This window comes from Schistocerca americana, chromosome 2, assembly GCF_021461395.2.
Source record: "Schistocerca americana isolate TAMUIC-IGC-003095 chromosome 2, iqSchAmer2.1, whole genome shotgun sequence".
NCBI classification, from domain to species: domain Eukaryota; kingdom Metazoa; phylum Arthropoda; class Insecta; order Orthoptera; family Acrididae; genus Schistocerca; species Schistocerca americana.
Genome location: NC_060120.1, coordinates 730,617,810 through 730,761,988, shown reverse-complemented (window position 1 = coordinate 730,761,988; position 144,179 = coordinate 730,617,810). Strand labels below are relative to the sequence as shown.

Below are 144,179 nucleotides of genomic sequence, written 5' to 3'. Positions count from 1 at the left end.
CATCTTCACACCACTCAGACAGGAGTAGGTGTAAATTCTACCACTAGCTAGAATAGGAATCTTTAATATGGTCTTATTCAATGAGTAAATAATATCGTTTATTATCCTGTAGCGTCAAAGAAGGTAGTATTGGCAGGAACTCACTTGTCTGATAGAGTTCCTTTACGTTTCTTTCGATCAGTGGTACAGTATCACAATGAAACGTCTCGTTTTCGATCCTCGTTGACCTTCAAAGACCTTACTGTTACACATCATTGTATTCGTCTTGATAGCCACTATCATAAAATAAGTACCAAACTATTGCATCCCATTTAAAGGAAGAAAGTTGATCTGCATATCTCTGAAGGGACCCCACCTAGCAACAAAATATCTACGTCATATTATGGCCCCCGTTGTCCCATGCAACTTTAGTCCCCCAAACTTTTCAGCTCCTATCATACTCTAGGAGTCATTCTTCGTGGCAATAGTTAGTGACACCCTGTATAATACTAGCAATGTTTGGCAGGTGTTTATATGTGTGGAACTTCGATATATATACTGTCAATATTTGAAGTAAATTCGTCAAAACTTTTTGAGATTTAGGGTAACAACTTTTCCCCTTTGTATACTACATACATGTTCGTATATTACATATATTATAAAATATGTCCTATGTCCCTCCAGTTGCTTCTTAGAGTATCGTGTAAAAATCTGAAGTAAACTGGCGAAGATATTTTAGAAATATGTGGTAACATTTTCTCTTTATAAAATACAGATCTATTACTGAAAGAACGTTTACTGTATGTCCGCCCAAAAGTTGAGTGGAGTGTCATGGAAAATTTTTGATAACAGTGTTTCGCTTTTATATATTACGCATATATTCATACATTAAAAAATATATAGGTAATGTCCGTTTGAATATTTGTTAGAGTAATGTGTGAAAATTTGAAGTAAACTAATGAAGAACTTTTCGAGATTTTTTCTAAAAAACTTTCCCATTTACACACTATATACTAATGTGCAATATAAATTATAAAAAAGTGTTTAGCCTGTATCTGTTCGCACGTTTATTAGAGGATTTGTAAAAATTCTAACGTTTCGATATTTTTGGTGACGACGTTAAATTACAACTTGTCTTCATTTGTAGGTATAGATTTTATAGTAAAATTTTTATTCAGAGACGATGGTAACATCATAGTCACCTCGATTCATGATTACACCAGGTCATTAAAAACTTTTGAGACGTGGTTCTTAATAGAATGTGTGGCCACCACGAATGTCAATGTACGCTCCGCAACGTGCTGCCACGCTGGTCGCAAGGTTGGAAGGATGTTCTTGTGGTAGGACGTTCCATTTCTGTACCAGTGACGTTGACAACTACTGGATGACCGCTGGTGCATGCGGAAGCGCTGCAACACGTCTCACCAACGCATTTCACACGTCCTGGATCGGATTTAAGTCGGTGGAAAGGGCAGGTCACTCCATTTGCCAAATATCCTCTCATTCCGAAGAACCTCCGCCTGCACTGTTCGATGTGGGCGCGCACCGTCAACCGTAAAACTGAAGTCAGGGCTGACTGCACCCGTAAAGAGAAGCACTTTGGGAAGTAGTACAGTGTCTCAATAACCAGTGATTGTACCTTGTTGAAACATTTGGAGGTCAGTACGACTACGCAACATTTTGTCTGCCCAGACCATAATACGTAGACTACGAAGGCGATCATGTTCATCAGTATTGAATGTATCCTCACATGCCGATAGGTAGGGACATGTAGTACACTAGTGAAAATTGTCCAATATGATCGTTTTGGAGGTCCAGGTGTTATGGTGCTGGGAGGCATAACGGTATACTCGCCGGTCAACTTATTGTGCACACTGCACACCTTCGCCATGTGACAGATTTCAGGGGTGCATTCGGCCGTGACTTCATTTTCATGGTTGACAATGGGCGACCCCGTCGGACAGAACAGGGAAAAGAGGCTCAGGCAACATCCCGTTGAGCACATGAGGCACGTCCGCATGTACCAGCGACCATCTAGCAGTTGTCAGCCGCTCTAGAGGAGGAATGGAAAGCCCTGCCACAATAACTCTTTACCAACCTTGTGGCCAGCTTATGAGCACGTTACATATCACACATTGCCGTCCGTGGTATCACTCACCCTATTAAGAACCAAGTTCCGCCTTTTGTCATGTGCAGGGGACCATCATAAATCGTAATAACTTCATCGTAATTCTTGTGTTCAGATAGAAATTTCATTTCCGTTAGTCTCATCGTGTATTTCTTTCGGTTATCTTCTGTAATATACTCTACCATTTCTGTCTATGTATAAACAGTTAGTTAGTTACATGTTTCATAGATCATATGAACGATTCTTTTATCTAAATGATAAGAAACAAGTTAGTTTACTGGAAATATATATATATATCTTTACTACTAACATTAATCAAAACGTTATCGTTTTATTCTTACCAATGTAAGTACACTTAAAAACAATTTTTGCTGACTACAGAAATTTTTCAATGGAATGGAAGGAGTTGTCCAGGAGGAATGGTTTTAAATTATATTTAAAACCTGCTTCGCTACCACTCAGACATTTTATGTTGTTAGTTAAATGATCAAAAATTCTTATTACTGCGTACTGAACTCCTCTCTGATCTACTGACAGCCTTAACAACGGGTAATTAAGGTCATTTTTCCTTGTAGTGTTGTAGGTACGTACATCACTGTGCTTCTAAAATTGTGATGGATTATTTGTGACGAATTTCATTAGTGAAAATATGTATTGTGACAGTGCAGTTAAAATGGCTAGCTCCCTGAAAAGGTACCAACATGAAGTCCGTGGGTGAACACCACTTATTATTCTTACTGCTCGGTTTTGTACAACCAATACTTTCTAAGTGATGAATTACCGCAGAAAATATTTCGTCGCCTCGACAAGAACGTTGGAAGAACGAGGGTGATTTTTTCTGCAGTAAGTCTTCGGCAGCCGTAGATGATTGAAAATTTAAGCAGCGACTGGCTTCGAACCCAGGGCCCCTGTCGGTTTCATTACCAGTCAAAGACGTTAACCTTTTTTCTTTCCTCGTTATTGTTTGTTGCAGTTGGTCGTGGTGGACGTCTCAGGACACCCGTCGAAGTTCATCGTTGATGTCTTCACACAATTTTTTTTAATATAGAGGACAGCCAGCTTTCTGACCAAACCCGTTGAGCTACCGAGCCGGCGCTCCTAAGCCACTTTAGAGTGTGTTTGTAACATACTGGGTTACCGAACTTCTGTATTCACTGTTAATGCTATGTGTATACTTGGGATGATTCCCTAGGAACAGACGCATGCTCTTTGAATCAGCTGCATTTCGGAGCTCTGATTCCCAGTCGCGGAGCTTCACACCATGCAATACCATAACCACAACCATTTGAATAACTCGATCGCCAATGAAATCTATCTCGATAAGATGTTAAAGCCTAAGTACACTCACGCTCATAAATTAAGGATAATTGCAGAATGAGGTACCACACAACGTGGCACTACACAAAACTGGCGCTAATAGCGTAGGCACATAAGGAACACGACACAGATCTGTAAGTCCTCGGTATTGGTGATAAGTTGAGAAAACCGTCCCGAAACACATGTGCTACAAAACACCTCTGTTTCCTGCGCATGAACCCCGACATCAGTGTGGGATATGATCACCGTGCACACGTACGCAGGCCGGACAACGGGTTGGCGTACTCTGGATCAGGTGGTCGAGCAGCTGCTGGGGTAGAGCCTCCCGTTCTAGCACTACTGCCTATCGGAGCTCCTGAAGTGTCGTAGGGGATTGAAGACGTGTAGCGATACGTCGACCGAGAGTATCCCAGACGTACCCGATGGGGTTTAGGTCTATAGAACAGGCAGGCCACTCCACTCGCCTGATATCTTCTGTTTCAAGGTACTCCTCCACGATGGCAGCTCTGCGGGGCCGTGCGTTATCATCCATCAGGAGGAAGGTGGGACCCACTGCACCCCTGAAAAGGCGGACATAGTGGTGTAAAATGACGTCCCGATACACCTGACCTGTTACAGTTACTCTGACAAAGACATGCAGGGGTTTACGTGCACCAGTCATAATCCCACCCCACGCCATCAAACCACGACCTCCATACAGGTCCCTTTCAAGAACATTAAGGGTTGATATCTGGTTCCCGGTTCACGCCAGATGAAAACCCAGCGAGAATCACTGTTCAGACTATACCTGGAATCGACCGTGAACATAACCTGGGACCACTGTTCCAATGACCATGTACTGTGTTCTTGACACCAAGCTTTACGGGCTCTCCTGTGACCAGGGATTGGTGGAATGCACGCTTGCAGGTCTCCGGGCCAATAAACCATGTCTGTTCAGTCGTCTGTAGACTGTCTGTCTGGAGACAACTGTTCCAGTGGCTACAGTAAGGTCCCGAGCAAGGCTACCAGCAGTACTCCGTGGCCGTCTGCGGGCACTGATGGTGAGATATCGGTCTTCTTGTGGTGTTGTACACTGCGGACGTCCCGTACTGTAGCGCCAGGACACGTTTCCTGTGTACTGGAATCGTTACCATAATCTTGAGATCACACTTTGTGACACACGGAGGGCCCGTCCTACGACCTGCTGTGTTTGACCAGCCTCCAGTCGCCGTAGTATTCTATCCATCATAACGTCATCAATATGTGTTCTATGAGCCATTTTCAACACAACCTCACCATTAGCACGTCTGAAAATACTTGCACACTTACTCGCTGCATCGTACTCTGACATGCATCACCACAGTTCTGCGTATGTGGACTGCTGCCAGCGCCACCGTGCGACGACCACAGGTCAGATGCACCGCATCGTCATACACCGAGGTGATTTAAACCCGAAAACCGCCCACTGGAGCGTTGTTTCACCACGTATCAGCATTATCCTTAATTTATGAGCATGAGTGTATACATCCCTCATCCTTTATCATCATGTACTGAATCTATGGTAAAAACTTCATTTGACTCGCAGTTGTCACTTTTTGTTTCAGTTGTCTATCAGATTGTGTTACGCACTTGTGCCCAAGCGGAAGTGTTTATGAAGAAAAGAAATGTGTTTCCAAATCTACAGATATCAAATTCCGAACACAATCTTTCCCAAAGCTAAATCGCGACTTCGTACTCTGGAGCAACATCCTGTTACTACCGCGGCCGTACTAGCCGTTTTCGCGAGACGACTTCCCTGTCATCTCTTGTGTTGTCTTCTTATCCGCATTCCGTGGCGCGCTATCCGGCTGTTTCCTCAGAGAGGCGAGCTGCGTTGCGCCAGGGCTCGGGGTCAGTCGGCGCGTCCCACTGCATGCACCGCACGCCGTTGCATCAGCGTCGCGCGCCGTGCCGGCCCTGACACCGCCGTCGTCGTCGCCGCAGGCACAACACTAATGCAACCGACTTCTAGCATTTCAGCAGCTTGTACGTACTCAGCCTGTGATTAAAACTGCAACAACACCAAGAATACCAAACAACGAAATCTTACTTGCGATGGCTACACGGTACAGTAAGATGAATTCATGACAAAAGACTAAAATGATAGGTGAAATGGGTGGCCCACGGCGTTGTCGTAGTGGTAACACCGGTTCGAAGTTAAGCCCTGTCGAACTTGTCTAGCACTTGGATGGGTGACCATCCACGTCTGCCGAGCGCTGTTCGTAAGCAGGGTTCACTCAGTCCTTCTGTGACCATTTAAGGAGCTACTTTATTGAGAAGTAGTGGCTCCGGTCACGAAAGGTGACAACGGCTGGAAGAGCGGTGTGCTGACCACACGTCCCTCCGTTTCCGCATACAGTGACGGCTATCGATGAGGAACGACACGGTGGTCGGTCAGTACCGCTGGGACTTTCTAGGCCTGTACAGTCAAAGTTTATGATTTTGGTGTGAATGAGGTGCAGAGCAGCCACCTCTGGCGGCTGGGCATCCAGTCGAACTGAATTTGGATGTCAGACGTCGATACACCATTGATCCAGCTATGTCGGAGTTCAACAGCAGTGGATGGCGAGCGGTGGCGTGTCAGTCGGTGAGAGATCAGTAAATGCTGTCCAGTGCAACAGCCGAGTAACCTCTGCAGATTCCATTCTCCTAGATTTCCAGAAAGCGTCTGACAAGGGGCCCCACAGCAGACTGTTACTGAAGAAACGAACGTAGAGAATAGGTTCTCAAATATGTGAGAGGCTTGAAGATTCCTTCAGTAAAGAACCCAGTACGTTCTCGCTGACGCCAAGGGTGTTTCAGAGGCAAGGGTGTCATCAAGAGTGACCCAGGGACCTATGACAGTACCGCTCTCATTCTTTACTGGGTGTTCGGAAATTCCCGTTACAAGCTTCTAGGGCTTGTAGAGGGGAGTCAGTACATAATACTTCGAATAGGAAACCCAAGCCTGAAACGTCATCCAATGACGCTACAGAGGATCAAAGTTATAAGCGCTGACGCCTGCAAATGTATGTCAACACAGAGCGATTCTGTGATGATGTTACATACTTTTTAGGATGATGCAGAAGAATAAATGTATCAATCTGAGGAAAAGGTCCCTCCACTGGAAATGACAGTGTCGAAAGTTATAAGCGAAAACCGTTCTCAAACCTCTGACAAAGAATACTGGTACTGTTGCCGCTGAGATTGTGGGATAGGTAACTTTCAGATGTGATAGCATGGACCAAAACAAGGAAAGAAAACTCCATTAAACATGGGCTGAGGAGCTATGAGCACTTGATCATCTTCCCTGATGTAAAACAGATCTCTTCTATTAAACAGGTGCCCATAACTGATAAGATACGCATTTTAGAACCCATTTTTTCTTGTTTTGGTCCATACTACCACCTCTGAAAGATACCTACCCTACAATCCTAGCAACAACAGTAACAGTATGTGTATTCCACGTTGGGTTATCAGGAGAGTTTTCGCTTGTAATTTTCGAATCGTTAGTTTCCGGTACAGGGACCTTTACCTAACATTGATACATTTATCCTTCTCCATCATCCTAGAAATTTCGTATCATCATCATGTAATCAGCCTGCATATACATAACATTTACAATCGCCGTCGCCTGTACCTTTGACGCTCTGCAGCGTCGTTGAATGACATGGCTTCCTATTCAAAATATTGTGTACTGTGCTCTACAAGTCTTGTAAGTTTGTGACGGGAACTTCCAAACACCCAGTATAAACGAGGGCGTGCTGAAAACAAATGCCTCCCAATTACGTATGTGAAAACTTAATCTTTCCTCCATACAGTCCCAACTCGACCTCATCTTATTTTCATCTGTTTCGAAAACTTAAAGAACAGCTTCTATAACTCACTTTGACGGTGATGAAGCGGTGCAAGCACAGAAAGTTTGTGCCTCCATCAGCAAAAGACAAACATCCTACTGCGACGGTATCAATAATCTGGTGTCCCGTTGGGAGAAATGTGTTCGTCGTCGGCGTGACGATGTTGAACAATAAGGAGGTAGAATGTTACTAACCTTTGTTTTATTTAAAACGCTTTAAGAAGTCGCACATTAAAAAAATTTGGAGGCATTACTTTCCAGCACGCCATTGTACCATGAAATGGGCCTAACCAGCGAAAATGGTCATGTAGTCCTTGGCAGTAATGCAACCTTGCAGAGATCATGAAGCCCACGGAATACCACGATATAGTTGTCCAAATCATCACTGAACCTACACCATGTTTCACTCTTGGCACGTTAACGCTGCCAAAACTTGGAACCAATGTGAAACAAGACGACGCATCTTGTTTACTTTTCACACGCCGTCGTAAATAAGTAACCTAACGCAAAGAGTGAGCAGCAATGTGAACGACTGCACAAGGAAACGTGATGACACGGACAAAATTTCAAGTTGATGTGAAGAATGGCAGCTTGCCCTAAATGTGGAAAAATAGAAGTTAACGCAGATGAATAGAAAAAACAATCCCTGTGCGTTCGAAAACAGCATTAGTAGTGTACTACTTGACCCCGTCACGTAGATTAAATATCTAGGCGCAACGTTGCGAATCGATATGAAACGGAACGAACACCAAAGGACCGTAATAAGGAGGGTGATATGTCGACGTCTGTTTATTTGGAGAATTTTAGGAAACGGTGGTTCACCTGTAACGGAGACCGCTATAAAAAGCTAGTGCGACCCATTCTTTAATACTAATCAAGTGTTAGGGGTTCCCCAACACATCGGATTAAAGGAAGACATCGAAGAAATTCAGAGGTGAGCTGCTAGATCTTACACCGGTAGGTTCGATCAACACTCGCTTGTTACGGAGACTATTCGTGAATTCAAGTGAGAATCCGTGGAGGGAAGACCATGTACCTTTGACGGAACACTATTGAGAAAATTTGGGCAGTCGTCATTTGAAGCTGATTGTTGAACTAATCTACTGCCGCCAATGTAACTTTCTTGTAAGGACCACGAAGATAAGATACGAGAAATTAGTTCTTGTGCGGAAGCATATAGATAGTCGTTTTCCCTTGCTCTGTTTCGAGTGGAACAGGAAAGTAAATGACTTGTAGTAGTGCAAGGTACACTCTGCCAAATACAACTGGCGAAATATGTAAGTAGATGTAGATGTACTGAAATAGGCCTGGAAAGCACGGGAATCATACAATATTGTGTTCTCTTGTTGTAATATAACTACCGTCTATACGAACCAGAAGTGATCTTGTTGAGCACCCAACGGCACAACATGTCGCGCCACACGCTGGTCTTACAACAGCAGACCCTATAATGTCGTTGCGTAACGTTTATTTCCAAACAGAATGTAGATGCTGTTACTCCCACTTACTTTCTGTTGTTGTCCTGATACATCAATCATTTGCATCTCCATATGCGCGGAGTGGTTGGGCAACAAACGAACCACAATTTGTAAGAGAGCAGTAATGACAACGTTTCGGGAGATGTTAAGAGATGTGGGTTGGATTCCTTTAGAGCGAACACATCAAATACTCAGAATGTCTTCTACTACGCACTGGAGCACAGGATGATTGTAATTAAACTTTCTCATCTTGAGAGGGCCCCCTTGAAAAACGGGTGATCGTAAGATTATGAAGCTTCATTTGTAAGGACATGTGGAACGGAAATAACGAATAAACCATTGAAAGAAACTTACTGCAATTTCACATGACAGTGTAAAATTTGTGAATTACGTACCACATTTACATTCCAAGTTGTAAACGTTCCTCATTGTGACAATCATCTCTACCCATGACAGCCCGGAACCGCACTAGATTGCTCTACTAGTACACGAAACATCTCAAGGGGGATGTTGGTTATATCATTCGCTACGCTCATCTTCAATGTCCAACTTGTAAAGAACGATATCAAAAGCCCTCTAGAAGTCTAAAAATATGGAATCAATTTCACATCCTTCGTCGATAGCACTCATTGCTTCGTGAGAATAAAGAGGTAGGTGTGTTTCACAAGAACGATATTTTCCGAATCCATGTCGACTATTCATCTATATATATCTTTTTCTTCGAGGTAATTCGTGATGTTAGAACACAGTATATGCCCCAAAACCCTAGAGCACGTCGACGTTAGTGATATATGTCCGTAATTCAGTGGATCAATCCACAAAAAGATTCCTAAGCCACATGTAGCAAAACCTATCCTTGGAAGAAAATAAGAGTAAAGTCTAATTAAGCGTCTGCGTCACGTGGGAAAGGTTGGTAACTAAAGTTATGTTTGTACGTATACCATTTCACAAATTGTTCAACAAAAATTTTCGGACGGTAGACCATGGAATGTACAGCTGTCATGACACAGCTCATGCTCTGCTTGAAGATCACACGTTGCGTCCATCATTCTCAGCCACGGCAAAGCTAACTTCTTCAACAATTTGTGGTGCAATTGACCGTAGGCCGCTGCCAAGAGCAATCGCAAATCGCCAATTAATTCGAACATGAATCATGTTCTTCAACACCGGTTTGGAAAGAAGACCTCTCAGAAGTCCTTTAGTGCGTCGACAACTCGCAAAGAGCAACAGCACTATTGCTGTTGTTTCGATAACCTATGTTGACTGTCTGCAACTGTAATACATACTGATGCATGTGTTTCGTACCTACGTCACCTCACCAGTACCGGCGCCTAACGTCAAGTCATGACCCTAACACTACTAACTACACAAATCATTCAGCGCACGGTCTGAACAATATTCCTATAAGTAGGTTTGTCACACGCTTAACAGCTTTCAGTCTACAATGGCTCAAGTAGCGAAACTTTAATTGCAGCCACCTTGTACATCTCATAGGCTGCGTACAAACTTCTGTCTTCGGGTCAGTCTGAGTGTCCGGTGTGGCACACTGCCACAGAAAGGATCAGCACTCGATGCCCCTTGCGGTTCAGGGTATTCCCTTGGTGAGTGTGTTGGAACGTGTCCAAGTATCAACCGAAGCGCTACTACAAGGAGAATTTGTGGTTATGATTTCGAAAGCCAGCTTTAATAACGGGGTTATCTTTTCTACAGCTTCATGTCCTTCCTATACCGCTTGCCATTGCTTCCCTGTTCCCTGTTTCCGACGGCAGAATTCGCTCGTTTCAGTTGTGCCATTGGGTGTCTTCTGTTGTAATTCAGTGCAAGTCAATGTACGGATTCAACTTAAGTCAGTGATGGAAAAAGCATGTGTCGAATGGAGAATGGTACACATCAAGCAAAGACATTGTCAAAGGTCTTCTAATAACTACGTTAACTTACCTGCAAAATCTTACCACGATATTTTTCAGTGTACTTTGATAATTATGTGTACTAATTGTATCTTATGTTTAATGTTTCTTTTGTACGTATATTTAGATACCGAAAGAGGGTCATGCAGGTTAAAACAGTGAACGAAGCTCTTTAATTTAGCAGTTGAATGTATACTCACAACGCCAATCTCGCTATGTATCGCAGCTCTAGATCACCGTATATCAACAACTTATGCCTCAAATGTGCTAGAATACTATTAACATTGGTTTGCCCCGTATGACAACCATGAACTGTGCTCTTTGACTATGGTATAGTTGTAGCACTGGGAAAAATTAGGGCAGCTTGGTTTGAGGCGTCATGTGACGTATTGCGCGGGCCTTCCCGCCGGAGGTTCGAGTCCTCGGGTATGGGTGTGTGCTGTTCTTAGCATAAGTTAGCTGAAGTATTGTGTAACTCTAGGGACCGAAGACCTCAGCAGTTTGGTCCCTTAGGAATTCACACACACACACATTTTAAAAATTAGGAGTAATCAAGTGTAAAGGACTGGAAAAAGAAAGTGTCGCTAGGAAAATATCTTAATCTCTGTAATGACAGACGGAAGCACTCTAAATAATGCAACCGTACTGAAAATTTAATGATGAAATATGTCCAGCTGAACGATATGTAAACTCGGAGGTCACAGCTTTCCATGGATCAAGCTGAGAAATCGCTCTTCAGTGCCCTGATCTGAGAACACCAAAAATTTGTGAACACTAGTCCGTGGTATCTTTTTTCTTTTTCCAGAAAATGAAGTAACTTGAGCTTAGCTGTGTTCCAGAAGATATTAGTAGGTTATTTTGAAAAGCGTATACCTGTGTGTAACTTATCCAAAATAGTTAGGTATGTCCAGGATAATGCGGAATTTGTCAGACCTATTTCATCAAAAAAACTTGGTGATACCATATTTTTTCGTATAAGAAACAGTACAATTCTGTCACGCTGAAACAACTTCGTCCGTTATTTCAAAATCTTGTTGTTTTCTTTGTATGGAAATTAAAAATAAAATTTTATGTTTTTTGCTTTATATAATATTTATATGTCAACATATTGTCGCTTTTCAGAATTTTATACAGAAATTGATGCAGCACACTTGATTTTGTTCAGAAGATATTATAAGTATTTCCCTTTCTCTTATAATGCACAGAAAATAAAATATTGGTACAAGAGCGAACAGGTAACTGTGTCAACGCCCGTGTGTCTTATTTTAGGGGCTCTCCACTAAATTAAAATGTTTAGCATTTTCGTTTAATCAATGGGACTTATCAGACACCATATAGCAGATGTCTCATATAGTTTTATGTAACCATTTGCCTTTTTGGAACCCATGAGGGTCTCTAATTTTTCTTTGATGAAATGACCGATACAGCTACGTAATCAGATCGTCATCTAGGAGCGTAATGTGTGCAACGGAATTTAAAGAACTTGACAAGTTATGGGGCTCTGATCACTGTATCCTGAGCGGGCATCAATCAGCTTTTCTATTAGTCTTTCTGTAGCGATATGTCTACTTAACTGCAAAAGAAATATCATGAAGTAAAATATATTCACGATTTGTTGCATAATTGGGATGTTAGATACTGCAGGGATCAAGTATTCATTATAAATTCTGCATCATGTTGTACATAGGTGGTCAAATATGTGACACTGGTTAACTGTTGGCTAGATTCTGAAGTAGAGTGTAGTAGTAATCTAATATCGCTGATTTACTCTTGTGGTTATCATAACGCGAAGTCAAACAACAAATGCGCATTGATTGCAAGGTAAGAGGACGACAGAAAGTGAAGATAAACATATTACTGGGGCAGAGCAACCAATCGATGGTTCGCTACTTCCATAAACTTGACGAGTTAACACGCCTATACTGCCCTACCATTGCTGCAATGTATTCTTATTGAAATCGGCTGGATTCGGGTAGTGAAAGGGGAGGAGATTAGTTTTTCACGTCCTGTCGGCAACAAGAGACGGAGCACAAGCTCGGAAGAGGGAAGGATGGAGAAGGAAAGCGGAGGTGCCGTTTTGAAGGAATCGAATAGTAATAGCATCAGCTCGGAGTGGCCCTAATCTATCCTTATAGTCTGAATCTCATATCTCCTGTCCCCATCTATGGAGCTAAAATGTCCTCTTTAATCTCCCCAGGTAGAATCTGTCTTCTTCCGTCTCTACATGTTGAGTGTGTAAACATAACTGCTATCCGCCTGTTGGAGGTTTTACGTGTGTCTAGAATTTTTTCGCGCTTTTGCTGAATTTACTGCCAACACTGGCCAATAGTATATTTTCGTAATGTCTACCATCTTCTCTCCAGTTACTCTATAAAACTATTCTCTCAATCAACAACATTACCGCCTTTCATAATCTAAAATGTGAGACACAAGGCCTATGTCACAGGTAGTATACCAATGTAGGACCCTCTGTTCCTGCCGTTGCGTTTTCGCCACTGTGAGGAAAAAGAAAGAAAGAAAGTCCTACCCTTTTGGCGTCGGCTTGATGGGCTACCAGCTACGTGATAATAAGTCAAACTCGGCGATGTTTTTGGTACTCTTTCGAAGATATTATCTATGGCCGAACACAATGCTTTTGCAAGCCTGGAGTTGCCCACAGCCCTTCTCTGAAATACCTCACGACATCAGAAAAGTTTTTCCCATTATCCCATGGGCGCACGGGGGTGGAGGGCAAAAAGCACCATCCTTCCGCTCTCTCCTGGCCGTGAGTTTACTGTCAATAAACGACACCACCTTCCATGTTCCAAGAGAAGAACCCAATTATGGCCAATGGCCTCCTTCCAGTGCTCGCTACTCATCATTATTACAGCATGCAGGAAACCCAATTGGGATATAGAAGCACAGAGAGTTATTAGTACCATTGCAATCACTATCATACCCCACATTTCAATTCCAAGTGCGGTTGATGCAGTTAATTTAATTGTTACGAACATACTAATTAATGACATCACGTCTTACATAGATAAGATGTAGCTAGCTGAAATTGTCAGCCACCTCTCATGTCTCAATCATTGCGATTCAAATTTTCCACAACAGGTGTCATACTCAAAAACTGGTGGTATGGCCTCTCAAAAACAAAATTCTGCAAAGCCCTTGCACATTATCCATAGGTACTATCTTTCTGTACAGGGGTGGTGAAGAGTAGGGGAAAGGGATAAACATATTATCCTTGGCAAACCAAGAAACACACACACTGTTGCTGTGTGTCTCCATTCTATGATTAATGTGATTTGAAGAGAAGTAATAAAATGAGCTCTAACATGGAAATTAAACGTTTCCGGACACATGTCCATATAACATCTTTTCTTTATTTGTGTGTGAGGAATGTTTCCTGAAAGTTTGGCCGTACCTTTTTGTAACACCCTGTATATATATATATATATATATATATATATATATATGTGTGTGTGTGTGTGTGTGTGTGTGTGTGTGGATATGTGTGTGTGTGTGTGTGTGTGTGTGTGTGTGTGTGTGTGTGTGTGTGTGCTTGCGTGCGTGTGTGTGTGTGTGTGTGTGTGTGTGCGAAAACTTTTTGGAACCACTCTTTCCCTTCACTCATATAACTGAGGATGATGCTGAATGCAAATTATTCGTAATTCATGTTACATTAAATCTCACGGACATTGCCCATGAAAAATTCTAAATAACAAACGAAAGTAAAAGAAAATTCTGCCTATTTCTTTGATAAACTGATTCACATCTTAGTGGAAGGCAAAATCTGTTACTTAAATATGTCTAAATATTCCTTTTTCTCAAAACTGTTGGTGGTCTCTGGTATCATGATTTCTTTGCCTGTTTCATGAGATGAAAGTTTAGTGACATAACAACTAGCCATACTTACATATTATCTCATTACGGAATTTTATAAAAACAGTACCTATATAATAATTATTCTTACGACAAGAATACACAAAAATTACATGATTAATACCAACAAGCAGATAATGAAATCTATTACTACATAAACATATTGTAATTGGAGGAGAAGTCCGCCTGCTTAGCTGCGTGGTAACGCGCTCGGCTCCCATGCAAGTGGGCCCGGGTTCGACTGGGAGTTGTGTTGTCCTCATCATCAGTTTATCCTCATCACCGGCGTATAAGTCGCCCAGTGTTGCGGTGACTGAAATAAGACATGCACTTAGCGGCCGAACTTCCTCCTCCATCATTCCCTAATCCAATGGGATTGATGAGCTCGCTGTTTCGTCCCCTTCCTCGAATCAACCAACCACCCAAATCTACGAGGTCTGTTCAAAAAATTCCGCAACTTTGTCCACAAAATTTTTCTACGGTTACTTTTTACTTAGTTTGTGTGGTCTCCTTCGACATACTCTCCTCCAAAAATCAACGCCGTTTCCATTTCTGGAAGCAGATTTTGCACGCCTCTTGCTGGCTCGCGGGAAGTGGCATTTGCGAATTTTCTTTTATATCGTCTATCGTTTCAACTCTTCGTCCTTTTATCGGAATTTCAACGTTGGAAATAACAAAAAAAGTTCGCAGGGACCAGGTCTGGAGAGGACGGAGGATGAGGCAGCTCAGTCATTTCGTTTTTTGTGCAATAGTCACGCACCATCAGCGATAAATGTGCAGGTGCATTATCGTGATGCAAGTGCCACGAATTATCTCACCACATTTCAGGCCGTTTCCTTCTCACATTTTCTTACAGGCCTTGCAACACGTCCAGATAGAACTATCAATTAACTGTTTGTCCCTGTGACACGAATTCATGTGGAACTAATACTTCAAAAAAAAAAAAAATTCAAATGTGTGTGAAATCTTGTGGGACTTAACTGCTAAGGTCATCAGTCCCTAAGCTTACACACTACTTAATCTTTCCCGATCCATTGTGAACCTTGTTCTCATCATCATAAACGCAGACCCACGTCTCATCACCTGTTATGATTCTGTCAAGGAACATCTCTTTTTCATTTGCGCGTTCCGAAAGCTCTTCACACAATGCATTTCAAAATGTTCTTTCAGGATTTTATGACATGATCCACCTGAAATGTTACGTTCTTCTGCAATCTCTCGGACAGTCTTCAATTGGCAGGCATAATTTCGTTGACGTCCCTGATTTTCTAAGACCAAAAAAAAGCTCGTCAGGTTAGAAAAATGTGAAAGCCATCCTAATAGTTTTCATCGACTTTGAAGTATTAGTTGCTGCGCGGGATAAGCCGAGCGGTCTTAGGCGCTGCAGTCATGGACTGTGTGGCTGATCCCGTCGGAGGTTCAAGTCCTCCCTCGGGCATGGGTATGTGCGTTGTCCTTAGCGTAGGTTAGTTTAAGTTGGATTAAGTAGTGTGTAAGCCTAGGGACCGATGTCCTCAGCTGTTTGGTCCCATAGGAACTTCCCACCACCACCACCACCACCACCACCACTCATCCGTGGATCATGTCCGGTAGGACCTCGCACAAGTCGTCGATCTTAACGTGTGTCTGTACTATGCACACGTCGAGGACCCGGTTTTCAGGTGTGTGGGAATCTTCCACAAACCATTGTTGAAAGCAGAGACACACCAGCGCCACACTAAGCCCAACATGTGTTGCAGTCCCTCTATCAAGCTTCCCGCAAACTGTAATATCTCACTTCCTTCCTTCTTCCAGCTATTGTGCAATTAAACAAATCCCAGTCCAGGTAATTAATATGCAAAGTCTTCATAAAGATTTTGAGAGGAGTGAAGATTACAATAAACTTCCAAGTTTACTTAGCTTTTCATGGTTAGATGGCTCCAGCTCTTCATGTCTACGGGTCTCATTCCCGAAGCTGAAAATCTCACATCAGGTCCTCACGGCTGGTTTGAACTAAACAAATTTGAAGATTGTTGTTGCAGAATTTTTTAAGTAAATATATTTTCTCATATTTCAGTATATCTCGCAGTCTTCTGATTTTTCACATTAACAAAGCCGAAATTAGATTGTTCGCACCTATTAAACTAAAATACCTCGGATCACATCAGAGGCAAACTTACTACTCTCTCACTCTGCGGAAAAAACAATATTCCAAAGGGTTTACAATTGTTCTTAGCATACGAATTACTACTAGTTTCGGTTACATTATTAATTTCGATTATTATTTCTTAAATGAATCCAGAAATAAACATATTAAACTGTACAGGATTGCGTAATTAATAATAGAAATTTTAAGTTGCAAATATTTCGTAATTTCAAATGTTTCTAAAAAATAATTGTAACTGTACTTTCAGAACTATTTCTTGTCGAGTATAACGTCGAATCTAAAATATTTTATAAAGCAACTCCTTTTCTTAAACTTTGGCTTGAAATGTAGTATACTGTGCATAAAATTAAACGAAAGTTTTCAGAAAAGCAACTGAGATAATACTGATCTGTCCAAAATTCGAAAAATAATACTGGTATCGACAACTGCTGTTGAGGAAAAGTAATGCTAGAAGAGGATGTCCCGTTACAAGGCCCACAGTGCGGCCCTGTTCAAGTAACTGAAACTGTTCAACAGGAGTACGTACTCTTCGGTGGGCCATGGTCGTAAACACTGTTCACCTCGACATTCAGCACAGTCACTGCCTGCGAAGCAGAAACAGAGGATTCACAGACAGGCGCCTGAGCGCCATTTGATCGCCGATGACAGTGACAAATTGATCACAAACGCTATAAACCCCCAGTGAGCACATTTTATACACTGGTACAACTGAACATAGTCTCTGAAGGTGTTGCATTTTATTTTTCACCAGTGTGTGTTAAAATCACTACAGTGTAGAGTACACACATTATAAATACATGATGTTTTTGTCAGCCATTACATCTCTGTTGTTCATATTTTACAAAGTGATAGGACAAATACATCAGTTTAAAAGCAGACTCGACAACGACAGTACAGAAACGAGGACTTACGATCATGATGTCATTGTAGCAACAATGGTTATGAATGTTAACAAACCAGCCAAGAACGCTAGAAGAGTGTTTCTGCTAGATAGAGCAGATAAGCAGTTGTTAGCATCTCACTTAAAGAGTGAACTAACGTCACTTAGTTCTAGTAAGATGTACGGAGAGGGATAATGGGCAAAGTTCAAGCAGATTGTAAAATGTGGTCTGGAGAATTATGTATCCAATAAGTGGATAAAAGATGGAAAAGCCCACCATGGTTTAATAACGAAGTTCCGAAGATGCTGAGGAACTCACAAATGACGACAAGCAAAGATTAGTCATAGCAAAACATCTGGCAGAGAGCGCGAGAAAATTCTGGTCCTAAGTAAAACAGTAAGCGGGTCTGAGGCTTCCATACAGTCCTTCGTTGACCAGTCTGGTATGGCCGTTGAAGATATCAAAACGAAAGCCGAAGTTCTAAATTTCACGTTCAAGAAAATGTTTACGCTGGAGAATCATAAAAACATACCGTCATTTGAACATAGATCAGACTAAGGTATGGATAGTAATAAGTATCCCTGACGTAGAGAAACAACTGAAAGATTTGAAAGCAAGTAAGTCACCAGTTCCTGACGGAATCCCACTGCGATTTTACAAAGAGCACTCTACGGCGTTGGCCACCCGCCAGGGTAGCCGAGAGCGATAACGCGCTGCTTCCTGGACTCGGGTAGGCGCGCCGGCCCCGGATCGAATCCGCCCGGCGAATTAACGACGACGGCCGGTGTGCCGGCCAGCCTGGATGTGGGTCTTAGGCGGTTTTCCACATCCTCCTAGGTGAATACCGGCCGGGTCCCCACGTCCCGCCTCCGTTACACGACTCGCAGACATTTGAAACACATTCACACTAATTCACGATTTACACTTGATGCAGACAGCTGGGGCACACCATTTCCGTCCAGGGGGCGGGGGGGCGGGGGGGTATGGGGTGGCAGCAGGAAGGGCATCCGGCCAACCCCTTACAATTAACCATGCCAAATCCGTACTTAACCCTGCCGACCCTGCGCACAATGCGGGATAAAGGCGTTAGCGAAAGAAAGAAAGAACGAAAACTCTAAGGCGCTGGCCGCTTACCTAGCTTGCATTAATCGCGAATCTCTTGTTCAGCACAAAGTCCGAAGCGACTGGAAAAAAAGCGCAGGTGACTCCAATATATAAGAAAGATAATAGAGCAGTCCCGCAATAACTTCAGTTTGCTACAGAATCCTCGAACACATTGTCGGTTCGAATACAATAAATTTGCTTGAGACTGAAAAGCTTTTGTCAGCACAATTTTAAAAAGCATCGCTCGTGTCAAACTAACGTTGCCCTTTTCTCACACAATATATTTCGAACTATGGATGAAGGGCTACCGGCAGGTTCCAGTTTCTAGATTTCCGGAAAGCATTTGACAAGGCACCCAATGTAGGCTGGTAATGAAGGTACAAGCATATGGAATAAGTTCACAGATATGTGAATGGCTTGAAGACATCTTAAGTAACGTAACCCAGCACGTTGTCCTCGATGGCGAGTGTTCATCAGAGGCAAGGGTATCGTCGGGAGTCTCCAGGGTAGTGTGATAAGACCACTGTTGTTTACTATATACATGAATGATCTGGCGGTCAGGGTGGGCTGCAATCTGCGGTTGTTTGCTGATGATGCCGAGGTGTACGGTAAGCTGACGAAGTTGACTGACTGTAGGAAGGCACAAGATGACTTAGACAAAATTTCTAGCTGGTGTGATGAATGGCAGGTAACTCTAAAGGTGGGAAAATGGAAGTTAATGTGGATGAGTAGGGAAAACAATCTCATAGTGCTCGGATACAGCATTAGTAGTGTACTGCTTGACACAGTCAAGAAGCTTAAATATCTCTGTTTAACGTTGCAAAGTGATATGAAATGGAAGGAGCATGTGAATAATGTGGAAGACAAGCTAAATGGTCGACTTCGGTTTATTGGGAGAATTTTAGGAAAGAGCGGTTCATCTGCAAAGGATACCCCACGTAGGACGCTGGTGCGACCTATTCTTGAATACTGCTCAGGGGTTTTCGATCCGTACCAGGTCAGATTGAAGGACATCTAAGCAATTCTGAGGCGGGCTGCTATATTTGTTACCGTTAGGTTCAAACAACACGTAACTATTACAGAGATGCTTCAGTAACTCAAATTGGAATCCCTGAAGGCGTTATTCTTTCCGAGGAACACTACTGAGAAAATTTATAGAACCGGCGTTTGAAGCTGACTACTGAATTATTCTATTGCCACCAGCATACATTGCGCGTAAGGACCACGGAGATAAAGACACGAGAAACTACGGCTCATACGGAGGCATATAAATAGTCGTTGTTCCCTTGCTCTGTTTGCGAGTGAAACAGGAAAGGAAATGACTAGTATCTATGGAGGATACCATATACTATTTTGGTACTTCTAGTTCCAATACTGCCTTAATAGCGACACATTTTCAAAAAACCTTTCATGCCCAATTTCACCCCCCTTTGAAATTTTGAAAAATCCCTCCTTAAATGGCGCCTGCAGTATAAGATCAATACCCTCTCCAGATATCAAGTTTCTATCCTTAGCGGTTTGGGCTGGGTGACGATGTATCAGTCAGTGGATGTCCTTTCATATACAGATATGATTCAGATTGCGTACGACAAAGTAGGGGTTGAACACCGGAAACGAATTCAGTAGTAGCTTGATCTGCACAACTAATATTAATGATAATTTAATTGCGCTTTAACGTTAGAATGTAGAGAGACTGATTCCCGTCATTTACTACAGTTAAGTTACACAATTTACCCATTTCGATTCGACTCGTTTTCGAACCGATACCTTGTTTCCGGTCCGTTCAAGCTCACAGTCACACAATACTCGATTAGTAAGGGACACCAACAAATCCTTAAGAAGATCCCGGCAGCGGCATCGAATCACCGATCGCCGATCACTGAAGAAGTTTAAAGAGGGATGCTGACTTGGCCTAACGACATGGAAGACTTTTTCGTTCTTGGCACACTGTTGTCAACTGGAGTCATTCTAATATGCCCCCTACACATTTGCGAGTTGCGATTAGCCGACTCTCGGTCTCTTTTTCTCTCGCTCTCTCTTCTGTACCGACCTGAAAATTAGGAAAAGACGATCAGAAACGGTGGGTAAATATGACAGCAACAATCTTTAATGCTAGTACATCGCCTTTCGGCATATTAACTTAAAGCAGAAGCATGGGATGACACAGGTGACGGTTGGCGGATGAACTCAAACAGGCATGAGTGCCTGATACGCGAGAGAAGTAATTGAAAAGTGGAACTGAAAAACTTCCAATGTACCAGATCTGCTCATCGCATTACAGCAAAAAATAATTATGCAAATTGGAGAATGCATAATTTGTGAAGAATTTTCCAAGCACCATACAAGGGATGCCACTGGTTCTAAGTGCCACTAAGAAAGTTTCTGTAAGTTGATAGTTCCAAAGAAGAAACAGCAACGAGCCACAGTCCATAATGCTGTTTATTTACAGAAATTGAGCCGTTATCTGTTTCGAACCGACAGGCTCAACTTCCGGCTGATATTCACTTGTATATTGCTCCATCTAACGAACTCGGCATTGCCCGGCTATTTATTTTGCCTGTTTTCTACCAAAAACGAAAAGAGAAATGAATGGTGTTTGTAGTGAAGTACCGAAAAATTCATTTCTGTGTATTCGTGAAAACATCTATGAAATTATGAAACAGTCATATAATGGAATATGTATAACATACATGAAGAAGCAAATAAAAGTCGCCCAGGGACGTAGTTCCAGGGTACAAAAATTCTCAGTAGAGGAAAGGAAATACAGTATTAGGCTAACTGTGTCAGATGTTGAAAGTGACCATAATTCATCTCTTGGCACTTTTGGGCCCTGGCCAGTAAGTTGCTGAAGGCGTTTCGAAGCTGAATAGCTGGAATTGCTGCAGACTCATCTGAAATGTTGTCTTGCAGTTCTTAAAGGCTATGAGGGTGGTTGCGTTACACCTTAGTCTTGAGAGATCCCCACACAGAGTGACCGCACACTGGTAGATCAGGTGACCTGAGTGACGAGCTAGAGCCGTGACCAGACTGGCCTCTGCTAACAACTCTGTCAGGCGTGGAGATCATCTACACTTCTGGCCATTAAAATTGCTGCATCACGAAGATGACGAGCTACAGACGCGAAATTAAACTGACAGGAAGAAGATGCTGTGATGTGCAAATGATTAACTTTTAAGAGCATTCACACAAGGTTGGCGCCGGTGGCGACACCTACAACGTGCTGACATGAGGAAAGTTTCCAACCGATTTCTCATACGCAAACAGCAGTTGACCGTCGTTGGCTGGTGAAACGTTGTTGTGATGCCTCGTGTAAGCAGAAGAAATGCGTACCATCACGTTTCCGTCTTTGATAAAGGTCGCATTGTAGCCTAAAGCGATTGCGGTTTATCGTATCGCGACATTGCTACTCGCGTTGCTTGAGATCCAATGACTGTTAGCAGAATATGGAATCCGTGGGTTCAGGAGGGTAATATGGAACGCCATGCTGAATCCCAACGGCTTCGTGACACTAGCGGTCGAGATGACAGGCATCTTATCCGCATGACTGTAACGGATCGTACAACTACGCCTCGATCCCTGAGTCAACTGATGGGGACGTTTGCAAGACAACAACCATCTACACGTACAGTTCCACGACGTTTGCAGGAGCATGGACTACCAGCTCGGAGACCATGACTACGGTTACCCCTGACGCTGCATCACAGACAGGTGCGACAGCGATGGTGTACTCAACGACGAACCTGAGTGCACGAATGGCATAACGTCATTTTTTTTCGGATGAATCCAGGTTCTGTTTATAGCAACATGATGATTTCATCCGTGTTTGGTGGCATCGCGGTGAATGCAGGCGGCCGGTGTGGCCGTGCGGTTCTAGGCGCTTCAGTTTGGAACCGCGTGACCGCTACGGTCGCAGGTTCGAATCCTGCCTCGGGCATGGATGTGTGTGATGTCTTTAGGTTAGTTAGGTTTAAGTAGTTCTAAGTTCTAGGGCACTGATGACCTTAGATGTTAAGTCCCATAGTGCTCAGAGCCATTTTTGAATGCACATTGGAAGCGTGTATTCGTCATCGCCATACTGGCGTATCACCCGGCGTGATGGTATGGGGTGCAATTGGTTACACGTCTCGGTCACCTCTTGTTCGCATTGGCGGTACTTTGAACAGTGGACGTTACATTTCAAATGTGTTACGACCCGTGGCTCTACCCTTCATTCGATCCCTGCGAAAGCCTACATTTCAGCAAGATAATGCATGACCGCATGTTGTGGGTCCTGTACGGGCCTTTCTGGGTACAGAAAATGTATGACTGCTGCCCTGGCCAGCACATTCTTCAGATCTCTCACCAACTGAAAACGTCTAGTCAATTTTGGCCGAGCAACTGGCTCGTCACAATACGCCAGTCACTACTCTTGATGAACTGTGGTATCGTGTTGAAGCTTTCATGGGCAGCTGTACCTTTACTCGCCATCCAAGCTCTGTTTGACTCAGTGCCCAGGCGTATCAAGGCCGTTATTATAGCCAGAAGTGGTTGTTCTGGGTACTGATCTCTCAGGATCTATGCACCCAAATTGCTTGAAAATGTAATCACATGTCAGTTCTAGTATAATATATTTGTCCAATGAATACCCGTTAATCATATGCATTTCTTCTTGGAGTAGCAATTTTAACGGCCAGTAGTGTAAATATGCTCCTAGGTTCGGCTGGGTGAATGGGCAGTTGCTCCATTCTGTTGGAATTAACTGTAGGTCTTTCCCTCCTCCGTTAATGCTGCAACAAGTTCACGTGTAAAGGTATCCACTCCTCCGGGCCACTTTTATCTGCCCACCCTGGACAAATGTATGAGTACAGTTTCAAAATTAAGAAACATTATACCGGACAGTTTCCGTACACTGGGCACCGATGCTTCGCGTATCTACAACACGATTTTATAACCTTCTCTTTGTAAACGCTTCTTCCTAGCTTCTATAGCCGGTTGCCCTTCGCAGTTGAAAGCTGTTAAAACCGCTGCCAGGTGTCAGGGAGTGTGGGAGTGTATTAGTAGTGGACATGTGGATTTAAGAAGGCAAAACAGGTTGCTGACGCAGCTGCTTAGATCTGAGGATAGCCCAAAGGGATCGAAACATGTAATCAAATTTTAAAAATGTGGAACTGGAACGGAAAAAGTAAATGAGAAGTATCTTAATTATCTGAACAGTTGCTGAATCTCTCAAGACTATTAGGTCGAGTATAGTGATTTTTTTTTATGTAATCGTATTTATGACGTCATATTTCTTGCACTATGTGTCGTACAATGATATATTTCTAGAGGCACATTCAGCGGAATATGTCGATACTGGTGGCGAAATTTGTTGCGAATACTGTTAGTACGGAGCGATGTGGCGCAGTGGTTAGCACGCTGCACTCGCATTCGGGAGGACGACGGTTGAAACCCGCGTCCGGCCATCCTGGTTTAGGTTTTCCTGATTTCCCTAAATCGCTTCAGGCAAACGTCGGGATGGTTCCTGTCAAAAGGCACGGTCGGTCTCCATCCCCATCCTTCCCTAATCCGATGGAACTGATGACCTGATGGAACACAGACACATTTTATAATATGTATGGCTTTCTTCTTGTTTACATCAGTTGTTGAAGAAAGTAGCCAACAGCTAATGCGAACAACAACAAACGTAATATAAACTCGAACAGCCGTCTGCAAGTGAACCTGTGTACGGAAATACAACATTAGGTTTTTAACAAGTAAAACTGCAGTCAGCAAAAACTGCTTTTCTCAGCTTGACACAAAGACCATGCGTGAAAGACTTTCTCCACAGTTTGGCACCTGAATCAAGTCTAGCGAAATGCAATAGAGTATCGAGAAAGCAACAACACTGAAAACGTGCTTTGTGGAAAATGGCACTTAGAACGTTTTCTTTTATAGACAGAACGTATTTATCCCCGTTCTCTAGCTGAGGAGGCGCCTGGCTAGGTGTATGAAATTCGCAGCACGCGTCGCCTTGGCAGGCCATGCAGAGACCTGCGGTCTGCTAGCGGCAGCAGGTCACGCAGCAAGGGCCATTCCTATTCTCGGTGGCCACCCACAGCCAGGGGGACGCCTTACGATGTGACGCAAGGCGCTGTTCGTTCCACAGCCTTCGCCCATAGCCTCATCTGCCTCATTACAGGAATCCTCGCCAACCTACATTGAAATATTTCATTTGCTTTTCTTTCATTCACAGTCCATAAGAACTACACTTAAATTCAGTGCCTCAGAAGTACAGTTGTAGCAGTAAATGTGCGCTTCCAAAAAAAATTTAATTTCGTTTTTATACCTGTAGCTGTGTATCAACATAAAGTTAGAAGTGTAATTACGCACTCAAGTAATAGTTGCTGAGAGTATCAGTAAGTAGTTACTCAAAAAAAAAGAACGAAAAAAAAAATCCTGACCGGTTTGAGACACCTAGTGCCTTTCTTCAGAAAATTAGAATTATTTTGTCGTAAGCGAACGATGAAAATCAGCATTTGCGACTACAGTAATATTCTACATACACCTGTTTACTTTTGACGCTCCCTAATCATGCACGCTCGTTAGTCATGTGATAATTCTAATCTGCTGAAGAAGGGCGCTAGGTGTCTGAAACCGGTCAAGAAACGAAATTTCTCTTGTGTAACTGGTTATACTCTCAATAGCTGCTCTTACAGCTGCTGTTGGTAACAAATTATATTTACTAAACGTTGTCTGTTTTCCAATGAAACTACTGCATTTTCCCTGTTTTATAGAAAGATAATGAAACCCCACTGATGATGCTGACACTTCAGTGGAACATGTCTGCGAAATAAGAGAAACAAGAAAAACTGCGTTCTGTTCAAGGCGGACCCTCTCCAAAAACATACCTATTTGTTTTGCTTCAATTTCAAGATGAATACCATAAAAGGTCGTTACGATAACTTTTCCCCTACGTTCTTTTCATAAACTCTCCTTGCCTGAGGGATGCCTGTATTCCCACACGAAATTTAAGCAAAAATGAAGCTGAAAGATGAGTCAAAAAATGTACCTTCACTATTGTTTTCCGTGTTCCGCGTACTTGCTTTCTCCTGACAAGTGGATCAATTGTTCCTCATTTATTTCATTTGTAATACGACGGTCTTTGTTGAACTGATGCAGCCCTCCGTCATTCGTATGCCACACTGTTCATCTACATCATCTTACCTAGTAAGCTCAGCACTCAAGGTAATTGGTTTCACTTTCTCTAGTCTCTGTCTGCTACTGTAACTTTTCCCGTCTCTTGATTCCTTTCTGTCTCCCTCCCTCTCTCCACGGTACAGTTGCGCCCAACACTACCCTTGTGGTGTTTCGATTACCTGTATAATTCCTGACAGTCCCTCAGCAATCGCGGTTCGCAGAATTTTTAATGGAATGGGTTCTGTGAAGGTGACTAGCAGATACAGAGGATGCTGTGCACGCACACATATCCGTGAGTCGGCACTCTTAGGAAGTGACCTTGCGACTTGGCCTTCAATATTGTGCACGTTTCTGAAGTCGCCGCTCAATTAGATGGAAGAGGAAGATATATACGAGCAAAGAAGGAAGCATATTTCTTCGAGGAAATACGTCTCCGGCTGTCTCGAATTCTAAGTACTCCGCAAGTCCAAACAAAGAATGTCGGCGATGTTTTCGTAGTGTATTTCTGTTAGTATCCATTTTCAAGAACACGCACGTCGTAAAACTAAAATGTATAGAATACATATGCAGGGTTATTAAAAAAAAGAGCAGATTTCAGAAATTTATTTCACACAAAATAAAAATAATAGAAGCACACCTCCAACGTTTCTGGACAGAGAAAGGTTCTTACTTCAAGGCTCAAACGGCTATGCATCCGGTGCGAGCACCGCGTTTAACACTACAAACATCAGATCGGTAGCTCATCTCTTGCCATTCACGAAGCAATTCCTCCCTAGGTATTCAGTTCACAGCTTCAGTAGTTAAATGTCGATGAGACACAGCAAGTCTAAGTGTGACTAAATCGCAGTCTTTCTTGTATCCCCAAAGACAAAAATCACAGAGGTAAAGCTCCGGTGACCTGTGAGGCTATCGAGATGAAACTGATCCTTCGCTCTCCCTCTCGCAGTCCAACATCTTGGAATAGTGTTATTCAGGTAAGGTCGCAGAAGTGAAACGAACGCTATCTTGCATGGAAGTTACGTGGATCACTTTAAAACTGAGGAGATACCCACTTCTCTACAACATCTAGATAAGACATTCCTGTGTCAGTGTTATCAATTAAAAAATGATTCCTTAACTTTGTTTCCGGAATGGCAGTGAAGACGTCAGCGTTCCCATTCCATGTTTCATGTAAGATAATTACCACACGATTTTCACTCTCAGAAAATTCAACATTGCGGCGATTATCTGTACCAGAAAGATGAAAGTGGATTCATTCGATAAAATTAATCTTTCAGAAAAATTACTGTCCTCCAATGTATCCATAATTGTAGTGCAAAATTCGTACCTTTGATGTGGTCTTAAGGATGCAATGCTTGCCCCTAACTGCAGCTTGTACGGCTGCTGACATAGACGATGTTTCAGAATTAGCCCTACCGCTGGTTGAGAGATATGAAGTCCATTGGTTGCACATCTTGTAGACATCATAGGGCTTTTTTTAATAAAATAATTTGGGGTATTGAACCGCATTATTGTAAACTAATAAAGCAACTAATCTGTCGTTTCGACCAATTTGTAGTGATCCTGCCCTGAAGAGGACCGCAGCAAGTCGGTCGAAATGTCGGCAATTTAGTTTCTTTAGTTTACAGTGACACGCCTCGATATCCAAAATTATTTCATTCATACTGATACCCACCGCGGAAGCCTACAAACATATCATAGGGCTTCTTTCGGAAGATGCACAATGCGCTCGATATTTTCATTCGATATGCGTGGACACCCGTGCTCTTCCGGTTTGAGACGCAACCATATTCTATGAATTTTCGTTGCTCATTACGAGTCGGCCCTTTGTGGAATCATCAGGAAAATGCATGTAGTACATTATCAACGAATTCTAATTTTTCTAATTTCAGGACATAAAGAGATCTTTTCTCTTGAGTCGCCATTTTGCAGCAAATAAGCATCAGTACAATTGTGGCTTTCAGTTGAACATCTACGAGGAAAGATATTTAACTTCCTTTCTATCTAGGAGCGTTAGAGTTGTGTTTCTGTCGCTTGCGGTTTGTGAGAAGTCAGTCCTTTAAATCTGCCTTCTGAGTAATCCTGTATAGACCATCTGATCAATGCCCGCCCGGTTGGCCGTGAGGTCTAACGCACTGCTTTCCGGGCGGGAAGGAGCGCCTGGTCCCCGGCACGAATCAGCGCGGCGGATTTGTGTCGAGGTCCGGTGAACCGGCCAGTCTGTGGATGGTTTTTAGGCGGTTTTCCATTCTGCCTCGGCGAATGCGGGCTGGTTCCCCTTATTCCGCCTCAGTTTCACTATGTCGGCGATTGCTGCGCAAACAAGTTCTCCGCGTACGCGTACACCACCATTACTCTACCACGCAAACATAGGGGTTACACTCGTCTGGTGTGAGACGTTCCCTGGGGGGTCTACCGGGGGCCGAACCGCACTATAACCCTGGGTTCGGTGTGGGGCGGCGGAGGGGTGAAGTGGACTGCGGTAGTCGAGGTGGGGTTGTGGACCACTGCGGCTTCAAGATGATACCGATTAACTATCTTAATTATTTTTGCACTGAATTTTTCACATCGACAACATTTCCGTCTGTTGCCAATAATAGGGTAGACAACCCTTTGACACCCCTTAATTCTGCAGGTCCACAAGCAAGCACTAGAGTAGGCGTGCAGCGTCATTCAGGTCAGTTGGTGCCGAAGTCTCAGTACAGGTACATTTTTAAAGTACTCAAGAAACGTGCGAGGGAGGCGCTGAGGGTCTTAGAGGGATAAATTGCTCTTTTGGCTCTGAGAACTATGGGACTTAACATCTAAGGTCATCAGTCCCCTAGAACTTAGAACTACTTAAACCTAACTAACCTAAGGACATCACACACATCCATGCCCGAGGCAGGATTCGAACCTGCGACCGTAGCGGTCACGCGGTTCCAAACTGAAGCGCTTAGAATAGCACGGCCACACCGGCCGGCTAAATTGCTCTTTTATTCACGCACATGTCAATGACGCAACCCTCGCCCTCCCCTTACTGTGACGCGGAACAGGAGGACTGAAAAAGCCTAAACAAACTTTAATGTTTCGGATCACATTCAAATTTCGTTGAATGGCTTTGAACTGTCCATTGTGTTTCCACCCAGTATACCGAAGCAAAATCTGCGATCGCGCTGTACGCAAACAGATCACATTACGTTCAGTGGGACTGCGGCTCCACAGTGTCCTTAAGCTGTCGGCACACGGAACGAGTTAGCTGTCGTTGACGTGCCGCTGTGCGGGTATTCTGACTTCACGTCCCGCTATTTCTTGTGGAGGAATCATTTCGTCACCTGAAACACAGGATACGCTCTGGGATATTTCGGCAACGTGCCATGTAAACTACAACCAATAGGAAGCGAGAACGCTCTCTACGTCTCAAGCACAATGGAAGATACCATACTATCCTCGTCGTCTTCAGTAGAAGCCCATATCGTTGATTTTATGTTATACGTTAAACCCTGTTCCTAAGCACCAGCACGTGCAATGTCTTGAAAACGAATCGTTATTCGTTCGATTTGTTGTAATAAGCTGACGGGAAACATCATACTGGTGGTAGAATTTTCGCGTTATAACTGGCGTGTTATGAGAGAAAGACGTTTTAAGGCAACGACCCGTTGCATGAATTTTCATGAAAACATATCATTCTTGTTATGATTTGTTGTAATTAAATATTAGTAACATTTGGCAATTGAAGGTTTTACAACATTGTAAAATAAGATACGAGATAAAGGGTGTCGCATCATTACCATAGAGTAGTTGGCTGAAGCACCCCGATCGGGAACCGAGGTGTGGTTCGATAAAGATTTCGCGTCCCGCCGCACTCAAAACGTTTTTTTTTTTTTTTTTTCTTTTTCTTCCACCTTCGAGTTTTCTGAAAGACTTTCGGAGTTTCCTATGAAATCAACAGAATTAATTTCTGTAATATTTGATGTTATGTAAATGTAAGTAAACTCTCTCGCAGGGGTGAGTTTTTTCGATTTGGTGAAATTTTTTAAGATGCTGCCCTTTCTGAGTGGTCCTGTATGTTTCATTTTTTTCATATTACACGTCCCGGGATGTTAAAGTTTTTGTTTGTATATAGCACAGACAGAACAACACGACTACCATATGGTCAAGAAAGGAAATGTGCATTTTAGTACAGCTAGCGTAGAAATTCTACACGCCTCTATTTTTGTAAACGAACTGTATCGTTTGCGAGCCAAATAAAGCGATTATCTGCCGCTGAATAGCGCTGAGAGCGCAAAATCGCGTTAATCAGCCCATGCCGTGTGCCGACGGTGCTGTGTATCGTGACATCGCGATATCTAGTCTGCGTGCACGTCACCGTTTGTTGTCTCGCCCCGTGTGTGATGACTTCAGAGAATGTTTGCATCATCCGGAGAACGTCAGCAGTGTCGTACGTTGCTAGCAACGCCATACCGTTGCTCAACACTTATAACCTGTCGTTTTCGACTGTAAAATGTGTGGGAATCAACACCCCAATGGAAAGTGTGGTTTAATTGACGCTCTTTATGCCATCTCCTGAGGTTACTTCGTGTCGATTTTGAGTGGCAGTGTGTCTTGAAATGGTTTCCTCGGTCACCCATAAGAAAAAAAAAAAAAACGTGATTTTAACGCTGGGCGTCGCGGGTCTGAGCTTCGTAGCCGAGGGGTCAAAGAAGGGGTCAAACGTTAGTGTGTGACGACCATCCCATCGTCTGACACGTCCGCGATGGCATAGGCCAGATTTGTGGTGGATTTTGTGCCAGTGTGACGTCATTAACCCACCTTACGAGTCATAAGAACTTCTGAGAGCTGACCTTTTATTTAGTCTGAAGCGTCGCGGAGCCCGAGCATGACTTCGGAGGGTGTCACGCTTTTTCACCAGTACAGAGGAATGTTGTAGGCACCTTCCATCCAAGTTTCAACATGCGTCGCAGTGGGAGATAACTGCAAGGTTTTTAAAACGAGACTCACTAATCGTCATTTTTTGTGCCTTTGTCTCGCACTGTCGTCAGATATGCACTGAAGAGCCAAAGAAACTGGTACACCTGCCTAAGAAGTGCCACAGCACGACTTGGTATGGAGTTATCTGAAGTAGTGCTGGAGCGAATTGACACCATGAATCCTGCAGGGCGGTTCATAAATCGGTAAGAGTGCGAGGGGTGGAGATCTCCTCTGAACAGCACGTTGCAAGGCATCCCAAATATGCTCCATAATGTTCGTGTCTGGAGAGTTTGATGGGCAATAGAAGTGTTTACACTCAGAACAGTGTTCCTGGAGACACCCTCTAACAAGTCTGGAAGTGTCGAGTTTCGCATTGTCGTGATGGAATTTCCCAAATCCGTCGGGATGGTCAATGGACATGAAGGATACAGATGATCAGAAGGAATGCTTACGTACGCGTTACCTGTCAGAGTTGTATCTAGACGAAAATGGCTTTGAGCAGTATGGGACTAAATATTTGACTACACCAGTCCCATAGAACTTAAAACTACTTAAACCTAACCAACCTAAGGACATCACACACATCCATAACCGAGGCAGGATTCGAACCTGCGACCGTAGCAGTCGCGCGGTTCTGGACTGAAGCGCCTAGAACCGCTCGGCCATCGCGGCCAGCTGTATCTAGTAGGATCATGGATCCCATATCACTCTAATTGCACACGCCTCACACCATTACAGAGCCTCCACCAGCTTGAACAGTCCCCTGTTGACATGCAGTGTCCATGGATTCATGAGGTTGCCTCCATACCCCTACACGTCCAGCCGCTCGATACAATTTGATACGAGACTTGTATGACCAGGTAACATGTTTCCAGTCATCAACATTACAATATCGGTGTTGACGGGCCGAGGAGATGCGTAAAGCTTTGTGTCGTGCAGTAATCAAGGATACACTAGTGGGTCTTCGTCGCCGAAAGCCCATACCGACGATGTTCCGTTGAATGGTTCGCACGCTGACACTTGTGATGGCCCAGCATTGAAATCTTCAGCAATTTGCGGAAGGGTTGCACTTCTGTCACGCTGAACGATTCTCTTCTGTCGCCGTTGGTTCCCTTTTTGCAGCATCTATTTCCGGCTGCAGCGATATCGGAGATTTTCCTCATCTCCACGGTACACTGGTGAAATCGTCGTAGGGGAAAATCTCCACTTCATCGCTGCCTCGGAGATTCTATGTCGCATCGCTCGAGCGCCAACACCATGTTCAAACTCTCTTAAATCTTGATAACCTACCATTGTAGCAGCAGTAACCGATCTAACAACTGCGCCAGACGTTTGTCTCATATAGGCGTTTGCCGACTGCAGCGCTTTATTCTGCCTGTTTACATATCACTGTATTTGAATACGCATGCCTATACCAGTTTCTTTGGCGCTTCATTGTACTAGTATATATCCAAACTCTGAATGAAAAAGCCACGATGACATCGCATTTGGCCAGCTACCGCACTGTACAGCCGACTGAAGAGCACACTATTGCTGGGAATTTAATAAAGCCATGTGTGGCAGACATAACACAATGTACACTCAATGAAAAATCTTCAAAGTATCTTGGCACAGTATCACTTTCGAACGACAATGTATATTTATTATGCTATTTGTCAGCTCATTTTCGGCAATAAATAAAAAATAACTTTAATAAAACAACACTGATACGATATTTATAAGAGTTGTTTTTCTCAGCGTGTTACTTGATGCGCTTTCTTCTTTATGTTGATATTATTTCCTGTGCCGATGCGAAGAAAGGCACCAAGAATGACAATTAGAGGGTCACATTTTTGAAATCTTGTAATCGTATCCCACAGTGGTGAAGAATTAAAATTTGCAAAATAACGATCACCCAGTCCACAGCAAACAAAAACCAGTTCGTAGTCTTGTAACCGTATGAGTCGACTGACGACGCGGGACTGGCCATGTTGCTGACAGTTGTTCGATATCCATATTATCATTCACTCGAAGAAGAGCTGCTTATGTGCGCATCGCTGCCACTAACATTTCGTGAAAAGACATTTATCACGTTAACAATTTCTTTGAAATAAACCACCTCGACTGGAACGACTGTATCGATATTGGTACAGATGGGGCCAACGCAATGGTTGGTAAAATAGCAGGAGCGATATCTAATAAAAAATAAAGCGCCAACTGTAGTTTCACCACCCATTGCATCCTGCATAGACAAGCACTCGCGATAAAGAAGATGTCGTCAAATCTAAAGTTGGTTTTTGATGAAGCAATAAAAATAATCAGTTACATTTAGTCACGCCTCTTCAGTCCCAATAATGTCAGAAGGTTATCTCGAGTTGAGACTTTATCATTCGAACAAAGAACTGAATTACCAACTTTTATGACCCACAGTCGTTTTAAATTACCAAAAAAAAAAAAAAAAGCCTGTTTCGGCGATGTGAACTGATTGTTCAGACTGGCTTCCTTAGCAGACATATTTGGGAAAAATGATGAATTAAATGTATTTCCACAAGGAAAATAGACAACAGTTTTCTACAGTAATAACAAAATAACCGCCATAAAAAATTAGATTTTGTGATTGATGGTGTTAGCAAGAGGTAACCAGAATGCTTTTTGACTCTGATTGTACTCTTTGGTGAGAAGGCAGAACTACTACTTGAAGCTAGATTCTTACTCGCTAGTATGTAATCAATAAGAGTTGCATGGCGTCGCGCAGACTCTTTTTAAAAATGTATTGTTATTTGCAGTTCTTTAAAGGCGACACTCTCTGTTTTATTCCATTGTTACTAATGGCACATTCTCTATTGTTGCTGGTGAACTGGTGGATGGGTTCTTTACCCATTCTTGTATTTAGGTCTCCTGCCAAAATGTGATGGTCAGTGTTATTAATTTTATTCAGATGTTTCTGTAATTCTTCGTAGTGCGTAGCTTCCCATATTTTGTCTATCATCACTTCCATTCCACTACATACTCTTTGCCCAGCTGATACTGTACTGTTAACAAATTATTTAGGGGTTCCAGCTTCTTTTTAGCTCTGTAATCACTGATATATTGATATTAAAGGTATAATCTTTGAGTATGTTGCTAAGCTCGGCCTAATTTGTCCCCAAACACTCCACGTTCCACACTGAGTATGTCATCTATTCCAAGTTTCTTAATCTTTTCCTTGTCTAGTGGTCATCCATTTTCCGGCTTTGATCCGAAGTTATCTTGAGGCTTGTGCGTATAATCGCCAAAATGGAAGACCGGGCTTTGTCTTACGGGTTTTCTCCCTTAGAAAATCTGGCTTCGTGTCACCTGAGGCAGCCTTTCTCCCCTAAAGAAGCTGAGACTAAATAATGAAAACTAAAGACACCATGGGGCCTCGCAGCTTAATACCGTCACGGTCAAAAAAGCAAGAGTTGGCCAAGAGAGGCTGAAGGAAAGAAAACAGAAGAATTATGACACAAGTAAGTGGAGACACTGTCAGACTTAGGTAAGAGCCCATGTCGTTGCCATCAAGATACCCACAGGGAACCCCTAGGGGCACTACGCTTTGCCTGGTGTCTTACCTACTGACCAGTCTGGCTTGGGTGACCCTACCAGGAGCATAGTTACCACCAGCATAGCTCAGACAGTCATTGAGAAACACAAACCTCGTCACCATGTTAAAGTGGCAGCCCATGGGGAGACGGAACCCGAGTATTTGGGCGTATTTTATATATGAGAAAATTCGGTTCTAGTCAAAACCTGGTAGTAGTTAGGTCTGAATAAAGATCTGTTCAGAAGCAAGGTTGAAAATATGCTGAACATATGATAGAATGTACCTCATCATGAAATATATGCGGTACATAACAAATCGTATGAGCAATCAATTATTAATAGCAGACGAAATGTTTCTGAAAGTCGAGAAGAACTGACCAATAGATGTACACTTCGATATTGACTCCAATGACTATTAATAGCCAAGAATCGGCAGTAGTCAGAAGACGTGAAAGAGAACAACAAATGATTGTATACTCTAAAACTCCAGGCTCTAGCCGTCTAATTAACGTAGAATTATACACAGCCCGACAAAAAAAACTGAAGCACTTACAAGACATGGTCGTATGCAAATGTAACTTCGTGCATGTGCATGCCGTTAGCCGATTCCCACTCCTTTGTGACAGGTAGGATTGGTCTCCAGATTGCATTAGTGCTGCTCCTGTTTACTGTTGTTACCTGATTTGGTAGTTTATACAAGGGGCGTGAAGTTCAAAAGGGGCTCATTGTGGATCTCCGTTTGGCTGGAAGGTTGAATCGTGCAGTATCCAGATTCGTTGATATTGGGATGCGACAGTCGCCTGATACAGGACTGCGTGGGAACGTGAGTACATACATACTCCTTTTTGCATGTTGATCCTTGTGACTGAAGGTGATGGGGGACTACAGCCGTTCACTTATGAAAGGAAATGAAACACTTACAGCCGTCCCTGTGATGTCATTTATTGCATGGCTACCAGTTTCGGTGCTTCAGTGCACCATCTTTAGGCCTTACCTGACGCAGAGGGGCTTAACGCCATCTATTGATGGTTGTAGTGACAACATACAGGTAGTCTGCGAAAACCAGTCACAGATGTTGGCCACTGATGCATAGTGTATACGGATGGTGTGAACCCCGTATGCGTCAGCTAAGGCCTGAAGATGGTGCACTGAAGCATCGAAACCGGTAGCCACACAATAAATGACGGCTGTAGGTGATTCATTTCCTTACAGACATGCTCGTCGTGAGTACTCGACCACGTCTGACAACCATATTGCGCTCCAAGCACATCGCAACCCATCACACCTGTGTCCACCATCCAAGAATAAGTAATGGACACCTAGGAACATTCTGTGTCATACTGCACTATCTGTCGGAGACTAGTAGCAGCTGGACTAGGGAATTACCGTACCATGCGTAGGTTGTCGTTGACACCAATACACAAACGGCTCAAATTACAGCGCTGCTTTGAAAATTATGCATGGTCTGCTGATGAATGGCCTCGCATTGTTTTCAGTTGTGTACTACTCTGGATCAATATCGTCGGTGAGTTTGACGACAACCTTGACAGAGATCCTCCATTCTGCCAATATTTTGGAGAGGCACCACAGTGGTACCCTTGATATTCTGGTGTAGGGGAGCCAATGAGTATGAATTCAAGTCATGGCTTACACCAACTGAGGAAAATATGACGGCACAATGGCACGTCCAGCTCGCTCATGTGTTACCTCTCTTGCGAAAATATCGTGGGGCCGTTTGTCAACAGGACAGTCATCGCCGATACATGGGAACGTGTCCCACAGAAAACGTAGGACCATATAGGACGCCAATTAAGTCCCAGTGCCAGTATGCACAATACCAAGGGCCAATAACAACAGTTATTGGTCAGCTTGACTTATGAGAGGATACAAAGGCTTTATGACACGCTAACCAACGGAATTTGTTCTTGTTTCCAGACCTGGAGGTGTGGAATGTTATAAGTGGGCCGTCGAATGCTACGAAATTCTTTGCAAGTTCGATTTTGCAATCACTGAAATAACACCATATACGTCTCAACTCGTGAAATTTCATTTCGTTTCCTCCTTTCTTTCTGGATGCTTCACGTTCCTTGTCACGGAGTTTATGGTGTACTAGACTGCTCCTCTCATGGGGTACATCCTCCTTGCGTTTGCGGCTGCCTCATCACCGCGTGGAATATTTAACACAAGTGGCATCTGTAAAAGCTGCCCTGTTTGTTTCCGGCGCTGCCTATCTGATGTGGCTTTCTCCGTCGGACCAATCAGCCGCCTGCCATCGCTACATAGCTCTGTTAATGGCCTGCCATTACCAGCCCACCGATCGCTCTCCATATCTCGGTTTGCTTCTGCTGACGCACGCATTGAAGAAAATTTCGTGCTTTCGGTCACATATTACCCAAGAAGCCAGGAAAATTCAAGTGTAAAATCTGAACATCTCTGCCCCTCAACCTATCCAAATCCAGGGGGAGCGATTGTGTTTCAAAACGTTTAATGTTTCTCTGACGTCCACAGCAGTCTTCGTTAACTTCGTCTAGGAAGTTCTAGACTCGTTCGATTGCTGCTTTGCCGCTGCTCGTTACAACGAGATAAAATCATGTTATCCAATTCTGCGCCTCCGATTTTTAAAGCAAATGCAAAGAAGAGCTTACCATATTACTGATATTATTTAACTGTGTGACTTTATGGAACACCATGAAAATAAATAAAGCATCTCATTGAATAGAAACTAATTGACACTTCTGTGCAAGGTGAAGCACGTACATGCTGAAGTAGCTCAGCGTTACAAACAGAATCCAACCAATCTATGGGGACACGATAAAGCCGGAAACGGGTTCACTTGTTTAAACAATGTAAAAGTCAATACAACAAGGTTAACTAAGACAACTATGATCGAACTGCCGGCAGGAGTGGCCGAGCGGTTCTAGGCGCTACAGTCTGGAACCACGCGACCGCTGCGGTCGCAGGTTCGAATCCTGCCTCGGGCATGGATGTTTGTGATGTCCTTAGGTTAGTTAGGTTTAAGTACTTCTAAGTTCTAAGGGACTGATGACCTCAGAAGTTAAGTTGAACTATTTTTTATGATCGAACTGTGAAATGTTTAATTTCCGCCATTGAAATAACAGAAAGATTACCACTGGCCACAACAATGATATTTTGGCTATTATATGTGTACAAAAATATGTGTTTAAGAAAGTATTGGTAGTTACGTTAAGAAATATTCAGAGTAAACAAAAGGAAGATTGAAATATTTTTTTCCACTAGATGTACAGACCACAAGGCAAAATAACTGTTTTCTTGTAATATGGGCCTACAGCTTTTACAATTATTTTAAAGGATTTTAGAATTTTACTTTGCGATTGCTGTTTCGGCATTAAGCCATTTTCAAGCATCTGCAAATCATAATACAACGTAAGGAGAACAATTTACAACGGAATTAATAATAGATTCAATCGGTTTAGTAGTTTCTTGTCATTCATACACCGTACTTACAAGACTTTGACACGTGGGTTTGTATCAGGCAGAGATAACAACGTAATGCACACAAATGCACATCAACTAGTCAGCGATAGTAATCAGTATTCCATTTTATGTGCTACGATTTTTAGTAGACTGTTCATATGTCACACAACTAAAACTGTGCACTTAGAATACTGTGGAGTAAATGTCTAAAACGCAGTGAGTAATTATTTAAGGCGGTGCAAATTTCAATTTTTTATAGAAAGTCCGTCAATCTGCTTTTCTCTGCCCTGTGCAGTACCTGTACAGATTCCTCCATGATATTGGTGTTATGATTGTAGTTTCGTAGAGGTGCACTAAATCAAGATTTGTGTGCTTTCTGAATCTCGTGGGAAACATCTACCTTTTTGCCGCACAAATATACTTCCACATTCGCCACATGTGATTTTATAAATTCCTGATTGTGAAAATGTTTTTTTTCTTTTTTTGTGTGGGTTATGTGTCTGATTATTGTCCCTACTTCACTGTTCGTGCTAAATCCGTTCCGTAACTTAGTTTTATAGAAAATTATCAGTTATTGCGTCTGATATGGCACCATGAGCCAAAGCAATGTATTTCATTTTTCCTGGTTCTGCTTCTCTAGTTAATGTTGTTTCTTTATCCATATTGTTCATTTTATTATGTAATTTGGTAGCATACATTTTATTTACCTTATCAGTATTGTAGACGTTATTTGTTGCTATATGTTTTGATATACCCTATTCTTCGGTTATTTCGTTCTGTTCTACTGGGATGTTAATATTCTATTGGTCATGAAGTGAAAGAAGACTTTCCTATGCGTTTCATAGTGGTACTAATGATCTGATGATAAATAATGACAAAAGCCCCACAAAACAGTGCAGGAGCATCTCCATCTTTCTTCAGGGTTCGAACAATATGTACATCGCATGGGGGGAGATCGAGACTATGGAGTATGTGTAAGGGCTTCCCAGCGAAACTTCTCCAGCATAACGGAAACAACTTGACACCAAAATGCCCGTCCATATGTTGGTAATGTTGTTACGATTAAACTGTAGAAGTTTCGCTGGGCCGTTACACATCCCCCATGCAGTCCCGATCTCTCCCCATGCGATGTACATATTGTTCGAACCCTGAAGAAAGAAATTCGTAGCCGTCGATTTACTTCGAACGAAGATGTGCATGTCTGGGTACAATCATGGTTCCGTAGGCAACCACGACAATTTTTCCATGGACACATGGACTCTCTTGTCCCACAGTTGGAAAAAAAAATTAAGAACTGTGGCGGTTACTTTTGTAATTTTTCCCACATGTATCGTCTTCATTTCACTGGCCCAAATAGATTTAAAATTCTAGACTATTTCCAAACAGTAACTCAAAATGCCCGTCCCCGTAACTGAATGGTCAGTGTAGATAGCTGTCATTTGGAGGACCCAACTTCGATACCCGGTACAGCCAAGGATGTTTTGGTGGGAGGAGTAGTACGGGATGCACTTAGCCACTTGACCGAGCAGCAACGGCTCCACGGTTTGCAAAGTCGACAGAACGGGCGGCAGAGCGGTATGCCCCTGCATACCTCATCAGCAAGACGCTGCAAGGCAGAAGATGACCAAGACGGCAGGTCGACAACCCTCGGGCCCTCAACGAGGAGCTCGTTTAATAACTCAAAATGTCTGTATATCTTTCGCTCCCTTAATATTAGTGTTCTACATCTATGCCTACATCTATACTCCACAAGTGGCTGAGGGTTCTTTCTATGCCTCTGTCACCTGCCGCTTTTCCTGTTCCAGTCGTGAATGGTTCACTGGAAGAACGATCACTGGTAAGCCTCCGTGTGAGCTCGCATTTCTCTAATTTAACCTTAGAGGTCTTTTTCGTGAGATATACGTATGAGGAAGTAATATATTTCTTCTAGAAGCGTACGTTCTAGGAACTTATGCGTTCTTCTTTCATCTTAAAGATCCGAGGGCATAGGTTCCTAGAAAAATCAGCCTACGCGCATCGCGCAAAAAAACCATGATGCAAAATTAGAGAGATACGAGGTCACAGTAAGGCCTTCCAGCAGTCGTTCTTCCCGCGAACCATTCACGACTGGAACAGAAAAAGGAAAATGTGACTGGTTCACAAAGTACCCTGCGTCACACATCGTCAGGTGGCCTGCTGAGTATAGATGTTGTTGATACAGAACAAGAACGTAGCTTTGACTGATCCCTTTAATAATCTAGTCAACAAGACGTAAAGCACCAGTCCACTGCTGCCTGACATTGTTGAACTTAACTGCTTGAATTTTGTTGAAATATTTTACCATTTGAACACGCATTATCGTGAAGTTCAACGTTCACGTGGTAAACCGGAACAGAAGAGAATCTAAACGTTTGAGACGTGGGGCTGAGCAAGGATGTTGAAAATTAGGTGGACCGATAAGGTATGAAATGAGGAGGTTCTCAGCAGAATCGGCGAGGAAAGGAACATGTGGATAACATTGACAAGAACAAGGGACAGGACGACAGAGCATTTGTTAAGATATCAGGGAATAATTTCCTTATTACTAGAAGGACCACAAGAGTGTAAAAACTGTACGGGTCGGCGATAGGAGTATATCCAACGAATAATTGAAGACTTCGGGTATAAGAGCTGCTCTGAGACGAGGAATTGATGGCAGGATGCATCAAACCAATCCGAGGACTGAGAACCCCAAGAAAATATGAAGCTTCAGTGTCCATTTAGGATTGGAAATCAAAGTGTAGTGCATATTCCATAATCGTAACAAACGTATAATGTATGGTGCTTCATATGTGAGATTGCTGACTTAATACGGAGTGGTTCGTAGTTTGGAAAAAATCCACTGACAACTCAAATAAATAGGAGAAAAGAAATTGAAAGACATATCTCCATGAAATGAAGATGGCTGTTAAAGAGATACGGACGAATGTACTTCACCAGGAGAAGGATCAGCTGCCGACCCATTGCTGACGTGAAGTGGTTACTTTACGATACTCTACGGCTCTGTTATTACTAGCCAGCACCGCAGGAACACTTCTCCTTAACTACGGCCTCATAAAAAGAAAGCAAGACTCGCGCTACGTACTTCCCCACCTCTCTTTATATTGATCTCTTTTTCCTTTCTTTTCCCTCTCTCTCTCCCTCTCTCTCTCCTTCTTTCTTCGTCACTCGCTCTCTCTCTATTTATATTATTACTAACGGAGAAACCTGGCGTTTCCCCGGTAATTATTTATAGCTGTGCGTCCACGCCCGTACCACGCAGCGTCCGACCTTGTCCTTAATGTTCATGACCTCACATCTCCTGAACTAAGTGTCGAACAACGCTATAATGTGGTAGGTACATTTAGCTGCAAATGTGGATATTCTCTGCAAAATGTGTTGCAAATAAAATTAGTAGCGAAGAAGTAATAGATTTAAAAGTCATGCATGATGCGACAATTTTTGACGTTATATTTCCTGAACTATGTGTCGTGTAGTGATATAATTTTGCATGTGCCTGAAAATGTATCGCAAATACACTTAGCGGTAAAGAAGTAATAAAAATAATGTATTGCCTCATGCGATACTATTACTGCACGAATAGCGGAAAAGTAGTAAGCGATAAACATTCTTCCTTTCCTCGTTTTGTAGGGGCTGTAAGCGACAAAAAATTCTGTAATGGTTTGAAATTATATGTAAAGTTTGTTGCAAGTTGTTAAGTGCTCTCACTGTCAAGTACTGGACGAATGAAGTCAGGGAAGTCAAGTATCGCAGGCTACGCTTCTTTTTCACTCCCACGCCTCTGACAGGTAGATGGTGCTTTTCCCTAAAGCGATTGTCTCCTGACGGTAAAGTATATGTACACCAAGTTTGGTTGAAATCGGCCTACATACATACATTTTTATAATACGTATGGATTTTTGTTACCACCTGAACTAAGTATCAACTGGTTGGCCGCAGGTGGTAACACTGTACATCAAATCGAGAACTGTGCTCTAAGTCACTGCTCTCCTCTCAGGCAGCGCGATGCCCACGCCTGCGGTTTCCTTGATGGTCATCAGCAACCTAGACAGAGAAGCCGTAAACCAGCAAAGCTCCGATGCTTCCCGCCAAGTACGAATTCCCATCTGTTGTACTTCCTCGAAGAAGCACCGTCGGGTCAACGAAGTGAAAGACACACAGGAACGCTGCCGAGCTTCTACATTTTACAGATCCTTATCGCCTTTCTGAACGCTAAAACATTTTTTTACGCCTGATGAGTACACCCGGTATTTCTAAACGTCTATGCACCAGCGCCTGCCATGACATCGCTTATCTTTTGAAACTGATTTCAGTCGGACGAAATGTTCTGAAATACACGGACATTCGTCGTTCGTTTGGGATGGGATGTCATGAAAATAAACTTTGGTAATTAATAATTTTATGTACAACCAGTCATTTTCTGAAGATGAAATATAATGTCTTCGATACAAGGAGATGGAACTCTTTTCACTCTGATTCGACGCATTTTTACACATTTAAGATGATGGCACGTGTAACGTTTGTACGTATTCGTTATTTCCACAACAGTAAACAAGTGTTTACTATCACTGTAATAACAAAGCCACGAAATGAAATGCAGTGAATGTGCTGTATTGCAGCTAAATATTTATTTGAACGTAGTACTACCTGCAACACAATTTCAACATCGTGTCTCTTAACTAAGAACACTAACCAAGGTATACAATTCCTTTGATGGCGTTCTGAACAACTACCGAACCCATGTTACAGTGTCGACTAACCCAGTTTAATGTGTGTTTTGCTCTGCATAGTCCAATAGCGTCATCAATGAAATCGCACCAACATCGTGAAGTTCCCAACAGTCGTATCGTCACTTTCATGAGTGCAATTAACAGTGAAATGAATTGATTAACTTCTATAGTTAATGTAATACAGTATTTATACTTCGCCAGTGGTATTCTTTAGACACAGAAGCCAAGCAAAAGTGTTTATTCAAAAATTTAAACTACAGCATACAATAAGTTTCGTAAGTTGTGGTGATCTGGGTATGAGTTAATACGTCATAATTTCGAGATTACTAATACATTGCAGTTACCTGCCTGACTCGTATTGTTTCAGAAATTTGGTTTTTGAACTCTGCCAATATTGCCTGTTGTTGCTGTTATTGTTGTTTATGAGAACCAAACTACTTTTCACATTTCCTTTGTTTTATCACTTCCTTTGATCACCGTAAAGACTAGGAATATCATTCCTACTAGTCTAGTTACCTAGAAATATTTCGTGTGGCTATGAAATCAGTAACTCCGTTCTAAAGACAGATTCGCATAACACTGTTACTTATGTGTTAGTGAAGCCATTCTAATAATTTAAACATAAACATTCGAGGAGAGATTAATTTAATACAGATACACAACCCTACTTTAAGTTGGAGACTGATGACTATGAGGTAAATGAAAGCTTAAACGAGAATGCAGACATCTCGTTAGAACTCGTTAGTTTGTCCGAAAACTGCCTGGTGAATTTACACTACTAATATAGCCACAGATTATCTGGATCATAATAGCTGTCTGTAACACACCGCAACGTTTCTTCCTAGTCTGGTGACTAGAAATAATACGATCGTCCTGTTTCTCTTTCTTTTTTCTTTTTTTTTTCTTTTAAATTTTCAGAAAATACTGCTGCTCTGAATACCTGTTGCAAAAGGAGAACCTTACACAACTGAAGCTAGGGCCGATTTTTGCAACTTTCAACGGAAACTAGTCTCTCCTGCAGTTCTTAGTATTCCGTAGTACATTTTAAGCTCTTACAGTGTACACGATGCATGGGAATCAGCAAATAAGCTGTAATCGCAACACTAACAGTTATTTAGAGTGTAAAAAGCTGTTTTTATTTATGGATAAATACACTCTATGTCATAAAACGACGCACCACCAAGGAATTATTCTAATGGGACGGAAATAGGTGGATGTGATGTGCATGTACATTTTCAGAAAAATTAGATGATTTATTCAAGAGAAAGAGCTTCACAAACTGAGCAAATCAATAACGCGTCGGTCCTCCTCTCACCATTATGCAAGCAATTATTCGGCTTGGCATTGATTAATAAAGTTTTTTGTTGTCCTTCTGATGGATATCGTGCCAAATTATGTCCAAATGCCGCGTTAGATCGTCAAAATTCGGAGACATTTGAAAGGCCCTGCCCATAATGTTCCAACCGTCCTGAGCTGGGGCAAGGTAGGGTTCGGCAAGCAAGAGGACAACCAGTAGAGACTGTCTCCGTGTGCGGCGGGGAATTATCTTACTGAAATCTAAGCCCAGGATGGCCTGCCATGAAGGGCAACAAAATGGGGTGTAGAATATCGTCGACGTACCAGTGTATTGTACGGGTGTCCCGGATGACAACCACAGGGGTCCTGCTATGAGAAGAAAAGGGCACCACTGACGATCACTTCTGGCTGTCAGGGCGTACGGCGGGCGTCACTCAGGTCGGTACCCCACCGCTGTCCAGGGCGCCTCCAGACACGCCTTGGACCTGGAACCTCATCGACTGGAGCAGAATTGTCTCCAGTGATGAGTTCCACTTCTGAGCCCCAGTGACCAGCGTAACGTGTCTGGAGGCACCTCCCTCCTTATGAACTACTGCACCACGACACCTAGCAGCTTTGTTCGAATTCTCTATTTCCGCCGATGGATGGAATCAGTGAATATAATCAGAAGATCATATTTTTATGGTGAGTTGTGGTCGCGCGGAGTGGCCGCGCTGTTTGACGCGCCATGTCACGGATTGCGCCGTCCTTCCTGCCGGAGGTTCGAGTCCTCCCTCGGCTGTGGGTGTGTGTGTTGTTCTTAACATAAGTTAGTTTAAGAGACCGATGACCTTATCATTTTGGTCCTTAGGAATTCACACAAACACATTATGGTGAGTTATGTCGTGTTGGAACACGTGAGGCAATACTGACCCTACGACTTATCTTAGAAGAAAGATTAAGGAAAGGCAAACCTACGTTTCTAGCATTTGTAGACTTAGAGAAAGGTTTTGACAATGTTGATTGGAATACTCTCTTTCAAATTCTGAAGGTGGCAGGGGTAAAATACAGGGAGCGAAAGGCTATTTACAATTTGTACTGAAAGCAGATGGCAGTTATAAGAGTCGAGGGGTATGAAAGGGAAGCAGTGGTTGGGAAGGGAGTGAGACAGTGTTGCAGCCTATCCCCGATGTTATTCAATCTGTATATTGAGCAAGCAATAAAGGAAACAAAAGAAAAGTTCGGAGTAGGTATTAAAATCCATGAAGAAGAAATAAAAACTTAGAGGTTCGCCGATGACATTGTAATTCTGTCAGAGACAGCAAAGGACTTGGAGGAGCAGTTGAGCGGAATGAACAGTGTCTTGAAAGGAAGGTATAAGATGAACATCAACAAAAGCAAAACGAGGATAATGGAATGTAGTCGAATTAAGTCGGGTGATGCTGAGAGAATTAGATTAGGAAATGAGACACTTAAAGTAGTAAAGAAGTTTTGCTATTTGGGGAGCAAAACAACTGATGATGGTCGAAGTAGAGAGGACATAAAATGTAGACTGGCAATGGCAAGGAAAGCGTTTCTGAAGAAGAGAAATTTGTTAACATCGAGTATAGGTTTAAATGTCAGAAAGTCGTTTCTGAAAGTATTTGTATGGAGTGTAGCCTTGTATGGAAGTGAAACGTGGACGATAAATAGTTTGGACAAGAAGAGAATAGCAGCTTTCGAAATGTGGTGCTACAGAAGAATGCTGAAGATTAGATGGGTAGATCACTTAACTAATGAGGAAGTATTGAATAGAATTTGGGAGAAGAGGAGCTGGTGGCACAACTTGACTAGAAGAAGGGATCGGTTGGTAGGATATGTTCTGAGACATCGAGGGAACACCAATCTAGTATTGGAGGGCACCGTGGAGGGTAAAATCGTAGAGGGAGACCAAAAGATGAATACATTAAGCATATTCAGAAGGATGTAGGCTGCAGTAGGTACTGGGAGATGAAGAAGCTTGCACAGGATAGAGTAGCATGGAGAGCTGCATCAAACCAGAATCAGAACTGAATACCACAACAACAACAACAACAACATGTTTGCAGCAGAGATGTGACTCGCCAATATCCTACAATGACGTCTACACTGTGGTTCTAGTTCACGCAGAATACTTCATGGTGGGCGACCCACTACATCTGACGCCAGCCACTGATAGCTGATATCGGATATTCCCAAACAAGAAAACTTATCATGTCAGACTATTTGTGTGCATTCTCCGTACCTTACAATGGCCGGCAAGTGGGTATGCTCAGACCCTTTGATGAAGATAAACTTTGTATGAGGAGACCAGTTCAACGCCTACCACTCCCACATTACCACAGTAGAGAATTTTAAAGGTAAACCACAGCACAGATATAACAAACATCGTAACTATCATAGTGTACCGATCTGGTGATAACCTAAGTCATTGAAAAATAGCTGCATTGAGGAGAGCGCTCAGCGTCTTGGGATAGTTCATTATTTAATTATTTACATGTTGTCTACAGTATAATTATGATTTCTCGTTATAATCTGGAACGAGTCAGTTTATAATTGTGATCCAATTTCTCAGTGAAAAATATGGCAACATGCTGAATTTTTACATGATTTTCTTTAACATTAATCTTAATCTAACTCACCTCTTTTTGTATTTTTGTATACAGTGATTTATACTGAAAATATGTAGAGTCTCTCTTTCTATATATATATATATCAAACACTTTCTCTCTCTCCCTCTCTCTCTCTCTGAGACACACACACACACACACACACACATACACACACACACACACACACACACACACACACACACACACATTATTATTATTAAGCATTGTATTATTGTGCATTCTAAAATTATTCTGCGAAGTGGAAATAGTTGACAGTCAATAATGATACCATATTTCCACTGTACTTCGTTTTTTTTTCTTCCTTTGATACCTGGTACAGGAGAGGTCCATTATGAAACATCAAATAGAAGGTTATGGGAGTCGCTAAATTGTGAGGCAAACCGCCAAATTGATTTGGTTATGTGTGTGATTTAATGAAAAATTTTCAGAAGATATTCGTCAGTTCTATTTTCAGCTGATCACTCCAATCCCTTATGATTATGAGCTCATCCGACGCTATCAATATGAGGACCCAATAGAGAAGGGCGTAAATTACAATCACTATGGATCTTCTGTAGAGCTTGGTGTGGCAGAAGCTTCGCAAAGATTTATCTCCTACAAGAAAGCAAAAAAAGAAACATTAAGCGTAAAGGACAGCAGTCAGTCGCAGAAATCAGTAAATTTTTGCATATCTGGATTTCGACTTCGATGCATTACCAGGAGTTATAATCATGTCGGAGCATAAACATGTGACAACTGATGCAGCATTTACGTGGAAGCCATGTGCACCACCGTATCCACTGAATTGCAGTTTAGTTAAACGAGAAAGTTTTTGGATGAATAACACATGTTAAGAGTTTTATAGGCCCTTTTTATCAAAGAAAGGGAGAAAAAAGTGAGCGAAATAAGGGGACGTTTTGAAGAACACAGAAATATTCTTGACATACATTGTACGATCTTACAAAAATATGTGATTTAATAAAAGAGTTTTCCTTGTAATTTTTTGTTTAATGTTTTGCATTTGTCCCAAGGGACTCATACTAGAATCGGAACTTTCTTACGCAGATTGTGTAAGCTACTATGAAACAACTTTTTGTGTTATCCATAGCACGTCAGCAATTGTACAATAAATAAGTGAAATACATGGAGTAGAAGGGGTTCGCAAGTTTTCCTACGGCGTTATACTGTAACGCCATTTTGGAAGCTCTATGCCGTTATTATCGACACTTAGTCTTCTTTTTCTTTTCTTCCTTTGTGTGTCAATAAACTTCACAAAGCTTTTATGAAATAATATATACTACAACAGTCAGTTGTTACTAATGTCTTACTAAAACGGCGCATTTCGGCAGCAATGAGCCACATCGGGTGCATTTACAGTACTTTTACATTGTGATTAGTATGAAGTGAGGTTAGTTTCCTTTGTTGTGTGAGCCAGTGGGGTCATCTGTCGGAAAAGATGCCTTTTCAGGTAGATAAATATGTTATAGCGGGTGCATTGTATGATAAGCATGATTAGTTATTTTGTCAGTGCATTTGACTTACATTTCTGTTGGTAATTCCTTTGTCTGGCCCCCAGAGCGCATTGTAAGAAAATGCACTAGCAAAATGACTAATCATGCTGATCACACAATGTACACATTTATCTTCCTGAACAGAAGTCTTTTTCGGCAGATAACCTCAGAGACACTCACGGCAAAGTAAACTTAGCTCACTCTAAATTAGTTACAATGTAAAAGTGACTGTGCAGCATGCTGCTAAAACGCGTCGTGCTAAGGAAGTATTAGGAAGAAGTGAGCGTTGTAGTGCACATTATTTCATAAAAGTCTTACAGGACAGGCGCAGCCCTCAAATAACCTCCACATGAGGTGGATAAATTTAAGTTAAATTTAATAAATACGGTAGCCGTCATTCCATCCCACGAAGACATTCCTTGTAATGGAATGGAAATACCGCAAAACAACAAGAAACAAACTTTTGAGCTTGATATTGACTGATGACAGTCTCCGTGGTAGCGAATTCGTCTCCTGCCTCTGGCTTTAGTGTAGCGTTACTTTCTCTTTCTCTCTCTCTCTCTCTCTCTCTCTCTCTCTCTGTCTCTCTCTCTCCATTTGTCCCTCTCTTTCATACGCTGAAGAGCCAAAGAAACTGGTACACCTGCCTAGTAACGTGTAGGGCCCCTGGGAATACGCAGAAGTGCCGCAACACGACGTGGCGTGGACTCGACAAATGTCTGAAGTTTTGCTGGAAGGAACTGACACCGTGAATCCTGCAGGGAATAAACTTGTTGTAGCTTGGAGTCAAAGACATAAAAAATTTTTGGAAGACATCATCTTTACGCCAGTGACTGTTATAAGTTTTTATTGCACTATTGCAGTTTCATGCTTAGTCCATTATCAAGAGCTGATATTATGGCTTTAAACCATGTCAACGTAATGTAATGCACAATGGATATGAAGGGATGCAAATGATCAGACAAGATGCTTACGTACGCGTCAGCAGTTAGACACGTATCTAGACGAATAAGAGGTCCCATATCACTCTAACTGCACACACCCCACACCATTACAGAGACTACAACAACTTGAACAGGCCTCTGCTGACATGTAGGGTCCATGGATTCATAAGATCGTCTCCACACTCGTACACGTCCAACAGCTCGATACAATCTGAAACGAGACTAGTCCGACCGGGCTACACGTTTCCAGTCATCAACAGTCCTACGTCGGTGTTGACGGACCCAGACGAGGCGTAAAGCTTTGTGTCGTACAGTCATCAAGGATAAACGAGTGGGTTTGGGGCTCCGAAAGCCCATATCGATGATGTTTGGTTTAATGGTTCACACGGTAACGCTTATTGATGGTTCAGCATTGAAATCTGCAGCAATCTGCGGAAGGGTTGCACTTCTGTCACGTTGAACGATTCTCTGCAGTCGTCGTCGATCCTGTCCTTCCAGGATCTTTCTGCTGCCGCCATGTCGGAGATTTGATGTTTTACCGGATTCGTGATATTCACGGTACACTCGTGAACTGGTCGTACGGGAAAATCCTCACTTCATCGCTATCTCGGAGATTCTGTGTCTCATCGCTGGTGCGCCGACTATAACACCACGTTCAGACTCACTTAATAATCTGCCATTGTAGCAGCAGTAACTGACCTAACAACTGCGCCAGACACTTCGCGTTGCGGATCGCAGCGCCTCTTTGAATACGTATGTCTATACCAGTTTCTTTGGCGCTTCAGTGTATGAGGGTCACACTTTGATTTGTTGGTTAATGATATGAAACGTGCTGTGCGCTTCGAACGTACTTGAGGAAGCAAACAGTGAGCTACTAGAGGATTTATATGGCCACAAATCACGCCACGAGATTGACACAGAACAAGGAAATTACGGCTCTGCTGTATCCCATTTGACGCAAGAGGAGCACTGACGTATATCAAAATCTTAAGCCGAGGGGAGCAACGGAGGAACGCGCGAGGGAGGAAGCGGCGCCGCCTCCTTCCCCCGGAGCCGCGAGGAGGGAGGGGGAGCGGCCTTGGGTGACGTCACGCGGGCAGCGTTTAGAGGCTGCGCGGGGCGGCGGGCGCGCGTGTCGCTGGCAGGTGGCGGAGATGGCGGGTCGTGGGTCGGCGTTCGCTGCCGCTGTGGCAGCCGCTGTGGCGCTTGGAGTCGTCGCGTTCGCCGGCGCGCAGAGGCAGCCCCTCCGTGAGTACTCCAGCCTCTGCGGCCTCACCAGCTCAGAGGCATTACCGTTTGTGGTGTGTTGTGCATTGTGTACGTTCCTTAGGTATACGTCTAAGTGATTACACGATTACTCTACGACACACACCAACTTGTTTCTCGGAGTACAAACAGAAGCATTTTCAGATTATTTCTCTACCGTTCTGTTCTCGAGCAGCACACCGGGAAATGAACACCTAAACTTCTCCGTGCGACATCTCATTGCTCTTCCTCCGTCACTGTGGTCATTTCTCCCTATATACAGTCTGTTAAGTAAGATCACGCTCAGATTAATCAGTAGAAAAACGTATTTCACAACAAACAAGAACTTATAGATGACTGGCGACTCCATGGAATGCTGTGTGCACAACGACCATATATGTTCAATTAAAAGGAAAGTCAGCGTTGGCAGTAATATTGATGTTTTATTGATGGCAGAATCTATCTTCGATCACATAGTGATAATCTTCAGAGCTGATGTGTACAAATTAAACCCAGACACTGGTATCAAAACTGAGAAGCGATCGCTTCTCAGCTTTGGTTATTGATAACTTGATACGAGTGTCTAGGTTTAATTTGTACATATCAGCACTGAAGATGATCACTATGTGATCGAAAATCGATTCTTCCATCAATGAAACATCAATATTACGGCCAACGCTGACTTTCCTTTTAATTTTAACTTATAGATGAATCAAACTGAAAAAAAGAAAAATGCTGTTGCAATTAATAATACCCCCAGTCACTTGCAGCGTCGATAATTACTTGGCATCCCCGAAGCATACTCGAATTGAAGTTTTCCGGGTATTCGCGTGAAGAAGACCTAATGTGTCTAATTCGCGAATTCAAAGCGAATTTTGCTTGCTCTTGACGTAGTGTTAAAAATGGGTTTCTTGAAAAACGGTTAATAATATTTTTTTTCCACTTTTGAAGTCACTTTACGGATTGAGCCACTTTCTTCAATGTCATCCTCCTTTTTAACCATTTTATAAGCTATTATGCACTTTTGTACAATGGCTTTGATTTCCCCATATATTTAGACGCTGAGGTATGACTCATTTTCGGACCTTTGGAATGGCTAAGGATAAAAACAGCTTCAAAAGCTGACGCGTAAGCTGCACGCATGTCTCTCCTTGTGCATCGTAGTCAAGAAATGCTTTAAAGACACTGCATGAACGACGAAGGTTCCCTCTATTAGGCTGTAAAGGTACTAAGGCGACATGTTTAACCATCTGCGAGTAATGCCGACCACGCTTTTATTTAACAGACTGTAAGTGAGAATCAAAAAAATATTTCGGCATTCTTGTGAGAAAATTTCATGAGAACATCTCATTACCATAGCCGCGGCACTCTCTCCCGTATTTCGTGATATTACAAAACGAGCTACCCTTATTTGAATTTGTTTGATGTCTTGCGCCAAACCTATCTCGCAAGGGTCTCATACAGTGGAGCAATATTCCAAAAGAGGTCGGACAAGCATTCTGGAAGCAGTAGATTTTTGCGTCTTTGGAGTGCTGTGTTCTCCAATTACATCAAAAATTTTTGAATTTGTACGATATATATATATATATATATATATATATATAGTCGAAATTTAACAACGTATTTTTAGTACTCGTGTTGAGAACCTCACACTTTTTATCGTTCAGTGCCAAATGTCACTTTTCGCATCACGTAGACATCTCGTCCCAATAATTTTCTAGTTCTTTTGATCTGATGATTTTACTAGACAATGAACGAGAGCATCATCTGCAAACAATATAAGAGATCTACTAAGACTGTCTCCTAAATCTTTTATATACATTAAGAATACCAAAGGCCGTATAAAGTAATTTGGCGAACCCCAGATATAACTTCGGTTTCACTAGATAAGTTACCGTCATTTACTACGAACCGCACTTCACCGTCGTGATCATATGAAATTCAAAATCATATACGTGAGTGTTTTGAAGTATTTTTATACGTCATAGTACTTAAATGAATGCATGAGAAACAAAGGTCAGAACTGCACTCATCTTCTCGATGGACTCTACATAAACGATTAGGTTTTAGGATAGTGTTGTTTAACGTCCTGTCGACAACGAGGTCATTAGAGACGGAGCGCAAGCTCGGGTTAGGGAAGGATGGGGAAGAAAATCGGCCGTGCCCTTTCAAAGGAACCATCCCGGCATTTGCCTGAAACGATTTAGGGAAATCACGGAAAACCTAAATCAGGATGGCTGGAGACGGGATTGAACCGTCGTCCTCCCGAATGCGAGTCCAGTGTGCTAACCACACATAAACGATTAAACAGTGTGTGCTCCTACATCTACAGGCTGCTCGAAAACAGTCTGAAAACCTTGTAAGGGTTCAAGTGGTTCAAATGGCTCTAAGTACTTTGGGACTTAACATCTGTGGTCATCATTCCCCTAGACTTAGAACTACCTAAACCTAGCTAACCTAAGGACATCACACACACTCATGCCCGAGGCAGGATTCGAACCTGCGACCATAGCAGCAGCGCGGTGCCGGATGAAGCACCTAGAACCGCTCGGCCACAGCGGCCGGCCCTTGTAAGGGTGTTGCAGGGTATATTGTGCTGAGAGGGAACTGTTAAGAAAAAAAATTCGATACCTTCCGAGTTAATCAGCATTGAAGTAACTTAATCAGGCCGTTGCGCGAGCCGGAAGCGCTCCTCCAAATACAATTAGTGTCAGTTGTTCTCTTAACGTAGACGCTACAGAACGAGTCCGCTCAAACCTTGGCTCAGGTTCGATTCTTACTGCCGCCCCATGTCCAATTTCTGTGTCGCCTGATTGGTTAACTTGAATGTTAATTAACACGAAAACGCCGCAACGTATCGAATTTGTTTCTTAACAATTAAAACTCAGCGCATCCATCTTGCAACATTCTTACAAGCATTTCACATTGTTTCTGACCATCCTCTATTCTCCTCAACTTACCTTACGTGCCTGACGGAGGTTTCTTTCTGTGCCCGCGCCACTTCCTTCTTTCTGTTGCAGTAGCGAATGGTGTGGAGCAGACTGTTGACAAATCTCAGTATAAGCTCGAATCTCGATTTTTCGCTTCCTGTTGTTTTTGTGAGATGTATATGGGAGAAAGTGACATTTAAGTTGAATCTTCAAGGAAAGTACACTCTCAGATTTTTAACAGGAAATCACATCGTTATGCGCAGTTCCTGTCTTGTAACGCCTCTCACTCAATTTCAGAAATTTCGCGCTTATTAGACAAACCCGTGACAAAGCGCAGAGTCCTTCTTTGGTATTTCTCCATTTCCTGTATCAGTTTCATCCGGTATGGGTCCCAGACTAGGGATAAGGATCAGTAAGTATCCGTCGAACGAATGTTTTTGTTGGCTTCCTTCTTCGTGGTTGCTCTACTCTTTCTGGGTTGTCTTACAGTGATGACGATGTGTTTGGTATTTCTTTCTATGAATCTCAGTTTGGTATCTAATTTTTTCGACGATTAATTTTATGTGGTCGTTCCATTTTAATTAGCTACGTACACATATTCCAAATAATTAGTGAACGCGATTGTTTGTAGTGTGTGTAATCAAAGAATAACGATACTTTCCTCATATTTATAGGCAATATGTTACATTTGTTTATGCTGACGGTAAGGATCTGCGTCAGACTGCTTGATGACTACGCTGTTCTCTACAGAATAGTAACATCTTTGAGCTGTAGCAGGCAATTGCATATAGAATTAGACAGAATATCTACTTCACCTTCTGAATGATGGTTTACTATAAATGTGGAAACCTAAAAGACGTAATCACGAACAGTACGATGCAGACTGTCCACGAAGGAATAATCAGTATGCAAGGATCTGATAGGAACGATCATTCAAAGCAAAATAAGTTCAGTAAACAAGGACTGTAAAATGCATACGTCAAGACCTAGTAACACTTCTTCTCTTTGTTCGATAATGTGAAACAAATATTTTCTACTGAGAGCCCTTTGCTTCCCATCTTTTGAGACGTCGTAGTATGAACGAAAACAAGCCAAAAAATTCCAGTAAACACTGACTCTAAAGCGCATACCTTAAGAGCCATGAGCACTTACTAATCTTCCCTACTGTGAAACATATCTGTACTACTGAACAAGTGTTCATAGCTCTTAAGGTTATGCATTTCAGAGTCAATGTTTACTCGATAACTTTTCCTGGTTTTTGTCCATGTTACCACCTCACAAAGTAGGGAAACCCAAAGGTTCGCAGTAGAAGAGACGTGTTTCACAGTATCGAAGATAAAGAGGTGCTCATTGAGCGTAAGCGTTTCAGAGCCCATGTATACTACTTTCCTCTGAATGATGGTTCCTGTCGTGTCCCTATATACTGACCATTCCTCATGGGAGACACTATATATGTAGTAGGTTTGAGTGGCAAAGTCACGTTGCTTGATTATCCGGATGTAATATTACCAAAGCTACAAAAAGCAATATGGACATGTAACATCTCTTTTGACGGGGGTGAATAGTAGATTATGAATCGCTGCGATGTCACTGCAAAAGTGTACGACTTCTGCAAAGGAGACTGCATGTATTGTTTATTTTTTAAGCTGGCCTGGTGTCTATGATCATCACCTTGTGGGGTTTTGCGAAGATGTAGAAGGAGTTCAGAGTTTTGCTGCTATAGATGTGACTACGTTACAACCGTTCAGTTCTTTGGCATACGGCGACACACGGGAAACTTACTAACGGAAAGGGCAAAAAGACGGTACGACTATGTTTCTCACGGTAAAAGTTACCGAATACGTAATGAACACTAGCGTATTACTTATATTGAACACAACGAGAAGACGAGATATATTAGGATGCGTTTGGGGTAATATGAACTTACTCTCCATCCAATCGCGAATGGAAATGGAGAGAAGCGTAATTTTTAATTGTTATCACCTATGCGCTGTACAATGTCTTGTTGAGTATTTACCGAGTGGTTTAAACATAAAGGTGGAGCTTCGAAATGACGCGAGCTGTTCATCCAACGAGCCGTGTTCTCAGACGTATTGTCTTCTCTTGGTGTCTGTCGTGTACCAAAGGGGTTAGCAGTAGTGGAATATTCTGATGGACGTGCAGCTAGCTTGAGGTCTTCGAAACTCGGTAGAGTGTTCCTGGAACCACTCTGTAGCAATTCTGGACGCGTTGCGTATCGCATATCGCATTGTCCTGCTAACTGCCCAAGTCCGTCGGAATGCACAACGGACATCATCATACAGGATGCTTACGTACGTGCCACCTATTAGAGTCGCATCTAGACTATCAGAGGTCGCATATCACTCCAATTGTACACGCCCCACACCATTACAGAGCCTTCACTAGCTTGAACAGTCCCCTGCTGACATGCAGGGTCGATGGATTCATGAGGTTGTCTCCGTACCCCTACACGTGCATCCGCTTCATACAATCTGAAACGTGACTCGTCTGACCAGGCTACACGTTTCCATTCATCTTATGTCGGTCTTGACGGGCCCAGGCGAGGCGTAAAGCTTTGTGTGGTGCAGTCATCAAGGGTATACGAGTGGGCCTTCGACTCCGAAAGCCCATATCGATGATGTTTCCTTGAATGGTTCGCACGCTGACACTTGTTGATGGCCCAACATTGAAATCTGCAGAAATTTGCGGAAGGGCTGCACTTCCATCACGTTGAACGATTATCTTCAGTCGTCGTTGTTCTCCTTCTTGCAGCATCTTATTCGGGCCGCAGCGATGTCGGAGACTTGATGTTTTACCGCATTCCTTATATTCACGCTGAACTCGTGAAATGGTCATTCGGGAAAATCCCCACTTCATCGCTACCTCGGATATTCTGTGTTCCATCGCTCGTGAGCCAACTATAATGCCATTGTAGCAGCAGGAACCTATCTAACAACTGTGCCGGACACTTGTTGTCTTATACAGTCGTTACCGACCTCAGCGCCGTATTTTGCCTCTTTAAATATCTCTGTATTTGAATATGCATCCCCATACTAGGCGCTTCAGTCCGGAACCGCGCTGCTGCTACGGTCGCAGGTTCGAATCCTGCCTCGGGCATGGATGTGTGTGATGTCCTTAGGTTAGTTAGGTCTAAGTAGTTCTAGGAGACTGATCACCTCAGATGTTAAGTCCCATATAGCCTATAGCCATTTGAACCCTATACCAGTATTTTGGCGCTTCAGTGTATTATAACATAATGCACGTACTCAAACGAAATGCTCCTCTTCATGGACATACAGCTGCAGTGGTGTCATTGAAATACAGGGCGAGGCAGCTCAGACAGTCCATATGAGATATACCTACCATGACTAAATAGATCGAGGTGCTGTTTTCACCGAGTTATCGCAGACAATGTTTTATAGTTTATAGTCGTCGAATTACGACACCGACTTTTTTTCAAATGGCACCACATAATTTTTTCTTAGACGTTTGAAATAAACTTCTAGAGAATTTCAACGACACGACATGTATGGGACTTGATCAAACAGTGTCGACATAACAGCACCGCAAACATTGTCCCACCGTCAGGAGAACAGATTCCACAAACGTCTGATCTCTTATACCAAGTACAAGCAAACGCGTACCTCAGGTGCTATTCTTGTGTTGACCCGTGCGCTTGTAGCCCACCAGGCTCTGTTCTGCAGAAATCAGATAACTTGCTCGTAAAGCTGTTGAGAAATTCAAGACATGTGCGACAGTCGAAAAAGTGAACATCGTTCACGGCGAATGTTGGCAAATTATTAGAGCAGGGGTGCGGTTGTATGCTGAGGAGTGTCGACTGCGCTGACCACTCCCGATCCGTCCTTGCAATTGTAAAAAAAGAAAAAAAAGTTCTAGGAACTGAAAAATGGAGAATAAAAAACTCCAAGAGAAAACAAGAGCAAATGATAAATAAAATGAAACTTACATTATAGGAGCAGTAACACACAATGCAAATGTCACTAACAGGCATCTAGGAAGTATGAGAGGGATCAACCAACGTGTAGCATTGTTTCTACAGTATAACGTCATAGCATTTAGGAATGCTGGAGATCAAAATTTTGAGCAATTGGTATGACAATCGCATTTCAGCCCCTTCACATTTCGCTGTATCTACAGCTTCATAGCAGTGACTTCTAAAATTGCTTACATTTCTCCAAATGTTATCTACGAAAAGGACAAAGTGATGCAGCGCATCTGAGCAAAATTTTGTTTAAGGAAGAAGCATCGTTTACAAATCATAGGCTACGACAAATTATACGTTGGTAAAGCGTTTTGGTAAGAAGCACGATATAGACTAAAAACAAGAAGTCAAATGTGGGTGTACCTCGCTCCGTAACAAAGAACAGAAGTCAAAATTGCAAGATAACTTATGAATGAACGTGAGCATAATGAGTAGCATGTTCCTCAGTTCACTTTACTTGCTGCCTAGTGGGCAGCATATTTCTGTCATCTCTACTGCGGACGTCGCCTCATACTACATAGTGTACCCCTCTTGGCGATTGTCTCAGCAACGGGGAATGCCTGTCAGCGACCTGTTTCAATCTCACGAACACCGCCTCCGTAAACTGTTAACAGCATTTGTTTGAAGTTGCGCGTCGACGGGCGCAAGCATTTTTCGCAAAGCGATAAGTGACGCAACTCTGATTTCTCTCCAAGTACGAACTATATGGTTGAACCAAGTATCTGAGCATGTCCATATTAAAGACGTCACTCCTTCCAGAGAAATACTTCTCATTGCTACGAGTCTTTAAACCGGTTTGTTGCTCAACACCTTCCAGGAAGGAATAGTTACTGCCTACAAATTTGCTGCACTAAAGAGAATGCAAGCACGTAATTATAAATATTTCGTTTCGCGAAATGACTCTTGTACTACGAATCTAATAAAATTGTGAGGAATACCTACATCCTCCTCCTCCTCTTCCATCTCTTTTTCTCCTTCTTTTTCAATTCTCTTTCTACTGCAATTTGTTCTCAGCTTTCTTCCTCATAAATCAGGCTGTAAAAACTTGTCCCTCGAAAATCTCATTAATTTCCCTCTATTTTGTATCCATCAGAATTTCATATTTTGAGCAAACCGAGCAATTGAAGACTATTGTTTTTCTGATTTTAATTAATTATGTTATGTAACTTTCTGAATATACAGGCATTTATTTCATATGGAAACTTCCTTTATCCCCACATAATGCCTGTTACTCTAAGGTATGCATTCGCAAGTGTCCTCAAATGCCACGTTTAAGCACTACCATTATTTGCAGAAGTAACTTCTTTGGTGTCCATAATTTACACTTACACAACAACTCTGAGACTACCAATTCACGTCAGAACAGAAGTCGAGGAGAGCACAATAACTAGATTGGCATTACTTAACTGAAAAGTCTCATTCGTGCGCTTAAGTGTCTTCAGTTTACTTCCTAGTTTTCCACTAGCTGTCACAATGCTAAAGCAGCTAACATTCTTTATTCGTGATTCAATACTGACAAAAGATGAAGATAAGTAATTTATAACATTTAAAATCGACACTGTTGCAATCCGTCCGTTTACAATTGTCCCAAACTTCTAAACCCTATCTACGTCTTCGTATATCTAACAGATTGCTTGAGCGATGACTATGATCCTTCTACAACAGATTCCGTGGAGGTGCCCGTTCGTCGTCCATCGACTTTGAAGTTTCGTATATATTTCAAACGGCAAAATTGTTAGTATCAAAATAAGAGACAGACCTTCAGTTATTCTTTACTATTATAAATTCATTTCTTTCCAAACGAGAGTTCTACGACCACTGCAATTTCATGGTAAGAAATACAGCACTAAAAACATATGCAAGAGATGGTGGAAAGTGTCAGTCACACAGAAGATTACAGTAGCGGAACATTTGGAAGGAACATTCCTCCAACATAAAAATAAAATCAGTCGGCTATAGTTAAAAATAAAGCAGTTGACATAAGAAGAAGCTAGGAAGATTAAAATTTAATATTCTATGTCGACGAGGTCGTCACAAACGGAGCACAAGTTCGAATAGAACAAAGATAGTGATTGCAAACAATTGTACCGTTTCCAAAATCTCCATTGTAATATTCGCCCAACTCGCTTTAGGATACCACGCGTAAGAAGAAATCTGTATAGTACTAAAACACTTAAATTCTACTTGTTTTTCTAAGCAAACAGTACCTGTAAGAACAAGCGTCATTGGGGAGCATAGCTCTAGATGTCCGAGACATACTTCGGATGTCATTCTCTGTGCACTAACGTTCTCTCTGTCTATCCGTCTCTCTCTCTCTCTCTCTCTCTCTCTCTTTGTCTCCCCTCTCTCTCTCTCTCTGTCTCTGTGTGTATATACACACACATCTGTCTCTCTGTCTACAGACACGCACGCGCACACGCACCCACCCACCCACACAAACCCACATACACACAGACACACATACACACACACAACTGCAAAACTACAGGCGTAAAACCCGGCAGTCAACGAAGAGTAGGAAAGGAGGTCGTACGTGAACAATAATTTATCGAGAAAGTTGCGGTGACGTTCAGTTTGTGGTTGTTATAATGTTTTAAAGCCAATAAATACCGACGGAACTTACTACCTCAGACCAGAGAGAGCGGCTGAAGCAGAAGGAGAGAGCGTCTGGAAGAAAAGATACATAGACATAGGAAGTATAGCGTCACGACAGCTTATTCTGTTGGGGTTCCCAATGTCGGCCTCCATGAACACGGCGAATACTTTAAAATGCACCCCTCTTAATGTAGGCCTACTGAATGTAATTAGTAAGTTCTTTTTGTAATGCCCGTTTGCCTCACTTTGTACATCACCGAGCTCATGGGATGGGTAACAATCTCACGCACACCGGAGAGATGCATTGCATTACAGATTATGTTCACTGCCGCTGTAGACTATCATAGTTCACGAATGATGCTGTTGTTGTTGTTGTTAGAAAGTTGTTATTGCGTACATGTTGATAACAACAGATGCCGTTCTTAGAACCAAGAGCATTGCTTGAATGGTTCAATGCTTAACCACGTAGATGACATGTGCGAAATGATGACAATGCAATGGACACACAAGATCGATTGTAAAGATGACAATAAGCAGACGCCTAATCGTTAAATGAATGAAAGAACCGTGGAAGATGTCTAAAAATGGTCTTGAATTCCTGCCTTAAGCACCCTCTAAATGTAAGAGGGCGTGCTGAAAAGTAATGCCTCCGAATTTTTCATTCTATTCTCGAGATCGCATGTTTATCGGTCGACTTTCCCAACTTCGGTGACACAAATTGCAACCATCTGCCGCTAGAGGGATCCGAATTGTAGCGTGTAACAAGGCGGTGGGCAACATAACAATGTCGTTGCGTGAGAAACAGTGTGCTGTAATCCCTCAGAAAACTGAAAGCACCGGCCGGCCGCGGTGGTCTAGCGGTTCTAGGCGCTCAGTCCGAAACCGCACGACCGCTACGGTCGCAGGTTCGAATCCTGCCTCCGGCATGGATTGTGTCATGTCCTTAGGTTAGTTAGGTTTAAGTAGTTCTAAGTTCTAGGGGACTGATGACCACAGATGTTAAGTCCCATAGTGCTCAGAGCCATTTGAACCATTTTGAACTGAAAGCACCAAATAGAAGAATTCGCCCGCACATGGAGCACCCTCTCTTTCAGCAAAATGGCGGACAGTACACGAGAGCTCCGACCTCCGCAGCAACCCTAAGCCTTAGGTTCACTGTCATCAATCATCCTCCATACAGTCCCGATTTCACATCGTCCGATAGAACTCCTTAGATGAGATCACTTTGATAGTGAAGCGGTGCATCAAACATTCTACAGTGAGTATATCGACAAACTGGTCGCTCGTTGGGAAAAATGTGATCATCACCAGGATGCTTATGTTGAGAAATAAATATATAAAATGTGGTGTCACCGCCAGACACCACACTTGCTAGGTGGTAGCCTTTAAATCGGCCGCGGTCCGTTAGTTTACGTCGGACCCGCGTGTCGCCACTATCAGTGATTGCAGACCGAGCGCCGCCACACGGTGGGTCTAGAGAGACTTCCTAGCACTCGCCCCAGTTGTACAGCCGACTTTGCTAGCTATGGTTCACTGACAAATTACGCTCTCATTTGCCGAGACGATAGTTAGCATAGCCTTCAGCTACGTCATTTGCTACGACCTAGCAAAGCGCCATTACCAGTTACTATTGATGCTGTAAAACGTGTACCGTCAAGAGCGATGTTCACCATTTACGGATTAAAGTTAAGTATTCCAGCAGCTACGTACGTTTTTTGTTAGTCTCACTTCCTTGACCTGTTCCAGACCTCACGCCAGCCTGCGTGAGTTAAAACGCGTGCCTTTCGGCTTCCTCTCATAGTGGGTTGGCTGTCTTGCCAATCCACAACATGAAGTCCTAGAATAAATATGTAGAATGTTAGTAACGTTTGTTTTATTTGCGTAAAGCCTCAAGCGTTTTCACATAAATAAATCATAGCCTTGTAGATTAAGGCTTTCCTGTGCTGAAAAAAGTGTACAGTACAGTCTTCTATTCAATGTTTGTGGAGTACGGATTTTCTCATCTGCTATTTCGCATTTTTGCTTTCTTCCTATCCCCTCTGTCTGTTTCATTTTCCACTCGCGAGGGAAAGATATGAGTTTTCCGTTCCGTTAATTTCGCAAGCGACGCCGGAGGGTCAGATCGGCGGCAGCCGGGCGTAATGTGTGTGCGTGTTTCCTCACCCTCGTCGTTGGCATTGGCGCGCCACGGCACCTGTTTGTCACGGCAGAGGAAAACTCCGCGTCAAAACAACTCCGCTCTGCCGCTGCAAGCGATCTGCGCCCTCATATTAAGGGCGCCAACAGGATGTTTCTGGCTTGAGCCTGCAGGAGTCCATTAGTAGTATGTCTTAGCAGCATAAAACCTTCTTCCTGTTTTATAAAGTTAGAATTTCACAAAACACAACATCTCCAATTACAACTTCCAACGAAATCAGTAGAACAATTCTGATATCAGAGTGGATTTTAGTATAATTTTAATGAATGAAGTCCCTTTACATGCTACACATAGCTTCGAATACGAGGGGCGTTCAGTAACCAATGTAACAAATTTTTTACTCGGCCAGTTTCGGTTGAAAAATACGGAATTCTTTGTGGGACACCGAGGAATATTCCTGCTTCAGCCCCTGTAGTTTCATGAAGTTCCAATTGGTGGCGGCGCTATATGTAGCCTTCAAATCGGCGTTTGTAACGGAAGTGTGTGCCAAGGAGAGAGCTGTAATTAGGTTTCTTTGGGATGAAAACTAGAGGATCTCAGGTAGTCGTAGGCGCTTGCAGAATGTGAATGGAGACCTGGGAGCATACAAAAGCACGGTGAGTAGTTGGGCGAGGCGTCTGTCACCATCGCAACAAGGTCGTGCAGACCAATCTGATATCACACGTGGCGCCCGGACGCACACACTCTCGGGGAAATGAAACTACTTCAGTGTCTCCATCACCACAAGAATATGCAAACGGACTTCTCCTTCTCCATGACAACGCAAGGCTAACACAAGTTTGTGCACTCGAGAGGAGCTCACAAAACTTTGTTGGACTGTTCTTCCTCATCCACCCTACAACCCGATTACCGCATCTTCCGACTTCCACTGTCTGGCTCAGTGAAGGATGAACTCCACGGGAAGCAATACGTGGATGATGGGGAGGTTATTGATGCAGCGAGACGTCGGCTCCAATCAGTAGAGTGCTGCCATGAGAGCGTACAGTCCCTGACGGTAAGGCCATCGCATTGAACGGAAAGGGCCTTGAAAATAGGATTCTATAGCTAAAAGAGGGGGAAATAATGTTATGTATTGGTATCCTCAATAAAACCAACTTCCTTTCAGAAAAAAATGTGATGCATTATTTATTGAACGTCCTTCGTACCTAGTCAGCAATGGATAGTACATAGCTGGTAGTTCCTGCTAGAAAATTGGTTTTTGGTAAGATCCTATCTCCTTGACTTGGTTCCGCTTCATAATTTCATTTGGATGCTGAGACTATGTCTTCGACTGGGCCACAGGTGGTTTATTCAACACACCTTTATTTCCGACGATATCGCTTCGAACGACGTTTTAAACACTGCGACAGTGGAGCACGTTTCTTTCTTTCTTTCTTTTTTTTGTGCAGAATACCGAGATCGCAATCACTCAACTCTGGCAGTTTCCCTATTTACTCACGATTACTCTATTGAAATAAGTGCTGTCAGGCACGCTAGAGGGACCATGACGGTACTGAATGTACATACAGATATAGTGAGCAGACCAAGTGAGAAAATACATTACTTTGGTCGTGATGCCAAGAAATGGTGTTAATTATGACTTGCGGCCTCATCCCGCCATTTTGAGAAAATGTGCGTTTTCCTCAGCAGTGAACAACGACGAGTTCACAGTCACTTAGGAATGGGACAGTTGTTTGTTAGTAAATGCAGATCCTGGTGTTCGCCCAGAGTATATAGCGGTAATTGCAACATGATAGAAACATTAGTTTACTGCGAAAAGAAAAAATCAATTCATTTAATAAATTTAAAAAATTAGTCAAATAAAACTTTCTCAGAATTGCTAAGCGTCAACATGTCAGATGAATGTATCAAAATCATTAAACGTAAGACAACTAGGAGCTATTGGTACTAAGGCTATCTTGAGAGTAAAAAATGTAAACAAAATGCTGATCTAGAACTTGTCACTAACTGCAGATCCTTGTCACCATATCATTCAGAAAGCAGTCGTTAAAAATATGTGAAATGAAGGTACAAAGTATGTAACTCTGCAACCAAACATCTCATTGATGTTCACAGCAGATTCTATGTGGGCGCACTGTAAACGGCTTCCACTTCATACATTTCATTCGCAATATAACTACTTTCGTTTCCTAGAAGATATCAAGCATATCAGATATGTACATTTGCTTGCTTCGTCATACGCCGCTAGAAAACCAGCTCTGCATCTACAAAGAAGGTACTCTTCGTTTGTTGCAAACATACCGCGTAATTCTCTTTTTAACGCTTATACGAGGATGCGCTGAAAAATAATGCTTCCATTTCTTTCTGTGAAAACTCAGAGCTTTCCAAACAACATAAACGTTATTAACATTCTACATCCTAATTCTTCACGCCTACATATTTATTTCTTAACATAGTCACCCTGGCGACGAACACATTTCTCCCAAAGAGAAACAAAGTTGTTGATGCCGTCACTGTAGACTGTTTGAGTTTGTTGACGGAGCCACAACCTCATCTCTGCTTGCACCGCTTGATGACTTTGAAATTGAAGACGTCAAAAGTGTTCTTTAAGTTGTAGAATCGGATGAAAATCGGATAGGGCGTAGTCGGGACTGTATGGAGGATGACCGATGGCAGTGAACTCAAGGCGTCGGCTTGCTGCAAATGTCGCAGCGCTCGTGTGAGGTCCGGTACTATCGTACAAATCTAGATGTTGGTCTACGTGTGGAAGAACTTTTCGAATTACAGCACGGTGTTTCGCACGCAACGACATACGACGAGTTACGTCACACACCTCGATTTATAATCTACCATGTGGAGCCGCGTCTAGCGGCAGAGGACGGCAGCCGGCCAGTATGGCAGTGCGGTTCTAAGCGCTTCAGTTTGGAACCGCGTGACCGTTACGGTCGCAGGTTCGAATCTTGCCTTGGGCATGGATGTGTGTGATGTCCTTAGGTTAGTTAGGTTTAAGTAGTTCTAAGTTCTAGGGGACTGATGACATCAGGTGTTAAGTCCCATATTGCTCAGAGCCATTTGAACCAACCAGAGGACGGCAAATATGTAGACATGAAGAATAAAGATATGGAATGTGAGTAACGTTTGCTTTATTTAAAAAACCAAGAGTTTTCACATTCGAAGGCGTTACTTTTCAGCACTCCCTCAAACGTGAAGATACGAACCGCATTAAAATTGAGGTAAACATGCAGTATCACTGCAACACAGAATCTTCAAGGAGTTAACACCCATCCCGTTCTTTGGGGGAGGGGGGAGATAAGTGCGCCGCTGTACGTATCTGCGTTGTGTAGGTAATGTTGAACGGGGAGAAAAGCGAAAGTAAATACCATGAACAAAAGTAATTCAGTAGCAAAGTCCAGATTCCTTCAAATGCAGAAAACCTTCTCTTACGGGTCTTATGAATGTCACAGCCATTTGTGGAATGTATTTGAGGTTTACGGATAGAGCATTAGCACTTAAACTGTTTTCAGACACACATACACACACACACACACACACACACACATACACACACAAATGAGCGCGCATGTGCGTACGCACGCACGCACATTATATTGCTATTCCGTTCAAAAACAGCCATTCTGCATGGATGCGGGTAAAAATGTGATAAAGGAGCCATCACAGCGTTTGCTTGTAGTAATTTTGGAAAACTATAGGTCACTTAAATCGGAGATGATCCAACATGACTCATCATAAGTACGGTTTTGTATATCGCAGTAGAATTTTTGCGAAATCTCGAAAGTAGTCTCCCTGAAGAGGGTAACCTCATAAGAGTAGATTAAAGCAAGCTAGTTTTATTTAGTTCAAGACGTGGTCAGTAAAATTCTATTGGAATTGACTTCGCTCATGTATTAGAATCTTTTTCGTTAAACCATTCTCTATACTACCATGTGGAAAGAACAAAATCTTATACATTATGTGATTTCCACTTCATCCCGATAACATATTTTTCTGCGTGGAAGCGACAGCATGTGTCCTTTGTGCTGCCCGAGCAACGTAATACCCTGTTTTTATATAACTCAGAATGCCATATCTAGGTTCAAATTGTGTAATAATTCCTCGTTATGGGCCTTGACGTACCGTAGTAACCGACCGACCGCCGTGTCAACCTTGTCAGTGACGTCATTGGATGCGGTGTGGAGCAGCATGAGGTCAGAATGCGTGGTGTATGCTCTTTCGGACATAGCCGAAAGAAAAGACACCACGCATTGATATGATTCGCCTAGTAAGCAGTAGATCCACCTTCTTCAGAGCGAATGCACAAATATGTCCGACCTCCTATGAGAATCTCAGAGTACCGAGCATGGGGAAAATGGACAGGGACTTCGGATAGGTGGCACTCGATGGGATTACGTGTGGCGTGCTGAGATAGTCCACGCAGCTCTAATAATGCTGTGTCCCGGATGGCGCAGTGAATAAAGCAAGTTCCAAGTAAGGTGGAGATCCTGGCTTCGAATCCCGGTCCAATACAAATTTCCACTCATTGCCAATGCGGCTGAAAGCCGTGATTCCTTTCCTTTCTTCGCCTCTCCACCTTCAGTTTACATACAACTTCTACAGACCCTTCCGATAAGTGTACGCCTTGTATCTGCCATCACAATGGCTAGATTTAATAGCAGTATTGTCCAAGAACCTCCATCACATCTTCTTGTCCATTTTTGCACTTAACATTCCGTTTATTTATGTACAGGCTGCACGTAATTTTGGCCATCTTCGTCTCTCTCTGCATTTCATAACAATGCATGATGAACGTGACGACTCATTAGACACCTGTGTCGCCTGGGATTTGAGAGAGTTTCCATCTACTGTCATACTATGAATGATTCATTCGTTTTCAGAGCTTTGTATTTTTCAAAGAGTTATATGTACAGGTATCATTGATGCATTATTAGAACCAGGAACTCACTTCGCAATCCGCAAATGTTCTATGTGGGCCCCTCTGGCCACATGACACACGTCCAAACGGAACTTAAGTTCGTTCCATTACTTTGCACCAATAGCATCTCACTGGTCGGCGCAACAACTTTGATGAGATTTGTGAACTGCTTATGTGTTCTTGCCAGTGAGGGTACGTAAACATTGTCCTTAATATACCCACAAACGAAAAATTCACTTGATGTTACGTTAGATATCTTGCGAACCATGGATGAAGAGTATCAGACGGATGCCATATTCCTTGACTTCCGGAAAGCGTTTGACTCGGTGCCCCACTGCAGACTCGTAACTAAGGTACGAGCATATGGGACTGGTTCCCAAGTATGTGAGTGACTCGAAGACTTCTTCAGTAATAGAACCCAGTACGCTGTCCTCGATGGTGAGTGTTCATCGGAAGTGAGGGTATCATCTGGAGTGCCCCAGAGAAGTGTGGTAGGTCCGCTGTTGTTTTCTATCTACATAAATGATCTTTTGGATAGGGTGGATAGCAATGTGCGGCTCTTTGCTGATGATGCTGTGGTGTACGGGAAGGTGTCGTCGTTGAGTGACTGTAAGAGGATAGAAGATGACTTGTACAGGATTTGTGATTGGTGTAAAGAATGGCAGACTTGGTGGTAGGGAGGGTGGGCGCGGGGGGGGGGGGGGGGGGGGGCGGGGGGCAAGGAAACAGATCCACATCATCTTCACCATTACATCCAATCCAGCGAAGCACAAGGTCGTCGTTAGGTAGCGACTAACATCGATGATCCAATGAGTGGGTGCCTCGTCTTCTTGGAAGGCAGTCAGTTGTGGAAACAACTACAACTACAGCATATCGCCGTATGAGGTGTCCGCCACAGTGTTTTCACAGAAGAAAAACAGCACAGAAAGCATTAACCATCGGCGAATCTCGTTCATGCGCCACAGTTTCATGAGGATGTTCAGTGACCTACACTCTCAAACTGCGGCGGTTAACCTTTCCAGGTAACTGGAAGATTGCTCCGTCACTGAATATCAGACTCTAGGTGAAATGTTCATCCTCAAGTGCTTCGTGAAATGTGATGCAAAATTGAAGGTAAAGGTCATAATCTTCCGGCTTTAATTGTTGCGCGAGCTGCAGACGGTGCGGTTTGAAATACAACCACCGTCTCAAAATCTTCCACACATTTTGTTGCAGTATTCCTAGTTCTTGGCTTTCGCGGACCCCTGATTTTTTTGGACTGCGTGCGAAACTTTCCCTCGCCCCTCCACGGGTGCATCTGGCACGGTTGGTCAACCGGTACTTTTCCGTTTAGAGAGAAAACCAGTGTCCATAAACTGCCCGCAACAGTGCCTAATGCTCTGTTTACATGGAGGTTATTTTCATAACTCCTTCTGAATGAATCCATCAAAGCTGTAACGAATAAACAAAACGCGTATGGAACACACAGAAACTCTTTTCTTCCTGTGTCGCCATTTTATCAAGCAGTACTCTCCTGAAGCCAACTCGTAGGCACAATGCAAACTGGCTGAGCTTACCGTTCTGTCCATGCATCAATATTATATTTGTACATGTAATACTTTGGAAAATGTAGAAATATGAAAAAGAGTGAATCATATACAGTAGCCTTGTATATCTGCTACATCATTAATATATCCAGAATGAGATTTTCACTCTACAGCGGAGTGTGCGCTAATATGAAACTTCCTGGCAGATTAAAACTGTTTGCCGGGCCGAGACTCGACCTCGGGACCTTTGCCTTTCGCAGGCAAATGCTCTACCAACCGAGCTACCCAAGCACGATTCACGCTCCCTTCTCACAGCTTTGCTTCTGCCAGTACCTCGTCTCCTACTTTCCAAACTTTACAGAAGCTGTTCTGCGGACCTTGCAGAACTAGTGCTCCTGAAAGAAAGGATATGGCGGAGACATGGCTTAGCCACAGCCTGTGGGATGTTTCCAGAATGAGATTTTCACTCTGCAGCGGAGTGTTTCCAGAATGAGATTTTCACTCTGCAGCGGAGTGTGGCTAAGCCATGTCTCCGCAATATCCTTTCTTTCAGGAGTGCTAGTTCTGCAAGGGTCGCAGAAGAGCTTCTGTAAAGTTTGGAAGGTAGGAGACGAGGTACTGGCAGAAGTAAGGCTGTGAGGACGGGGCGTGAACCGTGCTTGGGTAGCTCAGTTGGTAGAGCGCTTACCCGCGAAAGGCAAAGGTCCCGAGTTAGAGTCTCGGCCGGGCACACAGTTTTAATCTGCCAGGAAGTTTCATCATTAATGTAGTTCAAATACATTACTTTATTCTTGTTTATTCATCGGTCATCGCTTATGCCACGTATATGGACTGGATGTCTCAATATTAGGTCTGCTCGTGCGCCTACTGCAACAGCACGTTGAAAGTTACTTTTTAAATCTCGATTAGCTGCCATTGTAGCAGCAGGAACCGATCCAACAACTGCGCCACACACTTTTTGTCTTATATACTCGTTGCCGACCGCAGCGGCGTATTCTGCCTGTATACATATCTCCGTATTTTACCACGCATGCCTATAGCAGTTTCTTTGGCGCTCCAGTGTAAATTTCAACCTGATACAGTCGGTTCGACAGATAGAGAGACGGACGGACACCAAAGAGATGCTATAAGGATTCCTTTTTTATCGATTGAGGTACGGAACTCTAATAAGAAGTTTAAAGGGCAGTTAAGTTTCCTCAGCCTCACAATTAAAGGGGTCCCGGAAAGCTACCAACAATTTTGGTAGTTTCTTCGTAATCGAGAGCAGACTGCCGACTGGCTGCTGGCGCTCGTCGCAGCGCACGGTTCACACGGTTTACAAAGCGACAGCCCAGCCACCCCTCGCTCTACAGCAGGTTTCGCGAGGCGAAGACGCAGGCGCCCGCGAAAGGCGTGCTGACGTCAGAGGTGCGGCCGCCTTTCCAGCCGTGCAGAGCGGCCGGAGTGCGTTCGTTCACCCGCGCCCGCGGCAGAGGCGAGCAGCGGAGAAAGTGAAGCCGCTACGTGGCCGCGGCGCTGGCAGGCGCCAGACCGCCGAGCGACCGCGATCGGCTTGGAATTTCCCCCGACAGTATGCGCGTCGGTGCAGATACGTCACGTCTCACCGGAATATTTCCTCTGCTGTACGCGCAACTGCAACTTTCTGCTTCCTGCTGCTTCTGCTCGGCAATGAAACTGCTACATCGCGGTGTCACTATATCACAGACCAGAAAGCAACTCAAGTAAGACACGTCGGTAATTTAAGTCAAAGCGAAATGAAAATAAAAAAAGCTTCGAAAAAAACCGTCAAGTGATTTGTGAAATAATTTGTCTAAAAGTAGGAAATAAAACATATTCGACAGGAAACATTTCACAGTACGTGCAATGAAATTCGAAATCATGAATAGCAAATGGCGCTGATCGCCCAAGACATTAGCGATGCACAGAAACAGCTAGAAATATTACAAGAGCAGGCATAGGATTAGAAATTTCATTTGAAAAAACAAAATTTATGACTGACATCAAAGATGCACCTTCCAATTTCAAAACTGGTGATAACTACATCTCTCGAGTAAAAGAATTTAAATATTTAGATGAATGGATTGCAAAAAATTGTAATGAAAGGAAATCTGTCAGACCAAGAGTCCAGAAAATGGAGACGGCGTTTCAGTTTACAAAAAACGTTTACAACAAAAGAGTCCCTCGTGGAACTGCAAAATACGACATTACACAACAGTAATTAAACTCGAAGCTCTCTACGCATCTGAGACACTAAATCTTCAACACAGAACACTAAAAGGGAATTGGAAGTGAAAGAACGTAAAATAATGAGGAAAACCCTAGGACCAAGAACTAAAGATGGTTTGCATTATCCAAAACCCAATGCAGATATATATATAAATATATCTGCAGAATAACAGGCACAATGCGCGTGAGAAGAATCCAATTCATGGGGCATTTAGAGAGAATGTACTCAAACAGGTTAACGCACAAAATCCATCCCTTTTTAAAGAACAGAACTACAAAACCGAACTGGTACAAACAGACGGAAAAAGACCTGAGAGAGTTAGGGTCTCCATATCTACATGATAGAAATGAAATCATAAGAATCACAAACGCATGGGGTTTTGAGGAAGAAGACAGAAAAACTAACCGACATGTGTGGTATACACAGCGAAAGCTAGCCCATTCGTTGCGTATGAAGGAATACTGCGCGAAAAGGAAGGCCAACGAATGTTGAATAGGCGTGGTCCTAAGTGATCCATCCGTGAAGAAGAAGAAGAAGAAGAATAGCAAAAGATCCTACACTGTCTACATACTCCTGAGGTAATAAAAGTCATAGGATACCTCTTAATATCGTGCAGCACCTCCTTTTGTCCTGTGTGGTGCAGCAACTCGACGTGGCATGGACTCAGCGGGTCGTTGGAGTCCTCTGCAGAAATTCTGAGTCATGCTGCTTCCGCAGCCGACGATAATTACAAAAGTGTTGCCGGAGCAGCATTTTGTACACGATCTGATCCCTCCATTATTTCCGATAAATGTTTGATGGATTCATATTCGGCGGTGACGGTGGCCAAATCACTCGCTCTAACAGTCCAGAATGTTCTTCAAACCAATCGCGACCTGGTGACATGGCTTATTGTCATCCAGAAAAATTCCATAATTGTGTAGGAACATGACGTCTACGAATGGCTGCAAATAGTCTCCGAGCAGCCAAACATAATCATTTCCAGTCAATGACCGGTCCAGTTGGATCATACGATACAGCCCATTCTATGTAAACACAGCCCATACCATTGTGGAACCACAACCGGTTTGCACACTCCCTCTTGACAACCTGGGTTTGCGCTACACTCGAGCCCTACCATCAGCTCATACCAACTTAATTCGGGACTCCTCTGACCAGACCACGGTTTTTCAGTCGTTTAGGGTCCAGCCCATATGGTCACAAGTCCAGGAGAGGCGCTGCAGGTGATGTCGTGCTGCTAGCAAAGGCAGTCGCGTCGGTCATCTGCTACCATAGCCCAACAGCCCCAGATTTCGCCGCACTGCCCCAACGGATACGTTCGTCGTTCGTCTCACATTGATTTCTGCGGCTGTTTCATGCAGCGTTTCTTGTCTGTTAGCAATGTCAACTCTAAGCAAACGCCGCTGCTGTCAGTCGTTAATGAAGGCCGTCGGCCACTTGCTGTTCGTGAGAAGATATAATGCCTGAAATTTGGTATTATCGACATATTCTTGACACTGTGAATCTCGGAATACTGAATTCCCTAAATATTTCCCAAGTAATATCCCATGCATCTAGCTCCAACTACAATTGCGCGTTCAAAGTCTGTCAATCCCCGTCGTGCTGCCATGATCACGTCGGAAACCTTTTCACATGAATCACCTCAGAACAAATGACAGCTTCGCCGTTGTGTAATTGCTAGGGAGTCTTGTTTTCGAATATTTGACCAAAAACAACCCACAATGTTTACTTTTAACTGTTTCATGATTCATCAGAAAGCAAAATAACTCCAACATCTCCTACGAAAGGTAGAAATATGACCAATTTTCTCAATACTTATTTTCTAAGCCAACTTAAAAATCGGGTGGTCCAACCTGACCCATTCAAGTGTTGAACGGCGCACCGTAGCTCTTCAGTTTTAGAAATCATGCTTTTTGCATTTCTTCCTTTCCCTTGTACGCTTCCCGGCAGAGCTTTCGTACTGAGTTATGGAATTCTCAGACGCGCTCGTTCCCCCGCTCGTTCTCCTTAGAGCATCTTACATGATTTTTTTAACTTTTTTAAATTTTTTTTGCTGATATCCTAAACGTAACGGCGGTGGTGGTGGTGGTGGTGGTGGTTAGTGTTTAACGTCCCGTCGACAACGAGGTCATTAGAGACGGAGCGCAAGCTCGGGCGAGGGAAGGATTGGGAAGGAAATCGGCCGTGCCCTTTCAAAGGAACCATCCCGGCATTTGTCTGAAACGATTTAGGGAAATCACGGAAAACCTAAATCAGGATGGCCGGAGACGGGATTGAACCGTCGCCCTCCCGAATGCGAGTCCAGTGTGCTAACCACTGCGCCACCTCGCTCGGTAAAACGTAACGGCCTCTATGACTGAGCACAACCTAAGCAATTATTATATTCCACTATACTTTATTTCTCTCTTTTTACATCTTCTGCGTTTATCGATGCTACGCGCATTCCTCTTCATTACTTTTACTAACAGTGCTATCTACTCCGAAATGTACACTCTCCATTTTAACCACATTGTCTGTCTACCCTCACCCCTCTCCCTCCTGTCCTTGTTACACCATATCTCTTCAACTACCTTCCGCCATTTACATCTTGTAGGTTTTTCATCGCTTCATCACGTCACTCATTTCTTCAGCACAATGGGAAATCTTGCTTCTTTTACCCATTGAACAACTAATCCAAACGAAGAAGGAAAATGTTGCGTTTTCCTTCATTGACATATAGAACGTAAGCAATAAAATAAAGAAATTCAATTTCATCAAGTAAACGCTTTTCTAGACTGTTCTTCTGCGTTAAGGGAAGTTGGCCCAAGTTGCATTTCTGGCGTCGAGCGGGAACTCGCGTTGGGTCCGTAGTGCCAGATCGGTGCAAAAAGTATATGTTCTTTCCAAAATTGGACGACTTCTCTAATGTAAAGTAAATCGAAAAGTAAGTGGACAGTTGTCCTCTGTTAGAAATATACAATTTGCTTACTTTTCGCGCAGACCATTTAATTGCATTATTAAAGTCCAGCCTTATAAGACCCCTCTCTGTAGCAAAGACAGCCTGTTCGTTATATACACAACATATTCAGAACACCTTTTGCTTTAGATATCCGAACAGGTGAAAGTCACACATGCTAAATCTGACCAATAGTGTGAGTGTCAGAACAGTTAGTACTTCAAATCCTTCAATTTTCTAATGGTCAAAGCACTTTGTGTGTGACGTATTGTCGTCAAGAAATATGATTCTGATTTATTTTCCATATATATATTGTTGTTTCAGAAGACCTGCATACTTCTGGTCAGTTATTGTTGTTCCCTTTACAAAGTAATGAATAACGAAAACACTTTTTGCAGCCCATAGAACACTTGACTTGAATAATGATCAGAGTAAAAAGATATCCATGATAAGATTAGCTGACAATATTGCTATCCTCACCAAAGTACAGAATACGAAGTGAGAATAAACGAAAAAAGACAGTAGAGCAGCAGCAGACATGAGAATAGCGATAAACTTAATATTAATATTGGATATTACAATGCAGACGAATTTAAGGAATTCTACTACGTTGGAAGCAAAATAAGCCATGACGGACAGAGCAAGAAGGCCATAAAAATCAGACAAGCACAGGCAAAATGGGCATTCTTGGCCAAGAGGAGTATACTAGGATCAAAAATAGGCCTTAATCTGAGGAAGAAATTTCTGGTTATGTACTCGTGCGTCTGGAGTTGAGCACTGTATAATAGTGAATAATGGACAGTGGGTAAAACCGGAACTGAAGAGAATAGAAGAATTCGAGATGTGTTGCTACACAAGAATTTTGAAAATTATATGGACTGATAAGGTAAGGAATGAGAATTTCTTGCGCAGAACCGTCGAAGAGTACGGAAAACAATGACAAGAATAAAGGACAGAATGATAGGGCATGTGCCAAGACATCAGCAAATAATCTCCGCGGCACTAGACGGACCCATAAAGGGCAAAGACTGTAGGAGAAGACAGCGATTGGAATACATCCAACAAGTAATTGAGGACGTAGGGTGCTGAGATAAATAGGTTGGCACAAGACAGGAATTAGTGGCAGGCCGCTGGCCATAACCTTTTGACAGATGAAATACACTTATAGGCTGATCAGCCAGAACATTATTACCACTGAGTTACTGTCGATGTCAATCCGTCCAGGTGACAGCAGCGTCACCTGGCGAGGAGTGACTGCCAGTCAGACACACGCACGGTGCAGGCAGTACGAATGAGTCGGTCGATGTGTAGAAATGTGGAAGGCGCCCGCTCTATCTGACCGAGGACACATTGTGATGGCCCGAATGTTCGGCACGAGCATTTCAGAAACTGCACGACTTGTCGTATGTTCAAGGTGTGCAATGGTTAGTGTCTTGAACACGTGGCGAAACTAAGGTGAAACCACGTCCAGGCATCGTGGAGTTGGGCGGCCACCCCTCATCACACATGGCGGACGTCATAGGCTGGGCAGATTGGTATAACAGGGCAGACAGCGAGCTGCGGTGGAACTAACATCAGATTTTATTGCCGGGCAGAGCACAAGTATGTCTGAACACACAGTGCACCGACACACTCCTACGGACGGGCCTCCGCAGCCGACGACCCATGTATGTGTCAATGTTAACACCACGACATCGGCAACTACGGCTGAAATGGCCGTTGGCACACTGATGAGTACACGTACCTACTTCATCATGCCGATGGGAGGGAGTGAAGCCGTCGTCTTCCAGGGGAAAACCTCCTTGACACCTGTACTGCAGGACGGAGACAAGCTGGCGGCTGCTCCATTATGTTATGGGGAACAATTGCGTGGGCATCCATGGGTCTGATGGAGGTCGAGCAAGGCACAATGACGGCCAAGCAGTATCGTACACTGGATGCAGAACACGTCCAGTCCTTCATGGCGATCATGTCTCTCGACTGTGGCGACATTTTTCAGCAAGATAATGTGCCATGTCACAAGGTGGTGATGGCGTGGTTCGAGGAACAAAGTAGCGAGTTCCAGTTGGTTTGCTGACCCCCCAATTAACCAGATCTGGGAAATGATTGAACGTGGCCTCACAGTTCATCGCCCTCCTTCGCACAATTTACGGAAATTATTTGACTTGTGTGTGCAGATGTGGTGCCAACTCCCTCCAGCGACCTACCAAGGCCTCAATGCTTCCATACCACGACGCGTCTCCGCTGTTATCTGTGTCGGAGGTAGACGTACCGGCTGTTAAGTAGCTGGTCATAATGTTCTGGCTGACCAGTGTATAATTTTGGTGCAAAGGCTGCCAATTTCCATCCACAATTTCGGACGGTGTTGCAAATCTGGCACTTTTCTATACAGCTATGGACCAATACACATTTTAGTTGATACTGCCTTTGATGTACTACCCCGAAACCACTTGTTTGTCTTCGTACAAAAGAACTTCACCCTTCCGCACCCTTCATTACCGAAATCTACGATTTTTGACGTGTAGAAGTTGCAGTAGTCCTATATGTAGAAGACTCAACTTCTTGTGGTGGCTCTTTCCATCAGATGAGATGTTAACATGATACAATACGCCTAAAGCACGGAAAATCTACAAGTCGGAAGAGAAGTAAATCGATAAGTAAACGCCTCACGATGACTGCAGCAGAAACTCATTTCGATATGCAGTACGTATTTCGTAGTAATATGGAGACGTAGTTTGACTTAGTGGAGAACTATTGCATGACGGACAACGGGAAGCAGCCTTTGGAATAGGAGGGCACCGGCTGCGCGGCGGTCAAGGACGCTGAATCACTGGGCCAAGCCGTGCCTGGTGAGGCAGGCCGGGCCCGGCACATAGCGCGCATGCGCCGCAGCAGCATTTCTTACCAGCCAATCAGCCAACAGGTAGGCTTACGGCGGAGGCTGCTCACCTTCGGGGCTCTGCGTGTCCCAGGGTGCCGCTGATAGGCCCGCGATGGAATTCCGAGGACACTTGATCACGGTCAGCTTTATCTACTCCCCATTTCAGTGCATTAGCCCAAGAATTCGAGCCAAGCCGAATAGTAAAGTACACTCTAATAAGCACCATGAATGAGTTATCCGTATGGGATGGAAATTGGTAGATGACATGGACATGTACAGACAATCAAATGATTGCACTTTCAGAAAGACTGCTACAGAGAAAGAGCTTTAAAAACTGAGCAAGTCAGTATTGCTCTACCTCTGGTCTATATGCAAGCAGTTACTCGGCTTGGCATTCATTTATAGAGTTATTGGATGTCCTCATGAGTGACATCGTGCCAAATTCTGCCCAACTGGCACGTTCGGTCCTCAAAATCCAGAGCTGGTTGGAGAGCCCAGCTCCAAATCTTCTGCCAGCCGAAGTGGCCGTGCGGTTAAAGGCGCTGCAGTCTGGAACCGCAAGACCGCTACGGTCGCAGGTTCGAATCCTGCCTCGGGCATGGATGTTTGTGATGTCCTTAGGTTAGTTAGGTTTAACTAGTTCTAAATTCTAGGGGACTAATGACCTCAGCAGTTGAGTCCCATAGTGCTCAGAGCCATTTGAACCATTTTGATCCAAATCTTCTCATTCGGAAAGCGATCCGGCGACCTTGATGGTCAAAGTAGGATTTGGCAAGCACGACGACAAACGGTAGAAACTCTTAACGTGTGTAGGCGGGCACTATTATGCTGAAATGTAAGCCGAAGATGGCTTGCCGCGAATAGTAACAAAACTGGGTGCAGAATATCGTCGACATTACTTCTGTGCTCTAAGAGTGCCATGAATAACATTCAAAGGGGTCCTACTACGAAAATAAATGGCATCCCAGACCATCACTCCTGTCTGTCGGGCCGTAAGATTAACTGGACCGTCTCCAGTCACGTCTTCACTGGTTATCGTCACTCAGTTCGAAGGGGCACTCGTCACTGCCGACAGTTCTATTCCAGTCAGTGAGATTCCAGGGCGAATATGCCCTACATCACTGCAAACCGTCTTGCTGTACGGAGGTCAATGGTAGCCACCACAAGGGGTGCCTTGAGCTCAGCGCGCTCTCTGTAAACGGTCCCAGCGATCAATGAAGCGCTACTTGCACGCTGGATCCATGAGCGTGATGAAACCGGGTCTCTCAGAGCCTTTATGGTGATTTCTCGGAGTTCACGGCTTCCTTCTTGACGTTTTGTTTGGGCATAGTTTACCCATCGGTTCCAACATTCTCCAATAGTGACATCGCTCCTGTTTAGATGTCGAGCGTTTCACCGATTATTTCAACCGGCTTCTTTGAGCACAACTGCACGTTCTCTCTGCGAGTATTGTTCACGCACCTGTCTGCGAGGTGTAATTACCGTCCAGCCGAGTACACGGAATGAAATTTCAAAGACTGCATGCTGTCGTCATCCCTGCAACTTGCGCGATGAAATTGCGCTGTAGGGTCACACGTGCATCCATCGGCGGTTAAAGTTTATAATTTTGTATTTTCCGTTGATACTTGTATGACTACCAACTTGAGACCAATTTTGCATAACTCCTTCGTGGTGCGTCTTTTTTTCGTTTTTGTTTTCTTTTTTTTTTCGTAAGAGTGTATATATTTCTCATCAACGCAAGAGCTAAAACTATGTGTGCGTAGTACCCTAGCTTTTTTCGTATACTCCAGTTACCAACTTCACTCCCGTATTGTGTTTGGCATACTGACAATGATGCAAAGAAAATCGCTATAGGTTTACGGTTTACAAGGAAACCACCATTTTATTATAGTTTAGCGGTGCCTGCACAAAAATTACACAGCAGTGGGGAAATACTTTCGGCAACACGTAGGTGACTACTTAACAATTTCACCATAAGAATACGAGACAACTTACAACCAATAAGAAAGTTTGAGATTTAGCGCCTCGTCGACCACCGTGATACTGCAGACTGAGCAGAAACTCAAATTGGGGAAGGAAATCAGCAGTGATCTTTCGAAGCAACTATCCCAGCATTTGTCTTATGTAGTTTAGCGAAATTTCGGAAAACCGAAATCATAGTGGCTGGGTAGAAATTCCAACCGACGTCCTGCCGAATATGCAGGGGATGAACAAAAATATCGAAGCAGCAAAAGCACATTGCTACGCCTAACATGGTACACACATTCAAAACAGCTTCCAGTCGTCTCGGAATAAATTAATATAAGTCCCGTATGGTTTTCAAGGGAATTTTGTACCATTCTTCCTGCAAAATAATGGTACATTAAGGTAACAATTTTGGAGGCAGATAGCGATCACGCACCCTTCTCTCCTAATTAGACGACGAAGGATCAATAAACATTGCGATCTGGTGACCGTGGTGGCGAGGGGAGATGCGAAAGTTCATCCTGATGCTCAGAAAACCAGCCCTGGACGTCACGAGTGGTGCGAATAGGGGGCCCTGTCCTCTTGGATCATTGCACCGGCACTGGCGAACAAACATTGTACCATGGGATGGACCTGATCCGCCGAATGGACACGCAGTCCGTGGCAACAAGGTTACCTCGCAGAGCACCCGTGGAATACCAAGTATGGCTGCCCATATCATAACTGTATCCCCGCTATGTTTCACCCTGGGCATGCGAACCTGGTCAGAAGTAGGAAATGGTGTGAAACAAGACTCATTCCACCAAATTCCTTTCTTCCATTGCTCCATAGTCCAGGTTTTATGGCTTCGGCACTTATTTTTCCTGTAAAGAGAATTTGAATCACTGATGAAGGCTTTTGCAATTGCAGTTCACCCTACAAATAGCCGCTTATGGAACTGCCTTCATGTTGTTTCGCTGCTGACAGGTTTCGCGAGTGTACCACTCAGTTCTGCAGCCAGTATTACAGCTGTCGTCCTCTTATTTTTCGTCACAGTCCTATCAATGACAGTTTTTCACGATTGTCAACACTCGATTTCGTCCGCGTTGTGACTTATCAGATGATGTTTTTCAGCTTCTATACGGTGCTTCTTCAAACACCAAACACTTCGGCTACTTGGTTACGGGGGCATTCGCTATACGAGCGTCATTAACTTGCCCACCTTTACATCTGACGTAATGCACTCAAAACTACGCAGAATACTGTTCAGATCACGACTAACATTTTCAGCGATTTAAGGACATTACACAGGTGCTGTTCGTGGTCAAATACAACAGCGCATTTATGCTCAAGCATGTATTTTTCGAAACGTTTCCACATATCTGTCCAACCCCTGAAGGGTCAAGTGTCTTACAGTTGCGCTGCATCGCTCGGTAGTATAAAAAAGCATTCTATCACCAACTACTTCGCGATACATCCCATACAATCTACCCTTCAGTATATTATATTTTTAATAGGATCACATACGATAATAACGTGAACAAGTTGTGGAAAAAAAATTCATTCATGTAGGACCATCGAATCACGGCGTTCACTGACCACTTTCCATAATTATATTCAGTGCTTTTGGTGTTGCCATTGCAATTTACACCAGGACTGCAGTTGAGCTTCTCACACCACAACAACGCCGAACTCAGAGTGGAGTGGCTCAGTTTTATTTAGTGAGGAGAAGAAATTCCGCTTGTATGCGATTGACAGGTGTATATAACTCTTTGGGTGAGTGTTTATAGCTGGACAGTGACTGTTCTGGTGCTTGATGACGTGGAAATGTCTCGAGAATTGACATTGAAGATCATGTCTGAAGTATTAGTGTATTTATCAAATCTTTCAGAGTGGTTAGCCCCAGTCAGTTGTTTGCCAATAATCGTTCAGAGTGTATGTTTTCAATTCGGTGTGTCTGATAAGCCATATCTAGACCTGTTTGTATAGATGTACTATCTGCTATGCTTGACGAGTTACTTCTACTCCCCTCCCTTCAAAAATGGTTCAAATGGCTCTGAGCACTATGGGACTGAACTGCTGAGGTCATTAGTCCCCTAGAACTAGTTAAACCTAACTAACCTAAGGACATCACAAACATCCATGCCCGAGGCAGGATTCGAACCTGCGACCGTAGCGGTCTTGCGGTTCCAGACTGCAGCGCCTTTAACCGCACGGCCTCCTCCCTTCGTTCGCTGCTAGTATGAGCGGTCGTCTGACTAAATTCTTCACACGAGTTGTATGTATACAATGGATAAGAAAGAAGAACGTACTATACCAAAGAGCTTATTAATTTCGTGCTGTTTGTGTTCCTACGACACTAATTCGATGTGTTGTTTCAACATGATAAAGCATCTTTAATAGAGTATAATACGCTCTTCCTGATATTTCAAGATTTTAAACATGGCTGCAACAGCAACTGTTGAATTTCTTCACGATAAAGGATATTATACCAAAGAGCTTATTAATTTCGTGCTGTTTATCCTGCAACTGTTTTTGGCTGTCATCGTTTATCTTCCTGATATATCACTTCTGCCATGTCCAGCAAGATGTCCGAAAATCTCTCCCACTAAAAGCGTGTGGGACACCTCTGAAAAGAAAATTGTGTAAAGTAAACTTTCAGTATTTTGTCCTTGCAGCTTATCTGTTTTCCTCAATCTCCTTTTCTTTCTTACAGGTATTATGCCCACGATTACCTGTAGTTAGTCTTTTATTCCTAAATTTCAGTTTATTACAATAACCTCAAATTTATTAATTCTCACATTTACATTGCAATTTCTATAAAATGTTAGTACATCATTCATAATCACTTACAGGGGAACATTTCCAGGTGTAAATAAACTATCTTGATGAAACTTGGTAGGTATTTAGGGGGATCAAAATAATACGGTGCTGACGTTTTCGTTTTTGTCCACATTCACTTTTAAGGGATAAAACACACGCCACAACGTAATTTGGCTCATTAGCTTAACAGGGAATACCTTTGAAATCATGATACATAAAAAAATCTTGAAATGTAATTGACATTATTGGCAACTCTATAATCAACTTCGTAAAACTTTCAAATTTTCAGAAATACCCCACTAGCATTAATCAATTCTGAAAAACGAACCTGTAGTTACAGATTAATTTAAAGAAGCTTTCAGATCATATCCATCTATGTGTAATAAAGATGTACACAATGTATTATCAGAATATTTTCAACATACCCAATTAAAATATCTCAGCATTCATTATTATTCTATATTTTAACTTATTTTTGTTTTATGTTTTAAATCGTTATTTCACATTTTGGATTAATTTTTTTTAGTTTACCATTCAGATAGATAAATTTTGATAGTTTAATATTACAAGTGACTCATTATTTAAACGATTTTCTGGAAAGAAATGATTAAAAGTTAATGCTTTTTAACACTATGCACATAAAATGAATAAAATTTCTTCACATAATATGTCGACAGACAACACAACATAAAACAAAATACAGCAGAATTCTCAAATCTTATCAGTGACAAAAACAGTTTTGTTTTTTCATTGTTGCAAAAACTTCGTGAGAAGGTTTTCACAGAGAGCACTGCTGAATGATTGTGTCAGTCTCCACTTGAGAAACAATATAATCAAGCTGCTGTCATTAGTACATAAAAAATTCTCTTTGTCTGGCTTTTCCAGTGCACTGAAACATGCCTGGTATGATCCAGAATATTTAGAGGATTGCCCACCACAATTTGAGAATCATACTGGATTTTGATTCACATTGTGTAGTCCATTGCGTATATTCGTTTATTTTTATGTGCATGGTGTAGAAGAAACAATTAACTTTTAAACATTTCTTTACAGATAATCATTATTGTAATGATTTTGTACCATAATCATTCATTACTCATTATTTTCAATTAACGAAATAGACATATGAGGAATGGTAACCTAAAAAACCAAAAACATGAATGTTCAATGTAAAATAACAATTTAAAAGCTAAAACAAATATAAGTATATCAGATAATTATAATAGTAATGAATATTGATTTATTTTAGGTAGGTATGTTTAAAGTTTGCCATAATCATGTTATGTATTGCTTATTTTTCAAAAATGGTATTTGAGAAAAAAGTTTTATTACACAACTTCATGTGCTTTTGAAGTTTCTTTAATTCATGTTGTAACAAAAGTTTTAGAATTAATTAATGGTACTGGGATGTTTTCGAAAGTTGTAAATTATTTCAAAAGTTGATTACACATTTGGCAATAATGTTAAATACATTCAAACTCTTATATAAAATCATTTTGTACATATCAAAGATTCAAAGACACTTCCTCTAAACCTAATATGCCAAATTATCTTTTGAGGTTCGTTTTACCTAAAAAATTAAAATTGGTCAGTAACAGAAGAAAACATATTGCATTATTTTGACTCCTCAACGTACTCATCAAGTTTCATTAAGATCTTTCATTTACAACTGGAGCCATTCTCTTGTCTGGAAGAAAGTTTTGTTTGAACAGAAGTGAGCAGTAAGAATATAAATAGTGTTCACCTAGGGTGCCTCTTCAAGGAATTGAGCATTTTAATTGCACCATTACAATGCATAGTGTCTTCAGAGTTACAACGCTAGAGGATACAATTACTTTTGTTGTCTATTATTACATCTGTCTGACACTTAGAAACTTGTTCAGTATGCAGTAAAGTAACCTTTTGTTAATTTTCCCAGTACCATAAAATGTTTGACATGTAGCAAAGCAGGTTTTAATCTAGCCTAAAATCATTTCTTCCAGACAACTCGTTCTATTCCATGTATTCCATAGACGAATTTCTATTCAAAAACTGGTAACCTATTGTTTCTTCTGGACACATGGTTCTATTCCATGTATTACACAGATAAATTTCCATTTAAAAATCGACAGTCGGAAAAGACGGGTTTTTAAGTTTGATAATTTGAATAGTACTAAAAATAATGTCATTAACGATTAGAAATAATTTTATTAATGACTGAATATAACATCATTAATGTTAATGTGTAACATTTGTATATATCCTCAAAACCGACTTGTTCTTCCTCATTTCGATGTAAGAATCGTGCAAAAGTTTTATGGAACTTGTAACTAACTCACTAACTACCTGTTACAAAATTGCAGTGATTTTCACAGCAGTGTCGCCAAAATAATGTAAGAAGTTTCCTACTTTGAAAAGCAGTACTGCGCCACTGTGTAACACTGCAGCACTAGTAGAAAATGAAAAGCCACTACATGTCACTCACATGTCAGTGCTGCTAGCCACAGCTTGTGATAAATAGCAGTTAGAGGTATGAAGACAACGGAAAATAGTTGTAGAGAGATAACTTGAACATTTTTATGGATACTAAACCACACCAGAATAACTTTTGATGGACAGACCAACCCTTTAACAAAAGCTAATTCAATGGGATCCTTAGAAATAGAACCAGTCGGAGGTCTGATCTTGTACTATGATTGAATACATTGCTAAAATGTCTTACAATTTCTTTGCTCCTATTAAATGAATGTGACGTCCCATTATACAACAGGAAATTCCTTTAAAACCGCGCTTCCTCCACCACAACGTAAACAGATGCAGTGCACAAACTTAACTAGCGTTGTATTCAGTTGTGGAAGTTCTCCTTTCATCTATTCAGTAATTGCGAATGTGAATCTATTAGACACACAAATAATAAAGGTGTAATGGGTATAAGTGCAGATATTTCTATTGGTGAGTAACAACGGTGTACTGAACAACATTATGCCAGCATTTCCATCATTTGCAGACTAATAATTGTAGCTGCTATTTTTAGGTTGGTTGTTACCTCCAAGTATCTGTGGCAAGAGCTAGCCATTAGTGGTTATTGATTATTTTCCCCTGGGCAGCAGATCAGATGAAGTGTGGATCCGTAGACGCAAAATGGTTAGTCCACACTGACACTCATATTCCAATTAGTGCTGCAGTTGCGGCCATACAGAAAGCATCAGGTCGTAAAGTTTGTGACGTGTTTGTGCAAAGACTGTTCGAGAAAAAACACCAACACACTGACGTGTGTACGTACTAAGGTTCCACTTATTAAAATATCTGCACTTATACCTGTTACATCCTGCATATTCGTAACATGTTGTAAATATAAATATCATAGCACGTAAATAGTCCCTCAACAGAATTAATTGTGAGTCCACTATTGCTTGAGATTATCCATGCTATTCGGAAACGCTGTGCACATAGACAGATTTATCATAGCATATCAAATTTTTGTGTAGCTGTTCTTGTACTCTCTGTTTTCTGTTCTACTCCTTAGTACAGATGTAATCAGAAGAAAATAAAATGAATGAAGTTCAAATGTACACTAAACCTGAATAAAGGACTCGCCATCTGCCATCTAGATTACCTTCTGCAAATATGTATTAAAGTATATGGGGTACGGTACGCGTGAGTGATTTTCTGTATTTTTGTTGGCATCTAATGTTGTCAATAGATTGGGTCCTCATTTCTACCTTCATTAAATTCAGTTTTCTTCTCTAATGTAGGTCAAAAGCTTAACTGCTCTGTACATTTGTGTCAATAGTCGAGCACAGCGAATATTCTAATTTAATATAAGGATAGTAAGTTGTATGTAAGTAATCACTAATTAGTTCGGTTTTGCTTTCTGTTACAGCTTCGTACATTCACGTCTGCAAGAGGAATGATCCTAATATCAATAACTGCGTCAAGAAATCTGTGGAACAAATTCGACCCTATTTAGTAAGAGGTGAGACCATGATGTATATGTGACATTGATGTATTTTAAGGAAACAGGGCTTCTTACAAATGCACACTTCAAACATCTACGAAGATTGGTCAGTGACTAAAATCATTAAATTTAATGCTCTTTTGGTTCACAATAAAATGGACTGAAATTTACGCGACACATAGTCGTAATCGTGGAGAACAATTGTTCCGAATTTAAAATGCATACTTTAAAAGCTATGAACAATTGCTCATGTTCGGCACTGCATATTATTTTCTTGATTTTGTCCGTACTACCCGTTCCCAAAATATGGAAAACAAGGAGCTGTGTTTGTTTCGCAGTATAGAAGATAAACAAAATACCCATAGCCCCCAAGGTAAGCATTTTGGAGGCCCTGTTTACTAAATTTTTTTCTTGTTTTGGTGTAAGGAATCTGTCCTCAAAGTCTGTAAAGGGAATTCAGTTCAAAAATGGTTCAAATGGCTTTGAGCATTATGGGACTTAACATATGTGGTCATCAGTCCCCTAGAACTTAGAACTACTTAAACCTAACTAACCTAAGGACATCACACATATCCATTCCAACCTGCGAGCGTAGCAGTCGCGCAGTTCCGGACTGAGCGCCTAGAACCGCGAGGCCACCGCGGCCGGCGGGAATTCAGTTACACCCTATATAAAGTCTGTGACGATGTACTTTGGTTTTAATTCAGTGTGCTGGTGCATGCCTAATATACCATCAGTACAATTGATGTCTGCAGTGTGTGTTCGGTCGCCCCCAGTTTGCCAGCTAACGGCGTTCGCCTTGCATCTTCGGTATAGCTACAGGCCCAGAATCTGCCTTTACTAACTGTATCAACTAAAATTCTTTGGCTTTTCGTGAATGTGAATCGGGGTTTCACTGTCAGCGTTCATGGATTCTGTCGTGATCCATCCCCTAATATGTACGACAATGCTAGTCATTTCTCAAACACTGCAATCCTGCCCTTTGATGAAGCGCGCGAATATATTTTTAACCTAGTGTCAACCCCGTGTCCTTACTTGGACACAATTTGATGAATGGTTCGTTTTAACAGATAATACAGGGTCCAGTCACATTAAAGTGACCACCGCCTATTTTTGACGTCAGTGCACTCATTGTCGTCCTATGGACGTGGAGCGATTTACCTGACGTCTGAAAGGCCATGATCATTGGCTTTCGGGCAAAGGGTGGGAGCATTTCCGAAACGACTACGTTTGTAAACTGTTCGTGTACCGCCGTGGTTAAAGTACACCGCGCGTGGCAAAATGGCACTATTCAAACAGATGAGGCAACTGTGTGCACCACGGGCCATAGATGGCGGGGTGAATGACATCTGCGGAGAAGTGCACGGGCGAATAGACGCGCAACTGTTGAGCAGCTGACCGATCACACGAACTAAGGAGCTACCAACAGTGACTCCTCAACAACCGTTGGGCGACGTTTTTGCGTATGGGCCTCTGCAGCAGGCGCCTGATTCGTGCTCCCGTGTTGACTGCTGTTTATCGGCGACGAAGGCCTGAATCTGCACGCCAGTACCGCAACTGGACGTCCACTGACAACGGGAAGGCCTCAGACACGGCCAACCGATTCAGCTACAAATTTGGCAGGTCGCTTGTGTACAACCTAAAACGAGGGAATCTAAGATATTTTGGGTCAACACCCCCGAAATTATGAGAAAATCACCCGTAAAGGTTATGACGAGCAATCGACTCAAAATTGGCGGAATCGATAGATAATTGTAAATAGAGCATTTTTCATCATTAGGGATAGGGTCCGAAAATGGATACTTTTCCAGAAATCGAGCTAAGACACTTTTACAACTCCCACTTCTGTACCCACATAAGTAAACGCTTTCCGCCGACAGCACCGATAGCGCAACGGCCAAGGTAACTGGCTGGGACTTGGAGAACCCGGGTTCGAATCTCGAAGAAACCTCGCGGATGTTGTTCTTTTCGTTTGTATTTCTCCATATGTCAATTAATAGGGATAGGAGCGTTAATAAAGTAAGTATTATTATCATTCCTTATTGATTTACTTACCTTATTAACCCTCCTATCTGCATCAACTGAGATATGGAAAAATACAAACAAAAAGAATAACATCCATTACGTTTCCTCGAGATTCGAACCCAGGTTTTCTGATTCCCAGCCAATTACCTTGGCTATTGCGCTTTTTATTTTTTTAATCTCATTTTGTTCGGTTTTCTTAGTTGCATCTGGTCGGGGCGGACGTCGTAAGACATCCGTTTAAGTTCGTTGTTCATCGATTAGCTCAGTTTTTTTATTACAGAGGGCTGCTAACCCTCTGACCGAACACGCTGAGCTACCGTCCCGGCCTAGTTATCGGCGCTGTCGGCGAAAGGCGTTTACTTGTGTGGGCACAGAAGCGGCAGTTGTAAAAGTTTCTTTCCTCGATTTCTGGAAAATTTTGCGTTTGCGGCCCCCATACCTGACGATGAAAAATGCTCTATTTACAATTATCTATCGATCCCGCCTATTTTGAGTCGATTGCTCGTCATAACCTTTAGGGGTGATTTTCTCACAATTGCGGGTGTGTTGACACAAAATAACTTAGAGTCCTTTGTTTTAGGTTGTACACAAGCGACCTGCCAAATTTGAGCCGAATCGGTTGGCCGTGTCTGAGGCCTTCCCCTTGTGAGTGTCGACAAATGGCCTTTGTCGATTAATCACGTTTTATATTCCACCAGACAGATGGCCATTGACGTGTAAGGTGTGTAACGTCTGAAAGCAAACACAAAAACCGGAGGAGGAACACAATGGTCTGGGGAATGTTTTTGTGGCATTACCTGAGTGGTCTCATCCTTCTGAAAGGCACAATGGATCGAAACAAGTGTGGATCTATTCTTGACCACTATCTCCACAGGCAGTTGTAGGGGAAGGAGTAAAAGAAAAGGTTACAGGAGAATATGGGCTTGGGACAAGGAATGAAAGAGGAGAAAGACTAATTGAGTTCTGTAACAAGTTTCAGCTAGTAATAGCGAATACCCCGTTCAAGAATCACAAGAGGAGGAGGTATACTTGGAAAAGGCCGGGAGATACGGGAAGATTTCAATTAGATTACATCATGGTCAGACAGTGATTCCGAAATCAGATACTGGATTGTAAGGCATACCCAGGAGCAGATATAGACTCAGATCACATTATAGTAGTGATGAAGAGTAGGCTGAAGTTCAAGACATTAGTCAGGAAGAATCAATACGCAAAGAAGTGGGATACGGAAGTACTAAGAAATGACGAGATAGGTTTGAAGTTCTCTAACGCTATAGATACAGCAATAAGGAATAGCGCAGTAGGCAGTACAGTTGAAGAGGAATGGACATCTCTTAAAAGGGCCATCACAGAAGTTGGGAAGGAAAACATAGGTACAAAGAAGGTAGCTGCGAAGAAACCATGGGTAACAGAAGAAATACTTCAGTTGATTGATGAAAGGAGGAAGTACAAACATGTTCCGGGAAAATCAGGAATACAGAAATACGAGTCGCTGAGGAATAAAATAAATACGAAGTGCAGGGAAGCTAAGACGAAATGGCTGCAGGAAAAATGTGAAGACATCGAAAAAGATATGATTGTCCGAAGGACAGACTCAGCATACAGGAAAGTCAAAACAACCTTTGGTGACATTAAAAGCAACGGTGGTAACATTAAGAGTGCAACGGGAATTCCACTGTTAAATGCAGAGGAGAGAGCAGATATGTGGAAAGAATACATTGAAAGCCTCTATGAGGGTGAAGATTTGTCTGATGTGATAGAAGAAGAAACAGGAGTCGATTTAGAAGAGATAGGGGATCCAATATTAGAATCGGAATTTAAAAGAGCTTTGGAGGACTTACGGTCAAATAAGGCAGAAGGCATAGATAACATTCCATCAGAATTTCTAAAATCATTGGGGGAAGTGGCAACAAAACGACTATTCACGTTGGTGTGTAGAATATGTGAGTCTGGCGATATACCATCTGACTGTCGGAAATCATCATCCACACAATTCCGAAGACGGCAAGAGCTGACAAGTGCGAGAATTATCGCACAATCAGCTTAACAGCTCATGCATCGAAGCTGCTTACAAGAATAATATACAGAAGAATGGAAAAGAAAATTGAGAATGCGCTAGGTGACGATCAGTTTGGCTTTAGGAAAAGTAAAGGGACGAGAGGGGCAATTCTGACGTTACGGCTAATAATGGAAGCAACGCTAAAGAAAAATCAAGACACTTTCATAGGATTTGTCGACCTGGAAAAAGCGTTCGACAATGTAAAATGGTGCAAGCTGTTCGAGATTCTGAAAGAAGTAGGGGTGAGCTATAGGGAGAGACGGGTCATACACAATATGTACAACAACCAAGAGGGAATAATAAGAGTGGACGATCAAGAACGAAGTGCTCGCATTAAGAAGGGTGTAAGACAAGGCTGTAGCCTTTCGCCCCTACTCTTCAATCTGTACATCGAGGAAGCAATGATTGCAATAAAAGAAAGGTTCAGGAGTGGAATTAAAATACAAGGTGAAAGGATATCAATGATACGATTCGCTGATGACATTGCTATCCTGAGTGAAAGTGAAGAAGAATTAAATGATCTGCTGGACGGAATGAACAGTCTAATGAGTACACAGTATGGTTTGAGAGTAAATCGGAGAAAGACGAGGGTAATGAGAAGTAGTAGAAATGAGAACAGCGAGAAACTTAACATCAGGATTGTTGGTCACGAAGTCAAAGAAGTTAAGGAATTCTGCTACCTAGGCAGTAAAATAACCAATGACGGACGGAGCAAGGAGGACATCAAAAGCAGACTCGCTATGGCAAAAAAGGCATTTCTGGCCAAGAGAAGTCTACTAATATCAAATACCGGCCTTAATTTGAGGAAGAAATTTCTGAGAATGTACGTCTAGAGTACAGCATTGTATGGTAGTGAAACATGGACTGGGGGAAAACCGGAAAAGAAGAGAATCGAAGCATTTGAGATGTGGTGCTATAGACGAATGTTGAAAATTAGTTGGACTGATAAGGTAAGGAATGAGGAGGTTCTACGCGGAATCGGAGAGGAAAGGAATATGTGGAAAACACTGATAAGGAGAAGGGACAGGATGATAGGACATCTGCTAAGACACGAGGGAATGACTTCCATGGTACTAGAGGAAGCTGTAGAGGGCAAAAACTGTAGAGGAAGACAAAGATTGGAATACGTCAAGCAAATAATTGAGAACGTAGGTTGCAAGTGCTACTCTGAGATGAAGAGGTTAGCACAGGAAAGGAATTAGTGGCGGGCCGCATCAAACCAGTCAGTAGACTGTTGACCAAAAAAAAAATCTCCACAGGTACGTGCAGTTATTTATTCCTTCATAGTTTACCAGGTTGAATTTCTCACATTCCGATGGACACCATACTCCATGGATTGAAACTCTATCGAGACTCGGTTCACCACCTCCCTCAGGCTATTCACTCCGTAAATCCTCACACGAGAAACGTAACGCAGTTGGCGACGGCACTGGAGTCGGCGTGACTCCACATCCCTTTCTACACCTTCCAGAACCTCACTGACTCTGCTCCTGCACGTCTGCGCTGAAATTAGATGGTTATTCAAACTTTTGACAGGTGCTCACATTAATGTGGCAGGACATTTTAACTGCGGACTGCTTGTAATTATGGTTACTGATATAAGACAAATATTTCAATTTAAACTAGCTTCAGGCCACACTCACACATGTCAGTATTTTTGTAATAGTGCGCCTATGGTTAGGGACATTTTGGAATTTTCCCCTTGAAACGTATTACTGTTTACGTGAAACATCGTACAGGACTATTACTGTTTGTAATGGTGCACGCGTCTATTAACGTCAAATATTGTAGCTAGTTAAACTTGAGCATTACTTCTTGAGTAACTTCCTACACACATCTTTACTTGTGAGTTCAGTAATTGATATTCATTCTCTCATCTGATTCCCACTTCTTACTTATCATAGACATTCATCTCACCTTTAATATTCACAAGTAGTGAATATAATTCAGTTCTAGTCGAGTTGATGCCCACCTCCAATCACGGCGCAGCCAACTACCTCACTCGACTCACAATCAACTTGTAAACGCATGCGCGCTTAATTTTAGAAAGTCGTATTGTCAGCACGACAGTGGATCGAGCGAGGTGGCGCAGTGATTAGCACACTGGACTCGCGTTCGGGAGGCCGACGGTTCAATCCCGTCTCCAGTCATCCTGATTTAGGTTTTCCCTGATTTCCCTAAATCGCTTCAGGCAAATGCCGGGATGGTTCCTTTGAAATGGCACTGCCGATTTCCTTCCCCATCCATCCCTCACCCGAGCTTGCGCTCCGTCTCTAATGACCTCGTTGTCGACGGGACGTTAAACACTAATCTCCTCCTCCTCCAGCACGACAGTGAGTTTCCCAAAGAACTTGATGCCAGGCAGATACGGTACGCTTCCAACTGGGTTGCCTCGCTTCTCACAGATCTCCACCACTAAAGCACTCCTTCACAAACTCCAACCATGGATGGAATGGAAGAAAAACCGTAACGTATGGTACAATAAAATAAATCGTCTCTTTAAGGCCTCGCACAATGATTCGAAAAATATGCAGTGTGTTCGGAAATTCCCGTTACATACTTCTAGGACTTGTAGACTGGAGTGAGTAAATAATATTTGGAGCAGGTACTCAAGTCAGGAAACGTACCGCTTTCCCTCTACGACGGTTTCAATTAAGATGTTTAACTCATCGACTTCTGCTTGAGGAACTGAATTAGGCGTGACGCAGCACAATTATTAGGTAACAATTCGAAAGGAAACATAAAGAAACATCCATTTATCACTTAACCACATTTCTTTCAATTAACAAAAAAGTGGTTCAAATGGCTCTAAGCACTATGGGACTTAACATCTGAGGTCATCAGTCCCCTAGATTTAGAACTACTTAAACCAAACTAACCTAAGGACATCACACACATCCATGCTCGAGGCAGGATTCGAACCTGCGACAGTAGCAGCAGTGCGCTTCCATACTGAAGCGCCTAGAGCTGCTCGGCCACAGCGGCCGGCTCAATTAACACTTAAACATTACCTGTTTACATTATTGCGAAACAAAGAAGAAACCAGCGTACTGTATCTACAGAATCGTACTGATGAATTACAACAGCGGCTCGAAGCAGCGACAACCAGCGTTGTTACGAAACATATTCTAGTACATACTCCCCATCCCACCTGGCGTTTCTTCAGTTTCCAGTGCAGCGGATCATATTGCATATCAGGACAGGCACCTTTGAGACTTTTCACTTCCCCTCAGTAGATGTGGACGCATTACACATCTGAACTGAAACCGTCATAGACCGGAAACGGTACGTTTATGGACATAGGTTCTTATTCCGAATAACACCCTGTAGATGTGAATGTGTGTGCATGCATTACCAAGAGACATTAGTTTTAACGTCCCGACGGGACGAAGCACACGTTTACTTGGGACAAGAATGTAGTGTAAAATCTGCCGTTTTCTTTTCAAAGAAACTGTTACTGATTACCTTCATCTAAGAAAACTACGGAAAATGTAAATGAAGATGTTCAGACGGCAATGTACAGGTACACCATCATTCTTCCGAATTCTGGCAGGAGCCTCAGCAACTGCACTATCTCACTCGGCAGGTGTTCCGAAACACACTTTGATCTGCAAACGTTTTCGGTGAAGTCTGGACGTTCCGAAACAGTGCCCAGTGTTTGGAGGCCATCCTCAGCACAGCCGGGCAGCTCTGTACGCCAGACACGATACGGTCGAGTCGTGTGTGGGCCGACCTCGTCGGATGCCGCAACTGCCGACGGCAGCGTGCATACGAATCGCTATGTTACCTCACGACCCCTCCTCTAAGGTCGTCGTTTGTCCTGGCAGCACACACCTCCAAGGAATTTTCAAGGTTATATATATAAACTTTTATGTATGACTACACTTAGGTGACAAAAGTAATGAGATACCGTATAATGTTGTGTCGGAGCTTCTTTGCCAGGCTTTCGTGCACGAACTGATCTCTCGATTAGCCCCCACAAATGTTCTATTGGGTTCATGTTGGGCGATTTCATTTTTTTTTTTTTTTTTTTTTCATCAGTCTACTGACTGGTTAGATGCGGACCGGCACGAATTCCTTTCCTGTGCCAACCTCTTCATCTCAGAGTAGCACTTGCAACCTACGTCCTCAATTATTTGCTTGACGTATTCCAATCTCTGTCTTCCTCTACAGTTTTTACCCTCTACAGCTCCCTCTAGTACCATGAAAGTCATTCCCTCATGTCTTAGCAGATGTCCTATCATCCTGTCCCTTCTCCTTATCAGTGTTTTCCACATATTTCTTTCCTCTCCGATTCCGCGTAGAACCTCCTCGTTCCTTACCTTATCAGTCCAACTAATTTTCAACATTCGTCTATAGCACCACATCTCAAATGCTTCGATTCTCTTCTTTTCCGGTTTTCCCCCAGTCCATGTTTCACTACCATACAATGCTGTACTCCAGACGTACATTCTCAGAAATTTCTTCCTCAAATTAAGGCCGGTATTTGATATTAGTAGACTTCTCTTGGCCAGAAACGCCTTTTTTGCCATAGCGAGTCTGCTTTTGATGTCCTCCTTGCTCCGTCCGTTATTGGTTAAATTTACTGCCTAGGTAGCAGAATTCCTTAACTTCTTTGACTTCGTGACCATCAATCCTGATGTTAAGTTTCTCGCTGTTCTCATTTCTACTACTTCTCATTACCCTCGTCTTTCTCCGATTTACTCTCAAACCATACTGTGTACTCATTAGACTGTTCATTCCGTTCAGCAGATAATTTAATTCTTCTTCACTTTCACTCAGGATAGCAATGTCATCAGCGAATCGTATCATTGATATCCTTTCACCTTGTATTTTAATTCCACTCCTGAACCTTTCTTTTATTTCCATCATTGCTCCCTCGATGTACAGATTGAAGAGTAGGGGCGAAAGGCTACAGCCTTGTCTTACACCCTTCTTAATACGAGCACTTCGTTCTTGATCGTCCACTCTTATTATTCCCTCTTGGTTGTTGTACATATTGTCGAACGCTATAAAATGGTGCAAGCTGTTCGAGATTCTGAAAAAAGTAGGGTAAGCTATAGGGAGAGACGGTTCATATACAATATGTACAACGTATATGGGTAGCCAAATCATTAGCTCGAATTGTCAAACTGGTGATATGGCGCATAGTCATCCACAAAAATTCCATCCTTACTTGGGGACATGAAACCCATGAAAGGCTGCAAATGGTCTTCAGGTAGCCGAACATAACGATTTCCAGTCAATGATCGGTTCAGTTGGACCAGAGGACGCAGTCCATTCCATGTAAACACAGTCCAGACCATTATGGATCCGCCACCAGGTTGCACAGTGCATTGTTGGCAAGTTGGGTCCACGGCCAGGTGAAATCTGCACCACCCTCGAACATTACCATCAGCTCTATTCAATTTAAATCGGGACGCATCTATCCAGGTCACGGTTCCCCAGCTGCCTAGGGCCTAACCGATATGGTCACGAGCCCAGGCGCTGCATGTCATGTCATGCTGTTAACAAAGGCACTGGCGTCGCTCATCAGCTGCCATAGCCCATTAACGCCAAATTTCACCGCATAATCCTACGTGTACGTTCACCATACATCCTTCATTGATTTCTGCTGTTATTTCACGCAGTGTTGCTTGTCTGTTTGCACTTCCAGCTCTACGCTCAAGCCGCTGCTTTCGGTCGTTTAGTGAAGACCGTCGGCCACTGCGTTGTCCGCGGTGAGAGATGTTGTCTCTGATTTGGTATTCTCGGCACACTCTTGACGTTGTGGATCTCGGAATGTCGAATTCCCTAAAGATTTTTGAAATGCAATGCCCTGTATTTAGCTCCAACTACCATTCCGCTTTCGAAATCTGTTAATTCCCGTCGTGCGACCTCAATTCATCAGTCACCTGGAAACAACTGACAGCTCCGCTAATGCACTGCCCATTCATGCCTTGTATACGCTATACTACCGCCACCAGTACAAGTGCATATCGCTATGCCATAATTTTTGTCACCTCGATTTAAATGACAAAATTTATTTTTGTTTTACATTTATTATCATGCTAATAAGGCGGAGTCAGATTCACTTTACGCACTCCACTTCAGTATCGAGCAGAAGCAGATCTCTTCTTGCGACATATTCACTATTAGTAGGCTCTACAATAGAATTTAAGATGTCAACGCTTAATTACGACACAAGCCCTCCTCTGACCAAGAGAGAGTTTACCTATAGATGGCAGCACAGACAACGCAACATTGAATTAGACATAATGTCTAATATATATGGATTTTTCTTGGTGGCATCGAAGATCCAAACAATAATTTCTTGTCAGACTTTTCTAAGGAATAATATTCAGCTAATTTATCAGAGTGGCTGAGCATGTGAAAAACGTAGTACTGCACACTGATTTCTCTCAAAAATATGCTGGAAATATTGGGTGTTGTTGTTGCTTTCCCAAACACTATGGATGGCTGAAATGTACAAGAACAATCTGCGGCAGATTTGTGAATTTACAAGTCCTTAGAGCGCTCTTTCATGTTAGTAACGTGAAGCAAAATTCAATTACAAGAAAAATATTCAGTTGCAAGTAATATTTCCAAGAACATCGTGGTCAAATTAAGGTTCCTTTCATTCTTTTTAAAAAGTGAATTCTTGTACTGTCATTACACTGATTTCCCATTACCCTATCGCTGAAGTGAGCTGGCATGTTCCGTCCCCTGCCATAATGTAGTTCCATTGCGGAATGAACCACAAGTGCTATCTTATTTGCAATGTCCGAAATTAAAACCACATTGAAAATCCGATGAAGCTTCGCACAGATATGTTGCACAGTTTCTCTAGCATGCCCGGCGATCGTATCACGTCGCTCGTTTCAGTTGAGAGCGATCAGTGAACACGTAAAGATGCCTAGAATGATAGAGTTTCTCGCCAAGTGTGTGCTGTCAACCGCTGTGTTCATGCTGAGGCGTTCCGTCTGATTTCATGCCCCCACAGAACCTAACCGCCATGCGTGACATGAAAGTGCGGCAATGGTGCGGGAACATTGAAGCAGAACGTACAAAGGTTCAGCATACGGATGATCTTGTTCAGCGAATGGATCAGGTGATATGAGAAAATCTTCTACGAAGGGCAGTACACAACAAACAAAGAGGAATGTTGTCTTCAGGCATTGTTCTTCTACATGATATTGCTCATCCGCACACTTCAGCTGCAACAAAGACCCTCCTGCAGAGTTTCCGATAGTCAATGTTAGACCCCCCCACCCCGATGAACCATGGACCTTGCCGTTGGTGGGGAGGCTTGCGTGCCTCAGCGATACAGATGACCGTACCGTAGGTGCAACCACAACGGAGGGGTATCTGTTGAGAGGCCAGACAAACGTGTGTTCCTGAAGAGGGGCAGCAGCCTTTTCAGTAGTTGCAGGGGCAACAGTCTGGATGATTGGCTGTTCTGGCCTTGTAACATTAACCAAAACGGCCTTGCTGTGCTGGTACTGCGAACGGCTGAAAGCAAGGGGAAACTACAGCCGTAATTTTTCCCGAGGGCATGCAGCTTTACTGTATGATTAAATGATGATGGCGTCCTCTTGGGTAAAATATTCCGGAGGTAAAATAGTCCCCCATTCGGATCTCCAGGCGGGGACTACTCAAGAGGACGTCGTTATCAGGAGAAAGAAAACTGGCGTTCTACGGATCGGAGCGTGGAATGTCAGATCCATTAATCGAGCAGGTAGGTTAGAAAATTTAAAAAGGGAAATGGATAGGTTAAAGTTAGATATAGTGAGAATTAGTGAAGTTCGGTGGCAGGAGGAACAAGTCTTTTGGTCAGATGAATACAGGGTTATAAATACAAAATCAAATAGGGGTAATGCAGGAGTAGGTTTAATAATGAATAAAAAAATAGGAGTACGGGTAAGCTACTACAAACAGCATAGTGAATGCATTATTGTGGCCAAGATAGACACAAAGCCCACGCCTACTACAGTAGTACAAGTTTGTATGCCAACTAGCTCTGCAGATGATGAAGAAATTGATGAAATGTATGATGAGATAAAAGAAATTATTCAGGTAGTGAAGTGAGACGAAATTTTAATAGTCTTGGGTGACTGGAATTCGTCAGTAGGAAAAGGGAGAGAAGTAAACATAGTAGGTGAATATGGATTGGGGGGAAGGAATGAAAGAGGAAGCCGCCTTGTAGAATTTTGCACAGAGCATAACTTAATCATAGCTAACACTTGGTTCAAGAATCATAAAAGAAGGTTGTATACCTGGAAGAATCCTGGAGATACTAAAAGGTATCAGATAGATTATATAATGGTAAGACAGAGATTTAGGAACCAGGTCTTAAATTGTAAGGCATTTCGGGGGGCAGATGTGGACTCTGACCACAATCTATTGGTTATGAACTGTAGTTTAAAACTGAAGAAACTACAAAAAGGTGCTAATTTAAGGAGATGGGACCTGGATAAACTGACTAAACCAGAGGTTGGAGAGAGTTTCAGGGAGAGCATGAGGCAACAATTGACAGGAATGGGGGAAAGAAATACAGTAGAAGAAGAATGGGTAGCTCTGAGGGATGAAGTAGTGAAGGCAGCAGAGGATCAAGTAGGTAAAAAGACGAGGGCTAATAGATATCCTTGGGTAACAGAAGAAATATTGATTTTAATTAATGAAAGGAGAAAAGATAAAAATGCATTAAATGAAGCAGGCAAAAAGGAATATAAACGTCTCAAAAATGAGATCGACAGGAAGTGCATAATGGCTAAGCAGGGATGGCTAGAGGACAAATGTATGGATGTAGAGGCCTATCTCACTAGGGGTAAGATAGATACCGCCTACAGGAAAATTAAAGAGGCCTTTGGAGATAAGAGAACGACTTGTATGAATATCAAGAGCTCAGATGGAAACCCCGTTCTAAGCAAGGAAGGGAAGGCAGAAAGGTGGAAGGAGTATATAGAGGGTTTATACAAGGGCGATGTACTTGAGAACAATTTTATGGAAATGGAAGAGGATGTAGATGAAGACGAAATGGGAGATAAGATACTGCGTGAAGTGTTTGAGTCGAAACAAGGCCCCAGGAGTAGACAACATTCCATTAGAACTACTGACAGCCTTGGGAGAGCCAGTCATGACAAAACTCTACCATATAGTGAGCAAGATGTATGAGACAGGTGAAATACCCTCAGACTTCAAGAAGAATATAATAATTCCAATCCCAAAGAAAGCAGGTGTTGACAGATGTGAAAATTACCGAACTATCAGTTTAATAAGTCACAGCTGCAAAATACTAACGCGAATTCTTTACAGTCGAATGGAAAAACTGGTAGAAGCCGACCTTGGGGAAGATCAGTTTGGATTCCGTAGAAGTGTTGGAACAGGTGAGGCAATACTAACCTTACGACTTATCTTAGAACAAAGATTAAGAAAAGGCAAACATACGTTTCTAGCATTGTAGACTTAGAGAAAGCTTTTGACAATGTTAACTGGAATACTCTCTTTCAAATTCTGAAGGTGGCAGGGGTAAAATACAGGGAGCGAAAGGCTATTTACAATTTGTACAGAAACCAGATGGCAGTTATAAGAGTCGAGGGGCATGAAAGGGAAGCAGTGGTTGGGAAGGAAGTGATACAGGGTTGTAGCCTCTCCCCGATGTTGTTCAATCTGTATATTGAGCAAGCAGTAAAGGAAACAAAAGGAAAATTTGGAGTAGGTATTAAAATTCATGGAGAAGAAATAAAAACTTTGAGGTTCGCCGATGGCATTGTAATTCTGTCAGAGACAGCAAAGGACTTGGAAGAGCAGTTGAACGGAATGGACAGTGTCTTGAAAGGAGGATATAAGATGAACATCAACAAAAGCAAAACGAGGATAATGGAATGTAGTCGAATTAAATCGGGTGATGCTGAGGGAATTAGATTAGGAAATGAGACACTTAAAGTAGTAAAGGAGTTTTACTATCTAGGGAGTAAAAAACTGATGATGGTCGAAGCAGAGAGGCTATAAAATGCAGACTGGCAATGGCAAGGAAATCGTTAGTGAAGAAGAGAAATTTGTTAACATCGAGTATAGATTTAAGTGTCAGGAAGTCGTTTCTGAAAGTATTTGTATGGAGTGTAGCCATGTATGGAAGTGAAACATGGACGATAAATAGTTTGGACAAGAAGAGAATAGAAGCTTTCGAAATGTGATGCTACAGAAGAATGCTGAAGATTAGATGGGTAGATCACATAACTAATGAGGAGGTATTGAATAGAATTGGGGAGAAGAGGAGTTTGTGGCACAACTTGACAAAAAGAAGGGACCGGTTGGTAGGACCTGTTTTGAAGCATCAAGGGATCACAAATTTAGCATGGAGGGCAGTGTGGAGGGTAAAAATGGTAGAGGGAGACCAAGAGATGAATACACTAAGCAGATTCAGAAGGATGTAGGTTTCAGTAAGTACTGGGAGATGAAGAAGCTTGCACAGTATAGAGTAGCATGGAGAGCTGCATCAAACCAGTCTCAGGACTGAAGACCACAACAACAACAAATGTTAGACCACCCACCATAAAGCCCGGACTTGGCTCCCTCTTATTTTCACCTCTTTGTTCACATGACCCTTTGGCTATTGGGACAGCATTTTGGCACATTCATCAAGCTGCAGACCAGCATAAGGAAGAAAGCACAGGCGCCTGCCTTCTATGACAAGGACATCGTAAAGTTGGTACAACGCTACGACAAATATCTAAGTCGGAGTGGCGACTATGTAGAGAAGCAGCTGGAAAGTGTAGCTAAATGTTTCAAATGAAATATTTTTTATTTTCTCTGTGCTTTCCATTCCGCAACTGATCGGACATGGAAAAAAATAGACCTCGTATTTCACACTGAATCAACTATTTCAAAGCTAGTGGGATCCTGGCTCGATCCTGATTATCGAACATTTTGATGTCAAACTTCTATTTATACACTTAGGAAAGTAGTCACAAAGGACTCAAAAAATTATGACAGATGTAATTTCATATTTACTGAGATAACATCAATTTGGATTTTCTTTTCGAAATGGAACTATGATGAGAGTATATTAGTTCTTGATTTGGTGAATTCGTTTAAAATAATGATGAGAACTACTTACTTTATTCATTAATGTAAGCCGGTCGAAGTGGCCGTGCAGTTAAAGGCGCTGCAGTCTGGAACCGCAAGACCGCTACGGTCGCAGGTTCGAATCCTGCCTCGAGCATGGATGTTTGTGACGTCCTTAGGTTAGTTAGGTTTACCTAGTTCTTAGTTCTAGGGGACTAATGACCTCAGCAGTTGAGTCCCATAGTGCTCAGAGCCATTTGAACCATTTTGAACCATTAATGTAATGTTTGGTACATAATATATCCCTTGTTCCAACCAGTAGATAATTTCACAAAATTAAGACTAGGAACAAATGCAAATAATATGCAGCACACTTCTTAGCTTCACAACAGTCGGCACTGTTGCTTCTGCACCTACGTTATAACACTGTTATTTCTAATGCGTTGTTATGACGCAAAGCCTCGTCCGTTGAAGCTTTTTAACAGTACTAATATCAGACGAAATGATTAACGTCTCCTCGAAAACATACCCGCATATAAATACTGTCCGTAGATCTCTTTTTAAAAAAAATCGGCGTTAATCAATATCACGTGAAGCAATTCTTTTCTAAAAGTCATTGTTCAGCCAAAATATTTACTCGTTAATAACGATTCAACAACTGATTTGCGTACGTATTAAATTCCATCTTATTTTACTGCTATTCTGTCAGGGATAGCACGCAATTTATCAATTGTCTCTAATTTCTGCAAAGCATATTTCCACTAAGAATGGGAGAAACATCCAGGGGCGTAGGCCATTCAACCCGCTAAATGCACAACACAAGCACCAAAATTTTGATACATTATATTGAATCTTCGCAACGAGAGTTGCTGTGCTGACGTGAAAACCGCTCAGTAGTGTCAGAAAAACATAACTTAAGCCTGTATCCTGTTAGGATGACAAGAACACTTGTTATTTAAAGAGCAAGACGTGGTTATTACTGTGGGTGAAGAAGCCTTACTAATACTTTTCCTATTTCAAAAGGCATTTGAAGGGAATACTCACCCTGTACAAACAACTTCTCTTCTTGGTTAATTCGAATTGTTGATTTATTTTCAAACAAATTTCAAGTTATTCGCATTTTATCAAGACTAGGAACGTGGAGCAAACGCCCTCTAAACCAAATGAATGAAAAACTCTTGATAACAGATCAGATTTGATAAAAACAAAAATATTTATCAGGATCACTTCATATCCGCAAAAAGGTGCTGTAACAATGGGGAAAATGTATCATTTCAAGTGTGAACTGCTGGAGAATCCACCTTATTTAAAAGATTTGGCTGTCCTGAGCTCCACCCGTTCCCTCGTCCAAACGTATCTATCTCTAGAAAGTGTTTCAAAAAAATATTATGGTAGTCGTGGATGGGTATTTCTCGGTTCCCAGAGATTCTACAGATGTAAATCCTTTGCCTATTTTACGCAGGCATTCCTGAGTTCCACGTGCCGTCCATCGAGCCACTGGAGCTGAAGGAGATCATTGCGACGGGCGGCCCCACGCTGCGCATCACGGCGACCAACGTGCGTGCCTATGGCTGCAGCGACTTCACCATCAACCGCATGAGGTAAGTGTCGTAGGCTTTTCCTTCCAGTTCTCTTCCATGCAAGGCCACCTACACTATGTGATCAAAGGTACCAGGACAACCCTGTTTAATGTGGAACTGACCATTAAAGGTCACGAGAGGCGATCCTGCCAGAATAAAAGGAGACGGGGAGTGTAGTGTTGTCAATAGAAGATACTAAAATGTAGACTTTAACGGCCGGAAATATCGTGTCCATTATAATTATCCGGGCTGTTATGCCGTGGTCGGTTGATGAACTCTGTGTCAATTCTCAACGTTTCGTCCCTGACTGCGGAAGACATCCTCAAGGGGGTCCGTAGCTCGATGGAAGGTCCAAGACACCCACTGGATCGCTACTGACTGCCGCTAAATTCTGTGTCCGCGCGCTCCCGCACCGCGGCGTGACGTCACGTGTTTTGAAAATGTCAGTGCAATTGGCTGCTGTCCACAGCTGACGTTTTCACAACACGTGACGTCACGCCGCGGTGCGGGAGCGCGTGGACACGGAATTTAGCGGCAGTCAGTAGCGATCCAGTGGGTGTGTTGGACCTCCCATCGACCTACGGACCCCCTTGAGGATGTCTCCCACAGTCGGAGACGAAACGTTGGGAATTGACACAGAGTTCATCAACCGACCACGGCATAACAGCCCGGATAATTATAATGGACATCTCAATAGAAGAGCAGTAACATCAGAATGGGTCGATAAAAAAAGTTCACTGACATCGGTCGTGGGCTACTCACTGGATGCGGTGTGAGTAACAGATGCACCGCATCCTTTCAACCGTTCTAAAGCTGCCCAAGTCACCTGTTGGTGAGGTGTTTGTGAAGTGAGAACGCGAAGGAACAACCACAACCAAACTAAGACCAGGCAGAGCTCATGTACTGACGGACGGGGATCATCCCACATTGCACAAGGTTGTTGTGAAAAACCGCATGAAATCAACGGAAGGAATCACTCACCAGTTCCAAAAGTGCTACCAGCCATCCATGTAGCACAATGACTGTGCGCAGGGTATCACAATGACCAGCTCCTCACAAAACGCAAATTTATGTAGTCATTGCTAATTGCCGCTTGATGGGCTGCAAACGGTAACGCCCCTGGGCAGTGGATGACTAGAATCAAGTAATTTGGAGCGATCAGTCACGCAATACCCTATGGTAATCCGATTGAAGTGTTTGGATTTGGCAAATGCCTGGGGAGCGTTACCGGCCATTATGTCTAGTGCCAAGAGTATCGAAGGAGTGGTGTTACAGTATGTGACTGTTTTTCGTGGTTAGGCTGTGGACCTGTTACTACGCTTATAAAAATTCTAAATGCTGAAGGATTACATTTCATAGCATTGTGTACTGTGTACAGTAGAGGAACACTTAGCAGACGATGATTGTTTGGTCCCTGTCCTAAAGCAGCTTATGCATGCGAGACCATGGTTTTGGACAATAACATTGCTGAAATGCACTGGCCTGTCCAGAGTCTAGAGCTGAATTCAGTGGGAGAGTTAGAATGTCGACATCACTCCATATCTCAGGGTCCAACGTCACTAACTGCTCTGGTTTCGGGTCTTGAGGATGAATGGGTAGCCATTCTTTATTGACATTCAGACATCATTTACTTTTTACTTTTATGAACAGGGTATCCCAGGAGCAATGGTCAGTATTCAGGGATGTGACAAGAACAATAGTTCGAAGCAAAAATGTGTAGTAAACGTGGGCTCTATAAGGCATAACTTAAGATTAGGAGCTACGAGCATTTCTTCATCTACGATACTGTGAACATCTCTTCCACTGCAAGCTCTTTGCCTTCCATCTTTTTGGAGGAGGTAGTATGCACCAAAAGAAGAAAAAGTTGTCTGATAAAATCGGTTCTAAAGTGCATACGTTAAGAGTTATGAACACTTGTTCAGTAGAAGATATGTGTCTCACTGTTGCCAAGATGAAGTATGCACTTTAGAGCCCATGTTTCCTGGACTTTTTTTCTTGTTTTGGTCTATGGTAACACCTCTAAAAATATGAAAAGCAAAAAGCTTGCACTAGAAGAGATTCTTGTCACTGCAGCGTAGATGAACAAGTGCTTGTAAGTCTTAATATTTGCATTTTAGAGCTCATACTTACTGGACTTTTTTGATTTGAATAATCGTTCTTGTAATCGAAGATTTCTCCTTTGACATCCAGTGTCAACTGTTATAAGTATATGAATACTTTATTGGACAAGATTATCGAAACCAAACTATTGATGGCAGACATACTGAATAGGAAATGGAATTTAATAGAAAACCATAAGCATATTACGGAAGTACAAAATTTTCTGGGCAGCAAGGACCAGTAGGTGTGGACGATGTTACTGATGTTAAGAACGAGAAATATGACTATTGGAAGAAGCAAACAGACTTGGTAAATCGACCGGAAAGATCAAAGTACTAGTAAGTCATGATCTTTTACTACTGACAGCAAGCAGTGTGTTATTAAACTGTGTTCTCACCTCTACATCACCTCTGGAGTGAGATCTTTAGTTATGAGCGTGTCGGACTCAACCTAACATGGGCAGCATATTGGCTCCGAAGCGAAAGTGCAAACACCAGTCACTGGAGTCGAGTTGTTGCAGGCGGATGTAAAGCATCATACGAAGGCGTGGTTTCCCATTTATCCATTTAAACGATACACAATCAGCGCATCTACTTTAAAAAAATACTGTACAAATAAACAACAGTATTGTGAGCTTAAAATGATAGGTAGCGATACTTACCTTGAAGATGATCCACATCAAGGATGAGCAAAAAATGGAACTATAGATTTTAAAAAATCGACTGAGTGCACAAATGGAAAAGGTCGAATAGCCGTTACATGATGTATTCATCATCTGATGACATGCTTGTCAGAAGAAAGAGTGGAATTCTTTTGTAGGAAGTGTAACTCTGATAAATGTTTGTCCAAGAATCATACCACGTTTTCTGAAATCTGACTGGAAGAAGAGACAAAAATGTTCTCTACAACGAGGTAAACATTTTGAGTCCAACGCAGAAATTAAGGTAGCTGTAGATAGCTGTTCTGCCGATCTTCCATTATTGTAATCATGGAAGCTGTTCATTTGAAAAAGATTGGCTAAATGTTGCAGGAAGTGTACTGATCTCAAAGGGGGCGCTGCAGACAGTGAGTGCCGCTTTAACTTCGGACACGTTCCTCCAAGGACAGGCCATTATACTGTTTTCTCGTCTTCAGTGAACGAGTGTTGCACAGGAAATACGTGGATATATCAGCATCTTTGCTGAACCCTGTTACAAAAAACGAAAACAGCAAGATTACTTATCATTCATTGGTACTAATACAGTGAGCTATAAATGTCAACCGCTGTCGACTAAGATGGCTGGTACATGTTACACTAATGGTAATGCTTCTCCCTTTGCAGTGTAGACATGCGCAGAGACAAGTTCGACTTCGGCATCGACCTGCCGCACCTGTACATCGTCGCTCGCTACCAGGTGCACGGGCGGATATTGCTCATCCCCATCCACGGCTCTGGACCAATGAGGGGCAACTTCAGTAAGTAAAATCACCACTCTCACTTATAAGTGGGTTCACTGTGTCGTCGTCATAGTTGGTACTTTTGTGTCTGCGGGCGATACATAAGATGCTGTAAACATCAAATCGACAGTCACGTTTTTCTCTCTGTGTACTGCCTCAGTGTTAATTAATTCATGGTACTAGTGGAATGCAAAGAAAAATTATTTCAGTGCTCTGTCAGATTGTGAATATTTTTCACTGAAATTATAAAAGTAGTCAATATTCGTTTCATATACAAAAAAACTGACTAAATATAAATAAAGCTGACTAAACATACCTGTTAGCCACAAACTTTCGTGTTGTATCTTCTCTTTTTATTCTTGTAAATTACTAAAGATGTTTGACGTTCACTGATAATGTTTGTAATATTATGAGAGACATATCAAAATGTGGATTTTATTTATTTATTTTGGCATTTGGTCGTAATGACCATAAATCGTTCTACACATTGTAAGGTATTAAATATACTGCAATATTTTATTCTCATAGTTACACTACATTTTTTTAAATAAACATATATTCAGACGAAAATTTATCTATTACTGTCGCACTGTTCGTACGTAAGAAACGGTCGACACTAGTTGCTAGTCGTTGTCCAGATGTTACTAAACCAATAGCTTTTTTCTGTGACTACCATTCATTTTACAGTAAAAAAAGCACTTATTTCAAAGCTGAAACTGCTATTCAATTACATTTACAACATGAGGACTCAATAACTTTAATTCGTTGCGAACGACTGGAAAGTGAACCGAGATTGAATCACATCCATATGACTTTATTTCTCGTCTGTTTTGTTTATAAAGGGTAATCAAGCTTTTTGAAGAATACCTGCCTGAAATTATGCATATTGTAATGTAGATACATTACATCTGTTTTTCAAAAGGCTCGTTTTTCAACTATACCGTTAATTTAAATTCGTGATAATTTGAGCGGGGTCAAATTCCTACAGACTTTGAGAAAAAAATTATGATCCCCATTCCAAAGAAGGCAAATGCTAAAAGATGTGAATATTATAGGACGCTCAGCCCAGCTACTCACGCCTCTAAAATAGTAACCTCAATTATCCTAAAGCGCATAGAACAAAAAGTCGAAGCTACACTCTCCGAAGACCAGTTTGGATTCAGGAAAGATAGAGGAACCAGAGAAGCAATATTTGCTCTAAAACTAATAATAGAGAAACGACTAGATAAGAACCTGACAACATACATAGCTTTAGTAGATGAAGAGAAAGCCTTTGATAATGTTTAATGGGATAAGATGTTTGAGGTACTCAAAAAAGTAGAAATAGACTATAAAGATAGAAAAATGATATGGAATCTGTACAAAAACGAGACAGCAGTTATCTGTGGACGGACAAAACAAGAAGAGGTGCAGATACGGAAAGGTGTCCGACAAGGTTGCGCACTACCCTCTGTTATCTTTAATCTATACATTGAAGAGGCGCTGAAGAAATTAAGGGAAAATTCACAGACAGATGTAGTAATTCATGGCCAACGAATAGATATGATAAGATATGCCGATGATAAAGCTGTCCTTGGTGAAAGTGAAGAAGATCTTGTAGTCCTACGGAATATAAGGTTGTTTTTGTTGTGGTATTCAGTCCTCAGACTGGTTTGATTCAGCTCTCCATGCTACTCTATCCTGTGCAGCTTCTTCATCTCCCAGTACTTACTGCAACCAACATCCTTCTGAATCTGCTTAGTTTATTCATCTCTTAGTCTCCCTCTACGATTTTTACCCTCCACGCTGCCCTCCAATGCTAAATTTGTGATCTCTTGAGGCCTCAGAACGTGTCCTATCAACCGGTCCCTTCTTCTTGGCCTGTTGTGCCACAAACTCCTCCCCAATTTTATTCAATACCTCCTCGTTAGTTATGTGATCTACCCATCTAATCTTCAGCATTTTTCTGTAGCACCCCATTTCGAAAGCTTCTATTCTCTTCTTGTCCAAACTATTTATCGTCCATGTTTCACTTCCATACATGGCTATACTCCATACAAATACTTTCAGAAACGACTTCCTGACACTTAAATCTATCCTTTTAATAATATGAGAATTATTAAAGCAAAAACAAAAGTAATGGCATGCGACAAAAAAGATCAAGTGTAAGTCCAAGTTCATGTAGGCAATGAACTGCTTCAACAAGTTGATAAATTTACTTATCTGGGCAGTAATATTACCAGGGATGGAAGGAGCAAGGCAGAAGTGAGAAGTAGAATTGCTCAAGCAAAGGCTGCTTTTAACAGGAAAAAAAACATCTTAACATCTAAGAGAATCAGCCTCGAAATCAGGGAAAGGTTTTTTGAAATCGTATGTGTGAAGTGTGGCTATGGGTGTGAAACATGGACTCACGGAACAGAGGAAGACCAGAAACTAAATTATTTTGAAAAGTGGTGCTATACACGCATGCTAAAAATAAAATGTATCGACAAGGTCAAAAACGAAGTGTTTCTCGAAAGACCAGGTGAGAAGAGAAGCTTCTGGAGTTGCATTGTTAAAAGAAGAATGCAATTTACAGGCCATCTGTTAAGACATAAAGGACTCCTGACACAATCATAGAGGGATATGTCGAGGGAAAAAGACCAAGAGGAAGACCACGGCTGAGGTACATGAATCAAATCGTGAAAGATGTGGGATGTAACACCTATAAAGAAATGAAGAGAAAAGCTGAAAGACGCACATAATGGAGACAAACTGCCATTGTAGCTGTTGCAAACCAATCCTTGGATTGACCGCTACAGCAGAAGAAGAAGATAATTTGAGATCATGAGGTTGTCATATGTTCATTACCTCTTTTGATAGTCTGTCCACATACATACTATTTCTATATACAAAATAGCTGTTGGTCAACTCCGTTGTTTTTATTTCTAACTTCTTGCTTGAAATCCAAAGTAGATTTATGAAATGTCCCCATAATAGTGGAGGAATGCAAAAGTCAAAAGAATTCTGGGTATCTAATATTACCAGAGGAACTGAAAAAGTGCTCAAACATCAGACTGTTTAGCAATTTGCAATGCACTGGGAATTGAAATAAGAATAATACGTAACATAGTAGAGGAGTAGGACGTTTTTAACTGAGTGGAAAGATACTGAAATGGTTGAGGATATTAGGTGAAATTCTAGGAGTGTGGATATATTAATCTGAATTCGATAGTTCAAGATTAAATGTAGTCTACGTGCTAGATGTTTGTTGACCTAAGGGGCATCCAACGAAATCAGCTACCATCCGCTGCTCACAGCGGAAGTCATGAGTTTGTGTCTTCTAGTAACGGTCTTCGTTGGGCATATGCTCACCAAACGTAGAATCAGATGTCTGCAATGTCTAGCCAGTCCAGCGAGGACAAATAATTTTATACAATTCAGTACCACCTTACAAATTTGTCATTTTTCTCAGTGTTTACTGAGCTGTAGATGTTTTTATATACACCACTCACCATTAAAATTGCTACACAAAGAAGAAATGCAGATGATAAACGGGTATTCATTGGACTAATATATTATACTAGAACTGACATGTGATTAAATTTTCACGCAATTTGGATGCATAGATCCTGACAAACGAGTACCCAGGACAACCACCTATGGCCGTAATAACGGCCTTGAAACGCCTGGGTATTGAGTCAAACAGAGCTTGGATGGCATGTACAGGTACAGCTGGCCACGCAGCTTCAACACGATACCACAGTTCATCAAGAGTAGTGACTGGCATATTGTGACGAGCCAGTTGCTCGGCCACCATTGACCAGACGTTTTCAGTTGGTGAGAGATCTGGAGAATGTGCTGGCCAGGGCAGCAGTCGAACATTTTCTGTATCCAGAAAGGCCCGTACAGCACCTGCAACATGCGGTCGTGCATTATCCTGCTGAAATGTAGGGTTACGCAGGGATCGAATGAAGGGTAGAGCTACGGGTCGTAACACATCTGAAATGTAACGTCCACTGTTCAAAGTGCCGTCAATGCGAACAAGAGGTGACCGAGATGTGTAACCAATGGCACCCCATACCATCACGCCGGTTGATACGCCAGTATGGCGATGACGAATACACGCTTCCAATGTGCGTTCACCGCAATGTCACCAAACACGCATGCGACCATCACGATGCTGTAAACTGAACCTGTATTCATCCGAAAAAATGACGTTTTGCCATTCGTGCACCCAGGTTCGTCGTTGAGTACACGGTCGCAGGCGCTCCTGTCTTGTGATGCAGCGTCAAGGGTAACCGCAGCCATTGTCTCTGAGCCGATAGTCCATGCTGCTGCAAAGGTCGTCGAACTGTTCGTGCAGATGGTTCTTGTCTTGCAAACGTCCCCAGCTGTTGACTCTGGGATCGAGACGTCGCTACACGATCCGTTACAGCCATGCGGATAAGATGCTTGTCATCTCGACTCCTAGTGATACAAGGCCGTTGGGATCCAGCACGGCGTTCCGTATTACCCTCCTGAACCCTCCGATTCCATATTCACAGTCATTGGATCTCGACCAACGCGAGCAGCAACGTCGCGATAAGATAAACCGCAATCGTGATAGGCTACAATCCGACCTTTATCAAAGTCGGAAACGTGATGGTACGCATTTCTCCTCCTTACACGAGGCATCACAACAACGTTTCACTAGGCAACGCCGGTCAACTGCTGTTTGTGTATGAGAAATCGGTAGGTTCAAACGGTTCAAATGGCTCTGAGCACCATGGGACTTAACATCTATGGTCATCAGCCCCCTAGAACTTAGGACTACTTAAACCTAACTAACCTAAGGACATCACACACATCCGTGCCCGAGGCAGGATTCGAACCTGCGAACGTAGCGGTCACGTGGTTCCAGACTGAAGCGCCTAGAACCGCATGGCCACATGGGCCGACGCAGAAATCGGTAGGAAACTTTCCTCATGTCAGCACGTTATAGGTGTCGCCACCGGCGCCAGCCTTGTGTGAATGCTCTGAAAAGCTAGTCATTTGCATATCACAGCATCTTCTTCCTGTTGGTTAAATTTGGCGTCTGTAGCACGTCATCTTCGTGGTGTAGCAATTTTAATGGCCAGCAGTATATTTATTGTTTTCATACTACACGTATTTTGTTTTAATGATGCGCAAAATGGACCGATATTGAGACTTCATGTTCAAAATAAGGTATTTTTTAAAATAATTTCCTAAATAGTTTCCTTGAATAAATGGGTCTTATATATGTTACGTAACTAAACATTTTTCTTTCAGCTAACTGCAAAGGTGACGTCAGTCTCCAGGGTAAAAGAATAATACGACAAGGGAAAGAATACATGACATTCACTAATATGGATGTCCGCTTTCATGTAGGAAAAGGCAGCATTCATTTGGACAACTTGTTTGGTGGCGAGAAACCATTAGGTAAGTTACGGTCCTTTTAGCTGTTCAAAATTTCACTACAAAATTATGTTAATTTTGAAAATGCAGTTTTTCCCAGTGAATCTTGATAGTAAAATCAGTAAGGCGAGTGACAGAATCATCTTAAAGCAACGTTTCAAAGAGTTTTATACTCTTCAGCTTCGCCTAAAGATATCTAGTAGGCAAAGTACTGAATCGTTATTCTAAGACGAAGCTGCCACTCGGCTGATAACACGAGAAAGATTCATCTCTGTAAATAATGGTTTGTTGTTCAACATAAATACAGAAATAGTATATGTGTACTCGTGTGTAAAGACTTATTTTAGTTATCTAATGTCTGTCATCACATAACATTTAATTTCTAATTTGAGTTTTAGTGTTGAATGCTTGTCGTTTTTAATAATAATTCACAATATCTTGAGAATTTTTCAACGCCATGCTATCAGAATAATAACAGGCAGTCTACCCTTACACTTGAAATTGAATAGAAGCCACTCTGTCTTGTTTCTTTAGTGGCATAAGAACCTCATCAGTGTAGTGTCTCTGTGGGTAAGCTATATTTAGCAATCATTGCATCACGTACAAACTTACCTCTCAGTCACGAGACTTCCGACTTGTATGATGCCAGCAACCACCCTTTCTCTTCTTGAATTTTTTCCTCTCTACATATCCTCTCTTCGCAATAAACTTATAAACCATCTCTCCCGCCCAACGACGAATATTATCGACGAAAATTATCACTTTAGACCTTCTCAACAGAGCTTGTTTAACTATTCCTGGAAGCCTTGACATTTATCCCACTAGTTCCACCCATCCAGATAAGGGATTTCCATGAAATTTTCCCTCACCTATTCTTGCAGGCACATTATCATCTCGTATTTCAAGCGTCAACTGAACCTTTCTAGTTTTGTGGCTTTTGTGGCTTTACATGCAAAATTCTTAGGTTCTTCTCCTTGTGTTTTGTCACTGACCACATAAACACAAAAAATCAGAACCTCTATCCAAAATTTGCTGCAATATCTGATATCAATATAAATCTTTAAATTCAGGAAAAACATCGTTACTTGCATCAATATGGTTTTGATCTCTTTTTTGCAGCAGCCATTCACTGTACGAATTACTTCACTTCTTCTGCAATCTCTTCCACAGTTCAGGTTGTTGATTAGTCACTATTCGGCTTTAAGCTGATCTCGTTTACTTTTGTCTTTGTTTCGTTTATATTCAACTCATAACCTAACGCTGTCCATTCTTTTCAACAGTTCTCCCATACTTTTAGCCAAAAAAGTTACAGATCTCTTAACCTTAGCGCTGATGTCTGCTTCCCTGGTGTTTTTGCTAATGTGACTGGTGCTTTTACAAAGTGTATAGCAACGTTTCCCACACTTATTTATTTTGCTAATCAAAAAGTGATATTTAGTTGGTTAGTGAACTTATTGTCTAAAAATCTGAGACGCTGCGTCTTATATTGATTGTTATGTGTGTCTGCTTGTAAGGTAGTGGAAGGTGATAAAAAAAGAAGACAGGATCAAATAAATTTATACGAAGAGAAACGAAAGGGACAAAAAGGAAATGAAACAATAACAAAAGGAAATGAAAGATCTGCAGCCACTAACTAAAAACTATGAGGAAGGAAACTAGTCCTTGGTTTTGTACTCAACAGGTGATGTTCGAGAGAAGTTTATAAGGAATGAAGAATAAGTTATTTTATAAATTCGCACTTAACACCAAATTCTTATTTATCGCGCAACAAACAAAGGCAGTGCTACAGCATAAAAGTGCAAAAGTGATTTAACACGTGAAAAATGAATATGACTCGAATCAGTGGCGTACAAGTAAACAAAATATGTTCAAAAGTGGTGAACTTCGAAATATAACGGTCGTTTTTGAAACTGAGTTCATACGCTAAATAAAGTATTTAGTAAGAACGATAATGATCTCCACTTTGCTCTAGAATGACAGAAACTGGTAAATGAATGTTAATAAGGATAATCTTCATACAAAATGCCAAAAGTGAATGTTAATATGAATTATGTTCACGTAAAATGGCTAAACCCAAAGTGCTGTAAGATACTAACAACATCACATTTGAGAAAATGCCTGGAAGAAACTTCATTGGTTGTTGTAACTGATGCAAAAAGAAATCTGCATGTACTCTAAGAGCATCAGAAGCAAAATACGTTGTCAAATCAAACAAGCAGCAAAAGTTAAGAGCAGGGTAACTTCAAAGGAAGGACGCCTTGACAGTTCACCACATTAAAACAGTACGTAAACTCACAATTTTACATCGAAGATAAATGGCTCTATGGCATGTAACACTGTGAGCCTATAGTGGTTGGCCTAACAATTTGGAAATTCAGTTACTTTCATCTACACCCTTGGAGAATGTGGAAATTTTTGTCACATTGATACACTTGTCTTAGGTAAGTATGTAGAAGAAGAACACACAAAGGTTTTAGAAGGTACGTTGTTTTGTGATGGAAGTGAACTGATTCAAACAGGAAGACGAATGACTAAAAATATACCTGTGTTAAAACCTAAGGGTGAAAGTGTGCCGCCGCCAAGTAAAATAGCTCGTTGAAACCTAGACCCTGCTAAGGAAGAACTGTCACAGTACGGTACCGAAGGTAATAGAAGGAATCGCGCAGTGGGACAAACAGAAATAACACTTTTATTCAAAAGTAACAATTAATCTGAGGTCACTAAACTTTATGACTGTCTCATCGAAATTACAAAATGTGGGGAAATGGTTCTTAGTAGAAAGCACGATTACCATGGACGGCAGTGCAGGCTCTGCAACGGGCTCCCACGCAGGTGACAAGGATGGTTAGAAATACTTGTGGCAGGTCGTTCCATTCCTCTACCGCCGCGGTTGACTACTGCTGGTTGATCACTGGTGTATCTAGACTCTAAATAGAATTTAAGTCGGGAACGACAGGCCAACGCATTCGCCGAATATCCTCTCGCTCCAAGAGCTCCTCCACCGGCGCTGTTCGATGTAGTCGTCCATTGTCATTCATATAAAACAAGTCTGAGCAGAAGCTATCGATCAAAGGACGCACGTGGGGAAGGATTGCAGTATCAGAAAAACGTTGACCAGTGAGTGTATCGTATCAAAAGATTTGGAGATTAGTATGCCAATCCAACATTATGGCTCCCCGCACCATAACACTTGAATCACCGAAAGTACCATGTTCGACAATGTTCGTGGGTGCATTACAAGGTCCCACCTCTCCCCTCGCAAGGGTACTTCCTGAATCGCTACCCAAAGAAAATCTGCCCTCGTCCGAGAAGAGTAAGCGACCCCACTGCTCGTTGGTCCAGTCTCTGTGCTCTTGGTACAATCACAAACTGTGCTTCCGATGCGCGGGTGTCAACGGAACACAACGAACTGATCTTCGGGAAAAGTGTCTTCCTCCATGTAGTTGGAGAGCCATTGTGGAGCGTGAGGTTGTGCGTCTTGCAGGCGTGTTAAATGTGGTTGCAATTGTACCTGCTGTTTGATGTGGATCACTTCTTGACTGTTGCAAAATATAGCTGTAATCAGCTTGCTGTGCTCTGTAGGTGACTGTGGTCGATTACCTCCTCTCCTTCAAGCAGCAGTGTTGTTGGGGTACGCTCGCCATGCACGTGAAACAGTGTTGTGTGCCATAGCAAACTTCTGGGCTAAACTCGTCACACTTCACTCTTCTGCCAGTTGCCTGATGTGAAGTCATCGAAATGTTGTCTATGGGCCATGCTGTAATGAATAACACCACCACGGTACACAATACCTGCTCGCTGTTTGATACACACTGTCTTTATAGGTTCCTTCAACTGGTTAGTGTAGTGGAACCAGCACCACTTGGCACTGTAGTCACGCTGATCTCATACCTTGTGACTTCCAACTTTCTGCACACGACTAGGAGAGCTCTGAAAATATGCTCCCTCAGTTTCATTCAGTTCCTCCTAGTTGTTAATATGTTATGATACTTTATCTATCTCGTCCAGTATATTGTTTGGGATGCTGAATACATTTAGCTAACTCTGAAAGGTTTGGAATATTATCACTGTTAATAATGAGTAAGAGATTTCAGGTCCTGGATGACGTAATGCACGGCAGCACATAAGGCAACATTAAGATGGACGTTGTGCATCGCAGGAAATGGAGATGGAAAGGGGCTTCTGATATAACAGAAAATTGATTATGGTGATGCTGAAGAATACTCCTTTAGCTATGTAGTAGGCTACAGATTTTGTGCATTACACCAGAAGTCTGTGTGATTATAACACTGCCATGTTAACCTCACTTTCGATTAAGTTTCGTTTGCTTTTGGTATCCTCTGACTGAAAAATTACGCTTAAGCTTTAAAAGGGTCTTTTACTGTGTGTCAATGCTGATTAGTTCGTGCTCGCTTCAGTTAACTCATTGACAACAATGCGCTGAGTTTATAGCTGTGAGGGAGGTAGAAAAATGTTGTTACCCGTGTATTGTAAATATTTTGTACAGCAAGTCATACTAGTTTCGATTAGGAATGTTCCAACAATGAATCTTACTCGGTATGTTTTTGATGCCATTGTACTGAGCAATATCGAGACAACTCTAGTGTAAAGTGTTCTTGATTAAGACATGTTATCCTTATGTTGTTACCAAAGTGTGTGTCACAATTTTCCTGCAGATAAGTCAAAGCCAATGCCACCTAAAAAAAATTTAGCTTATTGACAAGATTATACATCAAACATTTCCTGATGAATACAAACTGTTCTACTTTCCTCTGTATAACTCTGGAAATTTTTCGAAATCACTCACCATTTGACCAGTCAGAGAGCTTCTAAGCCAAAAGACACTGCTTTTGCTCTCCTCCAATTACAGCCCAGTATTTTATCGGACATTACAAGAAATACGTTAACAGAAAAATAAAATATCTGCTTAGGGTTCTTTATTACTAGCAATCCATCTATTACAGTTTTAAAAGTTTGCATGTTAATAGGACTCACACTACCTACTAAAATTACTCCTGTGCAAAGCGAAAGACAATTGTAGGAGCTTATTGTGAATGATATGACACTCTTAAATTAAATTTATTTATTCAAATTACATTTTACAGTTTTAAAAGTTTGCATGTTAATAGGACTCACACTACCTACTAAAATGACTCCTGTGCAAAGCGAAAGACAATTGTAGGAGCTTCTTGTGAATGATATGACACTCTTAAATTAAATTTATTTATTCAAATTACATTTTAAGAAACTGAGCTACTAACCTGTGCGGGTTTTGAATCAGTGACACTGGTTCTAACAGACAATATCTCGTTACATTGTTCCCATTCATTTAAACATTTCTCAAGTGCTGTAAGGATTCAAAATAAAAATGTGTGTGTGTGTGTGTGTGTGTGCGTGCGTGTGCATGCGTGTGTGTGTGTGTGTGTGTGTGTGTGTGTGTGTGTGTGTGTGTGTGTCTGAGAGAGAGAGAGAGAGAGCGGCAATGATGCTGCAATAGCTAGATGGAAAGTGCTTCTCCTTTAACTTCACATTACATTTGCATTAGTACATCTTTGGGCATCCTGGTGCAATTTTTGGTGCATATTTACGTGCTAAATATGCATGTATAAAGTATCTTTGTTCTTACAAGCCATGCCTCCTTTCTATGACACCATCATGCTTCTCCCCTCTCCTAACCCACGCTCCCTATATCAGAAATAGAGCAATCAGACAGCTTATAAGCCAAGAGACACATTTTACATCTCCCAATCACAGCCCATAATTTTAGTGACCATTACATTTTTTTTTTTACTTGACACCACTTGGTCAGTCAGAGTGTTTCTAAGCTGAAAGGCACAACTTCTGCTCTCCTCTAATCGCAGCCCATTATTTTACCAGTACTTTGCTGGCCTCAGAAACTAAATAGCCCACCATCTTTGTTCTCTTACCTACCACTTAACCACGCAGTTAAATACTTCTATATTTAAATTGTCTACATTGTTAATCAAGATAAGTAAATAATATCTGCAGTAACAGCACAGAACACCTATATAACTGGCTCATTAGCACCAGTGATGTAACTTACAGATTAAGCTGCCATTGACAGTATTTCCATCTCTGTATTACTTATCAGTCATGTGGAAGTACCCACAATGTTTATAACAATTTTACTTCCATGTTAAACATGTCTGTCAGAAACTTATAAGGTATGTAACTTAAAGTAATTCCAAGTGTCTAAAATGATTGTTGATGTCATGTGTGACAATGTTATTTCTGTGTATATAACGCCTATCAATAATACATAAACAATAACGACAATACTGGTGTAACTTCAGTGTTTCTTTGTCTAAAACTCTGTTAAAATACGGGTGACACTACAAATGTACGTTACAGGTTAAGAAGTTTGATCTTCGTACCACACTTGCAAACACAATGGAGCGCCCAAATTAAACATTTCCATATCTCAGTTACGTGCATTATCGTTCTGTAAAAGTACAGAACACTTGCAGCTAAAAGTGGCGGCTTAAGTGGGCAGTGTGCTAGCAGCTGACAATTCCAATTAGACCTAAATGACCCTATGTTACTGGTAGTACAAAAATGAACATAATCAAGGATCATTTTAGGAGCAAAGAAGATAATGCAGAAAGAAAAATAAAAATCGAAGCTATTAACTGGCTGATATAACTTACTTTATTACTTTTGATCTAGGACATACCAGTGGACACATTCCACCACCATGTTTATCCATCGGCATCACGTTTTCCAATACTGTATCACAACACACAATACTAAAAATTGTGTACTTAAATGAAATGTTTAATGCATGTTATCACATAAACTGCATGTTTTCGTATTATGCAATATAATATTCAAATGCACCAAATACGATATGTAAACAAGGCTTGGTCAAAGACATTATTGTGAACGAAAATTCGATCTTTGCACGAAAATAAAATGCCATGTAGTAGTTATTAAATCATACAAAGATTTCTTCTATAACAGTACAAAAGATATGTAACAGTACTATTGTGATTTAAGTGTCCTACAACAGTGAAAGTAAATACACATAGCTCATGTATTGACAGTACTAATGATCAGACTTCCATGATAAGCTGCACTTGGAAATGAGCAAAGTTCGATCATTGCACAACACTTCAAAGAGACCAAAAATTGTCTGTACCATTTGTCAATATATCTAAGATTTGTTGTATAATATTACGAAACACACATGGCACTACAGATCCAACTTACATGTTAAGGTTTACCTGATGAGAACTCACTTATGCTGTCACATAGTGGAAACTATATGACTCTTTGGTAAAATAGAGCTTAGTGAACAATAGCTTTAACATCTGAATTTAATCCACATTCACATAGGAAAGGAACAAGGATTGTTATGCTTCCAGAGTTCTGTATTAAACCTTGTCCATCATTGTCTTTGACAGAGCAGTGTTTATCAAGTCTCTGATCAAGTAGTGTTTACCCATCACATTTGAAGCTTTTCGGGTTATACTCACTTATCACAGAAATAGGCAGTTGGGTGATACAATACATTAAAGATCTCATTGAAGCACACTGCTTTTGGTGTGGTTAGTTGTGTTAAAGTGTCAGAAAATGTGATGCTAGTGGATAAACATGTTAGTGGAACATATCTACAGATAGGTCCAAAATCAAAAGTAATATTAGTCTGTCAATAATGGCAATTAAATTTTTCCTGTTGCATTATCTTACTACCCTCTAAAATGGTGCTTGATGAGATTCATTTTTGAAGTACTGGTAACAGCCTCATTTAGACCTAAGCCTAAGAGGAAGTAGCAATTACTAGTTCATTGCCCACTTAGCATGTCATTTCAGCCCAACGTGTTTTGTACTATTATATGACAATAATACAGACACCTGAGGCATGGAAATACAATTTTGGCATTTAATTTGAGAGATGATAGTCATGTTTCTGACGTCAAGTGTACGTTACTTGTAAGTTACACAATAATTGCACTCCTCCAGTAAATGACATTTATTTTACCTAATATGTGTCTTTTCTGTAGAACAGTAATACATTCAATATATATGTGGAAATATTCAATCTAGGGCTGCACTGTGCTTCACACCAAGTATGGTACAAGGATTAAAGTTTGCATGTTGTCCGGAGCAACTTAATCTGTAAGTTTGCTTAGTTGTGCCATGTGTATTTTGACAAACATTTCAGGCATGGAAATCCTGTCAGCCACACAAATATCATCAATATCTTTACATACTTTTGACAGATATTTGAATACCACATTCATTGTGTATGCTTGTATATTTTTCATAAAGAGAGCAGGCATAGAAATACTACAAGTTACATCGGTGTTCTCAATACCTTTATGTATTTCTGATAAATAAGAACAGTGTAGAAATAATATTGTAAATCTGTAAGTTTCACCAGTTACGGTTGGAATATACCAACTGCTGCAAATACATGGGTGTAACACTTTGTAGGGATATGAAATGAAATGTTCACGTAAGCTCAGTGTAGATTCCAGTTTATTGGTAGAATGCTGGGGAAATGCGATCACTCTACAAAGGAGATTCCTTCCAAATCACTGATGTAGTCTATCCCAGAATACTGCTTTAGTGTGTGGACCCATATCAAATAGGACTAACTACAGACATTGAACATATGCAGGGAAGGGTAGCACAAATGGTTAGGCTTGTTTGATGTGTGGGAGATTGTTATAGAGATGCTGAAGAAACTGAACTGGTGGACACTTGAAAAAATTTAAAGTGATGACTGTAGGAATGTACTACAGCCCCATAATGTATTGCTCCCATGGGAATTGTATGGAAAACGTTATGTTAATTACAGCATGTACAGAGACATCTAAGCAATCAGTCTGCCTGCACTCTATACCTAAATGGAATGAGAAAATCCTTAGTAAATGGTGCAGTGGGAGGTAGCCTTTAGCTGCACAGGATTAGCTGAGCGATCTAAGGTGTTGCAGTCATGGACTGGGCGGCTGGTCCCGGCGGAGGTTCGAGTTCTCCCTAGGGCATGGGTGTCTGTGTTTGTCCTTAGGATAATTTAGTTTAAGTAGTGTGTAAGCTTAGGGACTGATGGTCTTAGCAGTTAAAACCCATGACATTTCACACACATTTGAACATTTTTGGAGGTACCCTTTGCTATGAATATTACAGTAGTTTGCAGAGCGTAGGTGTAGATGGTTCAAATAGTGAACTTCGTTCATTGACAAGGGTGAGGAACAGAAAACAAAACCGAGCGAGGTGGCGCAGTGGTTAGCACACTGGACTCACATTCGGGAGGACAGTGGTTCAATCCCGTGTCCGGCCATCCTCATTTAGGTTTTTCATGGTTTCCCTAAATCTCTTCAGACAAATGCTGCGATGGTTTCTTTGAAAAGGGCATGGCCCACTTCCTTCCTCATCCATCCCTAATCCGATGAGACCGATGACCTCACTGTTTGGTCTCCTCCCCCCAAAACAACCCAACAACCCAGAAAACAAAGATGGGGTCTGGCTATTTCATTTTAATGGTCAGTAAAATGATTTGCTGTAACTGGAGGAGAACAGAAGGTGTTAGTTATAGCTTAGAAGCTCTCTGATTGGCTAGCTGGGGTGGCTCATGAAGAAATATACAGAAATGTAATTGGTTGTTAAACTATTGGGATTGGGCAAATGACAAGATTGGTGTGTTAGCTTAGCTCTCTGAATGGTGTATTCCCAAAAAACGTGAGTGTGGCTTAGGAGAGGGAGAGTATGCTGACATCATAGAAAGGGGGCATGGCTTGTGATGTCACAGGTACATTATGTAGACATACAGTATACAGCTCATATGTCTTCACCTGAAAGTGAACCAGAATTTCGATAGCTATACTACTGTTATGCTTCAGAGTTCTGTATTCTGAAATTATGACAACAATATAACTTTACAAAATGTACATCTGTTCTGTATTTTTTCCAGGTGAAGCTGTCAATAATGCCATCAATGCTAATTTTGGAGCTTTTGTGAATGAGTTAAAGCCATCTATTGAGCGAGCTCTTTCTAAAGCAATGTTGGAAATCTCAAACAGAGTGGTACATTCATACCCACAAGATGTAATATTTCCTGAGCATTGAATCTCGGAAACTTTTCTTCTAGTCGAGAAGATCATACAATTTTAGTGCGTGTTTTCACTGACACTATATACTTTTGGTCAAAGCCAAAAATTGACTTTTGTGGTGTGCACTGAACAAGAAAAACTGTGAAGAGATAATCTAAGTGTATAGTTGAGACTTTTAAAATATCAGACTTCTGTGAAACATAAATATGAGAAACCAATACAGGAAACACATCTAACGTTACATGTTATACAGAATAAAATCTTTTACAGAGAGGCTGCAAGAAAACAGTAGCGTCAGAATGATAAATAGCAGCTGTAAAGAAGAAAGCAAAAAGTGTTATTGGTGCTGGTGTAAGGTGTGAGATACAGCTTATGAGAAGTATAGAGCAAGAAGACCAAAGTCATACATGTCTCCTTGTACAATAAAATTTTATTGTCTCTGAGATAATTTATAATTCACCAGTTGTTAAACTGAGCTATAGCTGTTGGATTTATAAGCAGCTGATAATTATGGCAAAACGTTTTAATATGTAAATTTATTAATTGTATTAATATAAGTAGTGCAATTTGTAGAAACAGTAAAGTTAAAATTTTTGTATGAGCAATGTATTAAACCAGTAAAAAACTTTTTGTGAGCTTTTAGACTGTGTATTTGTAGAGTGTCTTCTGTAACATAAAAAGCAGGAATTTTTAACTTTTTTCACGAGCATTTTAACAATGTACTTCTTAAACCATATGTCAGATATATTAGTGTAGTGTTAAAGGATACCTTTGAAATACTCACCATGCTCCACATAACAACAATCTTACAGGTATGTCGTTAAAATATGTTCAGGATAGCTGTATACTCAGTGCTGATGTGCTGACTTGAAGCGTTTACTGACATATTCTCAAAATCTGGAACTAACCTTATATGCAAGTTGTTCTGGAATGTGATATATGTGAAAATCAGGTAAGGTTAAATATAAACAACAATAGATTGCATCATGGAGCGGTGGAAGGGTATGCATCAAAAATATGAGCACAAACCCATGTTACCATTTTAATATATAGTCTTCATCTGGCAACAAAACAGACAGAAAAAAGGCTGTTACTTGTGGTGTTATGTGCATGACACATATCAGAAATTGTTTTTCTTATTTAATGGCAAACATGCAAGCAACTGATTCATTCACTACCTCAAAACATCTGACTATTTTTGGTTTACCTTTATGATTTAGTATTTTTTACAGTGACAGTTGAAGAGTCGCTACAGAAGTACAGGACAACATAATTTACAGTGAAGTAAGAGCTCCAACGATATCAGATCTTCTACAAAATTATTGTGGATGAGACAGTAACTACAGCTTATATCTGAATATTATGAATTCCATAATACACTAACAACAAATAAAATCTGACAGCTGTGCTCCAATACAAGTTTGATTGAAGCTCTTATACATAAAAGGCATGTATTAATGTGTAATATTTTTCTTCATGCACACTGTAATAAGAATGATGTGAAACATGTACTAACAGAAGTAGAGTGTTTGTTTTGGAACAGTACAGTCAGACATTTTTGCAGGAAATATGTGAGAAATATGAAGATTAATATCTTGTAAGGAATACACACTATTGATTATAGAATATCCACCTCAGCAAACATTGAACTTGTCGTTATGATTATTTGGATACTTCAAGAAAAGCAGAATTACTCATGAGTGAATCAAACAGGCAACCATCTCTGAGGCTGAAATAAAAAGTTGTAACAAAAATTGCTTTTCATAGGCATCTTTTTATCTTGTTTATCTGTCTTGTGTTATATGCTATTTGTGATAGCCTTCTACTAAAAAATTATTTTTGTTGTTCACTAAAGTAATGACAGGATCAATCTCCCAGCAGTTTTTCATAGCATGCTATAGAATTTAGTATGTCAAAACTGAAAAAGACAGGAACTAAAACATAATGTCTGTTGCAGTATCAACGATTACAGAATGAAAATGTTGATTTAAGATATTTAACAGTTTTGTAAACAATTCTAAATTATATTTTATATGTGTAAGTACTATTCCTCTACGTACATATCACTGGGTTATCTGACTGCTCATTCCTGGGAAATAAACGAATTATTTTAAGAGGCCATAGTCCACTTCCTTCCTCTTTCATAATCAGTTGAGAGGCTGTAATAAATTAAATATGTTGTAAAACATGTAGTACTAAATGGCAGCCTGCATCACACTATAATGGTAGCCAAATACTAATAAAAAGTGAAATGATAACTTTATGGGAAGAGAAACTGACATGACTTTAATATCGCCAGCAAATTCTGGCACTTATATGCAGGTTTATTCATTTCTTAGAATCTTTTCATTAAGTATTTTTTTTGAAATTCCAAAATCTTTTAATCTGTCAGGAAGTTTCTTTTATGCATGTCACGATTTATCTCACATATCTAAATACGATCAAAGAGCAGTGTTCAGACAGGTATCTGCATTAAAAATAAAGAAAATTTCCTGATCTAGTTGTTCTTTTTTTCTTTATGGCAAACATCAAGGATATATTACGGAGTGGAGGGAGATATCATAGTGATTGATACAAGGCACATCAATCCATGAGGTGCATAATACAAGTTGCACTCTACAAGTTGTGGTTTAAGGTTTGTATGGTTCCCCTAAAATCATTTTAGGAAACAGGAGTATGGTTCCATAACCAATCTAGTCCACATGATTTACCTATAGTTCTACAATTGGATGGTGCTGTGTAACTAATGACCTCTTTGTAGGCGATCAATGTATCCTCCTTATACTTCAGCAGTGCATTGTATATATAGTCTTAGCTTCATTATTTGACTATGTTTTTTCTCATTTTTGTGTGAGTGACTGTCAGCACCAGCAATTAAAGTGCTTAGTCGTCGAAATATTCTCAGTTTTGATAAACTTTCTTTTTCAGTATCTTCATACAAATTCAAATAAAATCCATCATACTATGTTATATATTTGGAAAACATATTTCTTATTTTTATCATTTCTGAAGAAGATTGCTAACTGACATGGAACTATATTTCAAGTACTAATGTAGGAATTTCCTAATTGTGTCAACAATGTGCTCTACTAATTGATAGTGTTTGAGAACCAAGGCATATGATTTTCATGTATGATTAATATCAAACACTAAGCTCTTTTCAATGTTCATAGTTCAACTGTAAAAAATATTGAGTGATATCCATCAGGAAAACGGACGTTCGATATGTCATAATGAAATAAGCAGTAATTTTATACGTGTTTCTAACCAGAAAATGAGAGTCTGCAAAAACTGTAAGGCGGTTAGACCTCTCTTGTCAACTATCCAATTTTCAAGTGAAACAGAAGTTTTGAATAGTTAGAAATTACTACATGAGCCGAAGTTGTCATCAAGAAAAACTAGACAGCTTCAAAATACTGATCTCTCTATTAGCTCAAGAACACAACTCCAAGGTGATCATAACAGTGGATAAAACAGAAAGACAATACAAATATTAAGTGTGTTCAGTACTAAGGACCATAGTAGTGTTTACTAAATTTTCGTATTCAGGAAACCCTGCAGAGTGATATTTGTATCTAACAAGATTATAAAGCACTTAACCCGGTGACATTTCGCACAGTTAACATTACTGGGATTGACAAAGTTTGCAATAATACTGGTAAAATGGATGACGTGAGTAACAAAAACACAAAATCTTCAAAGATGGTGTCCGTTGGAATATCTAAGTTTTCCCAAGTGTTTTCTCAGATGATGGACTGCTAGGTTACAAATAACAAACGTAAAATGCGTAAAATACAAAATCCTATACGGGAAAAATCGTCACCTCTAGTTTGTACAAACGCTTGAACGAAAAATACTTCATCCTTTCCTAAAATGATAAGTTAAAAACTTTTACACGAAGTATTGTGTTTCTAGATGATACAGTAAGATTGCTCCATCACAGCAGAGCACTCAATTTGATATCCCTTGTAACCTCCCCACAGAATTTTGAAATGACAATAATTTAATGTAAATGGGCATTGTGCTAAACGTAACCTCCCAACAAATTTTTACAAGACAATACAAATGTTAATGTGAATAGGCCCAAGTGTAACCTCCCCGCAAATGTTATAAATGACAATAATCTTTCCGCAAATAATGTAAATGACTATAATTGAATGTTAATCGAAATAGAGGCAAATTTTATTGAGCTCCCACAAAACATCTTTAAATTGAAATAAAAGCAACTGTACCTTCGCTACAAAAATATTGAAAAACAGTGTCCGAATGTAAACTCGACACAAAAATTAAGAAATCAAGATTAATCATGAAACCCACAATAATAGGGCAGCATCGCTGACCTTAGCCCCTGTGCAATAATTAATCTGATAAATTGATTCTTGGAGGAAAAGCATAGGAAATACTGTTTCAATTAGAATGATTCTTCCCTTAAAAACGATTGCTTTGAAAACAAAATTATTATTGGGGCATTTCTTGAACAAATTAATTACAATTAACATACATTATATTATCAGTTGTGAGCAATGCTGCTTCATTACCTTATTTCACAATATACTTCGTCCCGAACCTTGACCAGAGACCCATGTCGACGCCCGCCAACTCCTCACACACAACTTCCGACTGAGTCCAACTCGCAACTGACTACTCGCAACTGAACACTCGCGCGGTCAAGCGCAGACTAGCAATGACAAACAACTCTCTGGTCAGAGATTCTGTCATGCCTCGCCATCGCTGGTACTGAATACATACGCGTTTATAACCCTCCACTGGGGGGGGGGGGGGGGGGGGCAAAAATTTGGCAGCGATGGTGAGTCATTTGGACTTGCCATGAGCAACAAATCTTTTTATAATTAATTAGCTTTACAATTACAGCATTTATACAGATGTATAACATGAAGTAAATGTGGTGCACATGCACCGAGTACAAAACATATTAGACAATAACAAAATGTGAGTACGAAACGTATTAACAGATGACATAAGTGCACACGCACTGAAAAACTCTTTAGCATTGTCACAACAAATAAACATAATGGCAAAAAATCATGTTGACAAGTGACATAAGTGCACATGCACTGTAGTTCAGAATATATCAGCAAATCACAAAATGTATATACAATAAGTAGAAATCATGTTAGAAAAATGATAAAAGTGCACACGCACTGTAGTTCAGAATATATCGAAAAAATGTGTAGGCCATGAATACAAATGATGTTAGCAAAAAATGATTTTCACTATGTTACAAGAATTAGGATAGGAAAGGGAAGGATTGCATCATTGTTGTAGCACTTTAGGTTGCACGCAGCTGCAGTGTAAGTCCATATCTTTCCACAGAAGAACAACACGATGTGAGACAATCTGAAGTTCTTTTCCCAGAAGTGTTTATCAGCGTAGCCAGGACACTGAAATGTCGTAGTAATATTCCATGTTATCATTTTGGCAGTACATCAGGTACACCAAACAGTGGGACCATAATAACGTCTACATCGCTCACGGTGGTGGACAGCATGTCGTGTCAACACCCTGCTCTTACAAGGCACACCAACGTAGAATTAGTGCAAAAACCAAATATAGTGCTCCATGATCAAGAGGATATACAGAACAAATGGATATTGCAGTAATTCAGGGTAGTTAGGTCAGAAGGTGAAGGACATTAAGTCACATACTAGTCTTCATTGGGAATTACATAAGTAGTTTGCGGCATTCATAGCCCAGTCATTGAACATTTCTGTACCATGTATGTAGCATTAGAGAAAAATAGTCATTAATTGTTTTACAGAGAACATTGGCACTCATTCTCTAATTACAAATCATCAGAAGTCATTACTTAAAACAGGAGGTAGTCAATAACATAGTATTACTGAATAATGTTGATAATTAATCATTGGTCATCCCAATACAGTAATCAGTAGCGTTCATTTCCCAGTTACAAAGCATTATTAATTAATCATTGGTCATTTCAATATAGTAATCAGCAGCATTCATTTCCCAGTTACAAAGCATCATCTCAATACAGTTCATTTCCCAGTTACAAAGCATTATTAATTAATCATTGGTCATCTCAATACAGTAATCAGTAGCATTCATTTCCCAGTTACAAAGCATTATTAATTAATCATTGGTCATCTCAATACAGTAATCAGTAGCATTCATTTTCCAGTTACAGAGCATTATTAATTAATCATTGGTCATCTCAATACAGTAATCTGTAGCATTCATTTCCCAGTTACAAAGCATTATTAATAAATCATTGGTCATTTCAATACAGTAATCAGTAGCATTCATTTCCCAGTTACAAAGCATTGTTAATTAACCATTGGTCATCTCAATACAGTAATGAAATTATGCACATAGTATTTATGCATTCATTATTCAAGTGACATACTATTCATAGCTAATCAGTATTACTCAGAACTCTCTGAAACTGGTATCATTATTTGGGACTGGTAATACATTTTTTGTTAGCAATGCATTGCTTTGGGTATTTATAGGGGAAAGCAAGAAGAGAAAAAGAAAAAATTTGCTTCTGGGTTGTTCCTTTAAATCAAAATATGTAACGTCATTCGTCATGAGTCAGCTGTAGCAAGGTTATGAAACAAGTAGAGTATATGTAATCACATTCATAAATGACATAGATTTAATGAACAACTGCTTATAGCACATTAATTTCATAAATAATTTCTCCTGCAAAAATATATTAAAAAAATGGATTATTAAGCTGAAAGAAGAAACGCATTTTATGCTGAAAAGTAGTGAACTTCGAATTAACAGGTAGTGAAATGTATATAAAAATGTGTTCCATAGCTGTCCTTTCCAAAACCTTCAGTCATTATACTATGCAATATAACACCTGCTATCAAAGTGAACTGCAACAAATACTTAAATAACAATATAGCATGAATACATAACTTCCACATTATCCTCATCTGTAAAGAAAAACTTCATTATCCATCACTTCATTATCTATATTATCATACCTCCATTATTATCATCACCTGTAAAGAAAAACTTCATTATCCATAGTAGCATATTCTTCATCATTATTCGTCAGCTTTCGTTATCATCTGCAAAAAATCACTTCATTACTCATTATACAACTATCCCTTATCTGTAGTATATTCCATCACTAAAACTAAGATGTGTAGTTCTGTCTGACAGCCTGCATCAATCGCCTCGTATTCTGAAAGAAAAAAATAGTTAAGACTGCTATTCTACTATGTGTATAGTATATCCTTGTTAATGTTTGCTAATTCTGATCCATTTACTCTTCATCACGAAGTATTGCATTCTCTTTCGTTCATTCCGAAGGTGAAATTCCCATTTTGTTTAATTTATTTTTTTCACGCATCATTTCTTTCTGAAATTGACGAACAAAGATTAATATCTTGCATTTACATCATATACTCACTAAATAATGACTGGTTTATGGTAACATAATTAAGCATACCGCATAACATGACAAAAAACGTAATATGTGAAAAACTTATATAGTGTTCAGAGGCAAAAATGTACTCAGTGTATCACAATGTAACAGTAAAGTAGTCACGATGTTGAGATATCATAAGGCAAAATGTCAAAGTCAACTGGTGTTTGCTATATCTTAACTATTTCATAGTGCATACAAACAAAACATGAAACAATCGTATATACCTAAGAAAGACAAAAAATGTGACATTCGTTGTGTTCAGCTTGTATGTTGTGTAGTTAATAGAGGCGAGAATTGAAGACTTTAATAGAGAAAAAATTTGATAAAATTAATATATCACTAGATAGAATTGCATAATTATTCGTAACATACGTAATTTTATCTGGAAATTGTGCACTGTCTAATGTGTAACAACGAGAAAAGCGACCTGCTAACCTTACCTTGCCGGGCACTTGCCAAGAAAAAATACGATAATCATCAGTAATTAGTCATGTGAATATAATTGCATAAGTGATTATAAAATTAGCAAAATGGCATTATAGCATGTTAAATCATAAAGTGTCTTCATTCAATAAAAGGTTTGATGTTTGACCAATGGTGGTTGCATTTGGATTTTCTGGTTCTCAAAGTTTCGACGTGTACAACATTGAGGTGAGGAATGCTGCGAATTCGATATGGACCTGTGTATAGAAGTTCAAATTTACTGCACATACCTTCTCCTTTGTTGGATAAATAGTGTGTACGTACTAATATTTTCTGTCCAATGTGAAAGTCACGGCGTGTACAAACCTGTTTTTGCTGTCTTCTCCTGCGCTGTGCGGCACGTTTGATGTTGTTCAGCGCAATGTCGATTATTTCGTGGTCTCGTAATCGACGAGACGTAGGAAAATTTACTAATTCTGTAATTTTGTTTGGTGGTTCAACATTTTTCAGTATAACAGACGGAGATAGCATAGTGGATTCATTTGGTATGGAATTAATTACATCTTGGAATGAGAATATGTGTGTGTCCCAATCAATAAGTCTTTTGTGGCAGTATATTCTACACAGTTTACCAATTTCTTTCATTAATCGTTCACAAGGGTTCGAATAAGCATGGTACCTGGATATATAGATCGGAGAAATGTTTCTAGCTCGTAACATACGTGTCCATATAGCAGATCGAAACTGTGGTCCATTATCGGAAATTACTTTCAACACATGCCCCACATGAAATAGAAAATGCTTTACAAATGCTTTCGAAACAGTTTTAGCAGTAGCTTTGCGTAACGGAGTGAAGGTAACAAATTTTGAAGTGAGTTCAACAGCGACAAAGATGTAGGAAAACCTCTATTAGTTCTGGGAATCGGACCAAAAATGTCTACAGCGGCCATATGTCTTAATTTAACAGGTACAATGGGATATAATGGAGGAATATGTGAAGTTGTGTCTGACTTAGTTTTCTGGCAGATTTTACATGACGCTTAAACTCGTCGTATACGTTTCTCCATGTTGGCAAAATAACAGTTCTGTCTCAGCATAAGAAAACATTTTCTAGCTCCGTAATGTGCGTAACTTAAATGAGTATACCAGATTAATCTGTCAACAAGCTCGTCAGGAATGCATAATAACCAATTGTTGCTGTCAGGATGAGAGCGGCGAAACAGAATGTCATTGCGTACAGTGTAATGGTTTCTAATCGTAACATTATTCTTATCTTGCCAAAGGTGTTTAATTTCTTTCCACACGTTGTCTTTATTTTACTCTTTTGCTATGTCCTGTAATGACGACGAAATAAAATTTTCAAAAGCAACTTGTTGAATGTACATGACGCTGAAATTTGCTTTGCAGAAGTTGGTTGCGATGTCTTGCTGATTGTTGCTGAGAGAACGAGATAGTGCGTCTGCTACAATATTTTGTGTGCCGGGAATGTGAACTATTGTAAAATTAAATTCCTGCAAATAAAGCTTCCATCTGCTTAATCTGTCGTGAGTAAATTTAGCTGAAAGTAAAAATTGTATTGCTCTATGGTATGTGTAAACGGTGGTATGTCTTCCATAAAGAAAGTGCCGAAATCTCGTGAAAGCCCGTACAACACACAATGTTTCCAGTTCTGTAACGGAATAATTTCGTTCAGCAGGTGACAAAATGCGACTTGCAAATGCGATGTTTTTGATTACTGTAGAGCTAACTTCTTCGATTTCCTGGAAAATATGTACGCCTAATGCGGTGTTGGAACTGTCGGTGGCAATGGAAAAATTTCTGGTAAGATCTGGGTGCGATAAAGGTGGTGCATTCAACAAAGCATGTTTCAGGTTCATAAATTCAGAATGTGCTTGCCTATCCCAGGACCAAATAGTGCTTTTACCTGTCAATTGACATAATCCAGGTGTGTCTAAAGCAGAGTGATGAATAAATTTACGACAAAAGTTAATTAAACCCAAAAAACTGCGTAGTTGCATCTTCGTTGTAGGAACAGTAATATCACGTAGAGCTTGAAGTTTTTCCGGATCAGGCGCAATGCCTTCTGCTGAAATTACATGTCCAAGAAATTTTATAGAAGTTTTGCCAAAATGCGATTTACTGAGGTTAACTGTGAGTCCTTGTGCACGAAAAGTTTGCAACAGTCGTTCTAAAATCACATTGTGTTCAGACCAGTTAGCTTCTGCAATAATAATGTCGTCTACGTACGTCGTGATTCTGTCTTCAAGTTCTGTCGGAAGTATTGTGTTCAAACCGCGAATAAAAGATGCAGAAGAAATAGTTAAACCGAATGGTAATTTACAAAATTGATAACAGTCACCGAAACAGAGAAAAGCTGTATACTTTCTGCAATTCGGATGAAGCTGAATTTGCCAAAATCCCGATTGCAAATCTAGTGTGGAATAAATAGCCGTACCATGAAATTTCTGTAGTAGTTCTTCTAGTGTCTGTGGTCGATCTGTTTCATTAATAATAATGCCATTAATGTGACACGAATCAAGTACAAGGCGAAGTGAGCCATCCTTTTTCTTGACAATATGTAGCGGGTTTATGTACGGACTAACTGCCGGTTCAATAATTCCTTGGTCAAACATAGCTTGCAATTCTTTCTTGACCTGTTCTCTATGGATATATGGAATGGGATAATGCTTGGCTTTAAATGTGTCGTGCTGTTTGACTTGAAATTCATACATAAAACCAGACATAGTACCAGGAATGTTGTCAAAAACTGGAGCCTGCTGTAAAAGAATTTTGCGTAGTTGCGTGCGTTCGTCGTCTGTATTTGCACAGCTCTGCTTAACTTTATCAGAAATCATCTGCATTACATCATAGTCAGCTTAGTCTGGAGTATTATAGTTATGTATGTACGTATCAGTGAACAATGTGGAATTACAGTCTATGTTACGTGATGCAGAAATGACCTCTGTACGATTAATTGTTTGTTCTTCCGCAGATAAAGAATGCTGAAATTCTAAAGCCAGTTGTACATTTTCATCCTTCAACATTAAATAGGAATTTTGAAAGTCAATAATGGCATCGTGTTGTACCAGAAAATTCGTACCTAAAATAAGGTCTGTCGTCAATAACGGAATAATCCAAAAATTTGAGTGAAATGTGTGACCTGCAATGCAAAATGATAAATGTGTCTGTAATTTAACGTCTATTCCTTTACTCGATACTGCTCCTTTTACTTTCGTTTTGCCTAATGGTAATGTAGGATAGGTATTCTCTTTGTTACACTCGTTGAAAGTTTCTTCATTTATTACTGACATAGGTGACCCAGAATCGATTACTGCTGAAAATTTCGATGAACCAATTTTAATTTCGATGACAGGGTGTGAAATAGTTTTCTGAAAAACTGGTCTTTCCTGTAAAAGAGTGTCTCGGATGTCGTCAAAAGTAATAACATTTTCGTGAACAACATTCTTCGTGTCAAAGGTAGTGCTTGTGTTACTGGAAGATGCGACCTGTACAGTATCTAGTCAGATTCTATCTGACGTGTTATTATTTTCTGGAGGATTTTGTGGCATTTCTACTATTTGAGCTGTTCTATTATTTCTTCCAGACGTATTACTCTCTGGATGATACCTACTGTCGGGTTCATTCATGAGAATATGTTCTTGTGGATAATTTTGCTGTTGGTAAGACCGACTGTTATTAGATGTACGCTGAAAATTGTGCTCGTTATCTTTACGTCTGTCGTAATAGTCATTTTTATATGTTGCATTGCGATAGGAATTGAAATATTGTGTTTTCTGTACGTAGTTGTTTCTTTGCTGCCGTGCGTTACTATTTGTTGTACCAGGGACTATACGTCCACGCCGCGAAACATTAAAGCCTGGCTGACCTTGCACACTGCATTGTTGGTTAGGTATGCTAACCGGCTGATTTTGTTGCTGTTGATGTGAAAAACCTCTATTGTTACTAAAATGTGGTTCTTCCTGCCGATAATTTTGCGATACTGATATCCAAAATTTTGTCTGCTATTAAAGTTCTGGTGGTTGTCGTTCCTAAAGCGTCTATTAGCTTTGCTATTAAAATTGCGTGGTTGATCGTAATTACTGTAAGTTTGTTGGCCTTGGTTGTTATATGAAAAATTTTTGTTTACGAAGGAATAATCTGATTGCTGCACTTCTAAAAGCTGCAACAGATCCCTGAATGCCGAAATATTTTCTTTTTGCTGACTCGTTAAAAGTGACACTCTTAATGATCATGGCAATTTAGAAATACATAATTGAATGAGTGCAGATTAACTATATGGTTCACTTAAGTACTGGTTTTGTTGGACCATGTGTTCAAAAAATTGCGTGACACTGGGAAAATTTGAGTTCTCATAATTTGGCAAACTAATTAATTGATCCTTAATTCCGAGCTGTGTCGTCTTCGACCAATACGCTGACAGAAAAGCATTCTGAAACTCTTCTACCGAATAGCATTGCCTCGCGATCGGTCTCATACGAGTTGCCGGTTCGCCTTCCAAAAAACTGCAAATAAACTCAAGTTTATGCGTTACGGGCCAAGTCGGTGGAAAAGCAAAGCTAAATTGTTGTATCCAATCCAATGGGTGAATCTGTGTTCTGTCATTTTTAAACACTGTAAATTTTCTCACTGACAGAAAATGTTTGTAATCAAAATTATCGTCTCTGTATGATGGAACAGGTTCATGATTGTAAGAGAATCTATTTGTCTGTGTCTGTTCAGAATCTAAGTCGCGTACTCTCTGTAGATTACCTAAATTATACGCGCTGCGCGAGTCTGACAAATGTTCGCAAAGTGGCGTCTGCTGTGATGTGTTTTTAACTGAAATATTTTTCATCTCTGTTACTTCTTGCTGTAAACATGACAATTTTCTACGTAAGGTGTTATCAGATGAATCGATCTCATTGATTGTCTGTTGTAGATTTTGAAATTCAGGTGTTTGATTAAATGAAACCGGTGAGGTATCGTCTGATTTGTTGTCATTATTACTTTCAATAACGTCAATACGACTGGCCAAATCATCATATTTTTCAGTCAGTATTTGTACCTGATCATCGGTTTTAGCGTCAGAAGTATTAATCCATTTTTGTAATTTGCGTGTGGTTTCGTTCAATTTTTTAACGTCAGCTTTGATGTCATCGGAATCCTGTGTTAGTTCTAATTGTTTGAGTCTGTCTGTCACTGTCTGAATATCTGCTGTGTGTGTATCTGTTTTTGATTTAAGATCAGAAATTTCATCACGTAAATCGGTGTTCAACTGTTCGATGGTATTAATTTTGTCCGATACTGTAGCAATATTGTTGTCTACGTATGTTTTTGCCTTCGCAAACATTTTACGTTTATCTTCTTGTCTCTGTGCAGTGATTGTTTCCATTACTTGTCGTTTTACTTTATTCTGATCCTGTATAAATTTGCGGAAACGCGTATCACTGTTTTGTAGGTGAAGATTAAAACGTTCGTCAATTTGAGTGTTCTGTTGGTCGAATTTCGCGTCTATCTTTGCATCCATTGTGCGCGAAAGTTCTGCTGTCATTAGTTTAAACTCGTCGCGTAATTGTGTAGCTTTTTCAGAGCATTGTTTACCGACTGCACTTATTTCGTCTCTAAGTGTTTCTGTTGTGGCTGTTTGCATATCCCTTAATTCCTGAGCAACAGACCTAATTTCTTCGCTACTTTTCCTAGCACAAGCCTAAATTTCCACACGTAATTGTTCCTTAGTATAATGACACTGTGCAGCAACGGCTCTAATCTGTTTACTAAGCTGTCTGGAATTGTTGTCTAATTTTTCATTTAACTGTCTGGAATTGTTGTCTAATTTTTCATTTAGCTGTTGTTTGAGATTTTCGTTATTTTCATTAAGCTGTTGTTTGAGATCTTCTTTAAGTTATTTGGAATTGTTGTCTAATTTTTCATTAAGCTCTTGTTTGAGATCTTCTTTAAGTTGTTTGGAATTGTTGCCTTGTTTTTTACCCATAATTTGTTCCAAGGTAACATCACCTACTCTATTCTCTGTACTGTTTGATGGTGTATCTGCAATTTTTGCGTTTTGTGTGACCATTTGGTCATTCTGTAATTTACAAAAAGGTTTGCCAGTCGGATGTACACTGTCAGTCACTATTTCGGAATTAAATAAATCTGTCCTACTTTGAGTATCTTGTTCATTTTCATTAGAAAAATTCGTCTGTTCGTTACGTGAATTTTCCAAACCGCGTGTGTTAAGCTGGGCAGCGCTCATTACAATAGAGCGCCCCGCATCATCAATTGTCGTCAAATTAACAGAGGAGACAATTGAGTTCGTTTGTTCATCATTAAGATAAAAATCATCATTAGTGGTTGGAACGCACTGATTGTCAAAGAACGCAGGATTGTCATCATTACACTGCGTGTCACAAGTACTATCGGTGAAGTTGTTTAAGTCGGTAATTTCATTCATTACACCTCGCGATGTACTATTAATAGATTTTCGCGGCATTTTAACACAAATCACAATTATTCACAAATGAAACAAAGACAATGCAAAATTCAACAAATACAAGTACAACAAAGAGCAACGAATTGCCGATGATCTGTGAAAGAAATTGACAAAATTAGTAAAAGCGTTGCGCCAAATCCTAATTATATTTAAGTATATAAGAGCAGATATCTGACTGTTTCTTAGAAGATTCACGAAGAAATACGATCCTGGCCGGATGTCGCCAAGTGTAACCTCCCCACAGAATTTTAAAATGACAATAATTTAATGTAAATGGGCATCGTGCTAAACGTAACCTCCCAACAAATTTTTACAAGACAATACAAATGTTAATGTGAATAGGCCCAAGTGTAACCTCCCCGCAAATGTTATAAATGACAATAATTTTCCCGCAAATAATGTAAATGACTATAATTGAATGTTAATCGAAATAGAGGCAAATGTTGTTGAGCTCCCACAAAACATCGTTAAATTGAAATAAAAGCAACTGTACCTTCGCTACAAAAATATTGAAAAACAATGTCCGAATGTAAACTCGACACAAAAATTAAGAAATCAAGATTAATCATGAAACCCACAATAATAGAGCAGCATCGCTGACCTTAGGCCCTGTGCAATAATTAATCTGATAAATTGATTCTGGGAGGAAAAGCATAGGAAATACTGTTTCAATTAGAATGATTCTTCTTTTAAAAACGATTGCTTTGAAAACAAAATTATTATTGGGGCATTTCTTGAACAAATTAATTACAATTAACATACATTACATTATCAGTTGTGAGCAATGCTGCTTCATTACCTTATTTAATAATATACCTCGTCCCGAACCTTGACCAGAGACCCATGTCGACGCCCGCCGACTCCTCACACACAACTTCCGACTGAGTCCAACTCGCAACTGACTACTCGCAACTGAACACTCGCGCGGTCAAGCGCAGATTAGCAACGATAAACAACTCTCTGGTCAGAGATTCTGTCATGCCTCGCCATCGCTGGTACTGAATACATACGCGTTTCACCCTTTTTTCGAGCATGAATTGCAAAAGAGCTCCCATACTTTTTACTTAGGTAGAATATCTGAAGCTCATCTCTTAATAATGAATTAGTCAGGTCAATATTTCGCATGATCACTGCATAAAGGTGTGCAGCAATTTACTTGTGTATTGAATGAAGTTTTCAGGAGTCGAGGTGTCCAGCGAAAAAATAAATCATTCACCATTCCGAGGGATATTTGTGTAAAAAAAATCGACTTCGAAGTATCATATCCCAACAGTCTCCTGGCAGAAAGGTACACAACTCTCGTGTGAAAATTTGTGAGTGCTGTCCCATCAGATATCTCGTACAGCACTTGTTAATACAAGTGTAGTTCTACCCTTTTATTAGTCAGTTGTATAGCTGGTGATTTTTATGTCATAACATGTATCAACGTGCGGAATCATATGATAAAACATAAAACAACAAAAAGTTATTGTTTTATGCTCTAACCTCAGATGAAGTTCTCTTACTTTGTAGTCTTAAAAATTCTCCGAGGTGAAAATTAATACTTTTAAATGCTTTTTGTTCCGTTACGATCTATTATCGTACACAACTTGCATTTCGTTGATGTAAAATTCAATATCACGTTGGATTTTTCCTATTCATTATATCTCTTAACATTTTAGTACTCTGGGAAGCGCTGAGAAACTATAAATATATAAGACGTCAACAAGTGGAAACCAATTCCAGCGTATGTTTTCTCAGTCGTTTTGTCCGATAAGCGGACTCACTTGATGTTTGTAACAGAGAGCGTAATGGGGATGTCTTACATGTTAATGAGAACAATTTTGACAGGTGAATGGCGACCAGCGACGGCATACGCACCTTCGTATCTCTCTAGAACAGGTTTGTCAGAGTTATCCACGATATCCGACACTTTTTTTTGACGGGTTCCTTAGTAGTTTATCCAGGAATAAAGCATGATTCTACGAGCTTGTCATGAGTGAAGCACACCTTTCAATTACGTCAAATTGTGAAATTCATTAAATATAAAGTGCGTTATCGGTGGTGGCCGATGGAAAGTCGGTAATAATCATTTCCTTTACTACTCTCTCGTCGCAAACCCTAACTTACAGGATATTACATCATGTTTCTAAAACCCTTTGAAAAGAGTTGCTTTGGAAAGCTGATTGTTAAGCTCAGCATGGAATTCAGAGAAGAGATTTGATGATTCATGAATGGTCCAACGCCCAGCCAAATCAGTGTAGTCTAAAAGTCGTTGATACTTACCCCGTACCATAAAGCCTTTCCACACATTTACAAAGCCTTGACTGATCTATCCCCTCTCACTCAATATTTGCCTGGATATCCACACCACCCAGTTTCTACAAAGCCCTCCAAATCTATTAACGCCATGCACTCCACATAAATTACACCATTTGCTTTCGCTGATCTGCTCTAATTCATCAAATTTCTCTCTTTCCTGATCAACACTGAATATCTCCATACATCCTTCACATCCAGTAAACTTGAGTTCAACAATCACCAACAAATCTAATCAATCTTACAGTTACCTAATCTCACTGTTACCTCACAATGTACCTTTAATCTCCTTCTATTCTAGGAGACAAAAAAATCCACACTGGTACCTATCCTTGCTATCATATCTAACCCAATCCTTTCTATTCTTCTTCTTATGTGGGTTCTTTTCTCCTTTGCCGCCCCAGTTTTTGCATAACCATTGCCTGTTCTTCATCCTAGTTACAAGCTATGTCTCCCGTCGATACACACCAATCCAACAAAACCATTCACTAACACCTGGTCATGCCACCACTCTCAGTACCATTGAATTCTTTCACTTCTATCACATTACCTCCTCTGTAATTTTACAGCAGTGAAGTGCTTAATATATATAAAAAGACTACCAACAAAAGAGTATACAGTTTTCGACATCTTAAATATACACCCGTCATTTTTAATACTAATTTTAAAACCATGTAATTGTTTTATACTTGAAATATTTATGAGCGACGAAATGATAGGGAAGCGGACAACTGAATTAGTAACAGCCATCCTAAAATACCACATAGATGGAGACACAGCTGCATCGTACTCTCTCCTCATGCATCTCAGAAATTTATAAATCTTATTGGAAATTGTTTGAAATGATGGTTGGACAAAAATAGTCGTACAGTTGTTTCAGTTCAAATTCGAAAAAGGCAAAGGGATTGTAGATTATTTAACCATTTAAACTGAAGACATTTACACCACATTAGAAAGAAACAAATAGAGTACAGCTGCCTTTCTTCACCCTGTCGAAACATCTGAAAGTGTTCAAGCACGAATGTGAGTAAGGAAGTTTATAAAACTTCACGCATTTGGATCGCAAGAGTAAGGTAAGTAGATGCTCTTTCAGCATTTCGCCACTAATTCTGTAAAAATATTGATCATCAAATTTGTTCCTGTTTTTATACACTACAGTAAAGACAATAGAACAGTACTCTTCCTCACACATGGAAAATATCACGGATAAATGACGTAGCACACAGAAGACGCACTTCAAAATGAGAATCATTTCTCCAAAAGCGTCGTGCAGTATTTAAATCAAAAGAAAATCGTGACTGATGGCATGAAAGGTGTTTCATAATCAAAGGTATAGTCGACTTCAATGCCTATTTGGCCAATTTGGGAAAACACATTTTCAATTTTACGAGAGTTCCATGGCGGAAACTGTATGCATGGCATTCGTGGCAATAGAGCGTTAGTCTGTACTCTGCAAGCGACGTTTTGATGTTAATGACTACTCTACTAACTACATTATTTATGTTACGATTTACGTCTTTGTCAATAATACGAGGTTCATTCAAGTTCTAAGGCCTCCGATTTTTTTTCTCCGGACTGGAAAGAGATAGAAACATGCGCATTGTTTTAAATGAGGCCACGTTCATTATCAATACGTCCCAGAGATGGCAGCACCGTATGGCAGATGGAATTTTACCACCAGTGGCGAGAATGAGAACTGTTTTAAATACTTAAAATGGCGACGTTTTCCTTACTTGAACAGCGTGCAATCATTCGTTTTCTGAATTTGTGTGGTGTGAAACCAATTGAAATTCATCGACAGTTGAAGGAGACATGTGGTGATGGAGTTATGGATGTGTCGAAAGTGCGTTCGTGGGTGCGACAGTTTAATGAAGGCAGAACATTGTGTGACAACAAACCGAAACAACCTCGGGCTTGCACAAGCTGGTCTGATGACATGATCGAGAAAGTGGAGAGAATTGTTTTGGGGGATCACCAAATGACTGTTGAACAAATCGCCTCCAGAGTTGGCATTTCTGTGGGTTCTGTGCACACAATCCTGCATGACGACCTGAAAATGCGAAAAAGTGTCATCCAGGTGGGTGCCACGAATGCTGACGGACGACCACACGGCTGCCCGTGTAGCATGTTGCCAAGCAATGTTGATGCGCAATGACAACATGAATGGGACTTTCTTTCTGTCGGTTGTGACAATGGATGAGACATGGATGCCATTTTTCAATCCAGAAACAAAGCGCCAGTCAGCTCAATGGAAGCACACAGATTCACCGCCACCAAAAAAATTTCGGGTAACCGCCAATGCTGAAAAAATGATGGTGTCCATGTTCTGGGACAGCGAAGGCGTAATCCTTACCCATTGCGTTCCAAAGGGCACTACGGTAACAGGTGCATCCTACGAAAATGTTTTGAAGAACAAATTCCTTCCTGCACTGCAACAAAAACGTCGTGGAACGGCTGCGCGTGCGCTGTTTCACCAAGGCAACGCACCCACACATCGAGCTAACGTTACGCAACAGTTTCTTCGTGATAACAACTTTGAAGTGATTCCTCATGCTCCCTACTCACCTGACCTGGCTCCTAGTGACTTTTGGCTTTTTCCAACAATGAAAGACACTCTCCGTGGCAGCACATTCACCAGCCGTGCTGCTATTGCCTCAGCGATTTTCCAGTGGTCAAAACAGACTCCTAAAGAAGCCCTCGCCGCTGCCATGGAATCATGGCGTCAGCGTTGTGAAAAATCTGTACGTCTGCAGGGCGATTACGTCGAGAAGTAACGCCAGTTTCATCGATTTCCGGTGAGTAGTTAATTAGAAAAAAAATCGGAGGCCTTAGAACTTGAATGCACCTCCTACCTGTGTCATTTGCAAACAGAACAATTTTTGAGTCATCAGTCACGTTTGGATGCAGATCAATCATATACAACTACGTTAAGCGAAGCAACGGACATAGAACACAACACTTCGCCGTTTCGCACTTTACGTGACAGAAAGATACAAATCTCTTCCCTCTTTCATGAAATTGGAAGACAGTCTTTGCTTGCTCCTTTCCAGATATGAAGGGTATCACTGTTGTGCGTTTTGCATTATAACTAATCAAAATAGCTTTACAATAGGTAAAGGCTGAATTCGATAACAAGAGTTAATGCGCAGATCTTAACCTGAGTTTCGGATTTTTTTGCACTAAATTAACCAAGATAAGCTCCTTTCATTTCTACAACGTTTCCTATGTTGATCAATCATACATTTACTTGTACAGTGTGCATCTTATCTCACCAGTGTTTTTCCAGGTAGAAATTCACAGATACTTTACCATATTTCGTTGAAATTTCTTCACGTATTCCAGAGTTATGGTTATATGCCGCGAGACTGTCTCATCGTAAATACAATGACGGAAAAAAACAGAAATACAAAAAATGACTACTGAAATTTCTGGAAAACATATGTCTAGCGATTAACATTGTAAGATCACAGGTTAATGTACGAGCGAGATAATTCATTCCAGATGTGAAATTCTGGTACATTAACAACTGGTGTGACCGCCAGAATGTTGAATGCGAGCAGTCAAACGGACATGCATTTTTCTACACAGGTACTGGATGTTAGCTTGTGGGATGGAGTTCCATGCACTTCGTCGGTCAATGCTGGGCGGGTTAATGCTGTTTGTGGATGACTATGTAGTTGCCGTCCGATGATGCCTCATCTGTGCACGACTGGAAACATATTTGATAGTCGAGCAGGCCAAGGCAACATATCGACACACAGTACATCATGATGGGTTACAACAGAGGTATGTTGACGAGCCTTGTCCTGTTGAAAAATACCTCTTGGAATGCTGTACATGAATGACATCACAACAGGTAGAACACCAGACTGACGTACATTTTTGCAGTCACGGTGCGTAGAATAACCACGAGAGTGCTCCTGCTGTCATTAGAAAACATACTCCAGGCCTGGAGTATGTAACGTCAAACGAAAGGTTAGTTACAGGTCCTCGACTGGCCTCGTTCTAACCAGCACACGAACACCAATGGCACCAAGGCAGAACCGGCTTTCATCATAAAACACAACAGACCTCCATTCTACCCCCCAGTGAGCTCTCGTTTGACACCAATGATGTCGAAATGGTGGTAGTTTGGATCTGTGGAATCCACGCTACAGGACGACTGGTTCGAAGCTGTCCTTCAAGTAACTGATTTATAAGAGTTTTTTGTATCACTGTGGTGCCAACTGCTGCACAAATGCTGCTGCAGATGCAGTACGATGCCGCAGAGCCATGGTGGTCTTCCCTGTTGGTAATGCCACGTGGCCGTCCTGGAGCCCATTCCCGCGATCGTACATTCTCGCAGCCACTGCTGCAGCAATCATGTTCAGTGGCTACACTCGTGCCAAATTTTTTTGTACTATCTCTGAAGAAACATCCAGGGTATGTAACGTCACCGTCGTATCCACACCTGTGTAAAACTGGCCCACAACTACTGTAACTTGTTCCTGGCATACTAGATACTGGCACTGAGACAGAGTTGACCTTCGAGCCTGTCCTGCACGTTTTGTATCTGGTACACATCTGGGTATCTTGCTCGTCGACAGAGTAGTTCACCATCAAGCAGACGATTCTTAGAGATGCGAGTCATGTGTGACAGAGCATTTTCTTGTTGAGAGATGGTGCCGCTATATTGTCGCGTGGGAGATAATATATGAGAATGAAGGATGTCCATGACGAACTTTTGTTCCAATAGGCTTCCCTCAAAAACTGCCCTCCATCACCTGAAGTTATACTCGATGGCTGGCCACACCTTTACAGCAGGAGTAACACCGCAGTGCCTCTCCAAAACATTGGAGCAATGGGCGCCTTTCTCTCCTCAGCTTGATGCCATACTCACCGACTTAGTTATTCGTGGTGCGGAACCGCGATTTATTGCTGAGCACAAAGCGACGTCATTCTTCATTATGCATGCTTCGCTGTCACGGCACCACTCCGAACTCAGTCCTGTTGTGGTGTTATCAGCAGCCGAAGCACTGACTGATAAATCCCAACCCCGATAAAAAAAAATGGTATGGTGGTATGGGAGGACAGAAAATTTGCTAGAAGTACATCATTTGTTCTCAGGCGTCAGGCGCTGATATGAAGCGATTATAATACGCATACCCGAGTATAGTGTGTTCATGTACGAAGTTACACTGACATCCGGCCATGTCTTGTCGGTGCAGTGTATAAAGGGTGTCCCAGGAGAAATGGTAAATGTACAAGAACACGACAGAACCTATCATCCGAAGCAAACGAATCTGCTAACAGGGGCTCTAAAACGCAAACTTTAAGAACTATGACCACTTTTTCATCTTCTCTGAAACACATATTTATTGCTGAACAAGTGTTTTTAGGTCTTAAGGTATGCATTTTAGAGCCCATATTTACCAGATATTTTGCTTCGAGTGATGGTTCCTGTCGCATATCTGACTATCGACAATTCCTCCTGAGACAACCTGTATATTGAAAATGAAGGACCAGGTTCCTTACATACCGCCACCAAATCTGTATAAAATTATGTTGACTAAAAAATGGTTAAAGCAAAAAATAATGTGACAGCGTTGTATACAAGTTTAGTGAGACACTCGCATCAAAAGAGAAGTGTTCTGTAGCTTTAGGTGATTGAGTTAGGAGCAGTATGTAGCGGTGTGACACAAAATTTCATGATACCTTACCTGTGCCATGAACTCGTGTATGGGAGGGTGGTGGTTACTATTTCTGTCCGGTAGCCAGAATTAGGTACAGACATAGACAGAAAGAACTAGTTCTTTTATTCTCAAAGAATGAGTCCTTGGTTTACTGCAATAAAGTAAACGAGTTAGGACATTCCTGTGGCACTGGACATGTGAAGACTTTTTGTAGACTCATCAACGAGGAGCCTGAAAGACGTGTTACTGCATAATGGGGAAGTCTATGAGTCCATTCCTGTGGCCCATTTAGTTCAAATGAAAAATACGTATGAGAACCTGAAGATAATCTTAACAATTATCCAGTATGAAGAGCGCAAATAGCTTATCTGTGGCAACTTGAAAGTTATCGGAATCCTGTTAGGACAACAAGATGGGTTCACAAAAATGCTTTGCTTTCTATGTGAATTGCACAATCTGACATGGCAGAGACACTGGGGTGCGAGATTTTGTCAAGAGTAGAGAAATTTTGTGCCTGATCTAAAAAATATCCTGCTGAACCGCTTGCAGAGTCAAAATGAATCTTGCTTCCACCACTACACATAAATCAGCCATTGAAGCAATTTATAGAAGCTCTAGCACAGGATGGACACCGCTTCAAATAATTTTCCAAGAAATTTCCGTTCACTACACAAGAAAAATTGAAAATTGTAATTTTTGTTGGTCCTCAAATGAAGAAATTGATGGAGGATAAGATTTTGACAAGACAACGAAGAAGAGAGAAAAAGACTCATGGACCGTATTCCGATCAGTTTCAGAAAACTTTCTAGGGGATAACAAAGATCCTAATTACAAAGCCATTGTTGAAATAATGTCGCAAAATTTCAAGAAGCTGGGTTGTAACACGAGTGTGAAAGTCCACCTTCTACCTTCGCATATCGACTACTTTCCAGAAACTTTGGGACATTACAGTGAGAAACAGGATGAACGTTTTCACCAAGATATTGAGATGGAGAAGAGTTGCCAGGGGACCTGGAATGCAACTATGATGGCCGAATGCTGTTAGTTTTTCAAGAGGAGTGGCCATCATATACAAAGATCTGCACGAAAGTCGAGGAAGAGAAAGTTTAAAAATTAATGAAACACTGTTAAATTCTTATTTTAGGGAACTTGTTAGGGCACTTCTGTAAAGAAATTTTAAATATATTTC

The 144,179-nt window shown here is 41.4% G+C and overlaps 1 protein-coding gene across 1 annotated transcript; it reads left to right on the top strand.

Moving 5' to 3' along the window:
* The first annotated feature begins 49,999 nt into the window (after positions 1 to 49,999).
* LOC124595857 (protein takeout) lies at positions 50,000 to 121,323 on the top strand. Its single transcript, XM_047134765.1, has 6 exons — positions 50,000 to 50,117; positions 84,908 to 85,000; positions 101,575 to 101,713; positions 105,114 to 105,247; positions 110,480 to 110,629; positions 120,543 to 121,323. The coding sequence occupies exons 1-6, from the start codon at positions 50,024 to 50,026 to the stop codon at positions 120,695 to 120,697; spliced, it is 765 nt and encodes a 254-aa protein (XP_046990721.1). The 5' UTR covers positions 50,000 to 50,023; the 3' UTR covers positions 120,698 to 121,323.
* Positions 121,324 to 144,179: the final 22,856 nt, after the last annotated feature.

What these genes read in the sequence shown, in the direction of transcription:
- LOC124595857 (XM_047134765.1), top strand. Translation starts at nt 50,024, where the DNA reads ATGGCGGGTCGTGGGTCGGCGTTCGCTGCCGCTGTGGCAGCCGCTGTG. An exon ending in CGCGCAGAGGCAGCCCCTCC is followed by an intron (nt 50,118 to 84,907) that starts GTGAGTACTCCA and finishes TTTCTGTTACAG; the next exon opens with CTTCGTACATTCACGTCTGC. An exon ending in TTCACCATCAACCGCATGAG is followed by an intron (nt 101,714 to 105,113) that starts GTAAGTGTCGTA and finishes CTCCCTTTGCAG; the next exon opens with TGTAGACATGCGCAGAGACA.